Raw genomic sequence first — 121,896 nt, 5'->3', positions numbered from 1 at the left:
ATTCTCATCCTTTTGATTGATTAAGGCCCTGAATACCTCGCAGGCCCAGAGTGACAGTCTCTGAATAGACTCGAGCGAATAAAGCGCAGTGCAGAGCGCGGGGCTGGCACTCGGGGGTGTGAAGGAGGCGAGTTCGCTGGCACTTACCAAGTTATAAATAAAAGCCTATGCACAATAGCACCTTCTCTAAGGACAGACAGTCTTTACAACACTCCTGGCGTCATATCCTGCTGGGGACACTTCAGCTCCTAGCCAAGACTTTGCTCCTTTTATTTTTCCAGCAGTTTAGTCTGAATACCATAATAAATTCCTGAGAACAAACGCTGCAGCCCGGCAAAACTTTAACATATAGATGAATCTCTGCCGAAGCATTGGGGGATCTGTACCTCTAGATTTAGAGCTGGGGCTTCTGATAGAGGGTCTTTTAATCAAGAGGAGGAGACAATTTCCTTTCTCTTCCCCTTCCCAGGCTTTGGGTAACCAGGACTGGGGCCTCCAGCCACTACCTAAGTAAGCTTCAGTGTCCCGGCTGCCAGACGGTGAAGACAAAAGAACTTATCAGCACATTCTGGACTCTTTCTGGGAGGAACCTCATAGGGAAGACCCTCATAATAAGCCTAGGCCAAGGGGCATGGGCCAGAGGAAGGAAGACTAAAGAAGTCTGGGGACTCCAATGCCTTCTTATTGGAACTGCGCCCCCTTCATTGGCAATAAGCCAAGAAAAATGGGCGAGAGGGAGAGCCACAGGTAGAAAAACACAGCCAGAGAGACAGAATGGGAGGACGAGTCAGAGACAGAGAAGGACACACAGAGATACACACACACAGAGAGGAGGAGGCAGAGAAACAGTAAGTCAAGGAGAGAGACACAGGGTGACAGGCAGGGAGGCACGGACCCCTCTTTAGTCTCGGCATCTCCTCCGCACTGTCTCTCCGGGTTTCCGTGGGTCTATCCTTCTTTCCCCAGATTAGAGGCACAGCGCGGGTCCCTCTCCGGGCCGGCCGAGGCTCGGGCACCGCCGGGGATGGGAAGAGAAAGTGGCCGCTGTCGCCCAATCAGCGCGTATCTCCGCCACCCGGGACGGTCTCCCCGTCGGCCAATCGCAGCTCAGGGCTCCTGACCAAGCTTTGGGTGAAAGAACTAATAAATGCTCCCGAGCCCAGATCCCCGCACTTGGTGTCACGACGGGAGGAGATTCAGGCCGGCCACGCTCCCGCCCCCATCCCCCCCTCCCCGGCTCGTTGCCTAGCTCCGAGCCCCCTCCCCAGCGCTCCCAGCCGCGGGGAAGCCGGCCCAGACGCGCACCAAACTTTTCCGCCCTGGGCTCGGGATCCTGGACTCCCGGGCCTCCCTGCCCAACCCCTTTCCCCGGTTCCATCTCGAGCCTCTCTTTGGACTAAGAGCGAGCAGCCCCCCTTCCCCGGGTCCCTCCTTTCTCTCCAGCCTTTTTGGGGAGGGGCTCTACTCGCTCGGGGGAGTTGCCTGGGGTCACCAGCGCCTGTCTCTTCTATTTCGCCTTCACCTGGATATAATTTCCAAGCGAAGCTGCCCCCAGGATGACCACACTGGCCGGAGCTGTGCCCAGGATGATGCGGCCGGGCCCGGGGCAGAACTACCCGCGCAGCGGGTTCCCGCTGGAAGGTAAGAAAGGGCCTCAGCGCCGCGCAGATCGTGGGTCCGCGGCCAGGCTGCTCCACCCAGCTGGGGTCTCCACGGGCTCCTTCGGTGCGTCTGGGAGCCCATTCCCCCACATCAGGAGGGATCAGTCGGGCGAGATCCCCTCTCGATTTTCTCTGGGTAAACGGGCCTGCCGGAGCTTGGCGGCCAGGCCTGCTCCTGGGCCGGTATGCTTTCCCCTGTTGTTTTGGAAATGCCGTGGTGTTTTGAGCACCAGCAAGCAACTTTTCAGCATTTTGTGCCCCCCGAAGGCATCTCAAAACTACCCTGGTTGTTCCTGTTTTCGCTAAACTCTTGTTAATTCTGGAAGGATTTTCTTAGGGGGTGCGAAGTTGTGGTGGCGCACGCTGGCGCAGAATAGTGCTGGGAAATTTTTAGTATTAATTGATTCCTTAATTATGGCCCCATTTATCTCCAGCTTCATATCAAAGTTTCCACAATCCCTTTGGGGGACTGCCTTTCAGTTAGTCTGAAGGTTCTGAACTCCAGGGAGGCAGGAGACCTTGCAAGTCCTTTTTAGGACTTTCTAGACAGTTTGTGAGGTTGGGGCGCCCGAGCCGGGATGCTGACCCTGTCCGCGCCTGGGCTTGGCCCTCAGTCTGAAATAGGATGTATTATTAGTAATAACCAGAGCACCAGCGGAGGCAAGGGGCCTGTGAGCAGATTGGACTGTCGTCTCTGGCCCGAAGTGTAACAGGTGACTCGCGCTGACACCTGCGGCTTGCTTTCAGTACCCTCTTTGACCTTTGGCTGCGGCACTCCTAGCCCCAAACCCAAAGGGTTGTCAACTCCTCCAAGTCTCTTAGAAAGAAGGGCGCCCCAATTGGACAGGGTTTAATGCCAGCCGCAGAAGGCCTGGGTGAACTTCTCTCTGCAGGGAGTTTGTTCCTTCACCAGCCTCCAGGTCTCCCCACCCCACCCCCTGCCCCTGCAAATTGTCCCCTTTCTTGGGCCCAAAGGGAAGACAGTTTCACTAGAGTAAGTTTATTTTGTCCTTTTTGCTCCTTTCACACAAGATTACGTGCTCTTGAATTGCTTAATAGTTTGAACAAGTGTGGTTCAAGTAGGGTCTCAGGTTAAGAGCCCGAATGGAGCAGTTTCATTGCTAAAGCTGTAACAGGCGGATTGGCCAGAAGAGTGTGAAATTGGGGTTCATCTTTTTGGCTGCTCTCCTCTCTCCTCAAATGATCTTGCATTTGTCTCCCTTCTTGCCTTCTGTTCCCAGTGTCCACTCCTCTCGGCCAGGGCCGGGTCAACCAGCTCGGAGGTGTTTTTATCAATGGCAGGCCACTACCCAACCACATCCGCCACAAGATTGTGGAGATGGCCCACCACGGCATCCGGCCCTGCGTCATCTCCCGCCAGCTGCGTGTGTCCCATGGCTGTGTCTCTAAGATCCTGTGCAGGTATCAGGAGACCGGCTCCATCCGCCCTGGCGCCATTGGTGGCAGCAAGCCCAAGGTGAGCTCACAGGCCTGGCCCGGTGTCTGGAGTTAGGGCAGAGTGGGCAGTGGGAAAGGACTGCCAGCTGGGACTTTCTGAGGTGTTGTTTTCCAAGTCTGGAAAGGTGTGTGTGTGTGTGTGTGTGTGTTGGGGATGGGGTGGGGTCAAGAGAAGGGTCCACAATGCTGTTTGAGCTGGTACTCGTTGATAAATGCTAAGGAAAAACTCCAGCCTTTTTGCAAAGGAGATAAAGCATTTGTTTTTTATGCCTCAGAATCCTGAAATTCTCATCAAATTGTTTTAATAGGCAGACACCCAAAGCGTGCAAGCTGTAGGTGCTCACCTGTTGCTGGTTTCTTCTCCAAGTATCTCCCCAGCTCCCAGCGACTGCACTGCCCATTCCAAATTTAATCCAAGGAGCCATTTTTGGTTTTCAAATGGTTTCGCTCCCAACTCTTCTCCCCAATTGCCTCCAGTCCAAATTGTCTTCAAGGAATCAAAAGCTAGGGTGATTCGCTTTCTTTGTAATGAGCCGATGACTTGGCTTTTAAAAGGCAGTTTGGTGCTATTCTCAAATTATTTTGGTTCTCCTTACAAAAGGAAAGAGAATCACACTGCCTATGGCTGAGTGGGAGGGGATTGCCTATAGCTGCCCTTTTTTTCTGAATGTGGGGAAAATCCAATATAACTTTCTGGTTGCCACAGGGCAAAACCAAAAGGAGGGTTCTGGTAAACTGAAAATTCCCAGACAACTGCCTTTCCGCGGATGCCAGCCCGCTTTGCAACCTCTCTAAGAATCTCTGGAAACTCTTTTTCTTGGGGTGGGGGTGGGGGTGCAGAAATAAAGAGCCTGTCTTTCAATTATTCATATTTGCTACCACTCTGATTTTTAATGGACACTCAACTTTTTCCTTTCATTTTGCTCTTCACTTGAGCTAAAACCTTGAGTTCCTTTGGAAAGGCCCAAGTTACAGATCTAACCTGATTTTTTCTGCTCCTCTTTCAAGCCTTCCTTTTTAAATTTCGTTTTCGTGTTAATTCAGTGTAAGGGGTTGCCTTTCTTTAGTCCCACGGATCAGAAAGTACACCCCTTCCAAGAGGTCATACCTATTCTTATTTTATCCCAACTGTGAGAGCTGATCTGGGGAGGAGAGGGTTGGGATGGTTTCCTCTCTGCCCCTTTCTAAAGTACACTGCTCAGAGAGTTGGGGTCCTTTTGCTAACCAGGGGAAACTTGCCATGGGGCACAAGAAGGAGCATCCCGCCAGGCCCGGAGGCGGTGAGGCTGCCACATCCGGCCCAGAGGAATGGGTACCAACGCCGGTCTGCCGGTTCTCTTAAAGCAGGTGACAACGCCTGACGTGGAGAAGAAAATAGAGGAATACAAAAGAGAGAACCCCGGCATGTTCAGCTGGGAAATTCGAGACAAATTACTCAAGGACGCGGTCTGTGATCGAAACACCGTACCCTCAGGTACCAGGCTCATCTGCGTCTTCCCAAGGCGAGGCGTCAGTCGCTATTACGCGGGCGGGCCATCTGAACCATAAACACCCCCAGTGATCGATCTGGAAGATCGGGAGGCGGTCCCTCCCGGGGCTCTGAAATATTTAGGAACTAGCCGTTTTATGGAGGGAGTGATCAGCTGCTTGTCCTGGGGTTGAGAGACCGCTGCTCAGGGCTCCCCAAAGAGGGTTTTTGTCGAAGGGGCAGGGCAGGAAACGTGAGGCGGAGGCCAAGCGTTTATTAATATTGATGTTCCCTTTTAAAGAGAAACAAATGTTTTGGTAACCCTAACCGAAGGGAGATGGGGCCGCGCCAGCCGAGGCTTCTCGGTGCGCGCGCGGGAGGGGAGGCTTCGGCAACGGCCGGGAGATTTTTTTTCGGGAGAGTCCCAGGGACCATCCGGCGCCCCCGGCGGCCAGGGGGAGGCGAAGGAAGAAGAGGAGCGAGAGCAGGGCGAGCGCGAGGGCGCGCGGGTTTGTTTTTAATTAAAAGGAAACTCCCTCCCCCGCCCCCGCGAGAACGAGATATTTCAGAGGATGGATTTGTTTACCAGACTGGAATCTGGAAAAAATAAACGGGGAAGAGTGCATTTTCTTTTGATTTTTACAATAGGAAACGATTCTGCAGTTGAAATTTAAACCCTTTATGGTCTCAAAAGAAAAGAAAAAAAGTCGAATTGCAGGGGACAGGTCCGCTCTCGTTCTTCTTGCCATACCGCGAACCGCGGGGCGCAATGCCTTCAGGTTGGGGTGGGGGTGTGCCGGGTGGGCTGGCGGGAGAATTCTCTGAGACTGGCGATCTAGAGACCCTTCTGTGGAGTCAGGAGGGAGGCTTCCTACTGGGGAGAGAGGACTGGTACGGCTGTTCCCGGCCCCTAACCCGGAGGTGCGAGCTTTCCAGGCTCCGGTCTCCGTGATCCTAGAAGACTATACAATGAGGGGGTGGGGGGAGGTTGAGTGGGAGGGTGAGGCGGGGTGTAGAAGGACCAGGATGCCCAAAGATGCAGGAGGGGGCAGAAGCAAACTGCAGGGCAGGCCTTCACCCCGACTCCGATTAGGGGCTGGGGAGCCCCTTCTAGCATGGTCCTGCAAATCTCAGTCGTTTGCGCCCCCTTCTTCCTCCCGTCCCCAGTGAGTTCCATCAGCCGCATCCTGAGGAGTAAATTCGGGAAAGGCGAAGAGGAGGAGGCCGACCTGGAGAGGAAGGAGGCAGAGGAGAGTGAGAAGAAAGCGAAACACAGCATCGACGGCATCCTGAGCGAGCGAGGTAAGCGGCGGCGCGCTGGGCGGCGCCCTGCGGGCCCGCGCCTCCCGGACTCCGCGCTCTGACCTTGGAGGCTTGAAGGCTGAGCCTCCTCGGCTCTTGTCACGGTCCCTCCTCGCTCGTATCCACTGCACCCGATTAAGAGCATTAAAGAGAAAGACCCGAGATGCACTTTCATTGAATACAAATATCTTTTTTCTCTCTCTTTTCTGTTTTATAAATCTTTGTTCCGCACCACTCACAGTCCCTCGGAATCTAGAACTACAAATTGCGGTCTAGCTGAGGGGCTACCCTCTTGCCCGCAGGCTTGCACGACTGAATCTGAGCAGTTTGAGGCCCGGGGGGCAGTCTTTGAGCCTCCCGAGGTTAAAGGAACTTCTTGCGCCCTTAGGAAAGGCCCAGAGTCTCCAAAGAGCTTCCTTGGTTGGGGGGAGGAGGTAAGCAGGGAAGAGGAAGAGAGACTCAAAACTCTTGAAGGCAGTAGGTTCTCAAAGTTGCCTCACACTGATTGCCTTATAAATGTATATGTGTACGTAGGTGGTTTTTCCTTTGTTTTAAATTGGTTTTCAAGTGCGGTAGGGTTTGAACTGTGTGTGTCTGGGAAGAAAAACAAGCCTAAGATCTCAGTTACAAGCCGAGGGTCTCTGGGTTCTCGGGTTCTCAGTGTGGGTGCACTTTCTCTTCCCAGGGGTGTCTTCTCCTTGGCTGTTATCTGTCAGCCTCAAGAGAAAACCTCCCCTGTGGAGCCTTAAGTGTAGCCTTGGGGTTATCTTCAGAGCCCCATGGAAAAAGTCAACCCCGTGGGAGTTGAACTGGGAAGGGATCCCTGGCACAAGGAGAGTCTCTGCAGTTCTGCCTCTCAGCGCTTTTGGCCTGGAGGATAGTTGTACCTCTTCCAAGGCCCAAAGGGTCGGGAGTTGCCCAGTGTCCCCACCCATGGCCTTCCCTCACTGGGGGCTGAGACTCCTGAGACTGAGTGGACTTTTGAGTTGACCTAGAAGGGCAGCCAGCTCTCCAGGTGGGCTTGGAGCGGTCACCCACTTCGACCTGCTGGATGTGAGCCCTCCGCCGGTGTTGTCTCGTGTAGGACTGTGGGTTGGGAAACTGGTCACTTCTTTGACTTCCATTGCTCAACTCCAGCACAGACCACTGGCCCTCCGGAGCTGGCAGCTTTACAAATCAATACGAAATCTGTACACAACCTCGAAGAGACACAGACTTAGATGTTACAAATCCAAACCACGGATTGTAGGGCTAAACCGATGCCTAGGTGCTCTGGCGCACACAGGCAACCAAGACATAAAAACCCAGGGCAGGTTGAGCGAAGAAGACACATACCCTGTGGCTTCCCTCCTTTGAAGCAGAGGTCTCACACAGACTCAGTGTAAGCCCTTCTATTTGGAGGGGTGTCTTTCTGTCCTGGTCTCTGAGAGGATGCCTGGGTTTTAGTCCCGGTCTAGATGCTGTATTGGAGGTGCTGGGGAGGGAGGAAGGTGAGAAGCCAGCCAACCCCAAACCCAACGGGCCCCTGCAGGCAGTGAACCCAGAGGGAGGCTTGGGAAGGGGGGGTGGAGGTGGCCAGGCTTTGCTACTTGTTGCTGGAGGCGCCTGCGCCGCAGCTCCACCGCTCCCTCGCTGCACCGACAACTGAGGGCCCAGGAGACAAAACGCCCCAAATGAGCTGGTCAAACATTTGTACAACTTTTCCAGCTTTTACAAAGAAGGCCTTCTCTACACAATCTACACTTGGAGATGAACTTGGGAGACAAAGCCGGGAGAGTCCATTGAAACTCACACTTTAGCTCGGGCCAGACAAAGCTCCCGCTCGCAGCAGCTTGATGTGAACAAAGGAAGGCAACCTTTTTATAATTCAAGGAGAAAGGAAGAGAAAACAGCCCCACAAAGGGCTGAGAATAGACATTATGGGCTTGCAATGAGGGATGAATTATTCAATGAGCCCCAAGAGCTGCTGCGCCAGGAAGTTTTATGGACTCTCCAGCCGTGGAAAAAGTGGTCATTTCACCTACAAAATGTTTCTAGTCTTTCCGGCCGTCTAGCTGGGCCTGCTGCCATTCAAGGGCAATTGCTACCATTTTTAAAAGCAGAGTTATTCTCCCCAGCGGGGCTGAACCATTGAAAACACACACATATACACACCTCGGAGGCTGAAGTCTAATTTAATTTGGGGTTGTCAAGCAAGAGGCAGCGTCAGTCTCTTCAGCGCCTCTAGCTCCTTTTCCAGATGAGCCCTGGAGGGCAAGAGGGGCCCAGAGAAAGGACAGAGTGGAGTGGAGTTGGAAGGGGAGTTTAGAAATCTCAAAAAAAACACACAAAACACTGTCGTTTGGGCCGCAAAAGTGCCAGGCTGCCCGGCTTGGAAAATAGAACCAATGTTGATAAAGGGGTCTGAGCTCCCAAGAGGGGCTAAGGAAGGCCGTTTGGGCGTCCTGAGCAGGACGGCGAGCGTTCTCTGAAGGTTCCAGATTCCTTTTCGGCCTGCCGGCTGTTGCTGACTGGCTCTTCCCCGGTCCATCTTTCTACTTGTCAGAGACTAGGACACAGGGCGAGAGGCACCCTGAGAGGTCAGAACAGCTCCCGTTTTTCTCCCCAGGGTCGCGTTCTAGATGGCCCCATTCACTTTCTCAGTTTTGCCTTGTGCCTCGCCCCATCCAAGAAGAGCGTGGCGGACCGACCCGGTGCGCGCAGGCCCGAGCGCCCTGGCACGCAACAGACTCTGCGCACCCCTCCTTGGATCTACACCTCCAGCTGTTTTGCCGGGGTGGAAGGAGAGGGTTGGGCGGCCAGGAATCCCCCACCCTTCCCAGGACCTTCTTCACTCCCCTTCCTTCTCCTCCCCAATCGGCACCGAGAGCCGACCGGGCGCAGCCGGAGGAACCCAGCCCTGGTCGCGGCAACGGGGGGCTGTGGGCACGGCCCGCGCAGCGGCCACTCAATGGGCGCCTCTGTTCCTCCCCCGGCGCGGCGGAGCGGGCCCGCGGGCGCCGCCACAATGGGCACGGCCCCCACTCCTGCGCCCTGAGCCAAAGCGCCGCGCCGCGCCGCCCCCTCCCCTGCGCTCCGGCCGGCTCGAAGCTTAGCTCGCCGGGCTGCAGCCGACTCAATTGCCTCCTTTATGTCCTTCTCACTTTCATCTAGACACAGCCCGCCTACCCCCCTTCTTCTCCTCTTTTTTCCCCCTTCCTTGCCTGAGGCTCACATTAGTGAAATTTCTGCAACCTCCCCCCCATTTTTTTTTTCTTCTTATTTTAAAGAAAGCTCTTAACACAAAAGCGGTGACTAATCAATAGAAACTGCTCCTTCATCAGCTCCTCCCCCCAGCCTCCTCCTCCTCCTCCAGCGGCAGGGTGACGCTTTTCCTGTTTGTGAGTTTTGGGAAACATTTTTGCTTTGTGCCGTAATGGAATTAGAGGACAGATGAGGACTGTAAATGGACACGCGACTGCAAGACTCTCGCTTAAATATTTAGATGCAAAGTTACAATTACTGACTTGTTGCAGCAGCTTTGAAGTGGCAGCTCGGGGGTGCAGGGGAGAGAGGCCAGATTGCCAAATTGATGTTTTGATTGGGGCTGGAGATACACTTTCATAGGACCCTAACCCTTTTTAAGAATCACTAGTGAGCGTGGGAGGTTTGCAACAATTTCAAAGTTTGAGCCAAGAGACCCAAGCATAGGTCGGTTGGAGCTTACCCTCCTTTTATATCGATCCCTTTCAATTTGACATTTATGAAAAGCACTGTTTTTTTTGTTTGTTTGTTTTGTTTTTTGATTTGAGAAAGTTAAAGTGACAAAAGCTTTGCTCGAGTTTGCAAACTTGTGAGATTTTCTAAAATTAACGAGGACGACGTTATCTTTTCAGCGGGGCATACGATAAAACAATTAAGCACGTACTGAAGTTTTAAAGGGTCTGGAACAATTTCGTTGCCTGCGGGATCATGAACATTTTATCATTAACGGGAGCACTGCTGAAGTCGAGAGGAATGGAAGGCAGTTTCGTGTCTCCCCCGCTCCACCCCACCCCACCAGTTAGCGGGGAAGGACTTTTTGGCGCGAGGCAAAGGGCTGGGGGCAGGCGGGGGTGAGGGGGAAAAACTTTCCCACAGATTAAAATCATGAGCTATAAGATCTTAGGTTTGTGGCATCGGAACCTTTATTAGAGTGGACAACCCGGTCTCCATTTGTCAGAATCACGAATTTGACCCCAGTGTCGCCTCTTGTCTTTGGGGGGTAAATTTCATGTTTTCTGAAGCCCTTAAAATGCTCAACAAGGAAATATCACCCATTTAAAAATCTATGGGAAATACCAGAACTTGAATTAAATTGAAACAGCACGCTGTGTTCTTTTCGAGGAGGTAACGGTAACGATTTTCCCGCTGGACCGATTTGAAAGGAAGCAACCGAGATCAGATTGTAGCTTTCTTTTTCGCTGGTTGGTTTTGTCTGGTTGACTGCTGTCGGCTTACTTTATAGCCTTATTGAAAACATGAAGATTTTCTAATTAATGCTTGAAATTGTATGTTTATTTTGAAGTTTGATTTGCTGGGTGATAGCACCGGAACGGGGACGTTGGGGCTTCAAGTGCGTAATAATTACTGAGGGGTCATTTAAGAGTCCCCAGGGCTATGCAATAAAACCCATCCGCACGGCGAGGTGGAACCAGCAAGTGCGCCTGGGTTCAAGGGGTGGAATATGCGGAAATTCATCAGGTGACTAGCAGTGTCGTCACCGAACTCAGGTTCAACGTTCATGAGTATATGTATTTTGAGAACAACAACAAAAATCCTTCGTAACCATGAGGTTAAATGTTAACGTACACTGATAGTCAAGAAATGTTAAAAGCCTCAATAACAGCAACAAACAAATGGTGAGAGTTTCGCCGGGGTTGGGGGCAGAGAAGGTTTTGTTTGGTGGGGTCCTACTCCAGGTAATTTATTTATGCTGGTAAATAAAGATTAAAGAACCATTAAGAATGTACATATATAACTAACAAGACAGTAAAAGGCAATTAAGCAGTCAGTTTAATGCCTTATCTCACTGGCTGCTCTGGGGTTGTTTTACAACAAGGAATTAAAATCTGAAAAGGAAGTTTTCAGCGGCTCTGGCCAAATATTGATTAAGTAGCTGTTTGTTGATACCATTGTTACGCATTAAAAGGCCAGGATCGCGGCCTCTCAGTGGCCATCTTCCATTGTGAAGGATTCTTAACCACTGAGATCAAAGCGGGATCATTTCAACTTATCTGTCTTGGAAAATCCCCCTTTTCCTCTGAAACCTCTAAGGAGGATTGACCGAATTCTCTTTAAGAAATAGGAACCGAAACCAGTTACACGTCCTAGGTTTGTAGAGAAGAGATTCATGGGGTGTTTTTAATTATCCTATGGTGATTTCTTGTTTAAAACTTAAGCTAAGATGGTGAATTTATCATCAAATAGATTGTCCTTGGCGGGGAGGTGGTGGGAGGCATGGAAGCTAAGATCCCAGTGTCCACTAAATTTCTAAATATGGAAGTTTTACTGAAGTTGCCTTCCAAGCTGGAATGATGTAAAGGCAAGATGTCAGAGCTTTATGTAAAACTAGGTGGGGAATAATTAAATACACAGGAAACTGGGAGTTAGATTAACTGCCTTTCCCTACATATGTTTCCACAATTTTTCTGTTTATGGATGGTTAGATGAGTCCCATGTATATTTTTAAACCTTCTACAATGTAGGAGCAGATATGTGTTTGTTTGTGTGTGTAGTTTGTGCATCGTTAGAGTTTATTTATAAGTCGGTCACTATGAATTATGCTGGCAGTAAACTATACCCAGTTGCACACACACACAGAAAGGTTTATTTGTCCTGTGGATTACACTTTCTAGAGTCATCAGAATTTGAAGTAACAGCACAGCTTCCCAATTCATACTCAGCACTGCTGTTGAATGCTAGGAAAAATATTTCCCTGAATAATTTTATGACTTTTTTGGACTGTTGATTTTTCGATGAACTGCTGGACTTTTTTTTTTTTTTTTTTTGGTTTAAGAATTCAATATATTTGGAAAGATTTTTCTTTTATTATGAGAGCTAAAATTCCTGCAAAGGCTCTTTTGGAAATACCATCTCTGTGCTTAATTTGCAAATTCCAACAAATCACTCTAACTGAGGTTATGAAATTTATGCCAGATTCGGCTTTGAATATTCAACTGAGCATCATGGATCTGCCTGTGGGGGGGATTTTCTGAAGCCCTTTCTCTGTGTTCATTTCACTACTAAATAATTGTGCTTAGAGACTTATTTTTATTTCATTTGATTTTGTTTTACTATGTCATTCACTCTTCAGCAAGATGAATCTTGACATACAGAGTCAGAATCATTAGTGAGTATTTTCTAACATTTTCTATTATAATTCCCAATTAACTAATAATCTATCTGTGCTCAAATATCCTTTGAGATAGTCCCAATCGTTGCGCATTGGGACAACTGCCTGAAACAGATTACGCTGGGAGTGTGAGTCAGTGCAGATTGATTATGACTGCCTTGTCCTGGGTCCAGATGCAGTGCTAGAGAATTCTTTGCTGCATTTTTCATGTATATGTGTATTTCATGTTTCACATACATGTGGAGTGAAAGTGACTGTCCCCTCTTGGATATCAGGCTATGTGTTCATATACTGCCAGGGGGACAACAGAGTCATACTCTGAGTGGACCCTGACCTCAGTACCAAGGCAGAATTACTGACTTTGACAGTGGGCTTATGTTAACTATATCTCAATAAGGTTAGAAAAAATATTTGATGTTATTGTTGAAATAAAAAAGCACTGGCTGACTTAGCTGGAGAATTGTGATTGAAGAAAGTGAAAAGGAATTTCAGAAGTTGCTATTCTCTTGGAAGATGCACACCAAAGTGGGGACAGAGGACCATCTTCTACTCTGCTGGGAAAGATTTCCTCACCCCATTCGTCCTGGTCTCAGGTGGAGAGTGGCACAGTTCAGCTTTCAGCTTTATGTTGTAGTATTGGGCCAAATGCTGAACTCCAATAGTGTTGAACTTTTGCTGGAATGGGGTCGTCTCTTTTCTAAGAAAGCATCCTCTCACATTGTCTGTGATGGAATTATGCCCTCAAATGAACAGAATATGTATACTTTCCAGTCTGTATCTGGAACATGCAGTTATCAAAATGCCCATTAGGATTATAACACCTTTATTTAAGACAGGTGAGTTAAAAGTTTCACCATTGTCGAAGGAAATTATGAAAACCATGGAAAATAGTTGCTGAAGACTGTTGAGCAATCAAAGGCTTTATGAATTTTTATCGTCGAAGTCAGTTTTTCTTTCTTCCTGATAAAGACCAAGGAGACTGACATAATTTCTGCCACGGCAATGGCCACTTTTCTTTAAAGAAGTAATTGCATCTTAATAAAGGATAATGGTGTAAAATTTAGACTTTGATTTGGGGTACATTTGCCCTAGAAAAAAATTCCTGAGGAAGAGTTTTACCTTAGATGTTGTATATAACAAAGTTCATATCATTTAAATTTTAGCTGGAAGATTTTAAGTTAAAAAAAACCGAACAACAAAGAACCTCCTCTCTGTGGTGAAGCAACTCGATCAAAGTAGGTAGTCTGAGTTTTTTACTGCAGTGGCTGGGAAACTAATCTTCCCCAGTAAAACAAATTGGAACTCATGACAGGCAATAGCAAACCAGCCGTGTTTGTCTCCTTCAACCCACTTAGTGATTTCTTGATTCTTATGTACTTTTATTTGGCCAGCTTTACTGTATCTACAATAGTATATTAATATAAACTTTTGGTTCTAGGAACCAATTTCCCACTCATTCTGGATCTGATTCCATTGGATTCTGTTTTAAAAAAGCTGATCAAAATGCTTTGTGACAAGAGTGGGAGACTCTTCTTGGCCGACTAACATTGGTTTGGGGGAGAGGAAATAACCACTGACTTTCAGCATTACAAATTTTCAGGATCATATTGGTATTCAAATAGTACAGCTAGGGAGGCTTAAGTGGAAATTTAAAAAGATTTTATAATCAGATGGTAGACATATTTCTGGAAACGACTGCAGAATTCTGTGTGCTTGGCCTCATGTCATTAGATGGGAACAATAAGTATGTTAGGATAGAATAGCTAAGAAAGGAAAGTTAATGGCTTTGTGCAGTTTACCTTACAACATGGAATTGGTTTTTGTATACTTTCACAGTCAACGCTCACATGGTCATGTACAAATTTACATTTTTAACAGAAAGCCTACATTTGTAGGCTTATGATTTTTACAAGTACACAGATAAAGGAGAAGTACAGCCACCATACTTATGTCTTTTTTTTTTTGGGGCAAGCCTTAATATAAGCATTAACTTACCCAGTCAACAGGCACTTAGGCATTGTCTGGGGGTATTAGCATAGTTTTTGTTTCTTTTATAGGGTTTATCTTTTTTTGAAAAAAAAATCTTATTTTTAAACAATTATAGACCCACAGAGTCTATTTTCAAACACATGTTAAAAAATTCTTCCAGTATTCAAATATATTATCATGATTAAGAAAATCTTGGCCACAGGGTGTGTGTGTCTCCCAATTACCATGGTTGAGCTTAACCTGAACTAAATAAAATTAATTGGTCCAATTCATTTTATTATAAAAAAAAAAAAAGCAACAGTTTCCTTCTTTCTGAATCCCCACTTGGCTGGTTTCCTGAGGTTCACTAATACAATTGAGTGTTTCTTTTCTGCCTTAAACACACCCCAAAGTCCTTTTTCATGTCTTTGCTTGCCTTTAAGAGCATAGCACCCAAGGTAAAAATATTCTGACTTGCATCACTAATTTTGTTCTAAAGTTCAGATCAAGCGCATTTTGGGTGTGATCCGTTGAACTTCAGTTTTGAAAAGCTGGTGAGATGGGGCCATGTTATACTATACCAATTTCCCAGAGTGATATGACAATGAAACGAGAAGGTGCAAGTTATACCTATCTCATAGGAAAACTCAAAACCTTGTAGGGGAAAAAAACTCTGAACTTGCAGAAAGTGACTAGTCTGCTGGCAGATGGGCTCTGCCCAAGGGCAGATAGAAGCTTAATTCAGGCTTAGGAGCAACAATGAAAACTAACACACATACATGCACACACTCATGCACCCCACAAAATCCACTTTCACTGAGTCAGAAAAAACTGAGTTTATAAGAAACTCTTTAATAGAATAGTCTGTATTGATTTAATAGATATGAAAAATAACAAAATTCAAAAACCATTTGCTGGGATGTCAAAGATATTTCTTAATTACTTTTTTCTCCTGATCTGAAAGTTTATTTTTCTCTCTTAAACTAACTTGGTTGTTGAAAACTCTTCCAAATCAAACTTTGTTTTCTTTGTCTATTTGAACAAGTCTTTCCCCTTCTCCCCCCACTAAACTGACAAATAAGTTGCTTTTTGAAAATGGATCTCATATATATGCTCTTACTCCTGAAATCCTGGCGCAATCCTTTGTTTGTGTTTATATAATTCCTCATCGTGTCCCTTCTTTAGCCTGCTTCCTTGTTCTAAAATGTCTATGGCTCCGCACGTGAGATGGTGTGCATTCTTAAAGCTTTCGGCATGATTCTTCTTAATCTCTCTCCTTTAAAATTTGAGTTCAGAAATATTAAGGAAATTTTCCAAAATAGCGTTTGTAAAGCTAGGTGGGGGGGATACATTTCAATGACCTCACTATTCAGTTTTATTCTATCCAGTCCCCAAAGCTGGGGACTTCTATATGACTGGGGTGCCATGCGAGGGTGAAAAGAAAGTAGCCTGGTTTGCAAGACTGAGGTGGGGGGCGTGGCTGGAGAGCTCCTGCCCCGTGTTTCCCCCGCTGGAGCAGCTTGCCAGTGCAGCCACTGGAGAGAAGGAAGGTTGTTTTCTTATCCCCGCATGCACTGGGCTGACCTGTCTCTGAAATAGGTCAGGCTGGGGCACCGCCAGTTTATGCAGCTGTCACGGCTTAGGCGTCTCAGCAGGCAGCCTGGCTCCTTGGCCAGTCGGCCCCCAGTGAACTGATAAAAAATTCGCTGGCAAGCCCTGGGCCTTCCTTCTGGACCATGCTGGCCCCCTGAAGGCTTTTAAAGGCAAGAGGACTCCAGGATTATGGGGGCCAACGCTCAGCCTCAAAAGGGAAGCGATCTTTTATTCCAAGGATTGCCCTCTTGTCCATCCAAACACTCAAGTGAAAAATATATGCTTTGTCAGATGGCATTTTAACTTTTAATTGTTTATTTTTTGGTTGCACCACGTGGCATGTAGGATCTTTGTTCCCTGACCAGGGATCGAACCCCCGCCCCCTGCATTGGAAGCATGAAATCTTAACCACTGGATTACCAGGGAAGTCCCCAAATTTTTAAATCACACTTATTTTTGACTGGGTAAACCCTTCACTCTGTACATAATTCAAAAGATAGATACGGGTGTACAGGGACAAGTTTCCTCCCACCCAAGTCACTCAGTAACTTGATTGTCTTTCTAGAGAGCCTGTATAAACAAGCAATTGTATTTGTTTCTCTCTTAAAAATATTCTCTCCTCCTTTGTTTGCACAAATGGTGGCCCACTGTAGAAACTTTTCTGCGCTTTGCTTTTTTTTTTTCCCCTACCTTCGAATATATCTCTGCCATCTCACTCCACATCAGGGGCTGAGGGTCTCCTCAGCCTGTTTGTATAGCTGCATAGTATTCCATCCTGTTGGCAAATGATTTATTTACCAGCATTTAGAGTGTTTCCAATTCCACAGCACCATTTGTCACATGTGTGAGTTTATTTGTAAAATAATTCCTCTGTGGTAAGGACAAAGGGAACGACATTAGTGATTTTGATAGCTTTAGTGGAATTTGGGTTCTGTGTTGAGAACAAATGGTGAAGGAATGTTTAGTCAACATGGGGTGTGTGTGGGTTTGCCTGTGGCCACTTGTACGAGAAAAAAGAGACACTTCCTTCTACCACTGTACTTAGGTAGGAACATAGGTTTTGAAATTTCTGCTTGGGAAATTCCTCCAGTATTTTGGTATTTCTCCAAATGGAACATTCTCTAAATCTAAGGAAAAGTTTTTGCTTTGACTTATTGGTACCTCTTTTTATTCTATTTTTATCTACTGTTTATTTCACTTTGCCTCCATCGAAACTAGTACACATATGTTAAGCACTTATTTTACTTTCTATACTGGAAAAACTATTTGTAGTTTTTAGAACAATTCAGAGACAACTTATTCTGATTGTTTAGTTACAAGAGAAACTATCTCTCATGGTTACCAAATTAGGTTTGAACTGGTAAGAGAGCAGATTATAAATAATAAAACAGTCTTCTATTTCTCATTTTTGAAAAAGTGCTGGCCTAATTCTCTAGGGTTTTCTTGAGTTTGGTAAAGGCTAGTTTTTAATTTTATGAACTTTTAGGGGGTATGTATCCATTCCCTTCTAGGCACAAAAGACTTTTTATATTTTTGCACATACCTTGCCTCCCTCAAATCATTTCAGCCTATTTTCCCTTAAATCTGATGCTCAGGAATTCAGTTGTTGATGCTACTGAGTACCTGGCTTACCTAAGCTGGAAGTTCGAATCTGCAGAATGAGCCAGAAAGAACTGTGCTCCAACTACATGAGAAAAACAACCCTCTCCAAAGCCCCCCGAGAAAGCTGGAGATGTGAATGCCAATAAATATTTTAAGGTCAATATTTCAAGTCATTCCTTCTTAGGACTGGGCCTTTCAGAAACAGGAGAACAAGTTAAATGTTAAGGATTTATTTTTGAAAATCAAAATCTTGATTCGGTTTTTTAAAATAACAGAAAAACAAACACAGGTCTTCTTTCGTGACTGTTTCTGCAGCCAGCCTCACAGCATGTAGCAGTGTTCTACCAGCAGGAGAGTGGGTTTTCCTAACGCTAGAATTTTTGTTTGTGCTTTGATAGAAATGGCTATCTGGGTGCCTTGGTTCTCTTTCTGCTTCCCCTCCAACTGGCTTATGGAACTCCAAAGGAGTCAGTTGGGGATGTAAACAGGCCTGGCATTTAGAGCATCTGCAAAGAGCTGAGAAGAATCAAAAGCAGCTTTTTTCCCCTCTCCCAGCTCTGTGCATAATTTGGATTGAATCAGGCCCATAATTTGTGACATCTGATTACTACCTGCAAAAGTATGCAGCCCTCCATGTAGGAAGGAGGATCTTGGGAGGGTTAATACCAACGAGGAAAATTGTTGACCTGTTTGTCAGCTTGCTGTGACGCTCTCAACAGAAATTTAGACCATATAAAACCAGTGGTTTTCGGGTCCATGTCAGCAGAGTAACCATACTTAAGATTCTCCACATATCCTTACGTTCTGATCACAGAAGTGAAGAAGGTAGCAGACTGAGGTGCTCTCTGGGGGAATTGGCTTAATATTAGGGAGCAGGGGTTTCGTTGGGAGAGCTGCCCCCTCTGAGTTTTAGATTTAAAACTTTTTTAGGGACCGATGAATTCATCTGGAGAAAAGTTTCAACTTTCGATTGCAAGATTCCCAAGTGACTGGGATCTCAGTGCCTGGAATTATTGGATATATTTTGGAAACTTTTAGAACTTATTACATCCTCTCAGACTATTTCTAAAGGGTAATGATAGCCCATGTCAGGAGGTTGAGCAGATAAATGGGGTCTCTACTAGTGTATCCTGGGAACTTGCAGTCCTGGCTACACAGTGCATCCGGGTCTCCTCACAGTGCATCCGGGGAACCTACCGTCCTGGCTACACAGTGCATCCGGGTCTCCTCCATGTATCCGGGGAACTTGCAAGACGCCAGGGCCGAATAGGATTTGGGAAGCTAACCAGGATGGAAACTTTCCAGGTAGTAGATTTGCCTAACTTTTATTCCTACAGGACACATCTGGGGCTCGTGTGCACGCAACACATATTTATCAGTGGCCTGTAGAAAAGCAAATTGTGTAGTCTCTTACTAGAAGCCAATGTCCGCTTGTGGTGACTGGCTAACCCTGCCAAGCTTGGAAATCTCGCTTAAGTTTTGTTTGAAAGAAGAAAGGAAATGAAGGACTGAGGACTTAGCATCAGATCAGAAACTGTGAAGAACCTGGCTGGCTAAGAGTGCAGGGGTGAGGCGGGATGCCTGGTTTGGGGAATTTCTCCCATCCTACAAGGAATCAGTTCCAGGTAGAGGGCCGGGACGGTAACTCAAGCCCTGGCTTATTTTGGATTTAGCTCCTGGGCTTTTGTCTGAACTTTTTGAGCCTTAACCTCTTCGTCCTGCCTGTGGAAAGTGGGTTTTCTTGGGTCGTCAGGAGCATAAAGCCCTTTGGGAGCTGGGAAGGCTGCCTCATTTTGTTTTCATCAGAGGTTCAATAAGTGGATGTGGAAACAAACAAATCGTGTTCAGGTCAAGTACTCATTCCCTGGCACACCTTTGTGTCATGTGGTTTGTCTTTTTAGAAAAATTGAAACCAACAGCCACTGCATAAGCTTTTATTCCCAGTGGAGTCCTAGCAGATACCTTGGGCAGATAAGGAGAGGAACAATTTCCTTATTACAAAATACAAATGACATAAAGAGCCGAATTTGGTCTTCATTTTGCTGGTTGGCGAACTTTCATCATTTTATTGAATTACTATAATTTAATGTTACTCATTTAAAAGTAACGCTTTTTCCCCTGAAATGAATCCTTTTTATTTATTTATTTTTAAAATGGAAAGCTCAAATTAAATTCATTTGGGAAGACAATGACTATCTTTCACATTGACATTTCTGGTCCTTGGAAAATCCTTTTGGAAAAACTTTAGAAGATGGTCACTGAGACCATAGTTTAATAAGAAGTGATGTTACTGGAACAAGTTTTTTTTTCTTTAAGATCGTTTATTTGGCTGCACCATTTCTTAGTTGTGGCATATGGAATCTAGTTCCCTGACCAGGGATCAAACCTGGATCCCTGCATTGGCAGTTCAGAGTCTTAGCCACTGGACCACCAGGGAAGTCCCAAGTTTGGGTTTTTTACAGGGATGTTTGATAATCTCCCTGCCCTCAATCCTCTGTTCCCAAACTCCTTGAAAATGTTTTTGTCACTTGCCTTTCACAAACGGCTTTATGGGCTGACCTTGGGTAACAAGGGGGAGGTCAGTCTTAGCTGCTGTTCCCTCTCCTTTCCTGTCTCCCTGCCATCCTGCTTCTTTCTGCCTCGTTTACTCTCTGCTTGTGCACCCTGATTCCACACAGACACCTACCATTGCTTCCACTGAGCTTTATTTTACCTCATTCACATGAAGACTCAACTGTTACCCTTCCTAAGGATGTTTGCAGTTTCTAAAAGGCCCCTGGGAGCTGGTCTCCTGGCATAGAGGAATGAACCCCCCATGACAGAATTCCAGGTACCCATGTAGGACAGCTTTTGGTGGAGGCAAGGGGCAGGTTTCTGATGCCCCTCAGATCACACCCCAGCAGATACCAGCTTCACTGTGAATGGGCAGGATTAGTTCTGCTCCGAGGAAGCCCTTTGCTGGTGAGTGTGGCTTTCCAGGGCATGGTACCCCACTGAGTACTCAGGGGGAGGCAGGGCCAGGTAGGGCTTAAGAGCATCCTCCCCTGCAGGTGGATTTCCGATATATCCAGGATGCCAGGGAAGGGCCTTGGCTTGTGTCCTTTGGGCTTTCCAGCAAAAAGCCGGGCCAGAGGAAGGACATATAGTGTCTGTTCTGGCTTGGAGCCAGGGAGGGCACTTTGGGGCCCATCCTGCCTCTGTGCTCACAACCCTCCCAGGAAGCAGATATCTGATTTGAGTATCCATGCTTCTAGTGGTGCCTGGATAGCTGTCAGCGGTCAGAAGAAGTGAGATTCTCCTCCTCAAAACGGGTAGGGCCCAAGGGGCATTTATGATGGATCCACTGGCTAGGAGAGCTTCTGGAAAGTGCTCTGAAGCACTTCTGGGAGTCTTCCGGAACGCAGGAGGCTCCTAAAGTCTCAGTGCTGGCATTCTGAAGAGCCTCAGAAACATGTGGCTTTGGAGGATGTAAGCCACCAGGGTCCCAGAGGGACCCCTGGTATTTGGTCTGCCTGTGATATATGGGGTTCAGAAACAGCCTGCTGGGTTTGTTGACTCTGATGATCTTGGCTTACTGCTGAGCCCCCAAAGTTGACACTTAGACTTGATTAATGTTTTGCAAGTATTAAGAGCAGTGCATACGAGCACCTAGAAACAGCCCCCATCTCGCCCAGGCCCTCTCAAGTGGAGGATGAGAGAGGAGTCCTGGGCAGAGGTGGGTTTACCACAGAGCTGATGAACCTTCAGTTCCAGAGCCGCTCACCTGTGTGTGTCCCTTCCAGGGGCTCTCTGAATTATAAATGCTTCGGGTCCCATGAAACTGCATCTACCCTTGTCCTCGTTCAGTTTAGTGTGGGAAAGATAGAGGCTGCCTGTACATACAGTATAGGCCTGGCACAGCTGTGTTTGAGAGCAAAGCAATGATAATAATAATAATTCTGATACTCAGTTACCCTCCACTTGTATCTTCGACTTTAAAAGTTTCCAGGATGCTTCCTTGTTTCTTATGCCCTACCTTGTTTACTTATGGAGCCAGAGTCTGTGTCTCGCAATCCAGAGGTGCTGAGAATTCACCCACATGGCCCTTCTACTGCACAGTATTCTCAGTCCTTGGGTAGAGACCCTTACAGGGATCATAGACCATAATCAGCTCCATCAACCTGGAGGAACCTCCATCCACTCACCGCATATGGGTCGGTGGGTATAACTGTAATTCTGGGGGGGTGGGGGCTTGGTGCCCTCAGCTGTAAAGGTGTATTTGGCAATTTTTAGGCATTTCTTGTAGGTCTTTACAACTATCGCTGTGAACAGGTCGTGTTCCCTCTCTGGACCTCATTCTCCCTTGCTTTTATAGATGGAAGCATAGGCTAGGTAAAGGTGATGGTCTTTCCCAGCCTGGCAGGTTGTGGCAGCTGCAGTCACGTGAATCTCTTGATAGACTTTGGGAAGGCCCAGGCAGCTGTTTGAGGAAACAGTGGGGCTTCAGGCAGTTGGAGAATTAGGGCAAGAATGGAGAGGCCTGTGGCCCCTCAATGTCTTAGAAGGTGAGCAGCTCCTGCCTGTTTTCTGTCTCAGGGGAAGGATAGTGACGGTGGGGCCTTGCTGTACTGTTCAGCAGGTGGACACACTGGCTTTTCCCCATCCATGTGGGGAAATGCTTGCTTTCTTGGACCTCCTGTCATAGCTGCAGCTTCCAGATGAGGCTGGAAAGGCCTGGGGGTGTTGGTTAGAGAACTTTGCTTTAAGTTAGAGTTGCTTAAGCAGGATGGCAACTTTCCTTCTTTCACATCATCTGTGCCTTGACATTTTCCCCGACACCCAGAGAGGGACACAGATTTCTGGCAGCCGACGAGGTCAAAGCTAGAAACTGCCTGAGCTTGAGGAGAGAATCAAGACAATGGTGCGTTCACTTCATCGAATTCTGCTGTCATTTCTTAAACTTAAATTATCTTCCTCACTTGTAGTTCTCAGAAACTCGGTCGGATAAACAAGATTTGTTGTTTTGTTTCTGAGTTATAATACACGCCTATACACATACAAATTTAAAAAATCATATTTGAATCAATTAAAAATTTCCATACCAAACATTTGGTGAGGAAACTCAAGATTAAATGGGAGAGAGTTCACGTCTAAAAACTTTTATTGTTTTTTGAGAACTTTGCTGTGAAGCATTTTAGAAACTTGGAGAGGATGTAAGAAGTATTTTTTGTTACATTGAAAACGGTTCAAAGCAAGATGTCCTAGCCTTACAAGGGAAGATTTCAATAAATTTTTCCCCCTCACTTTTTTACTTTTATTTTTGTGGAGGAAAATTATTGCGGAAGTCAACACATACTACTTATCAACTTTTTAATGTATATTCTGAAAATGGACAATGGTTCATTCAAATGCTACAGTCCTTAATTATAAAGACCAAATGATAAAATTAACAATGTAAAATGTGTTGTGAAAATTCATTTTTTATTTGAGGAATTTTTAGAGTATATAAAATAGCCAATCTAATATTTGCATTTATAACTTTTCTTATGTATTTGAAATCTGTGGCTCTAATTTGGTTGTAGTTTTCTTTATCTTAAGCAAATAGATTTTGTAAGCGAATACCCCTATAACGTATCTACCAATCTTTAAAAACAGAAGCAGAACATTATAAAATGAGAACATCAGGAAGAGAAACTGTACCCCTTTATACATTCAGAATAATAAGTACTACTGTTTACCATATGAAAGAGTTTATTTCTGTTTTTCTTAGTGATTATCCTGTACTCAGATCAAATGTATTGCAATTTTGAACTTTGAATCACAAATTAAAATTTTTATTTGATAGGAGAGAAAGTCACTACTTGACCTATAGATTAAAGAAGAAATCTGATCTCAGCTACTTTTAGTCAACATTAGAATTTTTGTTGAGTAACTCCATATAAATCAAAACAATTCAAATTATTGACTCCCTTTTCTGTATCCATAAGCAAACTTCTGACTTATACTGCCACATGAATTGAGTTCCCTCAGCTTTGAAGAAGTCGAATTTGTGAGAGTTATGGCATTCATTTGTTTAACATAGCTTGAATAGCCAAATAATTATAACTTTTAAAATGGCAGGCATTTATAACGCCAAGTTTGGGGTGGTGAGCAGTATTCAATCTGAGTATTTGATTTCTTGTACTTATTTTTTTTCCATGTTTTCTTAGGGAAGTGCTAGTTGAGATTCGAAGACTTGTTATTCTATTTAACTGTATAAAAACATTTTAGGGAATGCAAAAATACATATGCTTCAGGTTAAAATATTGAGACATCTTGGATATTTTAATAACATTTCCACCATAAAGTAGCAAAAGCAGACTTTTTAAAACTTTATACATGAGGTTACATTTGCTGATTAAAGTAATTTGAACATTTTGGAAAGACACTCAACTTTCTAGTGGTAAGAGTTTTTACTGTTTTCCATGCTGCTATTTATTTATAGATAGAGTACCATTATGATCATTTTTGTAATTGTTCAGAGGGACAATTCTTAAAGTCAATGTGAATGCAAATGTATACAAAGGAAAGAAAATGAAATCAACAAATGCTAAAACTAAACAGTAAGATGACATTCTATAAACTAAATATATATGCCATATAATAATATATACATTAAGTATATATTAATAATACTTAAAGACTGTTGTACAATTCCGTTTGAATGTTCGAGAGGAAAAATATCCCGTTAGGATTTGGAGAAATTGAAACTGTTGGTATTTGTAAGGAAAGGGACCCACAGAGGAGAATGGAAGTAAAAGGAATACTTAAACTTCTTCTTCAGAGGCTAAGGATTTTGTATCTTATTTTATATACAGAATGAAGGGTCCTTCCTGAAGTTGATTTCTCACATTAAGATTAAAAAGATAATTTCCCTAGAAAGTGAAAAACAAAACAAAACCCCACCAAACTCCAAATTCACTTGCAGGATGGATGACAGTTTAGATTTGCTTTTACTTGAATGACGGAAATTTTTTAATGAAGGAGTGAACTGAGGAACAAATTCAAGAAATTATAGCACCAACTTTGTTAAATTGTGGTTGAATTTTTTTTTACTCTATTATAGTCCCAAGAGCTGTCAAATTACCTAAAGAGAACAATGAGTTTCTCAACAGAGAACAAAAAGGAAAAAGAAAAAGAAATTACCCAGAGATGCTACAACTTACAAAACAGTCACTCCTGCTAGACTTCGTATAGCTTTAAATGCAATTGACTATTAATTCTATCAGACGTAGCTGACTTAAAAGCTAGGATGGATCAGGAGCTGATTTTTGGCATTCCTTCATTTTCCCACTCTTTTGTTCACTTGACACGCAGCTTTTATACACTGGCTTTGCAGGAACCACTGGCATGATCTCTGAACAATCTGTCGGAGGAGGAAAGGGCTCTTCCAACCAGCAGCCAGAGTTTTAATTAAATACTGTGCATCCCGTCTATCTCAAACAGCTGAAGAAATTGCTGTTGGCATAAAGGTACCAATGAACTTATGTTCTCTGGGGTTAATACGGCAAGGAAACTTCTTGGTGGTTTAAAAAAAAAACAAACAAAAAACAGAACTCCAAGCTACCCCCAATCATGTGATTATTATTTTTTAAGTTAAGAAGACTCACACTGAAGCAACAGTGCCGATCTGTGGAGCTCAACTCAGTATCACATTGAAAGGGACATGCAGGTTGGAGAAATTATTTTGTTTATTAATTCAGGTTACATGTCCTGCCAGACTGGCTGGAAGAGAAGGGAAAGAGAGGTGTAACTTTTAAGCACACACTGATTTGTTCTTATTACATAACAAAAGTCTATTTCTTTATCATGTTATCATTCAGTTAATAAAAATTAGCTACAATAACAGCATCAACTTAAAAACCCTTCAAAGTCCAGGGGATTTTCTTTCACAATGAACATGAATACTGTTCAGAAATACAAACAGTCAAAGGATAACTTTAGGTCTGAAAGAGAAACCTGGCAAGGGTAATTGAATAAGCCTGGGTCCCTTGACTGTGTCATGGTGAGGGCAGTCAACATGTCATAATTAGGTTTATTGAGGGCCATTCCAACAATCTGCTTCTATTCTTCCTGCCTTATTGTCCACAGCTAGGCAAATAGCCAAGGGACAAAAGGAATCAAGTGCTGACAAAACATGAAAGAGGAAAAAGATTTAGCTGCTTTTATCAAAGAAACTGAGAAGGACTTTGTGTAAATAAAATAAGTGACTGGCCATCCTGCATTTAGGCAATGCCGTTTTCATTAGAATTAATTCTTGACATATTGGAAGAGTTCCAAGGCAAGGATTTCTACTTCTGACAAGTTTAATTTGTAAATTAAAAACAGTTGGTTAAACATGAGCCTCCATCAACAAAACTTAACCAAAGCCATACACGGCAAAGGGCTAAGCAGGTGAAAAAGAGAATTACTTTGAAAACAAAGTCTTCCCCAAAATTATGCAAATTCTTATTACTTCATAACAAATGTTTCCCATTGAAGCCTACAGCAGGATGTCTGCTCAGGGAGGTTTGTTTAGATCACATTTTCTTCCCCTTTAAGCCTCTTTGGTTGACATAACACTTACTCCTTGCTTGGGCACCGTGCTGCTTCTTGGGAGAAGTGGCAGCAAGAACAGAAGAGGTAGGCTGACTTTTAAAAGAAGTCAAGCTAATACCACTTTTAGTCTACAGATTTCAGGACAACCTACTCTGCTTTTGCTTCAAGGTGAGAGAGTCTTCCAAGTGTGCTTTCAATTCCTAATGGGGATAAACAGTGGAGACTGCTATGTGGTATTTCCTAAACTATTAATAGTTATCATCAGCTCTCAGGTCAATGCTGTCTGCCTAGAGGGTTGCATGCAAAACCGGCAGTGCTGTTGGTTAAGACTTGGTGATGCAGAGAAAGTGGAAACCTTCGGGCGAGAGATGTAGCTTGCATCTGGGCAAGGCTTTAAGTCGAGAAAGCCCCTTTAATAAAACAGCTATTTGTGAAGTTGCAATACCTTTCCTGTTACATTTTTTTCAGCTTGCAAATTAAGCTTCAGCTAAGGGTCTTTTCCATGAACCTGAATTTCAGAAGCTGCAAAAGAGAAGGTGACTGGAAAAGAGAACTCTATCATGAACGATTTGTCCCTTGGGGATACAAATTTTACTTGGGTACCAAGTGCCCCTTAGTTTTATTGAGAGTAACAGAGGCGATAAGAAACCCATGACTGGGGAAGCTTCAGTGACTAAGTTGTTTAGATTTAAAAACTTCACATTGCTTTACTTCACCTGACATTTTAGAGCCTTACATTACTGTATTCCTTGCACTTGAAATGAGAGTGAAAAAAATTTTTTTCTCATGTCAAAGAATTATTTAATTCCATCCGATAGTGGATATGAAAGAGTTAAAGCCCTGGAGGAATGCAAGACTTGATTCTGATCATTAGTACCCTTATCATCAGTATCAGTACTGATGTTTGAATGGAGCCTCTCAATGGCTATATTTGCATGACTGTAGCATCCTGAGGAAGTATTGAAATACATGGTCCAAACAATTTTCTTGTGGCTCATGAAGCTGAATCTGCGGTGTCTTGAAGTTTATTCCACTTGTGGATTTTGGTAAAAAAAAAAACACAAAAAACCAAAAACCCACACAGTTGGACTGCTGATTTAGTTCTGCACCAGATGTAACTGTGGTTTTTATGAAGGATTTTTTGTTGTTGTTGTTAAAAGATTTTGCTTTAGGTCCCAGTTCAATCTCTAGCTAGCTGTGTGATGAAGGGAAACTCAGTAGCCATTCCGAGTTGGATTCCTCTGAAGTGAGGCGGACAGTAAGATGCTCTGCTGTCTCCAAGGATTGTTGTGATGTGTTAGTGGCCCCGAATACATTTCAAGTTCTGAGCAAGTATAAAGAATTATTTGTTTATAATCTACCCATCGCTTTTGTATTCAGCGAAACAAGATTTGGTGGCTCGTTTCCCTTAATGCGCTTTCTTAGAGTACAGTTTAACAAGAATTAAGTGGGTCTTCCTGTGGTCAGTCCAGAATATTCTGAAATAATTCTATATTAAGGACATGTGGGACCTGGTTGCTGGGATGACACCGCTTTATTGCAGAGCGGCACACTGGTGTACATCTAGTGGGACAGTGGTATGGGAGAAGCTGCTGTAAAGGCTTGGATTTGTGCAAAATAAGTCTTTTTGATTTCCATATTGTTCCCATGCCCGTTGGCTCATGTCACAAAATTGGAAGGCCCAGCAGGCCAGGAAGGAGTCTCTCTGGATGGAGTTGGAGATTTATGCAGATTGGCTGCCTCTCTGACATTTATTTGCTGCCCTTTTCTCACTCTGTTTTGGCAACTCTGAACCAGATGGACAAGCCCATGGAAATAAAGGCCAGTGAAGAGGAGATGCTTTTGATTTCTTCAAAGATAAGGGAGAACGCTTTCTTTCTCTCTTTCTTTTAACATAGCCGTGGTAATTTTTTTATTTTTTTTTGTGCACAGATCAAAACTGGCAAGTCACTTTTGGAGACTGATTGGAACATTTGAACAAGGACTTTCCTTGTTACGTCATTGAGAGTAACATAAACTCTGTTTACCAAGGCATCCACGGAAGAGAAATGTCCAGGCAATGGTCCAAATGTTATGTCTACCAGAAGCCAGCCATGTACTTTGTAGCTGGGCACCAAGAATGTTGTCTGAGTTTCGGCTAGGATGATAATTCACCAGGACTGAAATCCTTCCTTAATCACAAGCTCTCCAAAAGGAGAGTGATGACGAGGGGAAGCATGGCTTACTGTTTCACTCTGTAATCATTTATGATTTGAGCTGTATTTTACCTTACAATGACCTCTGGTGCTGTTAGTGGATCATTCTAGGCTTGCAGCTACAGTATTACAGGGGCCACCATGAAGACAATGGGCACTAAATGGTGATTCATCTGGGAGAGTTGGAAAATATGACCGTCGTACATAAAAAGATGCACAGAGGTATTTTCCTATTTTAGATTCAAACGACAGTCTCTGTACTTTAAGTGTTCATGAAGAATCAATTATTTAAGCACAAATATTCACTTTGAAAGTAATTATGTCTTGAGCCCTGGGATGTATTTTTGAAAGATGCTGTTTCTTTCCTACATTTTAAAGTCATACGCTTGTCCCTCTGTGTTACCCATGGTGCAAAATTTCAGACTGAAGATATTTCATCTCAGGCATGTGACTGAACCTCGTCCTTGGAATTTCAGTGTTGAAATATGGGATTAAAAATGGTGAATGGATTTGCTAATTAGGTGCAGCTTTTTTTTTTTTTAAGGGAAGTACGGGAGGGGGATGTGCAGCTCCTGATTTTCGTCTTATTATTTATTGTATGTTGTCGCTGTCTGTAGACTTTTTCTTTTATTTGTTTACTCTTGTTTGTTTGAACTAATCACTACTTAAGAAAAAGTCCTCTCAGGACGGACAGCCTCCTCTTCCTGAAGCCTGTAGCTTCGGTGATCGTTCAGGCATAAAAACGTGCTTATCTGCAAATGAATGGTAGCTCTTTGCTTCATTAAAGCCCCTTTCTCTTTTGGCACTCGCATTGTGACCCTTTGATATTAATTCAAAGGGCAATTAAAGAATGCGGCCCATCTTTGAAGTAAGGCATTCAGGGCAGGGGTAGGGATGAACCTGGGCCTCTGATGGACTGTGTGTATTCAACAGGCCTTTTCAAGACAGTTTGAAGTGAGTCAAAGAAAATGGGCAGGAGAAGGTCAAAGAGAAAAAAAGGGCTAAAGAAACAGTCTGTATTTGTTCGGAGTATTAGCCAAGCAAACTGCAAATAGCAACAAAATGAAACAGTTAATAGAGCAGCCAGACAGAGCCATGTCAATCACTTAACTTGAACAGCGTTAGGCGATCGGAGCTCCCTCCACTGTGTTACCTAATTATCTTGGGAAAGGCAGTAACTGGAAGTAATGGTATTGTATTTCTTTCTGCTTACTGCCCAGAAAAGGTGATAAATACTCACTGCTCCATAATTATGCAACATATATACATAAAGGAGTAGGAGGGGGTGGGAGGAGGTGGAAGGGGGCTGCATGGGGGAGGAGGTCGCATTGAAGTTGTCTTCCTAGTCAAAGGACCAAATATGGCACAAATATGGCATTTTCAAACATTAGCATGCTGGAGAATCACTTAACTCGTTTCATCTGGAGCTGGCTGAAATATGCATGATTTCTCCTTTCACAACCCTTAAAGACAAACAAGTTGAGCCATCCGAGAAAAGTTCTTTTGCGGGAAAAAAAAAAAAATTAACCTGCAAAAGCTCTGCTCAAATAATATGAAGGATTGGGCTGAGTGTTCCCTCTGCCTCCGTGGAAACTGAGTGAAGCTGCCACTAGGACCCTAGCTCTTCCCACTGTGCCCGACTGTCGAAACACTTTCTTGCAAGAAAAGTCCAGAATAAGCCCCTAACCTTAGTAGATGGTTGAGGGGAGGAGGCAGGACTGGAGGACTGACTGGAGGCAGAATGGGTTTCTGTTCCTAGGGTTAGCAAGGATATTTTTGGATTCCACTTTTATGGGGTCATTGTAAAAAACAAAAGAAGAGCATCAACCACACGCTTCTTTGAATGGTGTGAGCAAACTGATTTTAAAAAGGTTTCCAATTCCCTCAGGGGTGTCTGGGTGAGAGAAGGGGAAATCCCAAGCCCTCGTTGGAATGTCTGCAGATAGGTCGAACTGATCTCCGAACTGCACAACGCAGCCACCTTTTAAAGGGGCCGCTGAGAACTCTACTCGGATCCTTTGTAACAGGGGCTGTTACGATTGCTGTTTGATGTTGGCTTTGTGCATAATGGGTTTTGTTTGGAGGGACAGTAATAGATCTGAAGGGTCTGTTATGCAGCTTTTTGACATACTGTTCCAGAATGTATCTATTAATATAAAAGTCTCTGCCTTTGTAAAAAGTCCATTACTGAACTGAGTGAGTACTCAGTTGCTCCTCATTTTAACACACCAGTCTTGGCACTTGAAAACTGCCTTCTTAAAATTTGATTTGAAGGTCACCCAGGGTGAATTGTAAACAGAGCTAGGAAAACAAATTATATGGTCAGTTTTTGAATATATTAATAACTTCAGCTATTTAGTAGTGTCAACACATAAATTCTCTCTTGCCCTGTGTAATGCTACATAGGATGGAACAATGTTTGGGGGCCTAAGGGGCATTTCTACTTGGAAACAAAGTTAAAATGGAGAGCAGTAGCTGCTTAAGAAACTGGAATTCGGTGAATTTACAAATTTCCTTAGGTGACCTGCTTGCAGATTCTTTACCCTCTGGCCCACCAGCGAAGCCCAAAAGTAGCACAAAATACCTTAAATAATAATAAAAACTTAGTTAAATAGAAATTGTCAAATGAGGGGAAACTCAGGCAATAGAAATAGAATAATCTAGGACATTTTCACTAATAAAAAACTGTGGAAACTTTTCCACTTAGAGAAATTTTTTTCAGACAGATTTTGAAAAATTGTTTTAGTTTTAAAATTACTCAATTTAGAGCTCAATTTTATGTTTTTCAGGATGATTAAAAATCATGGTATCTGGAAATATTAGGAAATGTCCATCATCTTAGAATGCTGAAAAACTGACATAACTTTCAGATCAAAATCAGCTCAAACTGGGAAGAGAGACTGGGGGCATCTTTGTTATTCTTTGTCTTTTTCCTAATCCTGGGTGATTTGTAGATTTTCACCAACTTTTACCCTTTGAGCCTCTTTTACCTATACAAACCCCCAGTTTTGTTGCCAGAAGTGAAGGCTAGAGAATAGTGGTGAGGAAGAACAATTTGGGTTCCCTTTTGTCTCCTGTGTTAACCTTGCCCACCCTTCCTGAACTCAGAATCCTGTGTAGTCTCTAGGAGACTGGTTCTGAAGACAAGATACATTTAAAAAAAAATTTATTTTTAATTGGAGGATAATCAATTTACAATATTGTGTTGGCTTCTGCCATACAACACTGTGAATCAGCCATAAGTATACATATATCCCCTCTCTCTTGAGCCTCCCCCCAAGTCCCCACCCCATCCCACCCCTCTGGGTTGTCACAGAGCACTGGATTGAGCTCCCTGTGTTATACAACAACTTCCTATTAGCTATCTGTTTTACATATGGTAATGTATACCTAGATGTCCATTGACAGATGAATGGATAAAGAAGTTATGGTACATATATACAGTGAGATATTACTTAGCCATAAAAAGGAACGCATTTGAGTCAGTTCTAGTGAGGTGGATGAACCTAGAAGCTGTTACACAGAGTGAAGTAAGTCAGAAAAACAAATTTTATGAGAAATTTACCACAATCAGCACCAACCAACTACACTTTTAAAGTCCAGGGCACTGAGGAAATTCAGGTGAGGTTCATCTGGCCATCTCCAGGTTCAGAGATGCTTCCTGAAAGAGAAGATGTCAGAGCTGAGCATTAGAGGATGACCAGGAGTTGATCAGCACAAGAACTAGAGGAAAGGCATTATAGGCAGAGGGACAGCATGGGCGACAAAGGCATGGAGCAGTCAGACACACAGTGTACCTGGGGACTGGCAAGCAGCTAAAGGCAACAAGGGGCCCTGTCACCAGATTCACTCAGTCTTAAAAGGCCAAATAAACCCCCCTTTTCATCTTTCCGCTGTTGAAAGTGAACAAGTGATACTCGGTAACACAACCCCGTTCTCGAAAGGCTAGAGAGATTGCTTTCTCCCTACCTGCAGCTTTACTGAGATGTAATTCACATATAACATGGTGTGAGTTTAAGATGTTCAGTGTGTTGATTTGATATACTTGTATACTGCAAAGTGACTACCAGAACATACACTTGTAACTGCATGTTAGCTAATACCTGCATCATATCACATAATGAGTATTTCTTCTTTTGCGGTGAGAACATTGAAGATCTACTCTCTTAGCAACTTTCAAGTATATAATTCAGTATGATTAACTATAATCACTGTGTTGTACATTAGGTTTCCAGAACTTATTCTTATAAATGGAAGTTTGTACCCTTTGACCAAGATCTCCCATTTCCCCCCTCATTACAGCCCTTGCTAACTACTATTTGGGTCGCTGTTTCTATAAGTTTGGTTTTTTTAGATTCCACCTATAAAGGAGAGTTTAAACTTGTCTTTCTCTACCAGACTTATTTCACTTAGCATGATGCTTTCAAGTGTCCATCCATATCAAAATATGTCTCTTTAACATTGATTGTTAAGTGTTGTTTGAAAAGAAAATGGATTTCATACACTTCAGTTCTTTTTTTTTTTTTTTAATGGGACAAAAATTTTCTCACTATAAGTGACCACTTTGAGGAGAGGAGCATTTTTTTTTTTGGTTTAGTATGGTTTATTAAGCTGGGCCTTAGTACAGACGCTGGGGCTTGCCCATGGTGCTCTTAATGTACAAGGCCCTGACATTCCTCCAATTTTTCTTGAGCAATGACACCAGGAAGTTGACAGCTGAGTGGATGTCGTACACAAACTCATCATCTGTCATTTTCACGTGGCCAACAGCCACTGCCAGACGCAGCACCTTCTTCATCTGGAACTTGATGGTGGACTTCACTTCATCAGCTTTGGCCACCATGTTCTCACTGTGGGTCAGCAAGGAAGGGAACTTGCCAGCCTTGTTCAGGCCTGGGCCCAGGATTCGGGGGATCTGCTCGATCAGAGACTCTGAAGCCAAAAAGGCATCATATTTCTTGGCCAGCTTCTTGACCAAGAAGCTGAGTTCTTGTTGAGTTTCTTCAGCGCCTCAATGTGCATGTGGGGGATAGCCACTGCCTTGGCTTCTTCACAATGCAGCTGGTTCCCCAAGACACATACGGAGAACTTGGGGTGGGGAGTGGACTTAAGCCTGACGGTGCCCGTGAAATGTTTGTCCTTCTGAGGGTCATAGTTCTTAAGGCTGATCTGAAGCTCCACTGTCTCCAAAAACTTCCTGCGCTTGCGCTGGTTCCCGTGCAGGACTTCCCGCACCGCCTCGTAGAGGGTATTGTGGGAGACTTTGCTGCTCATGGTTCCCTATGTTGCGATAACTGGAAAAGAGAGAGTGAGGAGCATTTTTTTTTTAAGGGGATAGTTTTTATCTATTTATTTTTAATGTTTTTAAATTAGTTTATTTATCTATTTTTTAACTTTACAATATTGTATTTGTTTTGCCATACATTGACATGAATCCACCATGGGTGTACATGTTTTCCCCTTCCAGAACCCCCCTCCCACCTCCCTCCTCATCCCATCCCTCCGGGTCATCCCAGTGCACCAGCTCCGAGCATCCTGTGTCATGCATCAAACTGGGCTGGCGATTCATTTCACATATGATAATTTACATGTTTCAATGCTATTCTCCCATATCATCCTGCCCTCTCCCTCTCCCATAGAGTCCATAATACTGTTCTATTTATCTGTGTCTCTTTTGATGTCTCGCATACAGGGTTATCTTTACCGATTAACTAAATACCATATATATGTGTTAGTATACTGTATTGGTGTTTTTCTTTCTGGCTTACTTCAGTCTGTATAATAGGCTCCCGTTTCATCCACCTCTTTAGAACTAATTCGAATGTATTCTTTTTAATGGCTGAGTAATATTCCATTGTGTATATGTACCACAGCTTCCTTATCCATTCGTCAGCTGATGGGCATCTAGGCTGCTTCCATGTCCTGGCTATTATAAACAGAGGAGCATTTTTTTTTAATGGAACCAAAAAATTCTCCCACTCTGAGTGACCACTTTGACGAGCATTTTTGGGAAGAACAGAGCCTGATGTACAGAAGTGAGGTCCTTGGGAATGTAACAACCTAACTCAAACTCTTGTTTTACACTTTGTTCAAGGAGGTGATCTGAGCTTGAGTTACTAACTCTAGCTATTTTTTCTAGATTCCTTCTTTTTGTGACTTAAATTTATATTTTGAAATGGTTGTATAGTAAAATAGACTTTAGGGTTTTTTTGCATTGAGGTGAAATTCATACAAACCATTTTAAAGTGAACAATTCAGTGGCATTTAGTACGTTCACAGTGTAATGCAACCACCAATTCTGCCTAGTTGTAAAACATTTCATCACCCCAAAAAGAGACCCTGTACCCAGTAAGTAGTTGCTCCCCATTTCCTTCATCCCCCAGCAACTACCAGTCTGTGTTCTGTCTCTGTAGATTTAAATATTCTGATTATTTAATATAAACAGAATCATATGGCCTTTTATGTCTGTCTTCTTTCACTTACCATCATGTTTCAGAGGTTCATTCACACTGTAGCATGTGTCAGAACTTGATTGCTTTTTATGGCTGAATAATACTCCATTTGTATGCAAAAACCACTGCTTGTTTATCTAATCATCCACTGGTGGGCCTTTGGGCTGTTTCCACCTTTTGGCTATTATGAATAGTACTTCTATGAACTTGTATATACATATGTTTATTCTTTTTTAAAATTTTAACACATGTATATATTCATGTAACGACCATCATAATCAGTATACAGTATAGTTCTGTCATCCCCCAAAATCCCTTCATGCTCTCCCTTTGAATGGACACCCTCCTCCCACTCCCAGCTCCTGGCAACCACTGGTATGTTCTCCAGTTTTGTCCTTTTAAGAATATCCTATAAATGGAATCATACAGTATTTAACTCTTTCAGGCTGGTTTCTTTTACACAGTATAATTATTCTGAGATTAATCTAAGCCATTGAATGTGTCAATATTTCATTTCTTTTTAAAAAATTGACATATTTATTTTATTTTAGTTTGGAATTAGTATTTAGTTTGAAGTATTTATTTTATTTTATTTAGTTTGGAGTTGATTAACAGTGTTGTGTTAGTTTCAGGTGTATAGCTAAAGTGATTCAGTTATACATATACATGTATGTATTCTTTTTCAAAGTTTTTCCTGTTTAGGTTATTACAGAATATTGAGCAGAGTTCCCTGTGCCATACAGTAGGTCTTTGTTGGTTATTTTTAATATAGCAGTGTGTACATGTCCATCCCAAATTCCCAGTTTATCCCTCCCCTTTGCCCCCTGGTACCCATAAGTTTGTTCTCTAAGTCTGTGAATCTGTTTCTGTTTTGTAAATAAGTTCATTTAGATCATTTTTAAGATTCTGCATATAAGCAATATCATATGATATTTGTCTTTCTCTTTCTCTGTCCATCTCTGACTTACTTCACTTATGGGTAATCGCCAGGTCCATCCATGGTGCTGCAAATGGCATTATTTCATTCTTTTTAATGGCTGAGTAGTACCCCATTGTATATATGTACCACATCTTCTTTATCCATTCACCTGTCAATGGACTTTGAGGTTGCTTTCATGTCTTGGCTACCACTGTAGCCAAGCACTGTAATGAACATGTGGGTGCATATATCCTTTTGAGCCATATTGGTGAATACTATCCTACTGACTGGTTGTGCTACAGTTTGTTTATTTATTTTCCTGTTGAGGAACATTTATATTATGTCCAGTTTTTGTTCATTATGAATAGAGCTGGCATACATGTTGTTGTAAGAGTTTTGTTCGAATACAAAATTTCATTTCTCTTGAGTAAATGCCTGGGAGTGGTATTGCTAGGTTATATATTAAATGTATGCTTAACTTTATAAGAAATTGCCAAACTGTTTTCTACAATGGCTATACCATTCTGCATTCCACCAGCAATGGATAAGAGGTCTGGCTGCTCTGTGCTGGTGCTAGCCTTGATATTGTCAGTATTTAAAATTATACCTGTTCTGAAAAGATGTCTAGAGATATCTAATCATGGTTTAATTCACATTTCCCTAATGACTAATGATACTGAACATCTTTGAATGTGTTTATTTATCATCCATATATTCTTTTGGGTAAAATATCTGTTCAAGTGTTTTGCTCATTTTAAAATTATATTGTTTTCTTATTGTTAAATTTTGAGAGTTCTTATTATTCTGGATTCAACTCCTTTGTCAAATATGTGATTTGCTCTCGATCTTAGCGTTTGTTCATTCTTCCAAAAGTGTCTTTTGCAGAGCAGAATACTTTGATTTCAGTGAAGTCCAGTTTGTCAATTTAAAATTTTATGGTTGTGCTTTTTAGTATCATGTGTAAGAACCTTGTGCATAGCCCTGGTTATGAAGATTTTCTCCTATAAATCAGATTTTGCATTTAGGCCTGTGGTCCATTTTCAGTTAATTTTTGCATGTGGTTTTATGTTTAGGGCAAAGGTTATTTGTTTTTGCATACGGATGTCCAAATGTTTCAATACCATTTGTTGAAAAGATTATTCTTTCTCTGTTGAATTGTGTTTGCACTTTTGTCAAAATCAACTGGTGATGTTTGTGTGGGTCTCTTTCTGAACTCTCTATTCTGTTCCATTGATTTACAAACCAGTTCCTTTGCCAGTACCACAATGTCTTCATCACTATAGTTTTGTAGTAATTCTTTAAATTCAGTGATATGATTCCTCCAAACTTCTTTTTCAAAATTGCTTTTAGCTACTCTAATGATTTTCCACATACACTTTCACTATAGCTAATCTTATAGCTATGAAAATTCCTCCTGGGAGCAAATTAATTTTTCGAAAGACGTTTGTTTTGGTTTTGAATAGTTTTGGAAGTGCGAGAGTGAAAATAAAATAAGTCTATTTCTGTTTCACGCAAAATTAATGAAATTATCAGATTGGAGATTTCATTCTATTACAAATTCTTCCTCTATGTAAAGTGCTCAGTTTTAGTGAAATGGTTGGCTGTAAGTCAGAGAAATTGAGCAGAGTCATGTCTACATGAGAGATAAACTTTGAATCACCACATATGTTTAACCTACTTTTTGAATTGGTCACGCAACACGCAGAATCAGTCTCAGTCTCAAGGAAGGCATACGTAAAACATTTAATGTATGTTCATGAAGAACAGGTCAACCTGCCCTTGGCTTGTGTATCATTTATTTAATTTATACAGTTTTAGGCCTTTGGGTCCTTTCAAAACTTTTACGAACGTGCAGCATTATAGGGTTTCCAGGCAAGTGTTCTTCCCGTGAATTAAAAACTAGAACACCAGGAACTCAGGAAGGGACGTAGAAGGTAGGAAGTTTTGCTTTCTTTTTCTGCTTTGAAGGAAGAAAGAAATTCACCCCTGCCCCACTTTAGAAGAGGATTCACAGAAAGATGTCACAATCTTCTTGGCATCTTTTCCTTAGAGTCTAGAACTTCATTGCAAAATTCCAATGAACTTTGACTGTCATGTCCTTATGTTTTATACAGAATGACATGTATGCCAGGTATTAGTGTGTTTGTCCTATGCATTTTCTAACACTTAGAATAAAATGAACATTTAACACTTACAAAGTCAACATGAGCATTATGAAAGTGAGCTTAAAATATAGTTAAGGATTCAACAAGCAAATGTCAAACTGGGCAGAGGTTGCTCTGACTCTGTTGGTTTTTTGAGGGATGCTGTTAAAATCAATTATCTTGAAACTCTTGGCAGCTCATTATGTGCATACTAGGTCTGCCAAAATAGTTCAGTTTGTTGATCTAAATTTTGGAAGCTTTGGGTTAAAGTCTGCTTATTTCAAGTTACTCTTTAAAAACTGTATATTGAGATGAATATCCAAGGCTAAAGTTTATCAGTTAAGTAATTTTAGAAATTTTACACTGAGAAGTGAAGACTGTGGCTACTTGAGTTCATTCTAATCATACCAAGTCTAGGTGGCCCTTGGTAATGCTCTCTTACACTGAGAGCATCATTTTTAAATTTTGTGTTTCCAGAAGTACTTTTTTCGTTCCTCAACCAAGACCTTATGGTGTTGAAACATAGCTACAGGTAAATGAACATTAGTTCTTTGATTTCTTAAAGAATAGGTAGGCATGTAGTTCAGTGAAACTAACACAGTTCAGCAAATAATTATAATGCTTTATTTCTCTGCGGTTCTTTTACATGTAGTTTTTGTTTGCTACTTCATACTGTGATGTGCTGCAGAATGGCACGGCTTTCCCCACCTCAGAGACAAAAAAAGTGAGCCTCAGAGAAGTGGCTGATCTGAAGTCACTGAGCTAGGAGTACATAGCAGAATCAGCCCGAGAACCTCCTTCTCCTGAGGCCATTTTACTTTTAGATAAAACAAATTCCTATCGTATATCTGTGAGAAAAGGGAGATGATGACTCCAGAGTACTGCAGTTCAGACTCTGTGGCAAAAGTTATTTGATATCTTTTGAGTTTTTCCATTAAAACCAAAAGGACAAAAATGCTGAATTCTTTGGCACTAGCTCTGGCTTTGAAGTATTCTAAAAAACACAGGCATTCGTATTTTTCTCTCTAAACACAGTCAGTGTTAGTTCCCAGTGGAATTTCTCTGTTTGGACTAGTAGTTATAAACCCTTGTATTTTGATATTCTTAATAGATGTTGATTGGTTTAATGCTGTGCCAGGTCTTTATATTTGATATATCACATAGTACCTGCAAAGTGCTTATTTGTTTTGTACAATCTTTTGTCCTTAACCTTTTGATCTAGATATAAAACAGGCAGAAGCAATGTAATTCCTGCCTTTAATGTAATATGATGCCAGGAATCAGGAATGTCCATTTTAGAATGTACCAGGAAGTGGGGAATGGGTTTATTCAACAATGATGTTGTGTTGGGTACATTGTGTTGGTTGCTGCCCTGTGTGTGTGCTTGTGCACACCTGTGAGTGTTCATTTAGAAACAGTAAGAATAGGTTCTTCCTTTCCCAATAAGCCATTCTTGGAAGGTAGATCTCAGCAGCTGTAGATGAGATAAAATACAGAATAAATTAGGTTTAGGAAAATTTAAAACTTTAAGATTAATTTTTTAAAAAAGGAACCCATAGAGGTGCAAATCTGCAGGAAGAACTTTTCTTATTCTAGTTTCCTTGTTGAGGCCAGTTTAGTGGCTCACTTCACAGAATGCCTCAGGGTTTGAGATTTTTATAGTGTGTATAAAATCAGTGCCATGCACTCAATCCCAAATCTGACCCAAGAGAATAAGACCCAGGGGGGAAATATCTCAGCATTACCAATAAGAGAACTACTTTTTTTTTTTTTTTAAGAACTGAATTGCAGATCCACACTTCAGAAAGATATGGTCAGTACCCAGTAAAACTCAGATTAAAAGAATCCTCCATCTGCCCCAAATATTCTCTAATTGCAAACAATATGCAAGGGTTAGGAATCAAGTCCAAAGGTTAAAGGTTCTTGCAGGCAAGTGAATGAGGGAGGAAAGAGGTATATTGATGCATGTCAGTTTCCAGATTCTGGGGTCAAGCTATTGTGCCTAAAAGGAACAAGGCATCTTCAGAAAAAGTGTGATTATCAAACAACAGGTCAAAGTTTATCTGTAGGTCAGTGAAAAGGGTGGGGGGAGGGTCATCATTCAGATTCTGAATATAAGCTTTGTATTTAAATTTGTGACAAGGTATTCAATATTTTACAAAATTAACCTATTTGGTTTATTAAATGTCATTTAATAATGAAATCAGAAAAATTGTTTTCACTTATAATAAATATGAAGTAATGATAATAATAAAGCCTCACATACATTATATAATTTAACCCTCAAAAGAATGTGAGGTATATTATTATTCCCACTTTGTAGATGAAATAATTGAAACACTTCTTCGAAGGTCATTTATGTTAAGTGTCACTCAGTTGTATCCGACTCTTTGCGACCCCATGGACTATAGCCTGCCAGGTTCCCCTACCTATGGGATTCTCCAGGCAAGAATACTGGAGTGGGTAACCATTCCCTTCTCCAGGGGATCTTCCCAACTCAGGGATCGAACCCAGGTTGCCTGCAGTGCAGGCAGATTCTTTACTGTCTGAGCCACCAGGAAAGCCATAGGTCATAGGGGAATGTACATATACTGTTATTTCCGCCACTGTATTTCTCCCTGGAAAACTGAATGGTGTGATATGATTTAGTCCTAATTTGATTCATCATAAAATACAAATGTTCTTGAGCACACTTGGTTTTAGGATGGGAAAATGTCTCTCAAATATTCCTCTTCCTTGAAGCGGTTCTTTTTTTCTTCTCATTTCCCGAGAAGGGTTTGCTGTCCATATCGGTCCAAAGGCCCTTTTGTCCTCTGCCTGGACATTGCCCGGCCAGTCCTGTTGGTGACTCTGAGCTGGGGCCCTACAGGGACACCCGCAGTAGCGGCGGCCAGCAACGACAGTGGTGCAGGGAGGCCCCAAGGACACAAAAGCCTCTGGAGGCCCGGAGGCTCTCAACGTCTGCGCTGCTCTCAGATGCTAATAGCCCTTCACTTCTCAGTAGCACTTCTTGTTTGGTTTAGAAAAATATTTCGGAAGGGCATTTGGACCAGTGATTGCAGGCAATCTGATCAGCATTCAAAAAGATCAACCAAGACAGTTGATAACGATTATTTTTTTCCTTCACTAAAGGAAGGATTTTTTGAACCAATGTCTGGGAAATAGTTTCCCAGTGGAAGCTGCTGGGAGCAGAAGTCTCCATAATTAGGGTGGTAAAACCTCCAATAGTAATTAAAACAATTCACAAACTAAGCTGGTTTTAATTTTTCTGGTAGCTGCGGAGGCAGAAAGCAATTGTTCTAGCAAATTACTAATGCTTAAAACATGAAAGCCTATTATTAATTGGCTGTTTAGTTGTATAAGTAAAAAGTAAAGGGAAACAGTGTACACCTTGAATTATTACCATGACCTCATAGCATCAATAGTCAGGCAGAGAGTATAAGGAATTAGATATTATCTGAAGGTCTGAAAATGCTGAGCCCTTTAGTCAGCAAACTTTTTTGTGTGTGTCCTTGTTAAGAGAAAGCACATGTAGACAAATGAAGCAAAATATATATCTACATGAAAGTTTTTTCCCCCCATTTGGTAGTTTTTCCTCACCAAAAAAAAAAAAGCTTGTGTTATGGTGTACCTGTGTGTGTCCATTCTGTGAATATTTTCTAGATTTAACCAACAGGCCATACATAATAATCAACCATCAGTAGTTATTTATACTGCTTCCAATTTGCCTCATTAAACAAAAGTACCTCACAATTGCAGAGTCCACTTCCCCCTTTCAGACTGAACTGAAGTTTAGAGCTGTGTAGCCACATCTGTACCTTTCAAGGTGGAGTCCGTCTAGGGATCGTGCAGCATTTCACAATGGAGAGAGAACCAATCCGTCAAATTCCACGCCTGCTTTCGGAGATGGAGTCAAGTTACGTTCCCTGAGTTACCTCGTTGAAGCCCAACTTAAAGAGTTCCGTATTCATATTCACTTTCTGATTTTTTAGGAAAAGGAAATTTAAAAGATAATTCGTTTAAACAGCGCCGTTGCATACAGTATTTAATTTTGTATTCATGAGAAAAATGAGACTTCCAGGCTACTAGTAAAGAAAAGTTAATTCCTTGCAGTAGAGAAATCAAAGCGCAGTTTCCGAGTCTCCCGGGCGGAGGGCCTGGAGGAGGTTAGGGGGTCTTTGTGCCCGGGGGGATTGTCTCAGTGGGAGTGGAGGGGGAGAGGGAGAGATCAGGAAGTGCCTGCCTCGGTGCGAGCCCGAGGGATCAAGGAGGGACCGCAGGGGGCTCTGAGAAGGAGGATGGTATTAACTGCGCAGAAGGTCCTGCTTGAATCAAGGCATCTTCCAGGCAATGGTGAGCAAAGTCCTTGGGGGCTGATCGGACGGAAAGAATGGTTTTCTGCGAGTAGAGAAAAGTCCTTCGTGGAAACTCCGAAAACACTTAAGAGCACTGCCTCCTGGAATGTGACTGATTCCAGCACACTCCTAATCCCAGAAGGAAAAAAAAAAAAAGAAAGCCCAGGGGCTCAGAGGCTTCCCAGGGCAGGGTCGGGCTCAAGCCAAAGAGAAGGAGTTGCTCATTCTCAAGGTAGGAACTCAAAACCGCCAGCAAAGAATGCAACCGACTGGCCTTGTCATTGCTGCTCAAGGCTGGAACTTTCCTTAAGGGTACTTCTGCGCCTTGTGAGACCCCATGCTCCCAATCAGCTCTCAGCAGAGTTGTAGGGCGCTCCTGTTGGGTGCTTTATGTGTAATCAGAAATTCCATCATCACAACATCATGCAAAATAGGAATTATTGCCCTTGTTTTATACTTGAGTTCCCTGGGGAGGCGGGGGAAGGGGGGCAGTTAAATAACCACTGACAGCTACACTGCTGGGAAAATGGCAGATCCAGGATTTAACTACATGTACGTTTTACTCTGAAACTTAGCCCAGTGGTCCAGCTTCGCAGAAACTAAGAGTCATACATAGAGAACATGAGTTAATACTTTAAAAAAAATTCTCACAACTTTGACTGATATGGTAAGTGCTAGATGAGTGTTAATATTATTATAATTGATTTCTGGGCATCTTGCATAAGAGAATATTTCTGGGACCATCTTCAAGTGATTTTGATTTTGCATATCTGGAGTGGAGCTCAGAAATCATCATTTTTAACAAACACATTAGGTGATTCTGATGTTTATACTGGTAGATGACTTGCATGATGTCCCCATTTAATAGAAGTGCTAAGACTATCTGGAGTAGGAAAAGGCAAGCCACTGCAGTATTCTTGCCTGGAATATTCCATGGACAGAGAAGCCTGGTGGGCCACCGTCCATGGGGTCGCAAAGAGTCGGACACAACTGAGCAACTGAGCATTAAGGCTTTATCACCTAATGGGGACTCTCCAGCTAGGAGGTCCTCCTCCCATCTTCCTTGACCATATTTAGGCAGGGCAGACACTTCCTATCACATAACCTCAAGAGTAGGTTCCTATCACACAAGCTAACTCATTTTCAGTATTAAAATCAGATCCCATGACTTATGTGTTTGAACACCACACATTCCCTCTTTCCCCAGTGAAATTTGTGAGTTTGGCTTTTGAACAAAATCTCTAATTCTGTTATGTTGCAACTTGCCCAACTGGCTAAGTTGAGACTAGGAAGTTTAATAGTAAATCTTAAGTATATGATAAACGCATGTTGATATAAACTGAGATGTTTGACATGATGATAATATGAAAAAGGATCTCAGAGATCTCCAAGTGGTCTCAGCCAGCCACAGTACTTTCTTATATCCTAAGTAAACATGGCCTTGATGGAGACATAAGTTTGAGGGCAGACCCTGAGATGGGTCTCAGAGATGTCTTCATAATAAAATAACCCTCTGAGACTATGGAAAACGCAGATTTCCAAAGGTCTTCTGGGATATCTAAGAGACCCTGACTTTCAGACCTTCTGAGTAACCATATATGTCTGAAGTATTGACAGTACTTACGGTGGGGGGATAAGTACACAACATATGGTGGGGGGATGTATGTCAGAAGAGACAAACATATTTCAGTACAACAAAATTGAAATGTGAGGTAAGAAAAGACTGACAAAATATAAAGTGAAAAAAGACTGTGACAGCTACCGCCCTCCGCCCCCCCCCCCAACCAGGCAAATAATATATCCACCGAACACAAAGTGGGATTAGAAGTCCAGCTATTATTTGGTAAACCGTCTAATATGTTCTGACTGAAAACTTAAAGTGAAACGCCAATAAAAAAATTTGCAATTGACATTTCCTGGAGGTTGGATGTCAGATTTTTAAAAATTTGATATTTGCTGAACTCTGAGCTTTGTTCTGTTCACTTTTCTGCATGTACTGCTTTGCACAGACCTGGACCTAGAGTAGGCACTAAATAAACAGTGGTGAATAAATAAATGAGGAATTAGAGAAAAATTTTGTGATGAGTTTATTTAAAATTTCAGTCTCTTTTTCCTGGAAAGGAAAACATATGTCCAAACGTGTGTATGGGTAGATTATGTCCTGTTATCTAGACTCTGGTTATATCTTTGCCAACTTGTTTTATTGCTATTTCTGGTGCTGCATTATTTAGGGTTATTTGTATAAATAAGGCCTTGATTAGCATTAAAATTTGGATCCTGAATCACAGCCTAGAATGTCTTCAGGGTTTGAGAAAGTTAGCACACTAATGTAAACCAGGATACATAGTTTATACTTGAAAATGGTAACTTTCATTTTATATTTCTACAGTCCTCTACATTTTTCAAGGTTTATTCATACTTCTGTAAATCTGTTCTTTACAATCACCTATGGATTTTTTATGACTCTTTAACAGATGGCATATCTAAGAATGTTACAATTTAGGAAACTGTCCAACTGAAGGTCTGGGTTGAGAATACAATCCTAGAGGTAGAATATTAGTTCTTTCTTTTATGTTATTTTTAACTTCCTTGTTTACCAAATAGGTAAATTTGCTGCCTTGGTGGTAGCCACTTAGATAAAAAGGATGAGAGTGGTGTGTGGGGCATCAGGGCATAGGAGTGGGGAGTCAGGCGACAAGTATGGTTCTAGCATTTCTACAGGTGTAGCCAGTGGCTGTGTCAGAGGTCACTGAGTTCATGGCATGGAGCTCCAAGACAATCTGAGACTCTAAAGTCAAAGCCAAGGTGAACATTAAGCTAAAAGTTGACTTAAAGCTCAACGTTCAGAAAACTAAGATCATGGCATCTGGTCCCATCACTTCATGGGAAATAGATGGGGAAACAGTGTCAGACTTTATTTTTTGGGGCTCCAAAATCACTGCAGATGGTGACTGCAGCCATGAAATTAAAAGACGCTTACTCCTTGGAAGGAAGGTTATGGCCAACCTAGATAGCATATTTAAAAGCAGAGACATTACTTTGCCAACAAAAGTCCGTCTAGTCAAGGCTATGGTTTTTCCAGTGGTCATGTATGGATGTGAGAGTTGGACGGTGAAGAAAGCTGAGCGCCGAAGAATTGATGCTTTTGAGCTGTGGTGTTGGAGAAGACTCTTGAGAGTCCCTTGGACTGCAATGAGATCCAATCAATCCATCCTGAGGGAGATCAATCCTGGGTGTTCATTGGAAGGACTGTTGTTGAAGCTGAAACTCCAATACTTTGGCCACCTCATGCGAAGAGTTGACTCATTGGAAAATACCCTAATGTTGGGTAGGATTGGGGGCAGGAGGAGAAGGGGACGACAGAGGATGAGATGGTTGGATGGCATCACCAACTTGATGGACATGGGTTTGGGTAAACTCCGGGAGTTGATGATGGACAGGGAGGCCTGGCGTGCTGTGATTCATGGGGTCGCAAAGAGTCGGACACGACTGAGCGACTGAACTGAACTGAACCATAGCAGCAAGACTTGAGACCACCTGGGAAACTGTTGTCCAATTAAAAGAATTTCTCCGTTTTCTATCTCCTTGTAAACAGAGTAATAACTTTGGTTTTGGTTGTAATTAATTCATGAATTAGGTTTTGCATTCGACTCTGTAAAGCTGAGGAACATCACATGGACCTGGACTCTCATGGGAAAAAAAGTCCGCTGCAACTCTGGCTTCATTCATGCCTGGAGATAGGGGAATGACAGCAGCAGGAGCCAGGATGAGGAGCCCTCCGCCCACAGTGCAGAGGGAGTGGGACTTGAATCATGCTATGGAAAAATGAGAGTGTGGGTTTTATATTTTGCCTACCCCTGGGTAATGAGAGTGGTGGTGGGCTTGGATGGTAATAGGGCATGTGAAGATGAAATTTGGCACAGAATTCATAAACATGAGCATCTCTATGAGAAAGTTATTACATCAAGCCTACTTCCACTCCATACTACTTAAGTAACTCTCTCTGTGCCTCAGATTTTTTCATCCTTAAAGTGCAGAATAGTCTTAATTTGCAGATTAGATGAACAAAAGCAAGTAAAAATGTTTCACACAGTACTTGGAGCATAGTAAATACTCATAAAATGTTGGCTATTGCCTAGATCAAGTACTGTTGTATAGACCTTTATCTAATAAAGGATTGTATAGTGAATATTTTTGGTTCTGTGGACTACTGGTCTCTGTCACAACTACTCAGTTTACCTTTGTAGCATGTAGCCATGTGCTCTGTGCTAAGTTATTTCAGTCATGTCTGACTCTTTGTGACCCCATGGTAGCCCTCCAGGCTTCTATGTCCATGGGAGCCATTTTCTTCTCCAAGCATGTAGCCATAAAAATACATAAATGAATAGATGTGGGTATGTGCCAATAAACTTTATTTATGGACACTAATATTTCATTTATTTTCTTGGGCTCCAAAATAACTATAGATGGTGACTGAAGCCATGAAATTAAAAGACACTTGCTCCTTGGAAGAAAAGCTATGACAAACCTAGACAGCATATTAAAAAGCAGAGACATTACTGTGCCGACAAGGTCCATATAGTCAAAGCTGTGGTTTTTCCAGTAGTCCTGTATGGATATGAGTTGGACCATACAGAAGGCTGAGTACTGAAGAATTGATGCTTTTGAGCTGTGTTGTTGGAGAAGACTCTTGAGTGTTCCTTGGACTGCAAGGAGATCCAACCAGTCAATCCTAAAGGAAATCAATCCTGAATATACGTTGGAAGAACTGATGCTGAAGCTGAAGCTCTAATGCTTTTGGCCACCTGATGGGGAGAACTGACTCTTTGGAAAAGACCGTGATGCTGGGAAACATTGAAGGCAGGAGGAGAAGGGTATGACAGAGAATGAGATGGTTGGATGGCATCACTGACTTGATGGACATGAGTTTGAGCAAGCTTCAGGAGTTGGTGGTGGACAGGGAAGGCTGGCGTGCTGCAGTCCATGGGGTCTCAAAGAGTCAGACATGACTGAGCGACTGAACTAAACTGAACATTTCATTTAGTTTTCATGCACTGATGTTACTCGTCTTATAATTTTGTTCAACTATTTAAGAGTGTAAACACCGTCCTTAGATCACAGGACATGCAAGGACAGGCAGTGGGTCATGTTTGGCGGACCTCTGCTATAGACCTTCACATCTTCAGTTTGGAAGTCTTATTTCCTAGTGAACTTCCCTGGTGGCTGAGATGGTAAAGAATCTGCTTGTGATGTGGGATACCTGGGTTTGATCCCTGGGTTGGGAAGATTCCTTGGAGGAGAGCATGGCAACTCCCTCCGGTATTCTTGCCTGGAGAATCCCCATGGACAGAGGAGCCTGGCAGACTACAGTCCATGAGGTTGCACAGAGTTGGACATGACTGAACAACTGAGCACAGCACAGCTCAGCACAGGGCCACATCTGTGCTTGTGGAGATGCCCCTTATTAGAGTTCTGTTAGCTACTTCTGGTTCTGCTGCAAAGCATGTGATGGGGTGTCAACAGTCCTTCCTCATCCACCTGTGACTGGTTATATCCACCACGTGGAACACTTCTAGGAGACAATTGAAGTGATGGACTAAGTGGTCCTTTAAATGCAAACATGCATTTCTTGGGTAGGGACATGTCCCAGGTTCCCAAGATATTTCTTTAAGGTTTGAAAACAAAGCAAAATGGCTTTCTCTATTTGCCATGAGTTTCTCTGCATTCTCCATGACCTTATAACTCAGTTGTCATAGTTTATAGAGTGGGTTTTGCTCACAGGCAGGGGAAGTGGCTGCCCCTGAAGGGTGATTTTACTGGGATTGAGGAAGAAACCCTATGTCCCCATGAAAGACTCAAGGAAGTTCACAATCATGAGTATTGGTTGACTTGTCTGTCCCTGCTGTTTGGGTGTTAAACTGGGCTTCATTGCTGTTGTTTAGGGATGTTTGCACTATATTCATGGTAAGAAGTATAGAAAGAGAGTGTCTTTCTTTTGTTCACTGCAGTTAATGACTCTAGTTTTGTCAGGGGTTCATGAGCAAAAGTAGATTTATAGTGAAGGTAACTTCAGAACCCTTCTTCCAAATCCTTGCAAAGGGCCCCCAAACTGTGTCATGTGGTCTTGCAATTTTGTGAAATATGCAAAAATAACCTAGTTTTGTGGGTTATTTTTAAAGAACTCCACCCTTCTAAACTGTAAAAGCTTCAGACCCCACAAAACATGGATCTGCTTCAGGCTCTGTATTTGCAGGCTGGGACTGACTTACACCTTTTTGGAAGGTGAGAAGAAAAATACCTTTGTTGGCAGATAAGGAGGATTCTGGGTTTTGTGAGTAAATCTTCCTTAAGGCCTCAGACTGAAGAAAACATAAAAGATTTTCTTAGGGAAAGGGACATGAAACTGAGAGAGGAATGATATTGTTGGTGTTTTCTTGTGTTCCCCAACCCACCCCCCCCAGAAAAAAAGAAAAATCAGGATGTTTGAGAAAAAAAAGGGCAGGTGTCTTAAGCTGATCAGAAAAGAACCTCATATACTCACATTTTTGAATGCTTCATATATTGTCTAATTTGATACTGGCTGATAATGTTTAGTGCTGCATTATCTGCTATAATAATGATGATGATATGCTGGTAATGATGATGATAAAAACACATATGTTATATGACTGTTACCATTTACAAAACACTTTCATACTTTCTCTCATTGGTAACCACTGAAGCCAAGAAAGCATCTCTTTATTTATGGTCTTTGGATGCCTCCAGAATTAACTGGGATCCTGTGAAAGATTGAGATAGGATGGTCTCTATGCTCTTTTTAATTATCCTCTACTTACATGCATGTGTGCCCAGGCGCTCAGTCGTATTCGACTCTCTGCAACCCGTAGACTGCAGCCCACTGGGCTCCTGTCTCAGTGGAATTTCCGTGGGGAGACTACTGGAGCGGGTTGCCATTTCCTTCTCCAGGGATCTTCCCGACCCAGGGACTAAATCCACATCTGCATTACAGGCAGATTCTTTACCACTGAGCCACTAGGGAAGCACCTATTCTTTCCTTATTTTGTGATAAAAACCATGACACCTGTCAGTTTCTCTTCTTTTGTGAATTCTTCTGCATTGGGACAGTCAAAATAACCACTGAACTTTGATACACAAAGCTATTTGCTTCTCAAGTGGCTTCTAATTTTTGCTTGCAAAACTACTCAACTGGCAAGCAAAGAACTCAGTTCCCTCAAAACCTACTCTTAGTAAGGCAGTGTTTGCATTCATCAGTTTTGTCTGTAAAAACATACTGCTGACCTCTGACTGTTTGACCTTTTAAATGAAAAAGCACCCCTGGGACACATAATTAAATTTATAGACATTCAAGGATGTGCTCAATTGGAGAAATGTGTGGTTGTGAAAGTGTTGATCTGGAAGTTTAGTCAGTTCAGTTAAGAAGGAAAAGTGCTGGCAGAATGGAAAAGATGAGGTGCTCTTGAGTGCAGAGCAAGGAGGGGTGTATAGGATTGGAAGGTTCAGGGGAGGTTTGTGGAATGGGGTTTTGAGTCCTTTGACATGCGCAGAAAGGGCATTCTAGGTAGAACAGATAGTGAGTTAAGGTGGAAAGGTCAAGATATGGCCAGTCCTTGGTCCATTTTGGCAAGTACATGGGATTCGGGGAAGTAGGTTTGTTTCAGTCGAATGAAACCTTTAAACTCCACTCAGGGAACTCTTCGCAGATACTCATGTACACACTCAATTTCATGTTAATGAATAGTTTTCTACATTTTAAAGCTGACTTACTTAGGAATATATGAATCATTATTTCTTAGAAAAATTGGTTACTAGTGCTTGGTATTTGAATATTCACGTTACTTGGGGAAAGAAATTTGAGAATGATACTAAGAAATAGACGATCTAGAAATCACTTTAATGCATTTTTTAGAGTGAAGACTGGTGATTATCTTCTTAATTTTGACACCTCATTGGCTTCCTGAGACTTTGGGTCCTTTTAAACACTCTGATTATCATCTTCATTTGAAAAACAAGAATAATTTAGAATTTGAAGATCTAGATTTGAGATTTAACTCTGCCACTAAAAAAGGCAGATGATGATAGATGGATCATTTCATCCATTTGAAACTCAGTTATTATTTTATATGTAAGCTAAAGCATGGTCTGATGATTTTTAAAGTGATTTCCAGCTTTTAAATTTCTGTGTCCAGCAGCACATTTTAATACAAAACAGGAGCATCTCTGGGCTTCCCAGGTGGCTCAGTGGTAAAGAATCCACCTGCCAAGCAGGAGATGCAGGTTTGGTCCCTGGGTTGGGAAGATCCCCTGGAGAAGGAAATGGCAAACCACTCTAGTATCCTTACCTGGAAAATCCCATGGAGAGAGGAGCCTGGTGGACTACAGTCCTTGAAGTCATAAAGAGTCAGACACGACTGGGTGATTGAGCATGCACAAACACATGTACGTCTCTAGCAAATAATTGAAAAAATACTTTAAACAATATTCCTGATTTTTCCCCCCTGTAGTTTACATGATTAGTTACTTGGAACATCACCTTCCTGTATCAGCTGGTTTTCTTCTGTAGCCACTGTCTCTCTTCATGCCCATCTTAGACATTCACACATGGATCCTGCTCTGGCTTCTTCTACCAGGAAGAAGAAAGCATTTTAAGGGCCCCCTCTTACTTAATTGAATCATGATTAGAAATGGGGATGAGGATTTGGGAGGGTGGTTAGTAAGGACAGCCATCTCTGATGTCTCAGACTTTCTTAAAACTGTGGTTTATGTATTATGAGAGTAGAGAGATGTATGAGAGTTCCTTCTGTGCTTGTTTGAATTAATTATATCACTGCTTTATGTGAATGCAATGTGAGTACATGTCATTTATCTCGATCTTCATATATAGAGCCGGGCAGATGCTTGTATTTGTACATTCAAATATATATACAAGTGTAGACGAGCAGATTGGAAGAACCCTATGCAATCTCAGAACTGAATTGAAATTTTCATGTATCAGCAATACTACCAATCAGTTTTGTTGTTATTACTAAAACAACAGAGACAAATTCATTTGAATACTTGCTGGAGGAAAGAATTTTATTTATTTTTAATTGTGTAGCTAATCAAGAGAAAGGTGTTAAAGACTTATATTTTGTTAATAACATACATGGAACAAAAGAATGGAAAGAAACACCATAAAGGAGTTTGACTAATTCATCTTTCTCTCTTGATCCATCTATCCATCCATGCATCCATCCATCCACCCATCCATTTATATAATCTATTCCCTAATTTAAAGTCAATAGTGATTATTTTGAATTCTGGAACTATAGTTGTTTTTTATTTTTATATACTGCTCAAATTATAGTTTGTAATATGTTTTTATAATGTAAAGACAAAAATACACAACAAAATAAGAAATGTATTTTGTCTGGGAAACACTTCTTAGGAATAAACTTAGAATTGGGTGATGAGGAGTAGGGCTTCAGTTTGAACTAAATTGGCAACATAGTTTTAAGATGTTGGCATTATACTGACATGTCAATGGGATGATTTTCGGTTAAATTATTGGTTGGTGTGGGTAGGAAGGATGAATAGGCCTATCTTTGGTCCATCCAGGTCATCCAGGAGCCTTAATTTATTCAAAGCTGCCAAAGATAAAGACACATTTTTAGACCCTTAACCCCCACCCCCTCAGAGCAGGCATTCCTAACTCAACAAGACTTGTCATCAGAGCCATTGGAGAAAGGAGTGCCTGGGGTCAACCCTCTAATTCTGAAATCACTTATTGTGTTATTACTCTTCTTTGTAAGAAAGGGGACTCTATTCTGTTCTTTCCTCTTCTCTCCTCCCCTCCTTTACTCTGTTCTACCTAGTACTTCCATTCTTTCCCTTTCAGCTCTGCAAGATAATTCCCGGAAAGAAAATGTCGAGAGGAAATGCAGTTGCCCAACAATTCACCTGGAAGCCTGCTTTTGAAGGAGTTCTTCATTTTATTTCTCCTGGAGTTGGGAGCCTGACCCATTCACATTGGCCAGGGACACTAAAATGAGCAGATAGAGAACTGCTCAGAGCTATACTTCACTTTACCTATGTAGATTCATATTAGTAGACAAAAATGAAGAGAATTTGCCCGTGGAAATTCTTCCCCATGGAAACCAAAATGAATGTTGGCACAGAGTAGAGGCCAAGTGTACTTCATTTATTTTAGGCTGTTTACTGGATGTTTGTTAAACTCAGCCCTCTTGCTTAAGCCCTGAGGTATTTGGGAGCACAGAATTTATTTACTGTCATAGCTACCTTAATCTTTGATTCTGCAGCACAAATGCATGTCCTGGGCCAGGAGGAGTAGAGTGCCCTGGGTTACATTTTAGATATTTTTAAAATTAATTTTTACTGGAGTACAGTTGCATTACAATGCTGTATTAGTTTCTACTGTATTGTAAAATGAATCGGCCATACTTATACATATATGCCCTCTCTTTTGGATTTCCCTCCCATTCAGGTCACCATAGTGCATTAAGTAGAGTTCCCTGTGCTATATAGTAGGTTCTCATTCAGAGCTGAACATCCTTTTAAAGCAGATACATATATACTAGCTGATTGTGGGCAGGATATTCAGAAGAGGAAGCAGATGGGAGATTGGATGATGATCTTATTTCACAAACTCAAGAAATTCTACAAACATCTTCGAAGTTTTGGTGATCATTTTTCTCCCTCAGTCTTAGAACATAGCATTTTTCTTATGCTAATTTTTTTTCTTTAATGCCTGGTGGGGTTGGATAATATGAAGGTGAAGGTATGCAGAGGATGTTCGGAGGATCTGTTGTGCATTGGGAGCTGTTGTGTGCTTTGCAAACTCTTCTTTCCTTAAAACCAGTCTTTGAAGCAGGTGTTTAAAAACCACATTTACTAATGAAAGAACTGAATCAGAGGCTTAAGCAGCTGGCCCCAAATCAGAGAGGAAGTGGCCAGGTGGGCGTTTGAAGTAGATTGACTTCTCTAGAACTGGAGGTCTTTTACTGTGGCTTTTTTTTTGGCCCACTTTGTTTGCTCAAACCTTTGGTATCATCTCTTCTGAACTCAGCGGTGACTGTTGCTTAGATGTAAAGAGAAAATTTCATAAACCAGCCATCCCTATCTAACTAAGGATAGTGATAAATCATTCACATTATCTGCTTAATCATCTTGACTGGTTTGCCAGTTAGTTCCTCCTGGGGTTTTGGTGGGATAGGACACCAATCTGGAAACCAACCTTCCAAGCCTGAGTATCATACCTTTGCAGGATGAAGGAGAGAAACCCCACTCTCTTCTTCATTATCCCTTTCGTCCCAGCCTCTGGCAAAGTACTACTTGCACAGTAGGTCTTCCATGAGTGCTTTCTGATGGTGACCTTGATGTTGCTACTAATGCTTTTGCCAGTGAGAATTAAGCTCAGCCTCCCTCTTTTGCCTCCAGGAAAAGTTTCCTCTTTCATTTTTATTCAGTTATTACCTCTTCCTATCTTCCAACAAGCAGTAATTGACCCAGATAAGATTTGGATTTTCAAAACAAGCTTCCTGCGCTGTCTCTTTTCTTCGTTATGGAACCCGACAGAAAATGAAAAGCAAAAAACAATCTTGAAATGCCATGTGGGAGGTGTCACTTAAAGCATTTATGTATTAATTTGATCTCTATATTAAAGATCACAGGCACACAGAATCTATTGCTCTGTTATTTAGTAAATAATGTATCTGGGTTTTTCAGCCTTGAGAGACCACTTAATCTTTCTGTTGCCCCGGGGCATGGTTGGATTACCTTCCCTATATACTGATACAGGACTTGGATTCAGTGGAAAGAGCACTGGAGTGGGAATTTGGTGATTTGAGTTTTACTTTCTGAGTTTAAGCACCATACTTGCATCCCCAGTGCCAAGGACAATATCAGCCAAATCTTAGGCTTTCAGTAAATGTTTACTGAAAGATATGTGATTTGAGGCAACCCCCCTTGCTCTCTCTGAGCTTCAGCTGCAGAATGAAAGGATTGTCCTAAAGTTTCTTCTGATGGTTCTGCAATTCTGTAAGTGTTTTGTCCTGTATTTCAAGTCTCTTAGTCATTCATTTATCTTCTTACCTCCTTTGGTAGGTTTCTGGCACCAAAAGTGCAGTATTTAACTTTCTTCTTAAACTTGCCTTTCTTCTCTTTTTCAAACATCTCCAGTCATGCTAATCCTGACAAAGTTTGGTTGTTTAGGTTTTGTGTATCTCTAGGTTGTCTTGTCTTAATAAGGGTGGCAAAAGCGTTCTTTTGTTTTCTATCCTCTGAAAGGCTCTCTGTGTAACTTGTCACCTCTTTTATATATTCAACCTTAGTTTATTTGTTGACTTTTAAGTGACCAATGCACATGATAGCAAAAATATTCGATCGTGGAAAATAAAGGCAGAGTGATTCTTTGTCAATTGTGTTTTATTTGAAGCTCTGTAAATATGGCTAAGGTTTGGGTTTCATAGGCAGAATTCTTTCTTAGTAACTGCATGTAACATAATTTCACATACACCAACCACCATGGAAAATACCACTCACCTTTTATAGTCATGTTTTCACAACGAATTTATAGGGTTGACTGTGACCAGGAAGAAAAAAATGTGTCGATATCGGCCAGTCTTTTTCTCAGCCCACCTCATTGGTTGAACCAACTTACTCCTCAAAAGACAATGCTAATAAAAGCGTATATTTGATATATAAGATCTAATATTTAGGCAGCTTCTCTTAGTTCTCATGGATCAGGTAGGTTACAGGACTCTTGAGATCTCATTTTTTCTCATCTATAAGATGGGGATGACAGTACTCATATGGGGTTTTGGAAACTTTGAAAGAATATGCACATAAAGAATGCCAGAAGCAGAGGTTGGTTCTCTTAAGCTGTCAGCAAATCAGTGAATAGCAGCTTTTTAAAAATATCCTTATTATTGAGTTGGTTTTGCCCAGAATGTTGAAAAAACGATCACAAGAAGGTCTTTGAGAGATCCGTGTTCTGCCTCTAGTTAACCAGTTTACACAGAAATGATTTCAGAATTAAATTGTTCTACATGGCAGTGGATGAACGACACTTGGACCAAAAAATGTGGTTTCAATTCAGATGCAGGAACAGAAACATAAGCTAAATCTCCTCATAAAGCTAGTGTTTTGTGACATGGTTTTTCTTTCCCTATTAAAGAAATATTTTTCCATGGGAGGAAAGGAAGGTGAGTATGTTTGGGGCTGGACACAATTATTTCTTAAACTGATATCACTGGTGATATTAATAGTAAGCAACCCAGAATAAGAGCATTTCTAATATTCTACAATTCTGAATGAATAAGGTGTAAGTGGAAGAAAGAGATATAATTACCATAGGGAACACAATCTTCTGTTTCATTGGGTTTATTTATTTTTTTCATTCATGACATCTTAGAAATGCATAGTTAACACTGAGAGATGAAAAATGCCTATTGTTCTTCGAATTGTTTGCTGTGTCCTGCTTTTCTTTCCTGACTCAATTCTGTTGAATACCTACGAGTTGTCACATTTTTAGTAAATAATAACTGTGTCAAGCTGTGATGACAAAATATCCCAACGTAACTGTTAATAAGCATTGTCATTTTAAGCATGAAACAGTTTAGCCAATGATTTATCTCTTATAATGCAGCACTTGGGGCAGCTGTATGATTTGTCTCTTTAGCAAGTCAAGTAATTTCTTTAACAAAATGTTAAGCACAGATGGGCCATAAGCTGTCAGTTAACTATTATTGTGTCTGCATCTGCTTGCTTTCAATGCACTGTTTTATGTATTCAGTCAGTTACTTAGCTGCAGCTCTGTGAAAAGCTGAACCTACTCTGATTGGCAAATAAAATGTTCATTTGTCTCTTCTTCCTATTGTTTTGTTTTGGTAACACATGTCAGCAGCTCAATTACCCAGTTCATTAACAGCTCCCAAAGGACATGATGGCCAGCCCGTGATAAGAGGGCAATTGTGGCACATATGGTCAATAATGGCCTCTCTCTTGGCAATTGTAAATAAAAGTCACTTGGCCTTTTTCCTTTCACCAGAACTACTGTTTTCCTGTTCCCCTTCAGTGTGCAAATTACCTTTCTTTGCTCCCTGCAATCCAATCCCAGTAAAGCAAAACCTAGCTTACTGTTTTTTGAGACTGGGAGACTTCAGCAGAGAGGGAGCTCTGGCTCTTAATTTTAATTATGACTGACTTTTAAGCTCTTGTGGGGAGGAAAGTTCTTATCAAGGGAGACTATTCTTAGAAAGCTGTTAGCTGATTAATTAGTTAACTACTCAGTTTTCCTAATTGAATAGCAACACATTTTCTTGGGGCTTTTATCTCTTTTCCTCTTTGAAATACTCTGGTTACCACAGAATTTAAAGAAGCCATTTATTAATAAAACAAAAATGTGCTAGTAGAAATCATTTGCAGGGGGCAGATAGGGAGATGTAACTTCATCTTTGCTCCACGAGAGAGATTCATTTCCTTACAGAATTCTTGTTCCAAGATAGTCTCAAAATAAAGGGTTTAAGAAGCCACTGCGTTCATCTGAGTCACTGTCAGAGTCCCCTCAGACTAGTCAAGATTCCTTCTTCCCCTTTATGCCTTTGGAAGGAGATGCGGAAACAGTTCCTTTGGGGTTTTGTGGCTCCCTTAAGCAAAATGTTGCTTGTGTCAGGGGAAAAGAAAGGGCAGAAGCGTGTTTTTACTTCAACATATCAACAAATACAAAATAATCATTTCTAAAACTCCTAAAAATAATCACTAGCAGGGCTGAGATGGATGAGAGAGAAATAAACCTTTCTTTCTAGCTGTGTTTTGACAAAAGAGGCCTTTTAAGTGACTCATCGTCAGGTAGTGGCTGTGAGAAGAGAGCTCCACCCCCAATACGTTTCCTTAGTGTAACATGGATGGAGACCTCACGCGCGCGTGAAATTCAGTGTTATTGGAGCCTCAGGATGGGGGAAGGGGGTCTAGGGGGCCGCCATGCAGCTCAGTGCTTCGGAGGCAACACGGCTGTACAGCCAGCCTCTGCTTGGCAGCCCTTATCTTACACAAACACCCAATGGTCCACATTGTCCTTTTCAAGTCACTCCCGGGTCTGGAGCACACGCGGCCCTCCCGGGCTGCCCCCGCGGCCGGCCATATTCATAACCAATCTGTACTCTCCTCCCAGGGCAGCGGGGACTCCGGGAGTTGTTGAGTGTCAGGGTTTATTTGTGCTATTTTGATTAGCACCAACCTGGCAGGAGCTTATTTTCCTTCTAATGACCCCGTGCTGTGAGAAGGCAGCTTCCGAGGGAAGGGCTTGGGTCAGAGGGGAGGGGACCAGCATTACATTTCTGCAGCCCCCAAGTGGGGGTGGGGGGCGCTGCTGGGCGGGAACAAGCGTAGATGAAGGGCTGGAGGGTCTTAATTATATTGCGAGTTTCTAAAAGAACCTTTCCAAGAGAGCCCAGAGTATCCTTCCCATAAACTGTCCTGCTTTTCTTTTCTTTTTTTTGGGGGGGGCAATCGCTTAAGATTTTTGGGCTGGCACATTTTGGGGGAGAAGTTGTACAGGCTGTAAAAGCAAAACAAGACCCCTACCCGCCCATCTCTCCCACGAGGCCGCTAATCAGGTTATAAACTAAACCATCTCTCCTAGTTTATCAACGAACACAGTCAGAATTACTCAAATTCTGGTTCTGAATTAGGAATTCTGGAAAGTTCGAGAATTTGTTAGGTCACACACACTGGCTAGATCTAGATACCTTAGGATTTTGTTGTAAAACTTTGGTTTGTTCTTTTCAGCGGAGCTTTTTTTTATCCCTCTCGACGTATATACAATTTTAAACATTAAAAAAAATCGCCGATTACTTTTTAGCTTGTAAATTAATGTGGAAGAGAAACTTCCAGGTGCTGAAGTCTCTCAACTGGCTTGGATTAACCCCTACTGTGCGTCCATTTCAACCTCCCCCTCCTCCCGCCTCTGGAAAAAAAAAAAAGTACCCAACCTCCCCTTTCTCATCCACTCCGGCTTTCTTTGTGTCTGCTGCTCCCTGCCAGGCAGGTGTCAGAGCCCTGAATGAGGGTAAACGCTCCGCTGATGGATTCCACAGATGGAGCGTGGAAATCGGTAGAATAGGCCTCGGCCACAGGCCATTTCTGGGGATCCAACAAAAGCCTCCAAATAAGTCAACAAAAATCCCAAAGATCACAAAGGGAAAATGTCATTTGTCATTTACTCTGGGGCTGTGAGGGAATATCAGACTCTTCCTGGCTTTCACCCGAGTAAACACGAGAAGAGGTCATTCACATCTCTCTCAGTGTAAAAGGACCACTTCAGATCAGAAAACTGTTAGTTGTCCCATTGTCTCCTCTTGTGTTGAATAGTGAAACTCACAAACACACGAGACGTTCTGTGATTGGATGCCACGTAAGTGCATCCAACTTCAAGTTGACCCGTTAAAGACCTCATGGGATATCCCTCTGAAATACCCGTACAGTGTCGGACACAGGGTGAAACCACCTCGTGGGGCTCTCAGGAACCATTTTTATTTTTCTCTTGTTCTTTCATCAGTGAAACACAAATTTGAGGACCGGTGCTGACAGGTTTAGCTCCAAAAGGTTAGTACAGACACGGCGACCGTGTGATTCAGTCTGAGGCCGTCTTAGCAGAAATGACCGATGACCAAGGAAGTTCAGCCTCAGAACCTGCAGGGAGAGAGTCCCCCACCTCCTCCCATGTCTGTAAATCGCGTTGTATTATATCTGGGGCAAACATAGAGTTTAAATGGTTGTCATGTTTTGATTCTTTAATTATTCAAATGAAAGGTCTTGCTGAGAAGAAAGACAGTGTGCCAAATGCACTCTTGTGAGTTATTTTGTTTCTCCATTTTTTCCCTGTCTCCCATCTCTGAATTATACTGGTCTGGAAACCAGTAATTATAGAATCCCACGTGACTAAATCCCTATAAAATTGAGGTAAGATCTCATGTATAATAGCGTTAACTAGGATGAAATATTTCCTGAGGCTACAGAGGAGGTCACAAGGGGTTAACAGACAAAGACATACTCTCTAATTCTGTAATTCCTTCTTTAATTAAACTTCATGGTTGGTCCGCTGGTGGTAAGACTTTTGCCTTCTTCTCCCAGTTTGTTTCTGAAGGAAGAATTTGTAATCCTGTGGGGTATGATTGTTGCCTATGCTTGACCTTTTTTATTTTTTTAAGCTGAAAATATCCATTTTCCCAAGGTTGGTTTTGGAAGTTAGTGTGAGATCATTGGGATAACAAAAATTTTTGCTCCTAACACTTAGAATTAGCTTGACATAGAAAAATAAGAAATGAACTTCTTTCAAAATTAAGAATAAAACACAAGGTTGAAATACTTAGGCACCTGGTGAAAGGTGACATTTTCCCAGCGATCACACTGAGGTTTCTGCTGAATAACTTGTGAGTGTCCCAACAGATTTCAAATTTTTATTCCTGTCCTTTTGTCTTAAAAGAATTTGAGGTTTATAGCTCTTGATATCCTTTCATCAGGGTGCCTTTAATATAAAAAAAGAAGGCTTTAATACAGATATAAACTGAGTGATCAGTTCAGCTGCATGTGATCAATAATATTTTCCAGCTTGACCCTGGATCTTAGGACCAAGGGTCTATTTTGAGTATTAATGGAGACTGCAAATGGTCAGACAATTTTAATTTCTTAAATTCATTCAATATCTTGGAAAATTGATTAGTTTCCTAGTGCTTTATTTGAATATACAAAGAACTCAATGAATATTTGTTGAATTAAATTCAATTGATTTATCAATTTCCCAATTGAATTTAATTCAACAAATATTTATTGAATTCTTTGTATATTCAAAGTATGGGGGCTTCCCTGGTAGCTCAGATGGTAAAGAATCTGCCTGCAATAAGGAGATCTGGGTTCAACCCCTGGGTTGAGAAGATCCCCTAGAGAAAGGAATGGCAACTCACTCTGGTATTCTTGCCTGCAGAATTCCATGGACAGAGGAGCCTGGCAGGCTATATATAGCCCATGGGGTCGAAAAGAGTCAGACATGACTGAATGACTAACATTTTCACACTTTCACTTTCAAACTGTTGTATTTCTGTCAATTTTTTCTTGAGTCTAAGTTTTGAAAATTTGAGACAAATGAGAATAGTGGTGGCAATCAGCTAAATGATTTATATTGCAATTCCTGATTTCGTGTGTTTCTGGTATTCCTCTTCAAAAGGACTGTGTGTGTGTGTGTGTGTGTGTGTGTGTGAGAGAGAGAGAGAGAGAGAGATAAAGTAAAGGAACCCAACACCTATTTAGGAAGCTCCAGTATAGAAGGGAGAGTTCTCTGAAGTCCTATAAACCTGGGTCAGATCTCAGTTTCCCAGCTGTGTGACCTGAATAACCTCTCTGAGTGTCCATTTCCTGTGTAATGGGGTGAGTGTTTACTTCACAGGATTTTTGTCTAGTTACATAAGGAAAGGAGAGAAATTCTCAACCTCTTTGTAAGATTTGTTCCAGGTTCATTGGTGACATTGAATTAAACTAATATATAAATCAGAGAATGGATTGTGAAGAGGTTTTGATAATAGGGTCAAAAGTTTCAAAGTCTGATAACGTGGACTGGGATAAAATCTGAGAATTTTTATGCAATTTAAAACAATAAAATTTCCACTTAAAAAACTATATTATGTATCGATTTGGATTTTCTTATGAGAACCATTCTGGAATTTCAGACTGGGGGACTGTATCTCTAATGAAAGATAAATCAAAGTTTGTGAAGGCAGGTGTAGAATGTGATGGAGCAACTTAAATGTATGAACATCTCCCTTCAGTATTAAGGCCAGACAGTAGAAGTAGACTGAAGAAATTATATTTAATCTAGTTGCTGTATCCTGGCAATTTATGAACATTTAGATAAACATCTTGTTAATGCTGCTTGTAGATTCAAAGTCATAGCTTAAGTATTCTACACAGAAAAAATATATATAATTTCTTTCTGTCAAGCTGTCTGGAAAAAAGATTCTTGTTTTTACTTTGCTGTAATATTTAGCAAGGTTTGAAACTTGGTGTCTAGTATCTAATTTGTTCCAGTTTTGAACAAAGTTAAATATGTAAACTAGAACTTCAATGGAATGATTTAATTTGTGCTATCAAAATGGGATTTAAGTTTTAGACTTGTTTTTGGTAAAAACTGATTCAAGTTCAGGACATTATTGCGAACCATGTTCTGTGTGACTAATACATTTTAATTCTGTTGAGTGATACAAGAAATGTTAGTATTTCTGTCTTTAGAAAGAGCTAGTATTTCCTAGCTTGCTGATTAATATAGGGTGGTTCGCTGAACATTTTTTAAAGCCCACATCCCTCTGGAATTCACAGATGGGGAAAAGTTAGAATTAGCTTGTAAGACTGTGGCTTCACAGTGTCAAAGATGATCAGTTTGTTCGGATAATTTTCCAGCAGAAAAATCAGGCAAATCATTTCCTCAGTGCCTTTGAAATTATGGTGTTTGGAGTTTTTCCTAGTTAGATGGAACCTTTGGATTGCTTTTGAATAAGTAGTCTAGAAATAAAACTAGTAATTTGCTAACTTGTTAAAGAAAATTTTATTTTTGGTGGTGAAGGCTGTCCTATTGAACTCTTAGATATTCTGAGTCTTTTTCATCACTGGTTGTTGATAGTTCCTCACCTTTTTTAAAAAAAAATCACAATCCTCTTTGAATTGATAATTATTTCTCAGAAAAAAAAATTCAATTGCATTCAAATGCTTGCAACAATTTTCAAGTAATTTTTAAGGATTCAAAACCTCCACCCTCAAAGCTCAGATAAATGGTGGGTGATTCATAAGAGCAGAATTTCCATTTTAAAGATCTAAAATGATGGCAGAGAAGTAAATTTTAGTTCAGAACTTGCTTTTTCTCCTGTACTTCTAGCCATTCAGCATGTATTTATTGAGCACATATTATGTTTCAACAGTAGTTCTAGCAATGAACAAGGCAAAGGAAGGGACTGGAGCTCACAGAGTTTATATTCTGGGAGGGTAAAGGTGGGTGGGTATTAATTGTTAAGTTGAAACAGTGGTCTTGACCCTCAGAATTAACTCTGGCTGGTTCTTGTACATCTAAGCAGCCATTTTTCTCCAGAAACTAGCAATGATTTTGATTAATTGACCTGACAGTGCATGGCACATCATATTTACTTGGGAGGATTTAATAGCCCCAGAGACTCCCAAAGGAAACATGAAAATTTCCACATACTATTATCCTAATGAGATCAGAGTAAGAGAAAGTGCAAGCAAAGATTTAAAGTTCTCACAGGCAGAGCAGAGATTTAGGTCAGTTCTTAAATGCTGTTGAATTTTTTACCTGAATTCTCATTAGACAAAAAAAGCAAGGCAACAAAAACTGAAAGCATGGAGGGAATACATTTTATAAAAATTTATTTTCTTCTTAGGGGGATGAGTAATTTGTTTCTTGAGTATATTATTTATAATTGAAAAAACTACAAGTAGGGGCAAGTTTTTGGATAAATTGTGGTGGAAATATTTTATATACTTGGGAATTTTGCAGGGGAAGCAAATAACTAGTCTGGAATATTCTATAAAGATGGTTCTCAAAGTGTCAGTCCAGGATCAGTGAAATCAGCATCAGTCACCAGGGAATGTCTTAGAAATGTGACTTCTCAGAGCCCATTCTGTACCAACGAAATCAGAGGAAGGGACAGCCATCTGAATTTTAACAAGTTTATCCAGTGATTCTGATGCTCCAGAGGTTGGAGAACCACTGCCCTACAATTATGCCCAAATTATTATTCTTTTAATTTGGTTCACATTTATTAAAGGTAGACACATGTAAGTTGTATTGGCTGCTTTTGAAGTTCAGCACGCAATGTGCAACATATTTCTTAGCAAGTTAATGTTGTTTGTTGTTCAATTGCTAAGTTGAGTCCGACTCTTTGCGACCCCATGGACCGCAGCATGCAGTCAGCATGTTAACATTCCTGTAAAATATTCCCATACTTAAAGAAAGTCTATTTTTCTTTCTTTCAGTTAATGCTAAAATATCCTAAAATAAGGTTTATATTAAATTAGACCATTTTATATTAAATTATATAACATAATTGAAAAACCAAGGATATGGCCAATATACAGTAGAGCATTGCTTTTATGTACCAGAATTGGTTTTCTTTAATTTGTCACATATATTATTAATTTACTTTCTTAATTTCACAGTATTTGAATGTGAATAAAATGTAGAAGTATTAAAATAATAGAAAACTTAAATTATATTTATGAGTTCTTTTGTATGGGTACTTTTTTGGGGCAAATTATAGTTTATTCTGAAGTTGAATGAAATTTAAAATTTCCATGGGGCAGAATTAAGAGAAAAGAGACAAGAAAATTGGTATTGTAGGAGGTACTGCACTTTAAGATTGCTTCTAGTGCCCCTTGCATTTCCCCAAGTCCTCCGGCCTGAGGGGGCAAATGAATTACCTTGACATTGTGTATGTCTGCTCAGTCATGTCCAGCTCTTTGCAACTCCATGAACTGTAGCCAGCCAGGCTCCTCTGTCCATGGGATTTTCTGGGCTAGAATACTGGAGTGGGTTGCCATTTCCTTCTCCAGGGAATCTTCCTGACCCAGGGATCAAATCCACGTCTTTTGTGTCTCCTGCATTGGCAGGTGGATTCTTTACCACTGTGCCACCTGGGAAGCCCATTAGTAATCTACAACTTTCTGGCTGGCAGCACACGTAGGCCCCTTCCCCAGAGGATCCCCCAGTTGTTTGGGGAGTTTTCTGAGTGCATTTGGATATGTTCAGGAGCACAGTGGCTCCAGCTCCTGCACTGTGCTCAGAGTTTATGGCCTGACAGCCCCCTGAGAGCCTCTGCCACTGCCCTGAGGTCCAGGCCTCCGAGAGAGGACTGCTCTCCTACTGAGAGTCCTTGTGTGATGCGTCCTCAAACTGCAGAACCTGCTGTAGGCCAACAGGTGCTTGGTTACTGTTACATGTCACACACACCAAATTGCATCACGAATACGAATTTCTACTTAATTTCCCAGCTCCCCCTCTTGTTTCTTAGGCACCTGCATACTCAATTTGGAAGGTCTACTTCCATGAGCGTGCTCATGTACAGGCAAATTCAAGCTTTGGTGGAGGGGGCTGCAGCAAGGCTGGCTTCAGGGCCATGTGACCTATTCAATCACCCAGGGCCCCCTGTGCAGAGAAGGGCCCTGGGCTTAGTTTTATGCTCTGATGTTGCCATCTTGAAATTCATGATTAACTTTTGAACGCAGGGTCCTGCATTTTCATTTTTGCACTGCATTCCTCAAGTTAGAGTACTGGTATCACTCTTTTTTTTTTTTTTTTTAACTTGGCTGGTAGGTTGCTTACTGGTTTATCCACTAAGTCTCTCAGTCATATCCGACTTTCTGTGACCCCATGGGCTGTATAGGCTGCCAGGCTCCTCTGTCCATGGGATTCTCCAGGCAAGAATACTGGACTGGGTTGCTATTCCCTTCTCCAGGGGATCTTCCTGACCCAGGGATCAAAGCCATCTTCTGCACTACAGGCAGATTCTTTACTGTCAGTTTATGCCTCAAATTAGGCAGCAGTTCTAAGCAGCTGCCTATCCATTCAGCAGAGCTGCAGACTCTGAATCTCTGTTTAGAAACAATTCACTAGATTATGCCTGCTTCTTCCTGCGTCTGTTCTTGAGACTTACATTAACAATATCTAAACTCCCCTTAAAGCATTTCCTAATATCTGGTAATGAGATAGTAAATTTAACATGGTTTTTCTTATAAGAAGGGGTACAGTCCACAAATTTATAGGAATCCTGTGATAGTTTACCGTTATTGCTTTTTTAGATACAAAGTCAGTTTTGGAATATTCATTTTTAATAATCACTCTTTAATAAATTTTCTCCTGGTCTAAAAGCTGGTGAAAATTTATCAGGAACCAAATTAAATGTGATTCATTTATTGAACAAGAACTGAGTATCCATTAAATGCTAAGGACAAGGGCCAGAAAAAATGGAGGAGGCCTGTCCTTGCTTTTTAAGAGCTAGTAATGGACTTAGAATGACAGATGCAGAGAGCAGTTACTTCTGCCTGGGGGAACCTGGAGATGGGGTTGGGGAAGAGATTAAATACTATTTAATGCAATCCTGCAAGGAGGGGCTTGGTGTCCATGAGAGGACTTTGGCAGTGTACTTTAGACTAGGATTTCAGTCATTGTATCTTGGTCAGACTTTTTTCCCCCCATGTTTTGGCCCCATCAAGCGGCTTTCAGGATCTCAGTTGCCTGACTAGGGATCAAACCCAGGCCCTGGCAGTGAAAGTCTAGAATCCTAACCATTAGGCTAGCAGGGAACTCCCCCAACTTGTTTGTTGGCACACATTAGATCACTTCTTTTCTCTTGTGCTTTTTAGCCTCGGCACCCCAATCAGATGAAGGCTCTGACATCGACTCTGAACCAGACTTGCCCCTCAAGAGGAAACAGCGCCGGAGCCGCACCACCTTCACAGCAGAACAGCTTGAAGAACTGGAGCGGGCTTTTGAGAGAACCCACTATCCTGATATTTACACCAGGGAGGAACTGGCCCAGAGGGCAAAGCTTACGGAGGCCCGAGTACAGGTACCAACATCCCAACATCTCGTCCCGTGTAAACCCAGACAGGGAACAAGAGTGTCTTCTTCTCTAAGGCGCATTTCACACCAAGAAAGTAAATATGTTAGGAATGGTCCTTCACTGTGAATGGTAGCCTCTCACATTATAAAGTTCTCCCTTTCTGATTCCTTTACATTTTGCCTTGTCATGATAGCAATATCATGACCTCTTTTTTCTTTTTATTTGCACTTGTGTGGTCCAAACACCTCCCGCCACTGCCCCTCTCTTCCCCCCGCACCCCACTGCTTGCCTCTGCCCCCTCACCCGCCCTGCCCCCTTCCTCAAGGTATGTCTGTGGGATATAGCAACATTTTACTATGCTAACCAATAAGTCAGAAAATGTTCTTTTTCCTCTTAATAGTTTGGTAAGTCCAATTATTGATATGATGGCTATAGTTGGCTTCTTTTCTGTCACATTGTTTGATACAAGTATTTTATATGTATAGATTTAAAACTGTGATCTATTTAATTAGCTTTCTTTCTATTCTTAGTATATTTTGTATTTATGAGAATGTACTTTCTTATTTTAGACTTTGGTTGTCATTATGAGGAGAATGTGTTAATAACTGTATCAAATGTAACACAGAGGAGAATGTCAATTCATATTACTCATGCATCATTTCAGGGATCCTTGTTATGTACCGGGAAATGCATAGATTTTGGGGGTGGTACATGGACAACAACAAAGTTTTGAATGGTTGTTTTGTGCCAGACACGGTTCTAAATGCTTTGTATGGATTAACTCATTTGCTTATCATTAAAACCCCAGGTTGGTACTATGAATATCCCCAATTTGTAGATGAGGAAACTGAGACTCAGAGCATTTAAGTAACTACCCAAAGTCATGTAGCTAGTAAGTGATCACGGTAATTGGATTCCATATATTTCCTCTCTGTAGCCATTCAATCATGAAGAAGTGCAAAGTTGTATAAGGTAAAATGCTTTCCTGTAAGTCTAGAAGCTTTTCAAGTAACTGTATTATTTTAAGAACATGTAAAATTACCTTTTCAACTTAGATGTGTTCTGAACCCTGGAGAAAGGCTATTTTGGTGTAATTTATTTCTATTGAGTGATCGAATAATGTTTCATTATGAATGATGAACTGTCTCCCCAAGGTAGAAAAGCACTGCTGGAAAGATTACAAGTGCCTCAGGGTATCCTGGAATTCTTTACTGGCCCAGGAGTTGAAGTCACCTTATCCGGAAATGTCATGTTATTCCCAGTTACTTGACTTTCATAGTCAGAGTGAGACTGAGGACTCAGCAGCGAACTAGGCAGTTGATGTGGTTTCTAGATTGATCGACACCTTCCCCTATGCATCTAACTATCTCTCCCATCACAGATTGTTCTGAAATAGCCTCTTATAGTCTGCAGAGCCAAGTCAGATCGCTTTTCTCAGCTTGACTTTCTATCTGATCGTTACAGTGCTAGGAAAGTCAAGGAACACTAAGATGAATGAAGACAAATTTCTCAAGGAACTAGTGTTTAATGGGGTAATATCCTGGTAGGCTACAGTCCATGGGGTCGCTAAGAGTCGGACACGACTGAGCGACTTCACTTTCACTTTTCCCTTTCATGCACTGGAGAAAGAAATGGCAACCCACTCCAGTATTCTTGCCTGGAGAATCCTAGGGATGGCGGAGCCTGGTGAGCTGCCGTCTATGGGGTCGCACAGAGTCGGACACGACTGAAGCGACTTAGCGTAGCGTAAAGTAAACACACAAATAATTTGAAAGCAAAGCTGATATGATAAGTCTATTAGAGAGAGATGAAGTGCAGTGACAGCTGAGAGGAGGAAAGGTGTGAGATCTTGTTGGGGTAAACAAGTGGGGCTCATGAAGAAGGGAGGGTTCAGATGGACTTTTTTTTCAGACGGACTTCTGGGTCTAGATAGATATTCAATGGGCAGGGCAGGTGGGAAAGCATTTTAGTAACACAGAATAATGAGCAGAAGCACAGAGGGCTGGACGCACACGAGTTATATGTCAGATGAACTTTCATTTTCACTCTAGTCATGTTGAGGAAACAGTGAATAGTTCAGTTTGGTTAAATAGAGGGAGCGGTAGGGTGGCAGGAAGGAAGCTGATTGGAAATCTGTTTGCTTTCTTTGTATTCTGCTGTTTTTGTTCAGTCACCAAGTCTTGCCTGATTCTTTGCAGCCCCATGATCTACAGCATGCCAGTTCTTCACTAGCTCCTGGAGTTTGCTCAAATTCGTGTTCATTGAATCAGAGATGCCATCCAACCATCTCATCCTCTGTTGCCCCCTTCTCTTGCCTTCAATTTTTCCCAGCATCAGGGTCTTTTCTTAGTGTTTATTTTTTGGTACTTAGGAAATGTGCATTCTTAACTTCGGTTATCATTCTGGGCAGAATATGATTCTATCAGATATAACATATAGAGAGGTGTGTCAATTCTTGTTATTCACTCATCACTTCAGGGATCCTTGTTATGTACCAGGCACTCTGTGGACTGTAGCAGTGGTGCATAGACAATAGTGAAATTTTGAGTGCCTGCATACATTTTGTGGAGAGCTTGGGTTTAGGGCAAGGCAGCTAAACTTGATGCAAAGGGCATTGAAGGTGGTGGGCATGAAACAGGTCAGCGGCAGTGGGAATGGAGAGGAGAGAACTGCTGTGGAGGGTGGAATGTAGGCATCTGATTGTGTGAGCTGGAGGTACATGCAGCAAAGAGTCCCAGATATGCTGGGATTTATAGCACAAATGTTTTACAGCTGGACCTATTCAATCCCTGTATTTAGTACATTGGGATATAGTGCTCCTTCCCAGAAATGACCACTTCTAACCACAAACTGGGCTTCCCTGGTGGCTCAGGTGGTAAAGAATCTGCCTACAATACAGGACCCCTGAGTTCGATTCCTGGGTTGGGAAGATTCCCCTGGAGAAAGGAATGGTAACCCACTTTAGTACTCTTGCCTGGAGAATCCCACGGACAGGGGAGCCTGGCAGATTACAGTCCATGGTGTCTCAAAGGGTCATATACGACTGAATGACTAACACTTTTTCAACCACATATCATGATATATATATATATCACATATTATTTATAGTAACATGTACTCGTATATCATATTTATATAGCACATGCAATGTTAGTGTCATCATATTATTTATAGTAACATATACAGTGTACATATTATAATTATATAACAATGCTACATGTATTATTTACATCAAATCTGTTTGCTTTTATTATAGTTCTGTGATTACCCAGTTTAAATGTGAGGTTGAGGTCCATTCGTTCTTCCTTTCTTTCGGCAAACCTTTATTGAGTTCCCTCTATATCCCAGGGTTTGGTCCCTATAACCCCAGGCTGGCCAAGCCCACATACTGGGTCTGCCCTTAAGACAGACTGGACATCAGTTCTGAACTCAGAGTCAAAAACTAAACATTGGATTTAAAGAAATCAAAGTGATGGAAAACTGAGAAGAGTGTTCCCTGTTCCTCTGCCTCCTTGTTGCATTTGCCAAAGACAAGGATGTGGGGACAGAATTCATCTCAACTGCGTGCAGCTTGTACAGTGCCTGGCACTCGCGTCTGGTTCAGGAAATGTGGAGGAGAGTAAGAATGGCCCATTAACTTCCAGAGGACAAGGGATCAAACCAATAAAGAGTGGTTCATATTTTTCTGTACAGTGACCTCCTCTCCAAAGCGGAGCCCTCATTAACCTAACAGCTGTCCTAATGTGGCTTTAACCCGGTGACTCTTTACATTCCTTATGGCTTCATTAGTTCCCTTGAGACGCATCATGTCTTGCACCACAGCTATGATCTACAGCCTAACAAATTCCCTACAACACCCGGCATATGGATCTTTTACTTAACCCAGCAGGAAAAAGAAGGGAGTAGTTAATCACTGATTAAAATGCCAGAACAAAATCCTTTAGTTTTTAGAAGGATCTGGGAAAGCAGTAGCAGCGTCAGTTCAGTTTGAGTGATAGCCAGAGAGTGTGTTAGTTTAATTGGGGGCACCTGGGAAAACCCAACACCAAACCAAAAAAAAAATAAAAAACCCAAATGTGTCTACATTCCCCTCCCTCCATGGAAGAAAATTTCTAAGCTCTTGTGGATAAAGATGAGATTAAAGCTTCAATAACTTAGACCTTTGTCAGTATTTGAAAAAATTTGTTTCGACAGTAACTATGTTATATTTATCAGGGCTGAATCTGAGTACACAATCTAAGAATTACTGTACAGCAAAGACTGAATTCACTTAATTCACCTCCCTGGTAGCTGTTATTATGAAAATAATGGCAAAACTGACAATTTTGTAAGGAATGACTTGCAAACACTTATGATGTGTGAAAGTTTTAGTAAATATTCCATCCAAGAACTGTACGAAGCAGGCAAATACTCTTGCCACCCAGGTAATGGAAGACAGGAGAGGAAGCTACTTGTGGAAAAGAGGATTTAACTAGGAGTCAGAAGATGTGGGTTTTGGTCTCAGCTTTACCCGAAGGGTTTTGTCAAGCAAGTCACTTAATTTTGCTCTAACCCTCCTGCGGTTCATTTTTTCTAGTTTTATTTTTAAAATATGGGATTTAGATCAGATGGTCTTAGGCTGGGCCCGTGAATGACTGGGATAATCATGAATGGACTTCAGGAGACCTGGGAAACTTGACATTTGTGTACAGATGTTCTGCTTTTGCCCGTGTGTGTGTGCACACGAGTGTTAGGTAGGGAGAGGGCCGCTAGCTCTCCTCATATTCTTAGAAATCACCACCCCTTGATCATTTCATTAATTAAAACCCCCTAAGATGCATGATCTCTCAGGACCCTTCTAGCATTGATAATTTGGGATTCTCATGGAAGCCCAATGATGGTTTAAAACCATCTAACAGATCTTTGTAGTTCAGAAGTTAAGATAGGTATGAAATATTTGGCCCTGAACTCCATAATGAAGCAAAAATGTGGTCATCCTACCATTCTTTGCTGCAGTTTGCTCTTGGGATGTATAAAGTTGAGTGTACCCTCATGTGTGATATTCACGGGAGCGTGGCATTTCTTCTTGTCAGCCTGGCCCATCCTCTCCCCAACCTGCTCTCCACACGGTGGTCAAGGCTGGGTAGCAGCTGTGGTAGGAGGGCTGGGCCAGTGGAGTGAGTAAGAAGTTCCAGGGAACAAGCAGCTTGTCCTGAATTTACCTACTTGGAAAGTACTGTACTTGGCACTTTAGTATCAGCTCTGGTAGTTAATGAAATATTTTGTAATCTTGTTGTAAATTCTAAGGGTTAACGATTACACTCTCTCCCTATTTTTCAAACTGTATTTGAAATAACCCATCTGGAATAATGTAGGTTAGATTGCTTTTGAGGACCAAACCAAAAATGTGAACCAGTAATTTATTGAGAGCAAAATTAGGCTTACACCATGGGACAATTAGCACTAATCCATGAAACTTGGAAGCAATTTGGACCTAAGCCTCCATTCAAGCCAGACTGGCTTTCAATTATTTGAGGTGTTATTTGGGCACTTTCCTGCTTGCTCAGGGGCATGAAAGGCTTTGGCTATAGACAGAACTCAGAAAACAAAGCAAGGCTTTAATTCTTGGATTTCTCAATGTGACATTTTTACTTAATAACTAAAATTTACTGAACACACTATCTTTTTTTACAGTATTCTTTTACAAGCTTTGTTTGTATTGTCTCATTTAATTGTTTATGTTGTCTTGTTTAATCCTGTGAAGGAGATTTTTTATTTCTCCCATTTAGTAGATGAGAAAACAGAGGCCCACAGATGTTAAGCAAATTTTTCAAGATTGCAGAAGTAGTGAGGGACAGGAAAAACTGGGGTTCAACTCTTGCCTGCATTGCTCCCATGTGAAAGAAAAGTATGACTGTATTTTTAAAAATACTGAGTTGTTTTCCCCCAACTTTTATTGCTGAGAACTAATTGGTCACTTATTTTATTCAGGAAGAGAAAAATTTGTAAAAACCTATTCTTTTGTGATTATGTTTTTTCCCTAGTTATTGTGATATTATAGGGATCTTTCAATCAATTTCAATTTTGCTTCAAGTAATCACTGGATGTTATGTTACTCCAGAATGGACCTGAAGATCATTTCCAAAAGCATAAAGAGAGACATACAAGCAGGGAAAGATTCAGGGAGCAGGTGAAATTGAACCAGGCTGCAGTTCATTAAATGAATTAAAAACTTGCTGCAAGGGAAGGTTCTGATGTTGTGTGATATTGCACAGGCAATTATAAACAACTATGCCTGATAGTAGTTATCCACTGATATATGCCTCCTGCCCCACTTCCTTACTATGCGAAATGTGATGTGGAAGGCTGGGTAATGCTGGGGAGAGTGAAATCACACTGAATTAGAGATTGTAAAGTGACATTTAACAGGAAGGTAGCAGACTTTGAGATGGAAAAGACTGAAGGCAAAAGGAGAAGGGGGCAGCAGAGGATGAAATTATTAGATAGCATCACCAACTCAATGGACATAAATTTGAGCAAACTCTGGGAGATAGTGAGGGACAGAGGAGCCTGGCAGGCTACAGACCATGGAGTCGCAAAGAGTCCGACATGACTTACTGACTGAACAACAACAACCACAAGCTGACTTTGTAAACTCGTTCTTTCTGCCCTATGGGCTAAGAAATTGGTGGAACACTCATATTCTGCTCTAGAACCCAAAGGCCAGATTGTTGCTATTGCTACTCTTTTCAAAACAAAGAAAAGTTTCTAGTCATTGTAAAAACCGAATCATAAATACCTTCTACCAATTTTGGGACTTCCCTGGTGTCAGGTGGTAAAGAATCTTCCTGCAATGCAGAAGACCTAGGTTCGATCCCTGGGTTGGGAAGATCCCCTGCAGAAGGGAATGGCAACCCACTCCAGTATTCTTGCTTGGAGAATTCCATGGACAGAGCACCCTGGTGTGCTATAGTCCATGGGGTTGCAAAGAGTCAGACATGACTGAGCGACTCACACTTTCACTTTCCACCCATTTTAAGTGATTTTATTCAGTCTTATGCACTTACACGTGTCATTCAGTAGATTATCCCTTGATTGTCTGTTAGGAATTAGGTGATGTAATATTGGAAGAGTTAGGTAGGACTTCTGGTGCCAGGGGAATGTCTTTCAGTCACAGATGGGGTAATAACAGCACCCCAGAATCATTGTGCTCGCCTTGGGTACTTAAAATGAAGGTGATTTCAAGGGCACCTTTTTTTCTATTAAAAATAGATGTGTGTTTTATGAGTTTCAAAGCCTAAAGAAGGCAAGGACCATTACCCAGTTTGCAACTTCAGTGTATTTTTACTTCAGTGCTGCTTCTGGCAGTTTCAGCTGCTTCTTGGAGATGCAGAGGCTTCCAGGAGCAAGATGATAGAAAACTCTGGTTAACTGGCAGAGACAGGCAGCTCAGTCCTCAAGAAGCCCTGGTTCTCTCAGAAATAGCCCTATGGATTTATTTAGCCTGAATTTAAACAACATTTAAATTCCTTCCTTTGGGAAACTCTTCAACCTCCTGTTAAAGGTTTGTTTTTCAGTAAAGATGTGCTTTCCAACTATTCCTCGTCTTTTACAGTAGTTACAATATATACTGTACGGTAAATATAAGAACTTATAAATCCACCTCCTGGTGGGTTTATTCCATGTCCTCAATGTTTACTTGTATCATTGTGGAAAAGTGAAACAAAACCAAACAACCTTGTACCCGTAGCCTTTTGGGTTTAATCTTTTGAAGGGATTTGTAGAAAGTCGTGATGTTCCTTCTAATTTATTATCTGAATGAAGACATTTTTGATTTTAAAAATTGGGTTATGGAGGAGTTAGCATGAACATAAATCAAAAGTAGGTTGGGATTGATGGAGTAACCAGGCAGAGCCCACCCACTGGATAAATCAAATTTGGTTTACTTATCTAAAGGTTAGAGCAGGAAGTTGGCACAGAGAGATTGGAGACATGCTCTGATAATGTCAGAAGGGCAAGCTTCTGAGATCTTCATAATGAATCTCACCAGTAGGTTTGGTGACAGTAAGTCTGAATGAGTGAAGTCACATCATAACTTTTGGAAATTCAACTCTCCTCCCTGCCTAGGCAGCTGAAGATGCACTGCACATGGCTTGGTCAAGATAAGTGTGGGGACCCTTCACTTAAGCCAGGTGTGCCTCATTGATCTTGAGGTTATATACTATAAAAGATGACCACAGTGCATGGGATAGTACAGTACACTCAGGCATGAATACAACCCTCATTCCATACCCTCAGCCTCCTCAGGCTAACCAGCTTGTTCCAAGCACTTCCCTGAAAACAGTTTTTTTGCCCTGATGCCTCTGAGAGTCATGGTAACAGACACTCAAACTTCCAGTGAGAAAACACAATTGATCCAGAACCGAAATTGAATGCCATTCCTGGTTCTATTATCCCAGGTGGCAATTTATTAAGTTAAGTAAAACTCTAATTCAATTATGTATCAACTTGAGAAAATATTGACTTACCTTCTTTTCCTGTTGGATACTTAAGGAGTATTACATGTTAGTGTTCTGAGGAAGTTCAAACAGCTTTCCTTACCAGTATCTTGCAGCATGGCTAGAGAAGACCAGACTCCTTTTCAGACAGATGCTTGAGTGAATAGCAAAAGTTTAAGCAGATGCCTTGGTAAACTATTTATTAAACTGGGCTTTCTTGTTTAAGAAAGGAGGAAGGGAGACATTCCTCTCTCCACTCTTTTAAAAATTTTGTGACTTAAAATTTACAATTAAGTTGTGTAAAGTGTTAACTTTGTTCTGTGGGGAAATCAAGTCATCTTTTCATAAGCATGCCGGTCTCTTGTATCATCGCTTCCATCTGGACTGACCACTTTTTGAAATCACATCCAAACTTAAAATGAGTTGATATTCTGTCTCTCATATAAAGTTTTCCTGATTCTCTGCATTTCCAAACATGGAACTTCTACCTCTAGTGAGCAGTTAGTTTGGTGACCTTGACCACTCTGTGAATTCCTTGAAGACAAGACAGTAAGCTCCTTGAGCTCAGGGATCCTATCTTATCTACTCCTTTTTCCTTCTGATAAAAAGATATAGGTGCTTACAGCTGTTATGGAAAGAAATAATAAAACAAACTCATTTTGTAAGGGATCGTCATAGATAAAATGCTTTCTTTTCTTGAAGTACCTCTTCAACATTTATTTCTATTAAGATCAGTATAATGTCTCACATTTTGGAAGAGATGGTAAAAAATAGCTCCACTTACTCTTCTGGTCAATTTATAAGACTCGCCAGGAGCTGTGCACATAATGTCCATAGAAATACAGAGACATTGATAAGACTATGAAATAGAAGGGTTAGTGCAGTAGGCAAGGCCAGATTAGGATACATGTCATGGAGGGGGCCATAGAGACTCCTGGATCCTCCCTAAAGTGCTGTAGTACATGATGGTGGGAGGGTGCCGATGGTGATGGCACCCCTGCTCAGCCATCCCTCCCCATAGTCACCCCAGAGTTCATGGGGGTTCTTGCCAGACCTCGAAAAGCCCTTGAAGTCCCTCTACTGACCCCTGACATCTAACTCTCCTTTCTCCCCTGACAATACAAGCCAGAAGGTAGAGGACTCTTATGTCTATTTGCCCTGTCAGTAAGGGGCCTTTAATCTGTTTTAGCATGAAAAATTCATTAAGAATGTACTATTATTTCATCAGTGAAATTCTCAAATTTTAAATTAAATCCATAGGTCTGGTTTAGCAACCGCCGTGCAAGATGGAGGAAGCAGGCTGGGGCCAATCAACTGATGGCTTTCAACCATCTCATTCCGGGGGGATTCCCTCCCACAGCCATGCCGACCCTGCCAACGTACCAGCTGTCGGAGACCTCTTACCAGCCCACAGCTATTCCACAAGGTATGGAGGAAGGGAGTCAAGGGGTTAAAACATAATTCCCGGTCTTGTTCCCTGCTGCTTACTTTATATGGTGAAATCTTCTGTGATGTCCCTATGGCTGTTTGTATGTTTGTTACATTATATCGGGTTGTCCTGAAAGTACCTGTCACCTTTCAGAAACATAGTTTGTGCTATGACATGTCTGAATCTCTCTAGTTAAACTGTGTTGTAATATAATATTGTTTCAGGATTTTAAAACAAAACCAAACAATGAACCAAAACAATTTCCCAAAATAAGCACACAACTGGTTTTTCCTTTGTTAAAGCCTCTACATTTGTACTCCAGTCTGCAATTAACTGAAGTTCTGATGATTCCTCACTGGGGTAGGAATTGAGGGTAGGTAAACTTTGATAAAGTCCTTCTATGTCAGAGCATGGGCTTCCTAGGTGGCTCAGTGCTAAAGAATCTGCCTGCCACACAGGAGACGTGGGTTCGATCCCTGGGTCAGGAAGATTCCCTGGAGAAGGAAGCGGCAACCCACTCCAGTATTCTTGCCTGGGAAATCCCATGGACAGAGGAGCCTGGCAGGCTACAGTCCACAGGGTTGCAAAGAGTCAGACATAGCTTAGCAACAGCAACAAAATGTTAGTGCATAGAGGTGAATGGGATAAATAAGAAGACTAAATTATTTTGGATTACAAAAGATAGCATTGCGGGCATTTGAAACTGTACTATCACACTAACTTTTAGGTGTTTTGGAATTTTATTTGATAAGAAATTTAAGACGTAATTCTTACATTGGTTAATCTTTATGTTGATTAGTAACATTCACTGCTAATACAGGTTTGTTCTCACTGTTAATGTGATTTCTGAATTCCTGTTCTGGTTGAGTGTTCCTTGGAAGTATATAAATAAACTATGCACTTGTACATATGTGCGGAAGAGATGTGGCTCTATTTGTTAGGAGTGGTTCTATACTTACGTATCAAGAAGTGCAGTATGAAATTTACATTTATTTGACCAGTGGATATGCTGATGGCTCGGTGACTGCGAACTTTTGCACTGAACCTTCTCTGCCGGCCTCCAAAGGAGATTTATGGCCGATATCCTTCTTCCTTGCAGCCGTGTCGGACCCCAGCAGTACTGTCCACAGACCTCAGCCGCTTCCTCCGAGCACTGTACACCAAAGCACTCTTCCTTCCAACCCGGACAGCAGCTCTGCCTACTGCCTCCCCAGCACCAGGCATGGATTTTCCAGCTATACAGACAGCTTTGTGCCTCCATCCGGGCCCTCCAACCCCATGAACCCCGCCATTGGCAATGGCCTTTCACCTCAGGTCAGTCCCGTGTTTCCAGACAGACGAGTTGCTGTATACCAGAACCAAATAGTCAATTCCCTGAGGCAGTCATATAATGAATTGCCAAATTTAAACCATAATGTATTCTTTATACAAGCCACATGATTTCAGTTTTCTGGTTTTCTTTCTCTCCACTCTTCTTACAGGCTATATCAAAAGTTAGAGCTTAGACTTAAAATTCAAGCGACTTTTATCATAATCAGGGAGATATTCTGTTTATACTTAGTTGTCAAGGCGTCATGTTGTCCACACGTAGTAGTTCTGGGTTTGGGGTAAGAAGTTCACACACATTTTTTAAAATGGTATTTGGTCAGCTGATAGGGTTGTGAGCAAGAACGCTTAATAAGAAAACAACACAGCTTTTCTATAATTTTCAGAGAGAAGGTTAACAAGGTGTGTGGAGAATGACCCATCTGATGGCTGCAGAACTCTGGGATAAATGAGTTGTAAATGCAAAAATTAGGAGAATTACTGCTCCTTGGGAATATATAGAAATTTGAATGTTGTAATTGTTTTTCTAATTTGCATTGGACTATGAGCTTTTCTTGAGAGATTATATTAATAAATTGCCTTGATAATTGCATGTCAGAGGGTTGGTTAAATTTCCTACATGTGGCATCTGTCTGGGGTTGACATTATTAGCAGTTGTTTAAATACAGATCACTTGATTTTATTAGAGAGCGCTTGGCCCAGGTGGCAAGGAGAGCTGCCCGCTAAATTTGGAGAAATGTCAGGAAGGGGTTGCAATCTATAATTGCAATCAAGAATCTCTTCAGGGCTGAGAGTGAGAGTTTTAACAGCTTTATCTTTTCTTAACCCCCCTTTTCCTCTTGGTGGTTAGAAAAACAGAGAGAAGCTCAGAATGACACAAATGAAAAGTGAAAAGACAATTATACTCAATTACACACTAATCACTGACTATCACCACTGCCTAAGCACCAAGAGGGCATTCTAATAGGCAGAAAATGAGATTTTAATGGCACAAAGGGTGGCCAAAATAAGGACTCATATATCTTTGCCTTCTTCGTTTTCTTCAACTTGTGGTTTGCGTCTTGGGAGTGGAGTTCCTGGGCTCTGCACAACGGTGATAACTCTGAGCAGCTGAAAAGTTCAAAGCCGTTGAGTTGAAAAGAATGAATAGCAAAGGCAATGAAATAAACATTTCTGCCTAAAGGCAAAAGTTCATAAATCCTTTTTTGTAAGAGTAAATGTAATTAAGTTTCATAGATTCCTATAGCACATCCTGGGATAAAAACTAAGAGGTGGCTTTAAACCTTGGCTGCAAAATAGCAACATGAAAACAATGGACGTGCTTCCTACAGGACTTTAATAGACTTAATTTCCAAGTACTGGCATTTGTGAATGTGGTTTTGCATGAAAATCATGAACTTATATTAATAGATTCATGTTTAAAGGCCTGCATTTAGAGCACAGAAGCTTCTTCCACAGTTTACAAGTAACATCAGAAGTAGTTGCTGTCTCTGCAGTTTAAAACATAAGTAGTTTGGGGCCACAGAAAAGCTTTTTGTGAACATGATTCGGTTGAGAGTTTGCATAAAAGTAAACTTCAACTCTATAAGGTGAGACCTAGGATTCTCTTGGCATTTGTCAGTGGTCGAGTATAATAAAAATGACACGAATCTGTATTCTCAAGACACTGAAGCTGCTAGTGTCTTGTATTATAGATGTCTACTCTTGTATGTTATAACACGTGTATTATACTGGGTTATTTAAGTGGAGGTACTAGCACTTGACTTTGAAACTGTTAGTCCTTGATTTCAAGAAGACTGGCTGTGATTCTAGAGTTGGCAGTAGGGCAGGAATGATTCCATTATCAAGCAATGGAAAATTCCACAGGCAACTTTTCCTGTGTTTCTTTACAGTACTGTTATACATTATGTTAACTCCTTACTTATTATATTGCGGATATCCAGAATATTTTGCATTTCTACCATACATTTCCTCCTCAAACCACCACTTGTGTTAGTTACTGGAGCATCTCTAGTGAGTTAGAAGAGAGATGAATAATATGAAGTTCCTCCTTATTTCCTTAGGCAAAATTGGAGAGAAAAAGCTGAGTGAATCAACATCTTGCCAGATGTATCTACAAAATAGATGGAACAGGAGCATTAGGAGAATTGGGAATTAGGACTTAGATTTCTATAGCCTTTGAGACTGACCACTTCTCAGGAATGCCTCTATTTAAGCAAAGAGGGATATGTCCACTGTTTTTGGTTGTTTGTCTTTATTAAAAATATCGTAGGGATTTCCCTGGGAGTCCAGTGGTTAAGACTCTGCCTTCCAGTGCTAGGGGGTGTGAGTTTGATCCCTGGCTGGGGAACTAGATCCACCATGACACAGGGTGTGGCCAAAGGTCCAAGAGGGAGGGGATATGTGTATCCATAGAGCCAATTCACTTTGTTGTACAGCAGAAAGTAACACAACATTGTAACACAATTATACTACAATAAAAAAGTTAAAAAAATATTGTGAAGAAAATTGAAGAAAAGAGTCCACATTTAACAGATGGTTTACCTGTTATGTAAAGAAAAGGGTGAAGAATGGTGATAGCCAAGTCTTTTTGCTTGTTATAGGGAAGTGCTTATTAATATACTGGATCATATAATATTAAACATGGGGAACTTCCCTGGTGGTGTAGTGGTTAAGACTGCCTTCCAATGCAGGAGGTGCGACTTTAATCCCTGGTTGCCTCAGGATCCCCTGTGCCTTGGGGCCAAAAAATCAAAACAGAAGCAATATTGTAACAAATTCAATATTGTAACAAATCCACTAAAAATAGTCCACATCAAAAAAAAAATCTTAAAGGAACTAATCCTACAACTGCCATTTCTCCTCTTCTCCTCTAACTCTTGCACTTCCTATCTCTGTCTGGAAGTCTGATATGCAGACAAATCAACTGAGGCTCGGAGAACTTGTGGCCATAGCGCTGATAGTGAGAGAGCTGGGACTAGACAGAATTCCTGGCTCCTCGTCTAGAACCTCATTACTTACAGCACCCAGTTGGGTGGAGAGAAGACAGATTTAAAAAAAAAATAAAGGTGGGAGCTTTATTCATATTTTAAAATCATTTTATAGAAGCTAGTTTTCTAAACTTTTGGATTTGGGTTAATTAACACTCTTTGCTAATGAACACTTTACATGCTTTTTTGCTTTATGCATTTTTCTTATCAATCTTTTAACTTCCCCTAGTAATAAAAAGTACTTTATGGTTATTGTAGAAAATGGGAAAAATTTTTTTTTTTTTTAAGATTTCCTTTCTCTGGAGGAAAAAAATTCCTCTGGACAGCCACTGCTAATATTTTTGCATTTTGCCTTCCAGCTCTTTTTGGGTGTTATGCTTTAAAAATACATATATAATTGAGATAGTATGTATGTACTATATTATAAAATATGTAAGCTTCCATCTTGCCTTTTCCCTGCCTTTACGCTTCATCATAGGTCTTTTCTTATCTATTAATTTAAATGAAATTGGATCTAAAGTTTTTTGAGTCATTATGATCAGTTCATTGTAGATCTCTTTAGGAGATGCCATTTTATTTGTGCATCTTATTTGATTTTTTTCCTAGTGCCATTGATGTTGATGTATCATTTGCCCTTTAGACTTGGAAATCATGCGTTAGAATGTGTGTGAACTATTGTGAAATCTACTTTCCAGTTAATGGAATTAATAGATACCTTTATGATAAGCAAATTATTCCTTACAGTTTGTGTGTGGGATTTAGTTGATTTTCCTCTGGGGTTTCTAACATATCTATCTGCTCCCTCAGACAAAGATTCTTTTAAGGCTTGGCATCAGAGCCATGAGTCAAAGGGTGTTTCTTAGATGCCCTCAGTGCTTTCCTCAGAGAAATTCTCAGCTTTAGAAGGGATGGGTGTGAAGCAGTGACTCAGGAAAAGGTCACTGTCCAGTTGGTCAGATGAGAGTAGCAACAGATTGACAAGCATGCGTGGCATTCTGAATCTCAGAATCCTGATGAAAACTTTTAGAGACATTGGTCATATCTTTCCTCAAGTTGCTAAAAGTGTCTGTGCATTACTGAATCGTTGGCAAGTGTATTTCATTCTGAGGGACTCCATAACTCTATCCATTTTATTTATGGAAAAGCTGAGGCTAGTGCAACACAGTCAGAGTCACTGGCAGAGGTAAAAGCCAAGTCTATCTCTCTTCCAGGTTTTTTTGGCTGTGCTGGGTCTTCATTATGGCACACAGGCTTTCCTAGTTGCGATGTGTGGGCTTCACTAGTTACAGTGCGTGGGATTCTCCAGTTGTGGGGTGCAGGCTTCTCTGGTTATGGCTCGCGGTGTTAGTTGCCCCATGGTGCAGGATCTTAGTTCCCTGAGCAGTGATCAAACCCACGTCCCCTGCATTGGATGGCAGATTCTTTACCACTGGACCGCCAGGTTAGTCTCTCTTCCAGTTTTACTAGTTCTTTAATAAACCAAATTACACATTTAATTTGCCAAAGAGGCATGATGTCGTAGAAAGTTTTCCATGGGCTCCAGGGCTGGTATTCAACTTGGTTTTCCAGTGGGGAGAATGGAAAGGCTTCACAGATGAAGGACTGGGCTTCAAGCTCCCTCCAAAGCTGGATTTGTTAAGACATCTTGAGATTCTCAGTGTTGGGTGGAAGGAGAATAGGGTAATTTCCTTGAAATTTCCTGCTGTTTTTGAATTTCTACATAACTATTCTAGAAGATGAGGCTGTTATAACAAATGACAACCCCCCCCCCCAGAAGAAAACCATTCAACTTCCTACACACTGCAGTAGCGCCCTCTTTTGAAAAGTTATGTTTTCTTGGTGTGGGGACACCACAGAAGGAAAACAGGGAAATAGAGACCATGTATTTTCCCTCCAAGCCCAGCTGGTATGTTCCCAGCACCTTCCTGCATGTGCAGCAGAGAAAAAGGAACGCCGACTTGGAATATGGAGCCAAGGAAATACAACCAGATGCTTGGGACGTGAGACTAATTAACATTTGGCCCATGTTCTTCTAATTAACTTTCCTTTGCAAGAAATACTACCCTGACTGCTCCCCCACCTCCAAAACACACATAGCCAAACCTCCAAAACAAGGCAAATAAAATGAACAAACTTATATCATTTAAACCCCCACCCCCGACCCAAATCCTACAAAACTCCACAGTTTTTGGTGACAGCTTCTAATGATTTCTTGAGTGAAATACAGTATCAGTGGGTTACAGGTTTCTAGGAAGCTTTTTTGTTGTTGTTGTGTAGTATACAAAAATGGGCCAACTTGGCTGCATTTAGAGTTCATCAACCATTGCAAATGATTCTTCAAATGTTTTGGGTTTGGTAAAACCTAAAACACATTTTGCCAAGCACTTTTCCTCCTTAATTTTTCAAACTGTGTATTTTAGGGAAAATTTGATCCATATGGTTTTGATTCATTTACTCTTATATCGTTGACATTTTTTTTTTCCTGTGGAGCCATTTGATATCCAAGAAGCTTTCTGAGCCTTTGCTGTGTTCATTTTAAGCATTTTCTTCCTTAAAAAGAGGAAGTCCTCTTTGCAACCTCAGAGGCTATAAATTTTGAGTACTCTCTCAATTCAGCAATACTTAAAAATACATTTGGTATAAATCTGGATTATTATGAACACATTTTATGTTTAGAACAGATGGAGTGATTTTCGTTTCTGGTTTTATGAGTGAAACCAATGATAAAATAAGAAAATAGGCTTAAATTACAAAAAAAGTTTTGTTTTAGACAATGTTTAACTGTTATTAATAAATCCCCACGGTAAGATCTACGCTCACAGACCTCATTGCAAATTTTGTCCAGGTCTTGGGTAAGATGTAATTGAATAACCAGTACACCTGTCCTATTTCATGGGTAATCTACTGAGGAAAGAAAAAAAATTCTCATAAAGATTTGTGTTCCAGGCTTCAACATACTTGAATGTTTGCTCACCACTCAGCACCTCAGGAACAAAGAGTAGGTCTGCAGATCTCATCAAGTTTATGGACCATTCCTCTGTTAAGTCTGGTTGAATCATCACAGCTTTGTGGGGATGAGATGCTGTCTCTGAAACAGACCCAAGAAAGAGCAGATAGATCTTTATACTAACGAGATTGCGGTTAATGGCAGAAGATGCCAGGATCAACTTTTGTTCTTATTCACGTTTTACAAAAGGAACCCTTTAACTTCACCACCCATCCAGTTGCTTTTAAAGAATAATATTAAAATTGAGATTATTAGTGTGTAATGTATGTAAATTGCATATTTGGTGTCAGCTACGCCTGTTAGGCAGCTTCTCCATTTCATGCATATATGTATTAGACTGTCGTGGTTCCATTTCAAATCAGATTTCAATTGCTCAGCACAGTTTCTTCTGACAAACATTTGTTAATCCTGAAACTTATTAGGGAGACGCATTTAAGTGTTAATATGTATACACCAAACTCAAGACTGCTTTTGATTTTGCTTGTCATTTCTTGGACCACAGTGTTCCTAATTATCTCAAATTCCTTAGCTGCAAGGCAAGATGAAGGATCTGTGTCCATCGAAGGTGTAAGGGTTTACTACAGATCAGTTTGTTATGTGAGTGGAGTACCGTCCTTAAGAATGGTTGTGATGGATACTCTTCTGTTTCCTATAGAAAGAATATCCCTTTCATTGTGGCCTGGCAATTCCTTGACCTTCTTTTGTACTGTTGATGCATGTGAAAGCAGTAAGACTTACCCTCGTGGCAGCTCCTGTTTCAGGAGAGCTATTTTTCTGGACATTTTGGGCACACATCCAGAAGCTACTTGATGCTAGGCCATTTGTTCTGTCCATTTCACACACGAGTTTGCAGATCCTCTGCCCTCAACTTACCTTTATCATCGTAAAGAAGCAGGCAAGCAGGTGGCCTGCCACCAACTCATTTCCCAACAGAGGCTCTGCTTTTCTTTCTTTTTTTTTTTTTTTTACAATTTCCAGAGATTCATCTGTGGACGGAAAAGAGCGCTTTTGATTAAAGAGATTGGTTGGGTGTCAAACAAAGCCTGGAGAGAGAAAGTGGCAGCCTCTATGAAGCTTCAGCCTCTTTCTGTTTCATTTCTAAAGTAATTTATGAGGTGCAGAAGCCTTACGTGTTTATGAAGGCTCCAAGATGTTTATGATCATCAATAAGCCCATTTCAGCTACACCAGAGTAGCTGCTGACCATTTGCAGGTTTCCATTTTGCCATATTAGGTTTTCAAGATGTCCTGCTTGGTGGTGAAAACATTGCTGCTAATCCATTTGTTGAATCAAGGCGGGCTGTAATTGACATGGTGCCTTTGGTTTTTCTCTGAAGGCTGTGGTTGCTACCCTTAAAGAGTATGAGGAGAGCACTGGTTTATATCAGTTCTAGCCACAGCCTCTTGCGTTAGTTATACAGAGTTGAAGAATTGTGAGAGAAACAAGTCCTTGGCCAAAATTTCCTTTTTTAAGAAAAGAAAGGAGCAGCAGCCTCCAATGACTGAATCGTAACTCATGTCACTGAAATGAGCCACAAGAAAACCTTTCTTGCTGAATTAAATTTTGTGTGTGTGTGTGTGAATTATATTGATTTAAATAGAAATTCTGTCAGCTACTTTCTCTTGACATTGAACAAATCAAATGTAACAGCCCCATGGTTTTTAGGCCCATTTGAATTCCGTTAGCCATTGAGGAGAAAAAATTGAGTGTGATTGCTTGGTCTATAACTAAGCTACTAGAATAAAAAGTTTTTCTTTGTAATCAGTAAAACATAGGAAAGCCTTGCTGGATTCTAGTGTGAGGCCAGTGGTCTGAATCAACCCTTTATATGTGGTTGGAATGCAATGTAAAGCTTTTAATTTATTACTGCATTCGCAAAACAGCAATATCTACAGAAATCTGAATACTTGCATATTTATTCAATTAGAGGCTGAATGTGTGTGTTGTACTGCAGATGCAGAAGACTGGATTCAGTCATTAGTTGTGTACTATTTTTTGTTGTTTTTTCTTTTTTTTTTTAAGAAACTGTCTCTGCAAAACAGTCTGGGTTTCATCAGAGGTGTATATTTTTCAATGTGTAGTATAATATTTAAAAATTACTCTTGACATTTAGCTAGAGTTCAGTGAACTAGAGTTTCTGAGATTAGTGACCGCATTGTCTCCACTGATCAATGGAAAAGATGATAAATTTGGGAGACCCTTTGAAACAGTGCATTTTGTAGAATCAAAGAGTTGTTCCTACTTTGTAGGGAATATTTCTTTTTTTTTTTTTTGTAGGGAATATTTCTTAGCTGTGAGAGGACTGGGCAGGCAGTCCTCAGCACCAAACTAATGAAGGATGCGGGCATTATTTAAAGAAATAACCATCTTTCCCCCCTCCCTCCCTCCATAAAATACAGATGTCTCATTTTGCACTGCTTGCATTAGAAAATCTGATTAGATAGTTATAGATTAAAGAAACACTCTGTATCACTTCTTGGCCTTTTGGCTAAGATGAAGTGTAAAAATCCTCAAAAGAAATGACCCTCTATATGTACAATTCCACGGGAAAATTTCTAGTTCAATGTCAACCCTTTTGTGATGCTTCTAGGCAGAATTTCTTTAGTCTCTGTTGATGCCACAGTAGTATGTTTATACCTTGTTAAAACACATACCACACTGTATTATAATATATCCATCCCCCCTTGGACCATGAGCTTCTAGAAGCATGATACTAGGTTGTAATCATCTTTGAATACCTAGAAACCAAACAGTGTCTCATAATAAAGGCCTGTTCCCAAAGTGGGCTCTGTGGAATGGTGGTTTGGGGAAAGAAGATTTTGAATCAAAAATCTGGTAAATATTTCAAATTATATCCCTTTATCTTTCAGAGTCCCAGTGCATATTAGCCTACTAAAGGCTCTGACAAATCTTGCAGTATAAAAACATGTTTAACTTGGCATTCTCTAATTTGATTATGGATCCCTTTTGTTGAGTATCAGACTACTAAATTTTGAGGAACATTTTCTAGGAAGTGCTGAATGAAAGCAGTGGAGAGTAGAGACCCAACTCATGATTTGTCCATTTCTAGAATTGTTCTTTACATTTTTTCACTAGTGGATGTTTCTTTTGTTAATGTCTGATATTATCTTCTGCTTGAATACATTGTCATCCTCTCTAGGTGAGCTTAGGGGGAAAAGGGGTAATTTTAGAAAAGAAGCCATAAACTGCTTAATAATATCAATAGGTATGGAAAGGAGTAAAAACAGAGAATTCCTGTTTAGTGAATTGATGGCCATGTGGGTGTAACTCATTGATCTAAGCAGGAACTCAAAGTTAAAAGCACTAGATTTCAATACTTGACAGCCAGTTACTAGCTGTGTGTCTTGGGGGCAAGCTGCTTAAACTATCTCATCTTCTGTTCCATTCTCTTGTTAAACTTGGAAGGTATTGAAAAAGAATCACCCTATAGAGCTATGCTGAGAAACATGGTACTTAAAAGAACTAAATGCATTTTGGTAAAGAGATAATACTGTTTGTTGCAATAGAGCTTTCATTATTGTTTAATTAAAAAAAAAAATCATGTGGGCCTATGACAAAAAAACATACTTTTGTTTGTCTCTGATGAAGGCAAATGTGGAAGCTGAATACCATCAAAGGAAAAGCAGTTTCTTGGTAACTGGGGTATTTTCAGTTATTCTGCTTAGACATTTTAAAGACCCAAGGACTCATAGTGGTGTCCATTCAGAATGCAGTCATTGTAATTAATATACCTGGGATATGATACTGCCCCAAAATACATTGTACAAAAATTGGTTTTGTTTGAGTAATTCAGATCACCTGTGGCTTCCCAGGTGGCTCAGTAGTAAAGAATCCGCCTGCCAATGCAGGAGACACAGAAGATGTGGATTCGATTGCTGGGTTGGGAGGATCCCCAGGAGGAGGAAATGGCAACCCACTCCAGTATTCTTGTCAGGAATTCCATGGACAGATGAGCCTGGCAGGCTATAGTCCATGGGGTCTCAAAGAGTTGGACATGACTCAGTGACTGAGTGTGTACTATAATGAAAACAAGAGGCAACCATCCTTCATTACATGGGGCTAAGAGTAGAAATGGGACAGGGTTGTTTCCTATTCTTATTCTAATTTTGATTTATTGCAATGGAATACTGACATTCCCAGGTGGCGCTAGTGGTAAAGAACCTGCCTGCCAATGTAGGAGACCCAAGAGACGCAAGTTCAATCCCTGGGTGGGAAAGAACCCCTGGAGAAGGAAATGGCAATCCACTCCAGTATTCTTGCCTTGAGACTCCCATGAATAGAGGAGCCTGGTGGGCTACAGTCCATAGGGTTGCAAAGAGTTGGATACTACTGAAGTGACTTAGCAAGCAAGCAATAGTGACATGAACTCATTTTAAAAAAATCAGTGGTTCTGCTTATGTGATACTAGATACCTCAAAGGCAGGAGAATCTGATGAACCATACTTCTCTCTCAACAGCAAAGGAGAAAGTTAGCTAAAACAACAGGTACAATAGAAAGGTTTTAGAAAGTAAGGGACAACCTTAAATAATTCTGAGTTAACTGACTGGGGAGTATTCTTTTTATCACTAAATTACAAAGATTCTATTTTGTCAGGATCTACAGGAGCAGAGTTCATTTCTGTAGATAAAAGAACTATCTATGTACATGGGCTCTGAATCTTGCCAGCTACCTCAGGTTGCCTGGGCAATAGGAGACATAGCCCCTGCCTGTTATGATCAAGGACACAAATAAGTTTAGAGGTGAAAAAGCATCACCATGTCTTAATTGGTCCAGTGTCTCTGGCATTGTGAAGATGGGAGAATTAAAGTAGGTAGGATTTTAGCTTCCTGGAATAGTAGCTTCTGGTTCTTAGAAGACTGCATTCTCAGATGTTGTTCCATATATATACAGTTGTTACAAGTTTACAAGTGTTTTAAATGAAAGTTTATTCTGCCTTAACACAAAAACCTGTGAAACAGGCCAGAAAACTCTTCCTGAAGGGAAGTTCATTCTCAGACTTTTGTGAGGCTGTGCTCTGGTTTCCCATGGTTAATGGAAATAGTTTCTATTATTAGAAGCTTGTAGATAACTGCTTGTTAAATCAGTATCACTTGATCTTTTCAGTTGGCTTTTTTCTCTATCCTGAGGACATATCTTCCTTCACAGGAAGAGAAGGGTAGGAAGGTCCTTTTCTGTAGTCTTCAGGCATTTAGTAGACGGAGTCTTATGACACGAGCTCCAGGCAACCACAAAAATATTTGCCTACATCACACATGGTCTGGAAGAAAGAAGAAATTTCGTTGTTGAGCTGGGCAGCTTTTTCCTCCCTTAGTAGCCTGGAACGTCTGTCTTCCAAGTTTGTGGGGGTAGTGGAGATGCAGTATAACCGAGCTTTCTTCGGCTTCAGAGGGGGCAGTGTTGAGGCCCTTCTTTCTAAAAGGTAATGTGGATGCTAGGTTATTGTAAGGTTGTATATGAATCTCAAACAGAACTGGCCAGTTAGGATTCAGTAAGATGTGTTTACGAGTGTTTATTAGGGTGAATCAGCCCTGCATGTCCTTGAGTGCAGGCATAGTTTATAGGCAATTAGAATTTTAAACACCATTTCATTGAAGGACTGTGGAATGCCCAGGTGTAGAGCTTCTCCCTGTCTTTATTTGGTTTTTTAGGTCTCAAAAGGTCAGTTAATATTTAGCAAACGTGTCCAGAAGTAGTCATGAAATTAAACCAAGATATATGCTTGATTTTCCACAGTCATGTTTTTTAGACAGGTTTTTGAAACAGTGATAGGTTTGAGTACTTACTCTTCAGAGGGCTACTGTGGTGGTGAGAAATTTCCTGAAAGGAGAAGAGTTAACAGCAGGTAATGTCATTCCTCCCAGAAAGAGTTGGAGACTCTCTGTGCTAAGTGATGAATGAGGGTATCTGACCCACATGTGTTTTACATTAGAATGGAACATTGCCCTGACATCCTTAGGAGCATTTGTCAAGATTCCCTGGACAGAGCTTCTGTAAATTACATGCTGCAAATGTGTCAGGGTCAGATAAGAGGATATCATTAACTCCCTCAAGTTTACTCAGGGCTCTGTCAGTCCATCTTAATATGCTAACAGCCCACAATTTTCCTTGAGCTGTTTTGCTGTATTTTTCATTCATAGAAGAAAAAATGTGTATGCTACACCCTCCCTCCCCACCCCCCCAATATCACACATGTTCTTTTCTCATAAATCATATTAATTGTAGACATGGTCACAAAGCATATTAAATGCAGGCATGCGTAAATGAATTAAAACATATGAGAATTTTATTACAGCCCATGGTGGGTCTAACATAGTCAAATACCAATTGTATTAACCATAAGTGTTCATTTAGGTGAAATGAGCTTTTTCTTAATGGGCTTTATTTTATTGATAATAGATGGACACGATATGACTGTCTATCCTTGTCTAGAAATACACTCTATATGTATGTGTATATGTATATATGTCTCTTGCAAGCCATTTCTATGTTAATTTTCTGCCTAGATTTATATTTTAGTCATCAGTGTCTAAAGAAGTCTCTGTTGCTATCCATTTGACAGTTTAGATCTATTAAGAAAGAGATATTCTAAAGAACTGATAAAGTAAAAATCATTCTGTAACTGGTCACAGAGTTGGAGATTAAAGCACATGTAACACTTAAAAGTTTAGCTTATACAGTACTTACAGTGCTATTTTCAAATAAATCTTGGAAATGTATGCACCATATGAACCACGCTTGTCTGGTACTCATACTTTTTCATCATGCATGAAACAGAGCTACTTAAAAATGTTAGCTAAGGATTAACATTAAAGAAAAATATTGAGTTGGCCAAAAATTTCATTCGAGTTTTTCTGTTTGGGTTTTTAAGCTTACCGAAAGACCCGAGCAAACTTTTGGGCCAACGCAATAAGTATGTATTTGGCTGGACATTTTACATGCACTGGTTTTCTTTCTGGTTAGGCAGAGGTCAGCCATGCCTTTCCCTAACTCTGGGTGGGTGAGAAGGTCACCATCCTTACCTTAAGAGAAACTTCTGCCTTAAGGCAACTTCCTTCTTACAGCTTTCAAACAGAGAGGGCAAAAAAATCTAATTATTTAGATGCTAATCAACTGCAGGATAATTCCTAAGGCATTTGAATCTGAAGACAACATTTTCAGGAAAGTCTCCGCTGTTATAGTTCAAGTTTAGGTTTAGGTATAGCCTTAAAAATACAGTTGCTGAAATTTAACCATCAGATAACTTCAGTAGCACCCGTATTGAAAAATACACTTGCATAAACATTTGGATTTTTTGTTTGGTTCTGGAAATAAACTATATCCAGATTTTAAAAGTTAAAAATCATTAGATTTTTAAGAAAAGTGTAGAAGCTATTAAATAAAAAACCTCTTTGTATCATACAAAGCTGTAACTCACAGTGGTTTTCTAAAATGCAACTAAATGTGTATTAGTAAATGTTAAATCAGAAGAGCATCTGATTACTTAAGAGCAAAAAAGAAAATAAAGACATGAACCAGGATTCTTGCTAAGGAATAAAAGAAGTGCCTAGACGTATCCCATAATATGCTAAATCATTTTAGATTTCTGATAAGCTCTAAGCACTTCTAACTGATGGCAAAATCATAACACGTAAGCCAAGACAAATATTTTCCAGACACATTGTTTTAAATGTAAATCTTAATTTGGCTCATAGTTTTTTTATCTTTTATATTTAATCTTACAATAGGAAAATTAATTCAAGAAATATGGCATGAAGCAATTGTGAAGTTAGTTTTTCCTGAACCATATAATCTTCCAATCAAGATATAAACAACCTATTTGGAATTCTGAAACTTGAGAATGAGTTTAAAAGGATCTTCAAAAAAGCCTCTAATAATGGGAATGACTAAGGAACCGGCAGAAGTCCCGGTTCAAAATTCTAAGGTTTGAATTTATTTTTAAAGGTTGTCCATAAAACAATTTAGAAATGACATCTGGGGAATATTTACCAATATATTTAATAGATTTTTTTAGATGCTTCACCTTAGAGTTGTACTCAACTAAAAGTTAAAAAAAAAAATCCTCCTCCTATCTCCCTTCCCAAGGAGACAGACGGATATCTTTATAAAAGGAATAATTTGCTTGTTCATTGCAGTTCCTGGACTTATCTGACATTTAATAAGAATATGACTGGTGTTCAGTTGACAGAACAAGTAGCTCTGAGTTTATTTTTCCCTTTGAAATTATTTGTGAAAACCAGGCAATTGTGTTTCTCCTATCTCAAATTAAAAAATAAAATTGGGCAAAAATGGCCTGTACTAGAAATAGCTTACTGATAGCTTATGAGGAAAAAAACCCACTTTGCAACCAGTGAAGATTTTATTTTAGGCTTTGAATTACAATTCGCTGCAGGAAAAGCATATATGAAAAGAGATCCTGACAATATTCTTTAAAATATGACTGGAAGACATTCTGTGACCATATTGGGGGAGTTCTAAGAAGTTCGTTTACCAACTTTGTGCAGCAAAAAGAAATTTCCATAGCTTCCCTTGAACCACATGGAATAGCAAAATTGCTTGCAAAGAAACGTACATAAAAGTGTAATGGGACCCTTCCATAGAGACTTGAGGTTTTAAATTATGTTAGGGGAAAGTAATACATTTTGTATTGATATAGTTATTTTTCTTTCCTAACACAGATTTCCTTTTTGATTTTTAAATAAGAAGTTATTAAAATGGTGTAAATACCTCTCACAATGATGTATATACATCTCACAATGTTTTCTCAGCATGAAACATTGAAATTAATTGTGTTAGTTACCATCATTCATTAGCTTCCATTTCAGAGCAAATGTAGGGTCGTATTAGTGCTTCTTTCTCTATCCTTATACAATTCCTGAGAAAGAAGTCATGGTTACAATATGTGACTATCTCGGTGGAAATGAAAACTCATGGGAGACTATCTGTCTCTTGGGCTTGCTCAGGGAAGTCAAAGGGATAATGGGTCTCTGGTCCTCTTTATTTCCTCACCTTAGCCTCTGCAATATTTGGCTGCTGAGCTAAGGGCAGCTGCTGATATAGGAGGTGTCACTAGCTTCCGGTGTGTGACATTGGTAATAGTTACAGGAAGACCTAACAAGCATCCTTCTTGTTCCATTCACACAGCAGCCGCTCCTCCTGATTGGATCAGGACCCAGGATGTCTTCAGGATTCTGTGCCCTGGCACCTTTAAGGAGCTCTCTCTCTTGCCCTAGAATACGGCTTTGGAGATAGTACCGTATCTTCTCGATCCATCAATAGATAATGTTTCAAGGTCTTCCTGTCCTAAGGTATTTTCTAATTCAGCAACTGCAAAAAGTTGCTACATAAAGAGCATAAGCTGAATTTTGCTTATCGGAAGGACTCATTTCTTCTCTTTTAGTGTCTTTATGTATTTTCCCCCATGGACAAAGTTATTGCTGACTTCAAAGTTTTACAAACAAGAAATATATGGCAGAGGATTAAAAAAGTTTATCACAAAAATGTACATATAGCTCATGGGAGAGTGGGCATGTTTTGAATAAAATTCTGCTTTTACTCTTCAACTGTAATGGTACATAGAGTATTCCATTTCTTCCTTAAAGTGATATACCATTAACAGAATTTCAAGTAGTAGCTTCATGAAGAACACTATTAAAAATATACTTCTTTTTTATCCAGTAACACTGCGTATTTTTCTTCTCTGATTTGATAGAGTTACAAAGTTGCTTTTCCTAAGTGCTTTTTGAAAAAAATTTAGCACAGATTATTTACACAGTAAAATATTTGTACCCTGTGTTAAAATCCCCTTTATTAAAAATGTCATACTTTAAAAAATTTTTTTATTTTTTATTGGGGTGTAGTTGATTAACAATGTGTTAGTTTCAGATGTATAGCAAAATTATTCAGGTATACCTATAGCTATATTTATTCTTTTTAAAATTCTTTTCCTATTTAGGTTATTACAGTGTATTGATCTATATACAGCAGGTCTGTGTTGGTTATATATTTTAAATATAGCAGTGTGTACATATCAATCCCAAACTTTCAGTCTATCCCTCCCTGCCCACACTTCCCTTCTAGTAACTGTAAGTTCATTCTCTAAGTCTGTAAGTCTATTTCTATTTTGTAAATAAGTTCACTATATCATTTTTTAAGATTCTTCATATCATCTGATACTCGTCTTTCTCTGACTTACTTCACTTAGTATGATAGTCTCCAGGTCTATCCATGTTGCTGCAAATGGCATTATTTCATTCTTTTTAACGGTTGAGTAATATTCCTTTGTATATATGTACCACATTTTCTTTATCTGTTCATCTGTCCATGCACATGTAGGTTACTTCCATATCTTGGCTATTGTAAATAGTGCTGCGATGAACATTGGAGTGCATGAATCTTCTTGAACTATGGTTTTCTCTGGATATATGTCCAGGAGTGGGATTGCTGTTTTTTTAAGGAGTCTCCATACTGTTCTCCATTGTGGCTGTACCAGTTTACATCACCATCAACAGTGTAGGAGGGTTCCCCAAAATGGTACATTTTTAATATTTTTATTTTCCTTATCCAATCTTGTCCATTAGGCTGGTATATAGAGAGGTACTCCTGATTTGAAAGGAGTGTGTTCGGTACTGAGCAACTTCTATTTTAAAGACTTTTTTCTTCTAATAGACATTATTAATTTGGGCTGAAAGAAAATATTTAATAAATTAGTATATCAACTAATTTTTACAAATTTTCCTAACATATACCATAAAATCACCTACAAGAGCTCAAAGAAAGGCAAAAAAAAAAAAGTATAGGTGGAAGAACATTCAGGAAATAAATGCATTTTGCATTATGTTTAGGTTTTTTTAAATGAGAAAATGAAGTAATCAACTTACTATAAATAGCATTATATGAGAGCCCAAGTTCTGGGGACTTTCATCCTCCTAGAGCTGGGAATCCTATTGATTCTTACTTTACTTTGTAACTCTCATTTTCCCTAATGCCCGAGAAAACAGAACTATGCTCTGAAACATTTTTTATTAATTATAAATTTATTATTTATTAATTAAACATTAATTATTTTTTTGAATATAATTTAGAGATTTTGAAAAATCTCAAGCTCAAGAAAATTTAGATCCCTTGGAATGTCTTTTAAAATTTGGGAACAACTGTGTTGCTTGCCCTACACTGGCCCCCCTTTCCATATCCGCTCACACATCTTACACAAGAACTCAAGTGAAGGGAGACAAGGAAATGGAGAACAGAGACTTGGGTGTGTGGGGAAGGGGGAGGTGAGGAGGATCATGACTTGTTAAAATGGAGGAAGAAAGAGTAATCCATAGAAGGTGGTGAACAGATTCTCTTTTGTTTTCTTACCCCATCCCCCCCTTTTTGGTCTTTTGGGGCTAATTGAAGATGGATCAGTTTAAAGCTTTGTTTCAAGAAGATTTTGTTGAGCTATGAGGATTATGCAAACCCTTCCCAAAGGGGATTGTGGCCTCACTGGTTTTGGAATCTAATTTAGGAAGCTTTCTGGAATGCAAGATCCACCCCTCCCTCCTGCCTCACTGGTGCACCTCCATCCAGGATTCTGTGGCCTGAATTACCTTAGTGGGTAACAGAGGCCTCCAGTCAAGGTTGAGTTCCATTACTGCCCTCTCATCTTGCTTTTATTTGTGCATTCTCATCTCCATGTGCTTCAGACTTCCTAAAATACAATGGGACTAGGATGGAAGTATTGTGCTGTGGTGGGCCCCTGCACTGAAATATTTTGTGAGCAGGTGAAGCTCTTTACCCAGCAGTCTATTTCTTCTGCGATTGCTTTTTGAGCCCTGCCACCTACTTGTACGAAGTTGAGAAAAATCACTTCCTCTCTTGGGTGGCAGTTTTCCAGCTGCAAAATTAATTATCCACTTGCTTCCATCACAGGGTGTTGTAAGGGTCAGCGAGCCTGAGTTTGTGAAACTCGTCACCGTGCTAATCAGAAAGTTGTTCTGTTATTACAGTTTTGTTTTTTTAAAAGTTTGCTTGCTCTCCAGGGTTATTTAAAAAGCCAAACGGACTTCTTATAGTATGTTTGCATTTCAGGCTTTTTTTTTTTTTTTTGACTTCTTATGAAAATGTTAGTTTGGAAAAGAAATGAAAGGATTAGGTAATGGAAGAAGTTATTTGAAGAATCATTTGCCTGATAAGTGCTAAGAACTCTGTTAGGGGCTGAGAATATAAGAATCAGTAGTTCACGCCTCTCAGAACACTCACAGTTCAAAGTAGGTAACCAAGTACTAATTGCACAGTAAGAGGATGGGGAAAACACAAGGGAATGTCAGAGAAGGAGTACTTTATTTCTAACTACTGAAGGATGGCCGACATAGGGAGAGTAATTTTCTTGAGAGGGAACTCTATGAAAAAAGACAGAGATCTCAAAATACACAAAAAGAATTTGATTTAGATTCATGTCACTTAAAAAAAAGATAAGCAAATGCCTGTTTAAAATGACACGTGACACTCCCAGTTGTAACATGGTTAAACATTATTCAAAATAAACAGTTACAGTTTCTCCCTCCTTCCATCCTTCTGTCCCTGTGTCCCTCCTTCCTTGAATTTCCAGCCTGATCTTATCACTAGGGGCATGGTGTCCCCTCTCTCCCACCCTCTCTCCTTCTTTCTGAAACTGCAGTCTGATGTTATCACTGGGCATGATGTAATAGCTCTGCCACTTTGAATTGAGGTTACTCTCTTCGGGATGGCCCTCTCACAGCAGATTTCCAAAGAAATCAAACTTGGCCTTTTGCAGTTATCCCTTCAGCTACAGGCTAGAGTCTGGTCCTCCCTGCATTCTCACTTCTTCCTCATCTGCCTGTTTATTTTAGGTAATGGGACTTCTGACCAACCACGGCGGGGTACCCCACCAACCCCAGACTGACTACGCGCTCTCGCCTCTCACTGGGGGCCTGGAACCTACCACCACGGTGTCGGCCAGCTGCAGTCAGAGACTAGACCATATGAAGAGCTTGGACAGTCTGCCGACCTCTCAGTCTTACTGTCCACCCACTTATAGCACCACGGGCTACAGTATGGACCCTGTCACGGGCTATCAATATGGGCAGTATGGACAAAGTAAGCCTTGGACTTTCTAGGGAGTGATTATTCCTGGAACAGTGAAACACTTTTTAACTCTTCCTGGAGAAAGGGGAGCTGCCAACATGATTAAGCCTTCCATCCCGGTATCAATTTTGTGGCAAAGCCAGCTGGTTGTTCCAGCAAGGGCTTCCTTGTATAATTATTTTCTTAACTGATGTCAACAACCTCTTGTGGTTATTAATTGCTGAGACGTGAAAGCTGATTGCCACTAGGTAAAACACAAGTGTTGGCTCAAACGAAATAACCCCTGGCATTAGAAACACATGTTCTTAATGAGGTCAGCTCAAGGATCATATGGGGTATAATCCGCAGGACACAGAGTTCTGTCAAACTTGTCTCAGGAATAAAAATATTAGTCTCGATCCTTTGATACCCCGGTATTAAATATGACATTGTCAGCCTGTAGCTGATTTTGCCCCTTGCTGTGAATTGTCCCAGCCTGACCTGAAAAGCTGCGTGTGTTTCCTTACAGGTGCCTTTCATTATCTCAAGCCAGATATCGCATAAGTGAACTGTCCACTTGGAGCGTAAACTGGCCCTGTTTCCGGTCTCCACAGCCTAGACATGAAGAATCTTCTCAGAAAAAAAAAAAATTACCCTCTTGGGGGGGCAGTCTCGACAGGAGACAAAGGAGAATGATTGATTTTCTTTCTCCAGTAGTTGGTTTCAAATTCTTTTGAACGTGTCGAACAAAAGCAGTGGAGAAAAGGAAGATCCAGAACAATAAAAGACAAATGCAACATTTTAAGGCAATGATTTAACATGGCTACATATCAAATATCCCAACTCTAGTGCAGATGATCAAGGAGCTAAAACATTCCATTTGTGTGTGTGTGTGTGTGTGTGTGTGTGTGTGATTTATTTCAACTGGTTTGGGGAAGCAGAACGTTCTGAAAATATAGTCGGAGAAGAAAGTAGAACAAGTTTGACGTCCGATGCTGACACTTCTACAACTTTAAAACTGCTCGCTCCATGAAGCAGGAACGGAGGAGTCTTTGACACACTGGAAATGGATATAAAAATAAGTGCCACCGTTTTTAGGAAGTTAGACTAGATGTAAAGGACCTCCCCAATAAATTATTTGTTATCTTACCCTCATCTGTAATTCGATTGTCAATACACGTCCTGGGTGGATACGTCTTGCTAACAGGATGCCGGGGAGAATCTAGGAGGAAAGCTTGTTTTCTTTCTCAGTGTGGAAGAGGTGTGTGACATTTGCCCAGTTTATTTTCATTCAGAAGCCAACCTGGGGTGGGGGTGGGGGGTGGGGTGAAGAAGTGGTGCGCATTCCCACAGCTGCTTATCAGAGTGCAATACTGTGTACCTCACGGATGCTTTGGCAAAGGCCAGGGCCCTAGAAACAGAAGCAGAATTCTATTTTTGCAGGTGCTTTATTTTTCGCAGCCCATGATTCATTGTGGTAGAATGCAGTGATGTTTGCCATTTGCTGGACAACCAACACCCGGCTTGCTCCTTTTGATGAGAGAACATGTTCGAGAATAATCCTTTTTAAATGACTACGTTTACATTCTTCTCTTTTCTGTGAAAGGCAGGGCAGCAATACCGATGTTCATGTTGGCTCTCATGTACTTTTAAATTATACAATAATATCCAGTATGGAAAGGTGATAGGAACTGAGGTTTACATATGTTTGTGTGGTGACATTTTAGAATGTCAATAAATTTGTTTTTTGAGGTGTTCAGAGGAACAGGACGGTGGAAGGCAGTGTTATTTATTTCTTTCTATTCTTGGAACCATGAATGAGGTAGGCACAAATACATTCCTTTTAGAGTTAAGAACTATGATGTAGTGAGTTAGTGAGACTAGACATAGTACTGAGTTTAGTTTCTACGTTGGTCTTAGGGGATGATGGATCGAGAGAAGAGCTATCTTCGTGTTGCAGCCTCAACCAACAACAATGTGTTGTAAAAATGTCTTTCCTGTAAAAAAGTGCAGTAAATATTTACTATTTATAATGAATAAACAGTTATGAAAACTTGCCCAACACTGATTTTTGGGGGGAACTGGTGAATGCAGTATTAATAACAACGTGGAAATGTGGAACCATCAAAGCTTATGCTTCACTTCTAATCTAATGCCTTTTAGATTAAGCCAGCAGTCCCCACCATTTTTGGCATCAGGGATTGGTTTCATGGAAGACAGTTTTTCCACAGGCCGGGTAGGCAGAGGGCATGGTTTTGGGATGATTCTCTTAAGGAGCGCACAACCTAGATCCCTTGGATGCTCAGTTCACAGTTGGGTCCAAGCTCCTATGAGAATCTAATGCCATCACTGATCTGACAGGAGGTGGAACTTAGACAGTCATGTGAGCCATGGGGAGTGGCTATAATACAGAAAAGCTTCACTCGCTAGTCTGCCACTCACCTCCCACCAGGCAGCCTGGTCTGGGGGTTAGGGACCCCTGGATTAGACTATCACATGGACATATAAGGTTACACAACCCACACTTGTGTTTTCTTGATGAAGCTTGGTTGAAAATACTTTTAAGGACTGAAGTTTGTATTTTAATAGATGTGGAATCTATTCGTAGACAATCCCTTCGAGGCCAGCTTCCTATCCCCCTGGTTCTCTCAGAGCTATCAGCTCCCTTCATAGTCACTTGGAAGCGTGTTTTCCCTCAGAGAATGTCATTCCATCTTTATTGCCAGCAGTCATGTCCATTGAGATTTTTATTGAAAGCTCTCATATTTTGTTCTTCTGTTTTGGAAGCTTGCTTTACTCTTCATGAAAAAGCCTTACTGCCTATTTTACTCATTCTTTTTCCCTCCCTCCCTTCCTCCTCTTCTGCTGTTCTCCCTCCTCCCTTTCCTCTTCTTTTCCCTCTCTCTGTTCCTTCAACACTTTATTTAAACACTTATTTAATGAGAGTCTAAATGGGCCCGGCATGAACTTGGCCTTGGTGTTACAGCAGTAATTATAACCTTGTGGGTGAGACAGAGAAGCAAATACATGGCTGTAGTAAAGCATGAAGACTCTTTATTGGGGAAATGATCATAATACTCTTTGAAGCTCTTACTTCTATTGACTTGTGTTTATTCCTCCCAACATCTTATTTGAGGCAGGTGATGTTATTAGCATTCTTCTTTTAGGTAAGATCACCCAATGGCAGAGCTGGGATGTAAACCCGTGCAGTCCAACTTCAGAGCCTGTGAGCTTCAACTCACGCTCTCTGCTTCCCCAAGGCCAGACTGGTGTGAGAGAACCTTATAATAAAGGAATACCATCAAATTTGGTCTCATGCTTTGCAGGCAGATTCTTTACATCTGAGTCACCAGGGAAGCTACAACTAACCATGTATGGCTATTTAAACAAGTAATTGAAAGTAAATAATATTCAAATTCCAGTGGCACTAGCCACATCCCCAGTGTGCAAGGGCCACGTGTGGCCAGAAGCTCTCATGTTGGGCAGTGATAAAGAACATCCCTGCCATCATAGGAAGTTCTGTTGTTCAGCACTGATCTAAAAGCACCTGCCTGTGTGCTAACTTGCTTCAGTCATGTCTGACTGCAGCCCACTAGTCTCCATTGTCCATGGGATTCTCCAGGCAGGAATACTGGAGAAGGTTGCCATTTCCTTCTCCAGGAAATCTTCCTGACCCAGGGATCGAACCCATGTCTCTTGTATCTCCTGCATTAACAGGCAGGTTCTTTACCACTAGCGCCACCTGAGAACAAAGTACCTGAGCTCATTGTTAAAAACTCCAAGGACTCACAGTGCTGTAGATAAAAATGTCCAAATTGTTTAAATGCCTTAAGGTCTTTTAAGCACGGACACTCATCCTTCCGAGTCAATATGTTTCCCCTTTTTTGACAATTATTCCAAAAATAATACAAGGAGAGGAAGGTAATCCTTACTGAATGCCTACTCTTGTAATCTAGCTTAATCTTCACAAAATCCTGTGAGATGCCCATTATAATCCCCAATTTATAGATAAACAGACTGAGGTCCAAAATTGTTCACTAGTTTCAATGAGGTCACACACGATCAGAAACAGCAGAAGCAGACTTTGACTTCCATTCAATCTGGTGGTGGAACTCTATTACTATATCTCTGCAAATCCTGCTTGCGGTACTCACTTCATTATGTCAACCTATCCTCATGCCAAACTCAAGTTGAAAACAAAGTATTTGAAGGAAAAATCATTCACTCCCAACACACGAGAGAAACGCTACCAGGCCGTGGGATTACTCAATAGAAACTGATCTTACATATCACTTTCCCTTCCCTCCTGATCTCAGAACTTGCCATATGTGGCTCATACCTCTTTTTGATACTTCTTTATGCCCTTCTCTTATTTCTACATGTCTCTGAGATCTGTTACTCTGCTTGTATTTCTTATGTTGAAAGTCTCTATAGATCATTTTTCCCTGACTTCTTTTGTTATCTAATCCATCTCCAGGGTATTGGGGCTCTGACTTCCCCTAGTCCTAACCCTAGTTTGGGTCCCTACTCTTACCCTGTGGGACAGGCAGCCCTCAGGACTTTGAACTCTCAGCATTCAACTGAGTTCAAACTTGACTTTGTGTGAAGGGCTTCCCCTTTGTCCATGTAGTTATACACTTTGATCTAAAAACCTTAAATGTAAAAACAAATTTAGAGCTTAAAATTATTAAATAGTGGAGTATGAATGTTAACTGCTGAGTCATTCCTTGACAGCAGTTTTCCTAGAAACTGACACATTTTGCACCAGCGATGGAAACAAACATATTGCTTTAGGCTTTTAATCAGCCCAATTTGAAAATGCATATTCACACACACAGATATTTGGAGAACATCCTTTGTTAGAAGGGATCTTCATTAGTGTTGGCATTCAGAACCAGTGTAATTGACCAGGTCACTTAAAGCTCAACGTTCAGAAAACTAAGATCATGGCATCTGGTCCCATCACTTCATGGGAAATAGATGGGGAAACAGTGGAAACAGTGTCAGACTTTATTTTTTGGGGCTCCAAAATCACTGCTGATGGTGATTGCAGCCATGAAATTAAGAGACGCTTACTCCTTGGAAGGAAGGTTATGACCAACCTAGATAGCATATTTAAAAGCAGAGACATTATTTTGCCAACAAAGGTCCATCTAGTCAAGGCTATGGTTTTTCCAGTGATCATGTATGGATGTGAGAGTTGGACTGTGAAGAAAACTGAGTGCCGAAGAATTGATGCTTTTGAACTGTGTTGTTGGAGAAGACTCTTGAGAGTCCCTTGGACTGCAAGGAGATCCAACCAGTCCATCCTAAAGGAGATCAATCCTGGGTGTTCATTGGAAGGACTGATGTTGAAGCTGAAACTCCAATACTTTGGCTACCTCATGCGAAGAGTTGACTCATTGGAAAAGATCCTAATGCTGGGAAGGATTGGGGGCAGGGGGAGAAGGGGACGACAGAGGATGAGATGGTTGGATGGCATCGCCGACTCGATGGATATAGATTTGGGTAAACTCCGGGAGTTGGTGATGGACAGGGAGGCCTGGTGTGCTGCGATTCATGGGGTCGCAAAGATTCGGACATGACTGAGCGAGTGTACTGAACTGAACTCGTTGTGAATTTAGAAAGAGACTTAAATGGGGGCTGGATGGATTAACTAATACCCTTTGTGTGGACATGCCATGGATGAATCACTCCTCAAACTATATAACTGCTGTGTGGAACCAGAACCGAGATATCTTTGGAAGGAAATCCATTTTGGAGGTGAAGATTTGGGCCTCAACCATTCTGAGAATCTGTTTTTTTGGTGTTTAATCATTTATGAGTAAGGAGCATGTTAAGTTGCTTCAGTTGTGCCAGATTCTTTTGACCCTATAGGCTGTAGCCCACCAGGTTCCTCTGCCCATGGGATTCCCCGGGCAAGAATACTGGAGAGAGTTCCTCCAGGGAATCTTTCTGACCCAGAGATACAATGTGCATCTTTTGGGTCTTCTACATTGGCAAGCAAGTTCTTTACCACTAGCATCACCTAGGAGTAAGAGCTGGCATCAAACATCAACAAGTGACAAGTGGCAATATTTATGCAAGGAGATCCAGAGGCCTTGGACAAGCCTTGGCCTTGGACAAGTACTCATGGATCTTCAATCAGTGTTAGATGATATACGAGAAGATAGGAATAAAGAACTTGATTTAGGGTTCTTGCCAAATGCCAGTGATATAAGCTAGTTCTATCTTTTTCATAGACCCATTCCTTGGTATTTCTGATAGGTACCCAAGTACCTAGTCCCACATGTGTCCCCAAATGAGTACTCAGTGCCTGCCTGTTGAGTAAATAAATAAAGAGTGTCTCAAACTATCCCAACGTGATCTTCTGAAGAAGGATCTCCATCTCAAGGGTGTATGAATTATAGTAGGAATGGAATCAGTTAGGACAAAGAGCACCTTTTAAAACACTTTCTACTTAAATAAGGAAAGTAAGGAAGAATATAGACATATCGGTGGGTGGATGAGGAGACTATGAAGTTGCAGGAGTTCACCTCTGCTGCTTCTGTGTTCCCTGAAGCTGAGCACAGTGGGAGGAGGCAAACATTTAAAACAGCCTCAGTGGAGCAGTGAGGGACCTGTCATGGGACACAGAAAGGATGTGTAGCAACCTTGAGCACCCAGGAGAGGGCAGGACGACTTTGTTCAGCTGTGCTTGGTGGCTCATGCACGGGGACTGAGTGGACTGGAGACTGGACTGGTCTTTTAGGGGGATTTGCAGCATCGCCAGTTAGGAAAGAGTGGTGTAAAGGCTGCTGGAGAGGATGGAAGAGGCTAAGTCTTGCAGGGCCTTGAAGTCCATTGTAAGAGCTTCCACCTTAGTACCTATGAGACTGCTAGACTAAGATTTTTTTTTTTTAAATGAGGTATAATTGTTTTACAGTGTGTTAGTTTTTGCTGTGCAATGAAGTAAATCGCCGTATGTATATTTATCTCCCCTCCCTCTTTAACCTCCCCCCCCCAGGTCATCACAGTGCACCAAGCTGAGCTCCCTGTGCAAGCTCCCTGTAAAATAGCTATTTTACACAAGGTAGTATTTTAAAGTAGGGGGAAATACAACCAGACATACATTGTTGGAAAGATCATTTTGGAAAGCTGCCTTTTGGTGCTGGGGACGAGAACTGAAATGGGATCCACTGCACATGAGAGAAGAGATGACATCTCTGCCTAGAGATTTCAGAGATACATAGAAAATGGACCCGAAGCTCCTAGACTTGACAGGGTTACAAAGTATAGGGGACAATCTGAGAAAACCATTCTCCCATGCCTTTGCATCCTCATGTCTTTAAGAATGAGATGCTGCTCTAAAAGTAGTTTTCTGAAGGCAGTGTAGCCTAATGCTATAAATTTTAAGAACGCTAGACCTAGGTTTTAAATTCTCCATGGGCGATTTAAAATTTTCTGCTACTAATAAGTCATCTAATTTCTCTAAAGTAATTTAAATTACTCTAAAGAACAAAAAATGGTGATGATTTCTTTATTGGACTCTATAGAGGGTTAAATGTTATCTTGAATATGCCTGGCAGATGGTGGGCAATGAATAAATCTTAGCTATTGATATTATTAGTTAATTACCTTGTCATAATATGCAGATTATAAAATGTGCTCCTGGACTTTTAACTTGCACAGTAACCTAGCCAAGTTGCTAAAATAATGAGGAATTATTTTTAATGACTATGAATAGAGAAGTCAGAAAATAGCTCTTTCATGTGAATATAACTTATTGAGTAGACATATTCATAGTTTCTTTTTTTCTTTGCCATATATGGTCATGGTTTTTAAATGATTCTCTCTTACCACTGAGAGTTCCCAAAATAATGGGACTGAAGTCACAAACAAGAAAATAATAAGCTGACCTCTGCTCCAAAGAATTCTTACTGATGATGGCTCATTTATCAGGGCAATTTTTGTCATGGTAAAACAGGTATGTTTCTAAGACGCAAAGGAAGTACAGTAAAGGTCAGTCAGAGACAGTGATCTCCAATACGTGTTTATACACAGAGGGCTATCTCACTGCAAGAATGACATTTAACAGTGTATGACGGCAGTGGGGAGCAGTTATTGGGGATATCAGGGTTTTTGGGAGAGGAGCATTTCTAGTTCTTTTGGGTTTGGATCTTGTAGGAATGTGTATTTGTCAGGGCAGAAAGTGTGAGTAGATTTTTGCAGGCACAAGTCTGGGGACTTTTAACCTCATGATCCAGGGCAGGAGGTGGTTTACTGTTTGATTACCTAAATGGTGGTTCCCATCTGTCTTTTTTGCTGAAAGAGCCCCAACTTCTTTCAATTGTGTTGCAGTCAAGTACTGGGGTCAGTAGAACCCAGTGAAATCCAGGGCATAGATGGGGAGGGAAGGAATCACTGGGTTCTAGCAATACCACTGACACTCTTGAGGTGAGCGTAAGGCAAATACTCGATATTATGCTAACAATTAGAATGTGAACTGGGAGCCATTGAGATCTGAGTTCTAACCTTTTTATTCATGTATTTGGTAAGCACTTTTTGAGAGTCTTCTGCCAGCCAGGAATTGTTTTATTGTCTATGATGTTTTGTTCAACAAATAGTGGTTCCTGACTTCAGAAGCTCATGTAAGGAGGGTAGATCTACATGAATAAAGAAGCGAACATATAGGGCTTCCCTTGTAGTCCGGTGGTTAAGAATCCATTTCCGTCAATGCAGGGGACACTGGCTGGGGAAGATCCCACATACCACAGAGCAATGGAGCCCAATCGCTGCCACTACTGAAGGCCACGCACCCTAGAGCCCACGCTCTGAAACGAGAGACGCCACCACAATGAGAAGCCCGCACACCACAACTGGAGAGTAGCCCCCTCTCGCCACAACCAGAGAAAGCCCACACCCAGCAACAAAGACCGAGTGCAGCCGAAAGAAATAAATAAATGAAAGAAGAAGCAAACATATAATTAGAAATCGTGCTGAGTGTTGGGAAGGAAAAGAATAAGATGCAAAGGGATTAACGGGACCGACTTAGACTGAGCCTTTAGGGAAGGCCGGGCAGAAAATGAGAAACAGTGACTCTTGGGAAGGGAACACCAAAATTTTCTAAACAGAGGGAACAGCAATTGTGATGGCCTGGGTTTGAGAACGAACTTTTCTTGTTTGAGGTACTGGAATTAGGTCCTTGCATCTGGTATGCAGAGCGGAAAAATGAGGCTGGCCTGAGCTGGGTCATGCCAGGGCCCCTATAGGACACAGTAAGGGGCTTGGATTTGATTCTGTATGCAGTGGGAAGGGACTGCGGACTTTCAAGCAGAGGAAGGACATTATCTAATTTTCATCCTTCATGGAGGATGTGTTGGAGGGATGCAGGACTGGAGATCCTGGGAGGTAACATAGTGAGACTTGACTTGCACGTGTTGTCCTGGAAAGAGTATGGTACTTAGGTGTGGATTTGAATACTGATTCAATCTCTTATGATTATTTACTTATTCCCTCCAAGCAATAGTTTCTCTAAGCTGCCATTTTCAAAATTAAGTGAATAAGAATTCATAGGATAGTGAGATTAATTGAGTTAATTCTATGTGTTTCAACACAGACTGTTGCATAGAGTGAACTTCCAAGAAATGTTAATTCTCTTTCCATCCCCACTGGGAGTAGATAAAGGACCTGATACTCTACTTCTTAGTGAAGATGTGTGTGTGCGTGTGTGTGGCATTGAGGCCAATGGGATGATGAAAGTAAAACAGAGAAAAGATACTACTGCTTTCCTTACTTGGTCTATTATACATGTGTGTGCTCAGTTGCTCAGCTGTGTCCAACATTTTTGTGGCCCCATGGACTGCAGCCCACCAGGCTTCTCTGTCCATGGAATTTTCCAGGCAAGAATACTGGAATGAATTGCCATTTCCTTCTCCAGGGGATCTTCCCAACCCAGAGATCAAACCTGTGTCTCTTGGGTCTCCTATATGGGCAGGTGGATTCTTTACCACTGTGCCACGTGGGAAGCCCCTGGTCTATTATAGGGGTAGCAATGTCTGTTAGTATTCACAACATTAAAAATTCTGTTTTCATTGTAAAATTACTAAAGGCCCATTAAAAAAAAATTAGAAACCATAGAAAAGTAGAAAGATTAAAAAAAAAAAAAAAGCTCATCTAAATTAACAGAAAGTAAAAGTCGCTCAGTTGTGTCTGACTTTTTGTGACCCCACAGACTATACAGTCAATGGGTTTCTCCAGGCCAGAATACTGGAGTAGGTAGTTGTTCCCTTCTCCAGGGAATCTTCCCAACCCAGGGATTGAACCCAAGTCTCCCCCATTGTAGGCAGATTGTTTACCAGATGAGTCACCAGGGAAGCCTGAAGCCCAAAGAATTGATGCTTTTGAACTGTGGTGTTGGAGAACACTCTTGAGAGTCCTTGGACTGCAAGGAGATCCAACCAGTCAATCGTAAAGGAAATCAGTCCTGAATATCCATTGAAAGGACTAATGCTGAAGCTGAAGCTCCAATACTTTGGCCACCTGCTGTGAAGAACCGACTCATTTGAAGAGACCCTGATGCTGGGAAAGATTTTGAAGGCAGGAGGAGAAGAGGATGACAGAGGATGAGACGGTTGGATGGCATCACCGACTCAGTGGACATAAGTTTGAGCAAGCTTCGGGAGTTGGTGATGGACAGGGACTGGCATGCTGCAGTCCATGGGGTCACAGCGAGTCAGGCACGACTGAGCAACTGAACTGACCTGAACTGAGAGAAACAGAAGCCAAACATAATCACTGGTAATATTCTGGTTTTCTTAGCCTCTTTGCACTGAGGATAATATGGCAGACAGTGTCTATTTGTTAGGGAGACTGAAAGAAAATTGAGATATTTATGAAAGTTTTAAAAATTTTGGATGAAAAATTCTACACAAATATCATGCCCTGTTGTTTTATTGCCACTTTCAGAATTATTGTAAAGATTTAAATTTGAGGGTCCTCTTTTGGACTGGTCAGTATTTCAGGGCCTCAAGCCTTGTTTCACTATTAAGAAAAAGCAGACATCTTGAGGAAGAGAACTCTGCTATCTCATAAATTATTATCCTAGCAGCTAAATGGATATTATGCCTTGTAAATCATTTATTTCATCTAAGAAAAAGTGTCGACTATGGCAACCTGAGGATCTGATGCCCTACTGCTGTAGACATGAATTGGAATTAATTCATTTTTGTAATGATAAGCAGTTAAATTGTATTTCTGACAGCTGGTAACTGGCAGATTTTCAAGCACAAAAAAGGAATTGGCTGAGTTACTACACACACACAAAGCATTGCATAAAACCCCATTGTCTAAGTGACCAATATCACACCACAGGAAATCAGCACTTGGGCGTAAATGTCTTCCAGTCTTTGGAAATACAGTGTATATTATCCAGTTACTCAGTCTGTGTCATGAAATATGAAAATAGTTCAGGAAAGACACATCCCACTTGACCTTTGCAGAATGATTTAATAAAGTTAGCTTGATACAAAAATATGAAAGAGTAATTGCTGATAAAAGCAGACTTGTGGCTTCCTTCTTTCAGATCCTCCTTTCTTTGGAAACACTTCACAGGCTTTATTAACTCTTTAATGTTGTTGTAATTGGTGGCATTTTTCCCTGAGGCCATGTTACTAGCCCTGGAGTTGGGTTCCATTAGAGCAGAGATTCCGCATCTCCTACGTTTTCATCCCCTTTCAGCACTCATCTTGATATCTTTGTCTACATAATTAGGCAAATATGTTTTCAATTGTTTTTACGTGTGTACACATTTCACCCCTTTTACTGCTATCTTGATTGATGTTTTATGGGATACATTTTCATTGGTGGCCTCCTCCGCTTAGAGAGGTGCCAACGTTGGCTTCTGCATCCACTTAGGACTCTATCGCTTCCATCTGCAGGTGTAACTGAATCTGGTCCTTCACTTTCCCAATAAGGGCTGTCCTTCCCAGGCTTTCTCACTGACGTCTCTATCACCCCATCCTTCCATTTCCTGTTATTTATTTATTTTATGGTGTTATTCTGATTTGAAATGAAATGCAGAGAAAATTTGGAGACTACAAAGATGTTGAAAAGAAAACTTCCTTGTGGATTTAGAACTGTCATCACAAAGGCAACCATCAGCTGATGTGGTTTCTTCCCAGAGGCCTCTTGGACCTCCCAGTAACACTATGCAGTTTATTTTCATCCAAGGGCACCCCATTACCTGATATTTTCTTGCTCACTCATTTATTTGTATAAATTGTGACAGTAGGGATTTTGTATCTCCTACTTAATGGTACTTGTCCTGTGCCTATGATGGCCTGAGATATATTTGATCCTCAATAAATATTTGCCTAGTTTAACAGATGAACTGATTTATATTTTCAAACACATCTTTTTTCTCTTAAACATCTAAAAATACTAAAACGAACTAATGTAATTATTAGGTTTACATCAGCATTTCTTTCTGATGTCGTATCAGCCAGGAGAAGCTGGACAATGCTGCCCATAACAGTCTCAAATCTTCATGACTGAGGGCAATGAAGATTTATTTCTAACTTTCTCTACATGTCCAATGAGCTCTGCTCATCGTGGTCACTCAGGAGCCCTGACTGATGAAGTTTTATCTTTGCACATGCTTTCTATAAACCTGGGGCAGGAGAAGGGCCAAGATAAGTTGAACATTGGCTGTTAAAACTTCTGTTCAGTTGAGACACATTTTATATCTGCTCACATTTAATTGACCAAAGCAAGCCATGCAGCCTAACCTCAAAAAAGGTGGAGGAAAGAAATTACTCTAACTAGAGCTCTTGTGATGATAATGTGGGTTAATATCACACTTGGTAGATGATGAAAAGTAATTCCGTGTCTTACCCTAGACTCCCAATCCTTCATTCCAGCTTCTCCACTATTTACAGGCTCTGGTTTATCATGCTTAAAAATTTTCTCTTCATATGAAAATATATGTAATGTGTATTTAGATGTATGCATGCATCCTTTTTTGGGTACTCAAGAATATTCAATAAATGCTATTCTGTCTTTTCTTTTCTTGGTCATTGGATTGTTTTATTTCTACATATTTTTAAAGATCTTTCTCTATACATCATATAGTTCTCCTGCATTAGCAGCCATTGCTATATGTACCATACTTCACTTAATTCAGTTCAGTTCAGTTGTTCAGTCATGTCCGACTCTTTGCGATCCCATGGACTGCAGCACACCAGGCTTCCCTGTCCATCACCAACTCCCGGAGCTTGCTCAAACTCATGTCCATTGGGTCAGTGATGCCATCCCACCATTTCATTTAACCACTTCCCTTTTGATAGTAGGAGGTTTCCAATCGCCTCCTTTGACAGCAGTGCTAACAACGCACTTCAATGAAGCTACTGTGATGTAGTGTAATAAGAACAAGCCTGTCTTGGCTTCAGAAAGATCTTGCTTGGAACCCCAAATCCCACTGATTACCTGAATAAGCAACTCATCAAGCCTCATGCATCTTTGTTTTTTCAGCTATGAAAACGAGATATTAACACATCCTTTACAGTGCTCTTGTGAGAAGTAAATGGGATAATTTCTTGCAACCTAAAGGCCTTTCAATAAAAATTTGTGTGACTGTTTCATCGTTGAACTTGAATTTAAAGGATTATTCATATGGAATCTTACTATAATAGTAGGTAGCAGTTAGTAAGCACTCAAATGTATAAATACCATGGAGGTTTTCTCATTCATTTTTTCTATTTTATTGTATAAAACCTGATTTTTTTTGCCCAATCTTAAATAGTTTTCATTTATTTTATTAAAAATGTATCTATTAACTTAAGTCCATTTCTGATCAAGAATAAACAGAATTGCATAGTTTGTTACATGAACTCATAATTATCTAGCACATCTATGCTATGTAATTTGGGGTTTCAGTCCATTAGTAAGTATGTCTTATAACTGTGCAGTCCATGTGGTTTCAATAGAAATGTACATTAATTTTATGGCCCCAATTAACAATTCAGAAAATCCTGCCCTCAAAGTCTTCCTTTTGTTTCATAGCATTACTGCTAGCATGGAGTCACAGAGTCGGACACAACTGAGCGACTAGTACACACACTACCAACCATCTAAATTGTGATGCCACCTGAATTTACACATTCACCAGAGTGACACACTTCACTTATGGTCATATTTCATTAGCCAAAGGAAGTCACATGGTCCGTCTCACTGCAAACATAACGTATCTGAAGGCGAACTCTTTATTCTCCTTTGGTTACAGTCTGATTCTATCTACAGCAGAATAGATTCCATCTATTCTGCTCCTCATCTAAGTAAACAGCATCACTGTTCATCTGGTTCATCATGACCCCAAATTGGGAGTCATTTTGACTTCTCTTTTTCTCTCATGCTGCACATCCAAATTATCAGCACATTGTAGTAGCTTTAAAAGTATATCTCAAATCTAATCACCTCTTAATATTTCTGTTGTTAACAATTTAATGCAGTCATTGCTCTCTCTCAGTACCTGGACCACTACCTCAATACCTTCCAAATGTGATCTTTGTTTCCACTCTTAGCACTCCGCCCTAGTCTGTTTTCCAAACAGCAGCCACAGTGATTATTTTAAATGCAAGTCAAACCTAGTGACATTCTCTCACACCTAGAACAAAGTTCAGTGTTTTTCAAACTGGTTTGTAATCTCTGTGTGTGTGTGTGTCTGTTTCTGTGTGATACATATATCTAAGCCTATGCTATTTTTTGATGCAGATGATTTTTTCTTACTTTGAGTTGCAATAGAAAAAAAAATATAAACTCAATTTTATAATCTGGCTTCTGGATCTCTTTCCAACCTCTTGTTCTAATTCTCCCATTAATTCAGCCCTAATCACATTGCCTTTCTTGCTGTTTCTTAGCACTCCAGGCACCCATTACCTCAGGACCTTTGCACTTGCTGTTTATTTGTGTTGGATCATTAATCATCCAGATATTCAGCAGCTTCAGTTTCCTTTACCTACTTAGAAACCTTCCTTCCATTTTCTTTGTCATTTTCAGAAGCCTAAAGGCTGGTTCAAAAAATTAGATTCTAGGACAAAGGATCTAAAAAAATGAATGAGGAGCAAAGGTAATATATTTTTCTTATGATCATCTATTAGTATATGTATATAAGATTCCATACTTTTTATAACCAAACTAGAAAGAGACACCTCTGTAATAAGCATAGAATCTGCCTAGCTCCCTCCAGCTCCCCAAATCAACAGCATCTTTCCACTTATTCCTTCAGTTCAGTTCAGCTGCTCAGTCGTGTCCGACTCTTTGCGACCCCTTGGACTGCAGCACGCCAGGCTTCCGTGTCCATCACCAACTCCCGGAGTTTACTCAAACTCATGCCCATTGAGTCGGTGATGCCATCCAACCATCTCAACCTCTGTCGTCCCCTCCTCCTCCCGCCTTCAATCTTTCCCAGCATCAGGGTGTTTTCAAATGATTCAGCTCTTTGCATCAGGTGGCCAAAGTATTGGAGTTTTAGCTTCAACATCAGTCCTTCCAATGAACACCCAGGCCTGATCTCCTTTAGCTTCTTTTCTTAGCTTGGTCATGGCTCCCACCTCAACGGCCCCGCTGAAGTGCGCACAAGATGGCGACAGCGGGAGGTAAAGTAGCGATTGTGGCTCCTGACCTAAGCTGTTTGTTTATAGTGACCCCACCTCAGAAGCAGTGAGCTCCTTTTGACCACTGACAGAGAGGGCAGTTAATATAAAATTCATGTGCTTTTCTGGATTGTAATCCTGTACTACCTGCCTTTAAGAGAACTTTGAATAAAACTAAACATATGGGGGAGTTTGGAAAATTTTTACATAGTTCATTCATAAAAGAGGAGGGGAAAGTGTTGCTGCTTCAAGTCCCATTCAGCTGTGTTGCTGGAATATATGCCCCAGAGTGTTTGAGAAAGAATATATGAAATACATCATTAGAGCACCTAAATACCGTAAACAGTTGTTTAAATAATTCCACCAAATGATTTAGAATTTAAATCTGTATTTTTATTGGAATTCAATTGGCATTAGGGTAATAGAACAACCTTTTTGATTTTGTCTCTTCATCCTGGCTTCTCTGTCATGATTTACTAGTTCTCTGTTTTATCTTCTAGAGCTTCTAACTTAGTTAGTTTTTGTATTTTTCAAGCAAGTAGTATTTGGCAATTAGGATTTGGTGGTTAAAAAATCTTCAGTTTTGGGTTAACGGAAGTTAAAGGAGCAGCAACAACAACCACCAAAAAAGCCAAAGGAAATATGTGGACCAGGAAAAACATAATGAAAAAACTGCCAACAAATTCATCAGGACTAAAATCAACTAGTCTAATACCTATACATATTTAATGATAAACTAAATACTCCATTTTAAGATGTTCAAATCAATTTGATAAAATTGATTAATACAATCTGAAACACTTTCTATATTTTAAAGTAAATTTAAGTGATTAACTCCTGATATCAAAATGACATAATAAAAAAGCCAAAAGGTAATAATATACAAAGACCACTATTAAATGACTCTACATGGCAGTGTTGGCTACCTGGTCTCACTGTACAAGAGATTTCAACTCAGAACCCAGGGCACTGATCAAATAAAAATCACGAAATGAAAGGGGATTTCATGACATTATTGTTGACTATGTTCTCTTTGCCTGAGATTTTTTGTTTGTTTGTTTGTTTGATGAGAAAATGAAGAATTTGATTCTCAAAGGAAGTGGGGGTGTTGCACAAAACATGGAACTACAGTGCTATCGCTTCTATTCTGATCTTGCTCAAGTTCATCAGGGAAAATTAACGTTGGCAGCTTATTCAGTGACTAAATCTTGATATTTTTCTGGCTTAATTCATAACATAACTGTAAGCTATTGCTCCATGTTTATATTTCCCATCCATTTCTCACATTTCCAAAGCATGCTGATATGTGATCCAGGCAGTTTAGCTACCATAATTGGCATTTTTCTTGGGCCAAAAGGAAACAAATTCCTTATCCTCCATACTTTTTTAATTTCTGAAAAACAACAAGTAACATGGCTAATCCTCTTTTTGATCTTTTTTCCTTTTGAATTTTCCTTATATTCTTTCACTCTTTTAATCTTTTACTCTCTTTTTAATCTTCTCATTTTGCCCCACCCCTTTTATTTGACTTCTCGTTATGTACTCCTTTAAAAGAATCAGCCCAGTCTATGGAAATGGGTCTTCAGAGGCTGTTCAAAGAGCCATTATCCACAGTTAGAGGCCCTACTATTTCTCTAAAGAATTTCATTGCAACACTTGCCAAGATGTCTCAACAGACTATCTTTCACAGTATTAATAGCACATAAATCTTGTGGACAAAATGATGCTTAATGAAATTATTTTCTTGTGATGAAACATTAAAATATATTCGATTTTTCACCTTCCGAATATACATGTAAGACAAAAGGTTATCCTGACAACTCAGAAAAATTGGTAATTCACAAGTCACTTCGCTTTTTCAATCAGGAGCATCCACGTACATTTTAATTTCTGTTAGACTACTTCGGTGACAACAAATGGAGCAGAAGGGCAGTTTAGTTTCAAATGCAAGCACTATTGAATTAATCTCTACTTTCTTACACAATTTTGAAACTCACATAGCAGTGACATTGTTTATTCATAAGGTATACTTTTAACAGTAGCCAAGAGTTTGGAAAGAAAGGAATGAAAGTTTGGGAACTTAAAAATATATAGGCCTTCCTCCTAATTTGAAAGACATATTTAAAATGAGTTGCCTATTTCTCTTATAAGTCACATTTTCAAAACACACTCATAAGATGTTTGGCTGCTGGTCTAATATTACACCTTTCCCTTTCATCTTTCTTTTTACTACAAACCCTTAATGACAAACGCAGGCAGACCAGTGATACTGATATACCGCGAGCTTAGCATGTGAATTAGTCATCAGACAATCAGTTCAGGGGTCAGGCTTAGAGAAACAGTGCAAAGTTTGCAAAATGCAGGTCAGCAGAGGTGCTCTCCACTTCAAAGGGGGCGTGCTTGGCCACGAGAACTGGGATCCCAGGCAGAAACAGCTGGGATTGTCGTTTGTCCAGAGATGGAAGGCTTGTGTGTGTTTGAGCGTGTTTGTAGCCAAGATTGGGTTTCACTACTTTGTAGAACAACAATTTACTTTAGGAGGCTGTGCTGATAAAACACAATAGGAAGCTGATGTCCACAGAAGCCCAGGTCACTAATATCAAGCAAGGGGACTGATCTGGGATAAACCATACAAAAAGATATCTGAAACGTCCCCATGTGGTTGACTTGCTCAGGATTTCAGTTTCCGAGAAATTTATAAAAGCATTTCCTTTTCTCGGGAGTAAAGTAAGAACCCCGTTTTGTTTGTATAGGAACTGAAGAGAAACTATGAAAATTTGAACCTATTCTGAAGATTTTAGAATTTGCTTTTTCTACCTTATTTTGTTCATGGGCAAATATAAGAAAGAAAAAGTTTGATTCAGACTTTTGTTTGAAGAAAATATATAGGAAAACCAATGTGTCCTTTTCCACTTTGGTTTATTTTTCTTAGGAAAAATAAAAAAAGGGAAGTCAAGTTTGCATGTTACCCTAATGTTAAAACTTATTTACATTAAAGTTGTAATGAATATTTACCTTTGGTATTCAGTCTGTAAATGCATTTTAGTTTCAGTTTTAAAAATGAGATTTCTTCTCAGTGTCCTTAGGGTTTTAGGGCAACTCATCCAGAACTCAGCAAGTAGAGAGGTCACTACCTTCAAAGGAGTAAATGTACAGGATGCTAGTTTGACCTCAAGCTGATGTTACCGTTTTTCATTTTTGGGAAAAACTACAGTGTGAATCAAGAGAATTGGGTTCTTGCATCTCTCAGGGTTTTTCAACTACTGGAAAGAAAACTGGAAAGCGAAGTAAAAAATGCTACAGAAGAGAAAAAAAAATCCAAAATCCAAACCATATGACAATGCCTATTTCTTCATTTTCTTTGTCATGTTGGTTTACTCTTTCTTGGCATTAACTGTCTTGTTGGGTTATAGTTGCTCCAAGAAAGCCATTTCAAAGAAAGATCTTTACCAGGAGTTCAATGAGAGTGAGCCCTGAAACAAGAATGTGACCCGTCGATGGTGGAGAAGCATTACTTTGAAGACGAAAAGTCTTCTTTGAACACTGAAACCAGGATACTGTGCTAAATACTCGTAGAAGTCTCCTATCATAGGGGGGCTGTAGACACCTTATTCAGCTAATTCCAGCCTGATAAGCCAAATTATTTCCTGAATGCAGAAAAAGACCCACTTTCTAAAAAAAAAAACAAAAATAAACCTGATTTATTTGCAAAAGAATTTTCAAGAGGAGGTCTAACTTATAATGTTTTTCTGTCTTTTTATAAATCAGTATTAACATGCCACTAATTCATCATGGAGCATCAGTAATGGAATGTTTTGGACTGTATTCTTTTAAGTTATAGGCAGAAAAAGAAGAAAAAACCAGCTCAAATCAAGTATGGTGAATAATTTGAAGGAATTTTTTACTTATTATCTGGTGATAAAGCCCATGAATTTCTGGTTTCATTGGAAATTAACTCTGGGAGTACAAGCAGTGTAGCAGAACGTGCTTTAACCTTCTTTATGAACTAATACCACTGAATATGGGAATATATCAATTCCCTCCATGCCCCTGCCCCCACTACTCAGCTGAGTTCATATGCAATGGGAAAATTATTAGCACAACATCTGCAGAACATAATTACACTGCTGTTTTATATCCTTTTATTGGAAAGCTAGGAGTTGAAAGCTGACATTTTTTCTTTCCATGACTTGGAAACATTCATAAATCTTATAACACAAGTGTGCCTCTGATTTTCATTGGTAGCCACTAATGGTCATTTATTTCTGCAGGGCTATTCCCATGAATTTTTTTTTTAAGTATATTTTTAATACTGATTAAATTAATACAAAAGTATAGTATATTTAATATGTGTTTATTTTCAATGTATCAGATTATCTAACTCTTTTTGTCAATTTCTTTGACATTGTAGACTGATTTATAAACCTTTTGTATTTGTTTTGAACATCTGAAATTTCAGGCTTCCCAGCTGGCTCAGTGGTAAAGAATTGTCCTGCCGATGAAGGTGATGCAGGAGATTCCTGGGTTGGTCAGGGAATGGCACTCTTGAGAGGATTATAAGAATAATAATAACATTTATATTAACAAACATTATGTTGCGAACATTGTAAGTAAATAAGGATGGTTGCCATTGTCTACAAGTGCATCACAATGATTGCGTTGTGGCCAACGGAGTGTTTACAATGTGACAGACACACATCTAGGAGCTAGGGATGTAGGGCGGTGCCAAACAAAGTACTTACCTTCATGGAGATTACCTTTTAGGAGAAGAGACAGAAAATAAATAAAGGAGAGGTTAGGTAAAAATGGAAAGGAAGAAAATAAAGCAAGATAAGTGATTAAGGTTGGGGCTGCTGTTTTAGGGAAGGGGTTAGACCCAGTGTGTCTGAACAGGTGATATTTGAGCTTTGGTGATATTGAGATTTGAATGACAAGAAAGAGTTAGCTGTGTGATGATCTGGGGGAAGAAGAGTCTAGACAAAGGGACCAGAAAGTGTGAAGGCAATGTTAAGAGGAAGAGCGGGCATGTTGTTTTAATTTAAGTGTTTTTATTTAAAAAAATTAAAGATCTTCCTGTCACCACTTCTCAGCACAGTTAAGTTTTATTTATACCAATTACAATACAATTACAACCAATAAATCAAGAAGGGTTGGAGGGGGGTACTTATGGCTTCAAATTTAAAAGGGGAGGAGGGGGCACTTCAAACAAAGTAAAAAACTACCTAAATTTTAAGAGTAATTGCCAGCACAGCTGTCAGATTGGCATTCTATTTCCTGCCATCTAATCAGTAATCAGTGCAGACACAGGTGATGAAGGGTCCCAAAACAAGGTATACAGAGGAAGTAATTTACAACCACAGAAGTTGTTACTCTGTAAACTGTTGCCCCTCACACAATTGGGTCTTTTTTAAAAGATGTTTTTTTGATATGGACCATTTTTAAAGCCTTTATTGAATTTTTTACAATATTGCTCCTTTTTTGTTTGTTTGTTTTTTTCTGGCCACAAGGCATACAGATCTTAGCTGTCCGACCAGGGATGGAACCCACACCCTCATCATTGGAAGGTGAAGTCTTAACCATGGTCCATTAGGGAAGTCCTAGGTCTTTTTTTTCATGCTTCCCCAGTGACTCCTTATGTAGCATTTTAAAAACTTCTATTTCTCTTAAAAGGCTTTTGGGTGGCATTTCAAAGTCTTCTGCATTCACCTTCAGTTTCTTGCAAGGTCTGATGCGTGTTAGGAGGTTCAGCTGTTTGCAGCTTCCCACAACAGCCTCAACTACACCTAGGTTCTCTGAGCGACATGGGTGGGATGTGAAGTCTTGATTTACAATCCTCCTCACCGTCTCAAAAGAAAGAATAAATTTGTCATAAGTGGCCTGTTCAAATCCCAACCAGTGTAAAAGTAATCACAGATTGAGTCTCTGGCACATCCGGTGCTTAGAGCTTCTGGACAGATTCAACATGGTAGCCTCCTCCCCTGCAGCATTCTAGGGCATGAAAGGGTCAAGAAAGATAAATACTCACTCTAAGTGGTCACAAAAAGGCAAGATGGTTGTCCGAGGAGGCCTTAAAAATAGCTGAGAAAAGAAGAGAAGCAAAAGGCAAAGGAGAAAAGGAAAGATATACCTATTTGAATGCAGAGTGCCTAAGAATATCAAGGAGCTATAAGAAAGCCTTCCTCAGTGATCAATGCAAAGAAATAGAGGAAAACAATAGAATGGGAAAGACTAGAGATCTCTTCAAGAAAATTAGAGATACCAAGGGAACATTTCATGCAAAGATGGGCACAATAAAAGACAGGAATGGTATGGATCTAATAGAAACAGAAGACATTAAGAAGAGGTGGCAAGAGTACACAGAAGAACTATACCAAAAAGACCTTCGTGATCCAGATAACCACAATGGTGTGATCACTCACCTAGAGCAAGACGTCCTGGAATGCGAAGTCAAGTGGGTCTTAGGAAGCATCACTATGAACAAAGCTAGTGGAAGTGATGGAATTCCAGTTGAGCTATCTCAAATCCTAAAAGATGATGCTGTGAAAGTGCTGCACTCAATATGCCAGTGAATTTGGAAAACTCAGCAGTGGCCACAGGAAAGGAAAAGATCAGGTTTCACTCCAATCCCAAAGAAAGGCAATGCCAAAGAATGCTCAAACTATGAGTGCACAATTACACTCATCTCACACGCTAGTAAAGTAATGTTCAAAATTCTCCAAGCCAGGCTTCAACAGTACTTGAACCGTGAACTTCCAGATGTTCAAGCTAGATTTAGAAAAGGCAGAGGAACCAGAGATCAAGTTGCCAACATCTGTTGGATCATCAAAAAAGCAAGAGAGTTCCAGAAAAACATCTACTTCTGCTCTATTGACTATGCCAAAGCCTTTCACTGTGTGGATCACAACAAATTGTGGAACATTTTTAAAGAGATAGAAATACCAGACCACCTTACATGCCTCCTGAGAAATCTGTATGTAGGTCAAGAAGCAACAGTTAGAACTGGCCACGGAACAACAGACTGGTTCCAAATTGGGAAAGGAGTACATCAAGGCTGTATATTGTCACCCTGCTTATTTAGCTTTTATGCAGAGTACATCATGAGAAACACCAGTCCCATCACTTCATGCAAATAGACAGGGAAACAACAGAAACAGTGAGAGACTTTATTTTTGGGGGCTTCAAAACAGCCATGAAATTAAAAGACGCTTGCTCCTTGGAAGAAAAGCTGTGACCAATCTAGACAGCATATTAAAAAGCAGAGCCATTACTTTGCCAACAAAGGTCCGTCTAGTCAAGTCTATGGTTTTTCCAGTAGTCATGTATGGATGTGAGAGGTGGAATATAAAGAAAGCTGAGTGCTGAAGAATTGATGCTTTTGAACTGTGGTGTTGGAGAAGACTCTTGAGAGTCCCTTGGACTGCAAGGAGATCAAACCAGTCCATACTAAAGGAGATCAGTCCTGAATATTCATTGGAAGGATTGATGCTGAAGCTATAACTCCAATACTTTGGGCACCTGATGCAAAAAACTGACTCCTTGGAAAAGACCCTAATGCTGGGAAAGATTGAAGGCAGGAGGAGAAGGGGACAACAGAGGATGAGATGGTTGGATGGCATCACCAACTCGATGGACTTGAGTTTGAGCAAGCTTCGGGAGTTGGTGATGGACAGGGAAGCCTGGTGTGCTGAAGTCCATGGTGTTGCACAGAGTTGGGCACAACTGAGTGAACTGAAGTAGTCACAGAGAAGAAAATCACCCTGCCACACAGTCGGCATGTTTTCTCTGTGGTTGAGAAGCATTATAAAAGAAGGCTTTAGCTTCCTCTAAACTTTACCATTATATTCTAAAACCACCACCTTGATAAAATTACTAGAGCCAAGATGGGTTACAACGTTAGATAAATTCATTAAATTCAACTCCTCAAACAATTATGTGTATCTGTAACGCTCAAGTGAGAAAGACTTGTGAATCTATAAAAGTGGGAGAATGAGGAGCTAAGGCCTTAAAATATATTGGAGGAATTTTTCCTAGTCCCACAAGCAGCTATTGCAATGGAACAACAGGAGAAAATACAGAGCTGATGGCTTTGCTATTGTGTTAAAAAACTAGGCTTCCTCAGTGAAGCACCTGATAAACTTAGGTGATTGGATTACAGAGGAAGATCCACTTTACACACACATACACAAACTGGGGACTTTTCCCACCCTCAATCCCTGCACTGCTGTGATACAAAATGAATTTTATGACAAAGGATCCTTAATCCCCAGAGATGTTTTGGCTTGTGGTGCCTTTTTAAGGCATCTCTCCCTTGCCCGGTACTATGGGTTGATCAAGGGATGTATAAAAATGGGGGCCTTGGGAAGCTTCCACAGCACAGGGCTACAGGCCCCTCAGATGTGAACGTGACACCCACCCAGTTAGATCTTTACACGGGGAATAACCTTGATAAATAAAAACAAATGTTTGTTTACATCAAAGAATTCCAACACTGGATCTTTCACATACGAAGGACAAAATGTTTGTTGTTCAGTCACTGGGTCAGACTCTGAAACCCCATGGGCTGCAGCACACCAGGCATCGCTGTCCTTCCCTGTTGCTATCTCCCAGAGTTTGCTCAGACTCATGCCAATTGAGTTGGTGATGCCATCCAACCATCTCATCCTCTGTCACCTCCTTCTCCTGCCCTCAATCTTTCCCAGGGTTTTTTCCAATGAGTCGACTCTGCATCAGGTCGCCAAAGTACTGGAGCTTCAGCATCAGTCCTTCCAATGAATATTCAGGGTTGATTTCCTTTAGGATGGACTGGTTTGATCTCTTTGCTGCCCAAGGGACTCTGAAGAGTCTTCTCCAGCACTGCAGTTCAAAAGCATGCACAGCAAGGGATGGCAGTGAGACAGGCTGGGACCTGGGACCTCAAGCTGCAGTGCTGCAACGCTTCCACCGGGACATGCCTCTCCTCCAGCAACAAAATGCAAAGAAACTGTATGGAACTAAAAATAACTGCGTGCATGTGCAGTTGGGGCAAATTCTGGACAAAAGATACAAAAACGCTGAAAACCCCCTACCGCCACTTTGGAAGAGCCAGGAGCACAAACAGGGTGTTGGGAGCAAAAGTAGGGTACTGTGCATGTCCCCTGCACTCAACAACACCAGAGGGTTGGGCAAACCACTTAAGCCACCCCTCCTCCTGAGCCCTGGACACACCCCTGCCCTCATCCCGTATAAGGACAATCCACAAGCTCACCCCCTCCTCAGTGAGCAAGGGAACCTGTTGCTTGTTCTCACTTTCCTCTGCTCTAGCAAGAACCCCACTAAAGCCTTGTCTGAATTTCTTGTCTGGTTTCTAGTCAATTTCTATTTTTTTTTTTTGGTGTGTGTGTGTGTGTGTGTATGCGTGTGTGTCAATTTGTATTGATTGGGGAAGGCAAAGAACCCTGGGCGGTATCAGCAGGGCTGTAACAAGAGTTTCATTTTCTCACAAAATGAAGTGAAAGTGAAAGTCGCTCAGTCATGTCTGACTCTTTGTGACCCCATAGACTGTAGCTTGCCAGGCTCCTCTGTCCATAGAATTATCTAGGCAAGAATACTGGAGTGGGTTCAGTTCAGTTCAGTTCAGTCGCTCAGTCGTGTCCGACTCTTTGCGACCCCATGAATCGCAGCACGCCAGGGCTCCCTGTCCATCACCAACTCCCGGAGTCCACCCAAACCCATGTCCATTGAGTCGGTGATGCCATCCAGCCATCTCATCCTCTGTCATCCCCTTCTCCTCCTGCCCCCAATCCTTCCCAGCATTAGGGTCTTTTCCAGTGAGTCAACTCTTCGCATGAGGTGGCCAAAGTATTGGAGTTTTAGCTTCAACATCAGTCCTTCCAATGAACACCCAGGACTGATCTCCTTTAGGATGGACTGGTTGGATCTTCTTGCAGTCCAAGGGACCCATTGGAGTGGGTAGCCATTCCCTTTTCCAGGGGATCGTCCTGACTCAGGGATGGAACCCAGGTCTCCTCCATTGCAGCCAGATTCTTTTAATGTCTGAGCCACCAGGGAACCCCTTCCCAGGTGGCGCAAGTGGCAAAGAATCTGTCTGCCTATGCAGCTTTCCTGAACTTTAGACAGAAACCGGGTTCAGAAAGCTTTTCAACTTCACAGAACTCCTTCTCCTTTCGTTTTTCACATGTTCAATAAAATGGCAATTTGTTTTCTGAGGTTTCCTGGCTGTTCTTCCTCTCATCCCTTTTCATCTGAACCATCTCTTCTCTTCATCTCCGT

General features: G+C 40.9%; 1 protein-coding gene and 1 pseudogene across 2 annotated transcripts; one reads left to right on the top strand and one right to left on the bottom strand.

Annotated features, from left to right (window-relative positions):
- The first annotated feature begins 1,155 nt into the window (after positions 1 to 1,155).
- PAX3 (paired box 3) lies at positions 1,156 to 97,763 on the top strand. Of its 2 annotated transcripts, none has more exons than XM_081579281.1 (9): positions 1,156 to 1,641; positions 2,903 to 3,138; positions 4,464 to 4,593; positions 5,755 to 5,889; positions 65,483 to 65,688; positions 75,420 to 75,585; positions 76,688 to 76,902; positions 95,785 to 96,031; positions 96,528 to 97,763. In XM_081579281.1, exons 1-9 carry the CDS (start codon positions 1,557 to 1,559, stop codon positions 96,560 to 96,562), a joined length of 1,455 nt encoding a protein of 484 aa, XP_081435407.1. In that variant the 5' UTR covers positions 1,156 to 1,556; the 3' UTR covers positions 96,563 to 97,763. The 2 variants fall into 2 exon arrangements, with proteins under 2 accessions (XP_081435407.1, XP_081435408.1); XM_081579282.1 differs by having other exon boundaries at positions 1,557 to 1,641; positions 4,467 to 4,593.
- Positions 32,763 to 33,450, bottom strand: LOC145540795 (large ribosomal subunit protein uL1 pseudogene; annotated as a pseudogene).
- Positions 97,764 to 121,896: the final 24,133 nt, after the last annotated feature.

This window comes from Giraffa tippelskirchi, chromosome 3 (assembly GCF_054371585.1).
Source record: "Giraffa tippelskirchi isolate mGirTip1 chromosome 3, T2T-mGirTip1v1.2.pri, whole genome shotgun sequence".
Lineage (NCBI taxonomy): Eukaryota > Metazoa > Chordata > Mammalia > Artiodactyla > Giraffidae > Giraffa > Giraffa tippelskirchi.
Note: the sequence above shows the minus strand (reverse complement) of the source record. Positions and strands in the feature narration are given on the sequence as shown.

Coding starts and splice junctions, on each gene's coding strand:
- PAX3 (XM_081579281.1), top strand. CDS start 1,557: ATGACCACACTGGCCGGAGCTGTGCCCAGGATGATGCGGCCGGGCCCG. Junction 5,890..65,482: donor CGGCATCCTGAGCGAGCGAG/GTAAGCGGCGGC, acceptor TGTGCTTTTTAG/CCTCGGCACCCCAATCAGAT. Junction 75,586..76,687: donor GCCCACAGCTATTCCACAAG/GTATGGAGGAAG, acceptor TCTTCCTTGCAG/CCGTGTCGGACCCCAGCAGT.